This window comes from Gouania willdenowi, unplaced genomic scaffold, assembly GCF_900634775.1.
Source record: "Gouania willdenowi unplaced genomic scaffold, fGouWil2.1 scaffold_344_arrow_ctg1, whole genome shotgun sequence".
NCBI classification, from domain to species: domain Eukaryota; kingdom Metazoa; phylum Chordata; class Actinopteri; order Blenniiformes; family Gobiesocidae; genus Gouania; species Gouania willdenowi.
The window spans coordinates 44,667-183,958 of NW_021145107.1; the positions used below are offsets into that span (position 1 = coordinate 44,667).

The 139,292-nt window shown below is 40.0% G+C and overlaps 3 protein-coding genes across 6 annotated transcripts in view; 1 reads left to right on the plus strand and 2 right to left on the minus strand.

Moving 5' to 3' along the window:
- LOC114459778 (neuronal pentraxin receptor-like) overlaps positions 1-4,979 on the minus strand; it is a 12,967-nt gene extending 7,988 nt beyond the window's left edge. For 2 of the 3 annotated variants that reach the window (XM_028441921.1, XM_028441922.1), the window contains exons 1-2: positions 4,791-4,977; positions 3,917-4,636 (exon numbers count right to left, since the gene is read on the minus strand). In XM_028441921.1, the coding sequence (XP_028297722.1) occupies positions 3,917-4,627 (711 nt within the window). In that variant the 5' untranslated portion in view covers positions 4,628-4,636; positions 4,791-4,977. Of the gene's footprint in view, positions 1-3,916; positions 4,637-4,790 lie in introns of all 3 variants that reach the window. The other variant, XM_028441920.1, reaches the window with a different exon arrangement.
- Positions 4,980-15,002: 10,023 nt separating this feature from the next.
- LOC114459779 (chromobox protein homolog 6-like) lies at positions 15,003-21,748 on the minus strand. Of its 2 annotated transcripts, none has more exons than XM_028441923.1 (5): positions 21,652-21,748; positions 20,305-20,348; positions 17,894-17,959; positions 17,574-17,640; positions 15,003-16,504 (listed from the first exon to the last, which is right to left on the minus strand). In XM_028441923.1, exons 1-5 carry the CDS (start codon positions 21,718-21,720, stop codon positions 15,533-15,535), a joined length of 1,218 nt encoding a protein of 405 aa, XP_028297724.1. In that variant the 5' UTR covers positions 21,721-21,748; the 3' UTR covers positions 15,003-15,532. The 2 variants fall into 2 exon arrangements, with proteins under 2 accessions (XP_028297724.1, XP_028297725.1); XM_028441924.1 differs by lacking the exon at positions 21,652-21,748 and adding an exon at positions 21,495-21,627.
- A 1,693-nt stretch (positions 21,749-23,441) lies between these two features.
- On the plus strand, positions 23,442-76,014 carry LOC114459777 (85/88 kDa calcium-independent phospholipase A2-like). Its single transcript, XM_028441918.1, is given in 19 exon segments — positions 23,442-23,497; positions 25,010-25,230; positions 27,419-27,628; positions 33,018-33,198; positions 33,764-33,951; positions 34,078-34,174; positions 34,493-34,675; positions 34,760-34,868; positions 46,012-46,099; positions 46,101-46,129; positions 46,450-46,537; positions 51,437-51,600; positions 61,153-61,303; positions 61,723-61,859; positions 67,171-67,325; positions 67,387-67,438; positions 69,392-69,507; positions 69,586-69,659; positions 75,589-76,014. Coding segments are annotated over 18 exon segments (2,385 nt in total). The 5' UTR covers positions 23,442-23,497; positions 25,010-25,012; the 3' UTR covers positions 75,734-76,014.
- The last annotated feature ends 63,278 nt before the right edge of the window (positions 76,015-139,292 follow it).

Here is a 139,292-nt window from a genome sequence, read left to right on the forward strand (position 1 = left end):
TTGACGGTGATGGGCAGTAATGCATTAGAAGTAACATGGTACTGTAATCTGATTACTTTTCCCAATTATAGTAAAGTAAGCTATTAAATATTTTCCTGCTAACAGGCTGCGTTGCTGCGTTACTAAATGAATCACTTCTGTTTGTTGGGCGTATGGCGTTTTATCGTGCATTATAAGCCAGTCGTATTTATTTATTTTTTTTGCATTAAAACCCAGTCATTGAGCATAGCGTTAGTTCAGGCAGGCCACGGACGTCAAGCCAGCCACACCTCCAATCAACCAACAGCCCAGATTGGCTCCCTATTGGCCAAAGCATACAGGAGGCACTAATTAAACTGTGACAGCTGCCTCATACTCATACCACCTCAGTAAGCATCTCGCAACCCACTTACGCCCCAACTCCTCCAGGTCAGTACGTATCCAACCAACTGGGTGTCATTTCATTGTCATTAGCATTTGCTTTGATCTGTTCCAGGGGGTTTCTGCTAACTGCTCTCCTTGCTTTAGCCTTTAGCTAGGGCTCATGGAAGGTCGGGGAGTAGGGTGCTCCCAGCCTCCGGCTTTCCACGTAAACACGCGGAAATGGCAAGGAGGTTCCAGAACAGACCCATACCCCCAAATATAAGCATGCATATCAACGTAAAGCGCTTGAAGGCGCTATATACTGTAAATACCAATGCATTATTATTATAACCCAGTCAGCCACCGTAGTCTCTCAAATCAATGACGTAAGCGGTGTAACATCATTGGTCATGAAACAACAACAAAATCACACAGAAGACCATTTATTTTGTCCTGTTAATGCTCTGATTGGTCATTAATCTAAACGCTAATTCCCGTGGTTCAGAACAGTCATATTTTTGTGTCTCTGCTGTGATAAAGGCCCATCTCTGCTTTAGGTGATCAAACTGTTATCAACAACATGAAGTGAAGGATTATTGGCTCAGATCTCAAAGAAAGAACCCATCATTAATGTTATCCTCAAAGCTTTGTTTTGCAAAAACTAAAATATGGAGAAACATGTATATTGTTATGAGTTTAATACATTATATCTACACAATGTGGAGCGTTTGGGACACATTGGATTAAACAAACCTAAAGATTTGAAACTGAATCATCAAATACTGTAAAAAGCAACATTAGGAGCAGGAAACAGTGGTTGCTGTGTTGTAGGTCTGGTCTCTAACTACATTAAGGAGTGTGAGTGACATCATGGGCTGAAAAAGAAGCTGCTTCGTGAGGAACCGACTGTGTATGTGATACATGATATCAATAGATCTGCTGAGGCAGGACTGACTGGACCGGGAAGTGCACTAAATAAATCTCACCCCCACTTGGAACTGACTCTGCATGATGAAAGGCCTGGGGGTGGCATGGTGTTGGTGATGGTGATGCAGCACAATGTGTGGAGGACTCACACAAACATGACCCCTTCTCACAAACACATCCCAACACCAACACTCTCCTCCTCCTCCTCCTCCTCCTCCTTTCCTGTCAGCTACACAGGCTTCATCTTTTATTTATGTCCCTATCTCTCGCAGTTGGACGCTGAGCTAAAGGTTGGAGAAGGTTGACAAGATGGGAGAGGTGGGGGGGTCAGCAGGTGGAACGATTTCCCATGGGGCCGTGAGATGAGAAGCACCATTGTCACATGTTCTCTCAATAGAGGAGAAAGAGGTGAAGAAAGAGGGCGAGCAGGAGAAATATATCAGCACCAACAAGATACTCCTCAATATGGAATTGTTTGGTTTTTGTTCTTGACAATTTTATATTTTCCACCAAGTGCAATGAGACGATTTATTGGCCACGTTTACATGGGAGCTTTAATTCCTCTTTAATTTAGACTAAAAGTTAAATCCTCTTTAAAATGACCATATAAACACTTAATTCCTAATTCAAATTTAATTCCAAATTAAACTGAAATCTGAATAAGGTGGCTGGTTTATTCCGATATCAGTTCCAAATCAAATAATTCCTCTTACTTGTAAACACTTAATTTCGCTTTAAATTAATTATGGACGTTCTGCGCATGCGCGACTTGCCGCGATGACACGCTGGTGATGACATAGTCTAAGATGGCCGCCCACACTAGAGCCGAGATGATTTATTTAATAAGAGCCTTAAAATATATGGATTTAATGAAAAGAGTGGACGGACAGAAGCGAAAACGTTTGGATATTCACATGGACAAACTTATTATACACACACGGACCTCGGCTAATGATGTGCGGATCATTATAAAGTTAATTATTCACTCAACGTCCTGTAGGTGGAGGTAAAGCAGCTGTTGCATTAACCACTGGCTTTGATTGACCAAAGTACGGACTTCTATCTCTTTCTCCTGCTCCGCAGAGCAAAGTGAAACCGGATGTCATTGTCGAGCTGCTGCTTCAAAATAAAAGAGAAAACAGTCTTATTTTGTGGTCTTCTATGTTGAAGCTGAAAAGAAAAGGTTTGTTGTGGGTTTTTTCCCACTAGACCTGAATATGTCACATTCTCCCCTAATCAGAACCCTTCCCAACCCCCAGACTTAAAGCCGAATTAAATAAAGCCATTTCCATGTAAACACGAAGCCGAACACTTTAATTCTGAATAATTTGATTTGGAAAAGGTAATAACAAATTAGAAAAAAACATCATGTAACCGTGGCCATTGTTGTAATTAGCACTATATAAATAAAGTTGAATTTAATTTAATGATCCATAAAACTCATGTAGACACATTTCATGCTGACATATTCAGAGACCCTCAATTCTGCTACTGATTAAACTTCCTGTTAACTTCAAAACAAGAGCACTATTTACAAAAGAGTTGAAAAAAATAAAAAATTAAAAAAATAATGGAAGACAAGAAGAGATACTTTTATTTTACTTTTCCTTATGACATCCTCGCTCACAAACCTCCTCAAATCATATCTCATTTTATCTTTCACATTTTGTCATCTCATTATTTTTTATTATTATTTTACCTAATTCTTTTCCAGCATTTTTTTTTTTTTTTACACATTCACACATTTATTTGCTTATCCTATAGTTACTGGGACTGTTGGTCATGCTAAAGTGGACAATCAATTACCAGTTCACAGACTCCTTTAGAAACCCTTTTCTTTTGGCACTGAGAGTGCATATATATATAATCAACCTGCTGACAGAGAACATGCAAATTTCACATACATGTGACCAGGGCTATTTTTTTATTTCTTTTTAAAAGAAGTTGTTTAGTATTTTTAGTATTTTTTCTATTATTGTCAGGAGGAAAAGCTAAGGAAGCTTGTTTCCACCACTAAAAACTTAAAAATCATATGGAAAGTCATAATTATGAGAAAAATATTTTTATGTAAAGTTGCAAAGAAACATAAAATAATTTTGCAATAAAGACATATTTATGTACTTCTATTATGTTCTAACCGTGTGTTGAATTCCAAGAACTGAATAAACAGCCAAAATATGTGTTTTGAATGAATTATTATTATTATTTAAAGTGTAATTAAGAACGGTAACAGTAAGTGTCGGTGATGCAAATGCTCAGTTTATACCTCATAATTGCGACTTTAGTAAATCATAATTATGACTTGCCGTGGTGATTTTTATTTAATGTTTTAGTGGCTTCCACAGAAACCTGACTGGCACCCAAATAATAAATTGAAGGAATTTGATCAAATAAAAAAATAAAAAATTTAAAAAAATGACCAAAAAAAAAAAAAAAAACAGGCAGAGAAATTAGTTTTTTTTAATATAAAACATTGAAATTAGCATAAAAACATTGAGATTAAGAACCATAAAAAAATAAATACATAATAATTATTTATTTTCAATTTTTTACACGTTTGAACCATGTTTTTGTCCCAATTTTTTTTTTTTTTTTTTAAATAAAAACAAACAAACAAACAAACAAAAAAACCCAATCGTTCTCTCACCTCCAGTTTCTCGATGCGGTCCTTCAGGTCCATGATGGCCCGGGCCAGCTCCTCCACAGCCCGGGCCGTCTGCAGCTGCGCGGCGGCCGAGGAGCTCACCTCGTCCCCGGCCATGACGCGGCGGTTTCCGCTCCAGGCTGCGACGCTCCGCTCCGGGACGGTCCTGTCGTCCTCCAGGCCGCTCTCACAGTCGCTCAGCTTCCCGGTCAGCTCCCGGATGGTCCTCTGGTCCATGAGGATCTGGTCGTTCTGTTGGAGAACCATCTGCCGGAGCTCCTCCGCCGTGGTGCGCAGGTCCTCGTCCCCGGTACCCAGCAGCGGTTCGTCCGCCTGCGGCTCCTTCAGCTCCTTGAGGTCCTTCAGCTCTTTACTCTTACACTCTCCCACCGGGAGCGGGGTGCAGATAAGGCGGCTGAAGCCGAACTGCTTGGCGGACCCTCCCCCGGTCTCCTTCCCCATGTTCAGCTCGTTCATGGTGGGCAGGTCCAGGCCGATGCCTCCGTAGGACCCGGACCCGGTCAGAGCTCCCAGAGGCCCGGCGTGGGCCACGGAGCCGCTGCCCAGAGGCTCCAGGAGCGGCTCCGGGGTCACAGTGCTGTTGTCGCCCAGAGAAGAGGCGCGTTTCCGGGGATAAACGCTGGCGATGATGCAGATGAGAGCCCCGAGGACGGCCAGCGTGCCCGCGCCTACGAGCACGACCACGAACTTCATGGTGACTGACTGTGGAGGTGGAGGTGGAGAGGACCAGATCAACACATCATCATCATCCACGGGTCTCAGAGTATTTTTGTTAGTTACGATTAGCTCCACATACATACATTATAAATGAATAAATTAGATAAATAAATAAATAAATGGATCCAGAGACACTTACTGTCCGTGTGTCTCTTCCTTCCTCTGGCTGCTGCTGCGGCTCCTCTCCACTGGCTGCTGTCGCTACGAAGGACCCGGAGATGCTGCCTCTCCCTCCGCCTGTTGCTAAGCTGCTCTCCTCCGTGCGTTACCATGGAGACGGTTGGGCGGGAAGGGAGGAGCCATGCTGCGGCCTTGCGTCATTCAGAGGAGAGTGGATGCTGTTGATCTCTCTGTTGCATCGATTGTGTGTGTGTGTGTGTGTGTGTGTGTGTGTGTGTGTGTGTGTGTGTGTGTGTGTGTGTGTGTGTGTGTGTGTGTGTGTGCGTGCGTGTGTGCGTGCGTGTGTGTGTGTGTGCGTGTGTGTGTGTGTGTGTGTGTGTGTGTGTGTGTGCGTGCGTGCGAGCGTGCGTGCGTGCGTGCGTGTGTGTGCGTGTGTGTGTGTGTGTGTGCGTGCGTGCGAGCGTGCGTGCGTGCGTGCGTGTGTGTGTGTGTGTGTGTGTGTGCGTGCGTGCGTGCGTGCGTGTGTGTGTGTGTGTTGCAAAATATATAATATACATTGTACATTTTCTCATTGATTGAAACCAAAGGGTCGAACATCAGAAATAAAATGGGTTGAAAGTGACCAAAAATGGTGGAAAAGGTGGTGAAATGGGATATTTTTTTAAAACAAAAATTGGTAAAAGTTGAAAATTAGAGTGGGCAAAAACGGACAGAGAAAGTGGTAAAAAAAAATGGTTCCAAGTGTCAATATTGGTGTAAAAGTGGCAGGAATGGAGGGAGGGGGAGTTGTGGTAGTGTAATTTAAAAAGTAGGAGCAATTATTTTAAAGTGGCAAATAATGGGCATGGCAAATCGTGAAAGTGGAAACGTTGGCAATAAATAAATAAAAAAATAAGCATGAATTATGATTAAAAAAAAGAAATTAAAAGTGACAATAATGGTATTGGGTGGAAAAGTGGTGGAAAGGGTTTACAAGTGCTGAAAATGTCTTGAAAGTGGAAAATATGTGCAGAAAAAGCATTTACAGGTAAATGTGATGGAGAAGTGTCAGAACTGGGAGTAATGTAGTAAAAATGCATTAAAATAAGCAAAAATATGGCAAGAAAAAGTAATGAAAATAGGTTAATAATATGGAAAATTTGGTGTAGTTGCAAAAAAAAATGGTAAAAATAAGCAAAAATGGGCTCAAATTGTTTAAAAAAAAATCCTAGTGTCTTGAAAACATCTGGGGACCCCCTTCAAGCATCTCACAACCAAAAATGGGGTCCTGACACCAAGGTTGAGAACCCCTGCTCTAAGGAAATGGGAAACCAAATGTTGGATTATTCACACACTGATAGGAAACTAAAGTGGTTTCAGACCACAAAGGTTAGATTTACCTCATACTGGTGCTTGTAAATACAATTATACTGTGGAACTATATAATAATGAATATTAATAAACCTGAAGGGGGAAGTCTGGTGTTTTCACTGTACATAATAAGTTAAGTTAAAGCAGTTTGTTTCTAAAGGCTGAGTTTGGTCCATCCTCACTGAACAGACTGAGATAGGTGTGTTTAAAGAAGGATTTGTGACTAATGAAAGCCATCGATCCACTCAAAGCTGGTGTAAATATTCATTTCAGAGTAAAGCTTAAAGGATAAATACCTATAGAATGATCAGTCATGTAAAACCCTAGAGAAAGATTGTTCTGTGGAAGTATTTGGAACAAAAGTGGCTCATGTTCTCCACCCTGTGGTTCATTCTGTCCTTTACAACTGACTTTATAGAGTAATGGGATAAGACAGCTATTAGGGCTGATACACAATACTGGGCTCACGATAACAATACGAGATGATATATTTAGAAAATAATCATGCTTTTATATGACTTTAACTCTGTACTTAATTACTCTGGGTATGAGCTTTACAACTCAATATGAATATTAATAAAATAACCAATGACATAAATAAAACACATATTTGCCATTAAAAGGGGGAGCTTTATGAAAAAATCACTTCAGAATGGTTTAGCTACAGTGATATACGTTCATTTAGCCTCATTCAGAAGGATAAAGTTGTCAAAGTTTTTTCCTCCCTCCCTTGTTATTCCACATTTTGTAAAAAGTCAGCCCTAAACGGGCCAGTTGGATTTTTCTCACATTGTGACATCGTAACGTGTGAAACTCCTCCTCCTGACAATCCTGGCTCCTCCTACCCTACATAAGTGGGAGGAGAAGGAAGACTGTTAATGATTTACTGTTGCTGTGATAAACACACACGCTGAAGTAGCGCTAAAGTAGTGTGTGTTCACGCCAGTGGGCGTGCACTGTAGCTGTTCCCACTCAACATTCTTAAAGCCAAAATATGGCGCTTAGGGGCGCTTCCATTTTGCAAATTTAACGTCATTTGGAGCCGGAGTCTGCGCAGTATGGTCTGGCGGGAGGAGTCACGTAACACGCCCCGCCCATTTAGAATACTGCTGATGACTTACGCAGCCCAGCTATGCCAAGAACATAACTAAGTATCTTACCCACTGGAAAATTCTACCAATGACGTGTTCAGATCATAAAGGTTAGTACTAAACCACCATTTATTTACACTCTAATATCTAGTTAAATGGCGTCTCGACTTTCCTTTTCAACGTAACTGATATTCACAAAGAGAGCTACGCAAGATCCGCAGCTGTCAATCATTGTCACATATGACTTCAAATCCAGTTTTTTTAACCTCAGATAACTTAAAGTTTACAGAAAAATGAGTGCTTGAACACAATGTATGGTGATAATAACTACTGATCACAGCAGAGTTTAGGTTTGGAAAAAAATTATGTGACAAGTATTTTAACTTTACAGTTTACCGACATCCCATCTGTAATCAATGAGGAGGCGGGTTTATGACTTATACTGCAGCCAGTCAGCAGGGGAAGCTCTAAAAATAAAAGCTTCACTCCACCGGGGAGCTTGTCCATAGACTGTAAAAAGAATGAACGATGCACGCTCACTAGTAAGTGAGTTTTCCAATATATATATATATATATATATATATATATATATATATATACACATACACAAGCATTTGTGTATGATACTACAATCTACATTGAAGCAATAAGTCTTTTAATCCATAAATCATTGACTCACTCAATGATATAATAAAATTATTACACTATTAGGGGAAAAATTATTTCGCCTATTTTTACGTTTTGGACTCAGCATCTTGTTACATTATTGACCAGTGATTAAATCTGGGTATTACTACTTTTTTTGATAACTAACAACCTGGGTCGTTGTTAACTTGTTATATTTAGGCCTTCAACGAGATATTAAAATTGGTTTGATAACCCGGAACATTTAAGTGTGATAAATATGAAAATCTTCTCAGGAATAATGAAGGAGGCAAATACAGAGCGGATGATGTTTAATAAAGGCTGAGTGATGACTCAGTGTTGGTTACGGTGCTGTGACACACTTTATTACATGTTCAGAGTAAAAATAATTCTTTTTATGTCACTGCTTTGATGCATCGCTGCTATTTATTCTCCTTTCATCAAAACCTTCTCAGATGTTTTTAAATAAAAGGCATCATTATTAGCATCCATTCCCGTAGCTGCATTGCATTGTGTGTGGCGTCCCCCAGGGGTCAGTGTTGAGACCTACATTATTTATCATCTATGATATTTGTTGTGTTTGCTGATGACACAAGCATTTTGGGTTCTGATGAGAATTTGCAGCAACTTTTAGACATTATTACTTCAGAAGGAAGTATAACAAACAAAAGGTTTGACAAAAACAAATTATCATTAAATTAGAGCAAAGCAAAATTCATTTCATTTGGAAACTGTAAAATATATACTCAAGTACAGATACAGATAGATAGTGTCAACATAGAAACTGTGAATTAAATTACATTTCTGTGTGATAATTGATGACAAAATTTGCTGGAAGTCTCATATGAAACCAGAGGTGAAAGTAATGGATTACAAATACTCACGTTACTGTAATTGAGTTGCTTTTATGGGTATTTGCACTTTTTTGAGTGTATTTCTAAATCAGTAATTTCACTCGTACTTGAGTACGTTTTAAAAGAAGTAATTTGTTACATTTCTACAGCCAACCGTTAATGAGTAGATTATTGTTTTTTGTGATCATTTTTTGTATTTCTGTTTCATGGTCTCAGCACATTAAACATAATCCATATGTTCTTCGTCGTGTCATTTCTGATCAACATCGAGTCACTTTCTATGCTTCAGGTTGAGGTTTCTACTTATGTTGTTACCCACATGGCACATTTAGCATGTTTTAGAGTTCATCAATGTAGCTATACTTACAGCCTCATCATTGGTGTTATCTTCTTTTAATAACAATTGGACATTTTGACAAACCTTTTATTTTATACAGATTCCTTTGTGGAGAATAAATGAAGTTGAAATTGTGGTAGATTCTGTCTCTTTACTTTGAGTACCATTTATATGAGCTGTACTTTTTACTTGTACATGAGTACAATTTTAATCAAGTAACAGTATTTATAGTTGAGTAGAATATATCAGGGTTAGGGTTACGATGCTGTGACACACTTTATTACATGTGCAGAGTAAAAATAATTCTATTTATTTCACTGCTTTGATGCATCGCTGCTCTTTGATCTCCTTTCTTCAAAACCTTCTGAGATCTTTTGAAATAAAAGGCATCATTATCAGCATTCAATGCGCTGCAATGAACTACGTTCCACAAAGAAAAAAACAAGTGAGCAGAGTGCATATAAGAGCTTTTAATGAAAAGCATTATACATGAAACACACAGAAAGCAACAACTGTAAAGGATACACATGCTGTACAGTCGGGGTTGGTGAAAACATGCTTTTACATTACAGACGACTTCCTTCTCCTCCACATTCCACCTGAATCACAGAATCCAACATCAGCACAGGTTAGAATGAAAAGGTTTTTTCCTTCTGTTCAAACCCAAAGTCAACGTTTCTCATTCAAATTAACCATATTGTGCATATTCAATAAAACATTATAAAGTACAGTACAATAAAAAAGAGTTGATCATCTTTGTTCAGACTATAAAACGAGGAGCTTTTTCTCAGCACTTCAGAATAATACATCACATACTGTATATAAAAGCCAAACAATGTCACTAAAGGGCTTAAAGAGGATCAGGTGGTGAAAATCAGAGTCCTATTTGGTTCAAGAACAACAGGCCACTAAGTTGAGTTGTGCTACCGACCGACAGAAAAGAGCAAAAAACACAAAGCAGCGCAGTTACTTTACACGTCTACGGAGCCAAACCACTGCATAAAAGGTCTCCAAGGTGTGGAAATGACAAAATACACACATCAAAATAGTTCTTTTACTCCTTCTTTTAGTTCCATAAAAATAAAGAGCAACACTCTGTCATATTTAAAAGAGATGCCAAAATAAAAAGTAGAAGATAAATCCTTCTGCATTCAGAAACCTCCTCATTTTCTAACAATATTTAGTTTGTCTAAAAGCAAAGAGTCACTCCCTCTCTTTGAAAAGCTCAAGCTAAACACTGCTGGGGGCGATCGATGACACTAAGGCAACACAAGCTGAATATTATTAAAAAAAAAGTCAAAGTCAGATACGTTTTTTTTTTTTTAGAGAAGGTGAATCTGTGAAGAAGTTTTCCTTTGAAGTGATTCCGACTCACTTAAAGGTCAAGTAAACAATCGATTAGGGCCGAGCGTTCCAGGCTTTTGCTGTGAGTTGCTCACAGATTAATGAGCCCAGTAGTTTGTCCCAGTTAGGAGGTTGATGGATTTCACAGAGTGAGATCAAAGGCTGCGACTGAAAGGATGAGCACGCGAGGCGACAGTCGTCTGCCTCAAAACACGACCAATGACACACGAGGTTCACCAAAGCAGTGGTTCTCAACCTTTATCAGCCCGCAACCGCCAAAATAAAGGTCCCAGAGAGCGGGGACCCCCACTGTAGCTGAAGGTGGTTGAACACAGACATGAACATTGAAGAACAGTCATGTGGAGACAGGACCATCTATAAGGGGGATAAAGGGGAGACATTTTTGGGGTCCATCCATAAAGTCAGTAAAATGATGGTCCATTGTTCTATGAATCTGTGATAACCACATTTATTTATTCATCTGAATAATATCCACTGTTATCCAGGAACGTTTATTATTATTATTATAGTCATCTTAAAGATGGAATATGTGCACATGCGTGTGTTTAATTTAGAATAAAATTTGCATTAATTCCTAATGCAAATTTATTTCTGAAAATTTTACTTTTGTTCTAAATTAAAGGGGAATTAAAGCACCCATGTAAACCATCCATGAAAAAGCCCTTTAACCTCCCACTTTTCTATAGCAACACATACTTTCTACGGGCACTGCACTAGTATTATTAAAAAAAAAAAAAAAAAACTGTATTTACCACTTCTAACAAACACACAAAGGTGTTAAAACCAGAGAACCTTCACAGGACGGAGATGCATCACTGCTGGTTTCTACACAGTTGGACTGGGAAGTTCAACCATTAGCCTACGGATAGCAACATGCTACATAAATGCAACAGTAGCACAAACAACTGGAGCACGCCTACATATTGTTGCTAAAAAATAATCCAACTGCCAACATTATACGGAATAACATGGAAAACTGCTTAATATCCAAAACCAGTCAGACACAATGCAATAAATAGGTTAAATACTCCTATGACAAGAAAATCACCTCAACTAGGACACGATGTTGTAAATATTGTGTATACAATGATTAGCTCACACAACGCAGCGCTCTGATTGAATGTAACGGGACAGTTTAGAGTCACTGCTGAAAGGTTCGTAAGGAAACGGATGAAGAAGAAAAAATAATTTGGAAATATAGTCACGATTTAATCACATTTTTAATGAAAAAAAACAATTGAATTGCGCTAACACAGGGGTGTCAAAATCATTTTAGTTCAGGGGCCAAATACGAAGTAGTTTGTTCTTAATAAGGCCGCAGATTTTAGGCGGGAAACTGAGCAATTTTAACAATAATTTCCTTAATTTTGCACTTTATACGACATATAAATTATATATAAAGTATGTATTAAGGCGCCAACAATATTCAGGCAATAAGTGACAATTTTTTAATTTCATTGATTTTGTGACCTTTTCATTTGAGGAAGTTAAAAACCGCAATATTCTGTATGTTGAATTTTATTCATTGACTTTGTGTATTTGGAGGGGCTACAACTGAATTATTTGGTAATTAAACACTAATTTATGTTTTTAACATTCACCTGTGGGCCGAATTGGATGATCGAAAGGGCCAGATTTGGCCCCGGTGCCTTAAGTTTGACACATGTGCGCAAACATATGCATATGTTTTAGCTGGAAGTTGATTACACTTTATTTTAATAAAACATACTGGGCACTTTGATAAATGTACGTGATTATTTTAAGATCTTAACAGAATCAGAATCTGTTGTAAAAGCAAAGGTTTAACTTTTTTGAAAAATGTAATTTGACAGTTTGATAAACATACCACTTGTTTTTGATATTTGTTGATATACAGTTAATTCATTTACTCCAGGAGTGTCCAAATCATTTTAGTTCAGAAATACGGAGCAGTTTGATCTCAAGTAAGTGACAGATTTTATGCGGGAAAACGAGTAATTTCAACATTATTGTTCCCTAGTTTACACTTCTACGTATACATAAAATACAAAATATGTAAGAAACCAACAAAATCCAAACAATAAGTGACAGATATCAGTCCCAACACGGTCTTCACTTTCAATTTCTATTTCATTAAGGGAAATATTACGTAATAATTTGATGAAAAATGTTACAATTTTGTAACGATTTTGAGTTTTTTTCAACAGTTTCAACTTTAAATACGACTGCAATCGTGATATAAGCACCAGGAGTTGTGAGTTTCATTTACACAATGATTCATGCTTTTACTTTTTTACTTGTCTCGTCAGATTCATGGCAATGGACAGGCCTAGAGATTAACTTCCTACTCTGTGTGTGTGTGTGTGTGTGTGTGTGTGTGTGTGTGTGTGTGTGTGTGTGTGTGTGTGTGTGTGTGTGTGTGTGTGTGTGGCAAAATAAGAAAGAGGATAAAAGGCCTTAAAAGGGTTTATCTTTGTACATCAGGGACAACAACCTGTGGCTGTTGCCCAACATGTTGCTCTGCCATTAACACTGATGATAGCAGCCGATAGCGTTATATAGTTTTAATCTAAAATATTAAAGGGCCATTCCATGTCATTTCAACTCATTTTCAGGACATTCCACACTTTGGAATTTAAAAAAAACAATTTTTCTGTTATTATTTAATAGTCACACTGTGTCGATTTTATTTTTCTTTCATTTTCAGCTTCTAACTACATCATATAGGAAACTGAAATGTGGTATAGTAATATAGCTCCACCTATTCTCTCAGAATATACTAGTTGTGACTGTTGAAAAATCCTTTATATGAGGTCATTTTTGCTTGTCTCTGTCTTAAAACATTTATTAAAACATTATTGTACGAGTTATTTTTCTTCCGCAACTCCTCCTATGGCTATTAAAGCAGCACTAATGACACGTACGTCATCTCATAGGGACGATGTCAACGATGTGCAGTCGACCTTTTTTGGAGCCAAAAGGTCAAAGTCAAAGTCACGCGAAGTGTCAAAAACCGAAATTTTCCATATCTCAAAGGCTCATCTCAAGTGGAGTATTTTATTTCAATCGTTCGAAACTGTACGACCTACCAGTAAAAAGATCGGTAGGGGTCAAAGTTCATGACATCACACAAAAAAAAAAAAACAATATTTTTTTCCCTATAACTTAGCCACAAATTGCGATACAGTGCTCAGACTGGTACCATTGAACAACATTTCCTTTACCAAAGTTGGGGTCCAAAAAAAAAAAAAAAGAATGTTGCATAAAGAAAAATTGTTTTATATCCCAACAAAAAGTAAGTTTTTCTGGATTTCAAGAGATAAGGGTTGGGGTTGATTACATTTTAAAATTACAATTAAGTTTTCAATTATCCATGTTCAATTACAACTCAATTACAATTACAATGACCAGCCTTCTTTCCACTTACGGTACAATTAAAATTACAATTGTCATTCTCCCCCTGAAAGTCTATTACAATTACGTAATTACAAAGTTCAATTACAATAATCACAATTACTGAGCCTTTAATAAATAATTTAATAAAAGTGAACCTTCCTCTTCTGTTAGCATCTCTATAATTACTGGTCTTAAATCAGCTTTAAAATACACTAAAAACAAATATCTACCATCGAATTTCTTATCTATTGATTACCTTGTTAGGAATCATAATCAATGAAAATATAGGTTTTAATATTCCTGGTGTGGGCGTCTGAGCCTTTTTGTGTCAGTACAGCCTCAAATTTATATTATTTTAAAATATACTAATAATTATTACCTACATGTGTGTAGAACTGTACATGGAATTGTAACATGGTTCTACAGTTTCGCGTTAAATTATAATTAACAATTTTTATAGAATTTTCATGGCAATTACAATTACAAAGTCAATTATCTGAGCTCAATTACAATTTAATTAAGATTACGACAGCAAACAGATTTTCAAAACTACAATTACAAATATAATTACACAATAATTGTAATTAATTATCAAATACGCGATTACAATTATAATTGACCCCAAGCCTGCAAGAGACTGTCACCAACAACTAGTGATGCAAATTTTCAGCCGAAAATGGTCCAAAAGTGCATTTTTGGTTTTTGGCCGAAAGAATTTTCACACCAAAACAGGATGTTGTAAAAACGCGAGCAAACACTGTGGTTAACGCGCGCTTGTCTGGAAACGGGCCAACGTGGACTCACGGAGTACATGCTGTATTTCAATACATCTGAGCAATAAATCATCTTCTGATGCAAACGCTCTGTGAATTAAATGCAATTTGTGTTTTAACTAGAAAACGTATTTAATTAGACTCTCTTCCAGCAGCTCAGTCGGTTACGTAACATATCTGTACAATATTATTTCATGTATGAGTGGTTGTTTCGGTTTTAGGCTGGTAACATTAATTTCGGTGCATCCCTACAATGCATATCTGTGACTAATTATTAGTGATGTGAATAGTCTATGTTCATAGCTCTAAGCTGATCACATTACAGGGAGCTGAGACATAAGTAGTTTATTGAACATGTTCCAGACCCAAACACACACTGACTTTATGACTATTCAGAGGAGCTGACATGTCCACCAGATAGGATGTATAGCACATCTTTATATATTCTGAGAAAGTAGGTGGAGCTTATTACTATACCATATTTACCTTTCTATGTGATGGAGTTCCTGATATGTTGGAAGATGAAAACGGAAGAAAAATAAATAAGTGCGCAAATCAACAAATACTCCCCCTCAATTAATTGTTCATATCTCAAAAAGAATGAATCCAATTAAACTAAAAACTTACAGCGTGACTATTGAATAATTATTACACAATTGGTTAAAACTACATGTTGAAATGACATGAAATAACCCATGTATTTTTCTTTCATGTGAACAAATTAGCTTCAAATCGTCCGTGCAGAGCAGCGAGCGGAGGATTTTAGTTTCAGGCGTTACTGCAGAGATGGAGCTCAGAGTCAGTGCCGTGTGTGCACGAGGACATAAAGAGGCAAACGGCTTCAAACGCACACATTTCACTGGAGTCGTGTAAAAATAGAAGCTCTTCCTTTGCTTTTCATCAAGTATGACGACCATTAAAAACAAACACGGGTCCACATTTCAGAGGTGGGAGGAGTCACAGACCACTTCCTATGGCTTGGCCACCGACGCGTCATCGGGGGCGGAGCCGTGGTCGGGGCTGGCAGAGGGCGAGGCGGGGCCTGAGGCGGGGGCCGGGGAGGGGAACTCTTTGATGGTAACGGTGAGCAGGTTAGTAGTCACGTCTGTCACCACCACGTCTTTGCAGCTCGGCGCCCTCTGGGGGTGCCAGTCGGGGTCGCCCTCTGCGGGCACGCGCTGGGCTCCAGCGGGGGGCGCAGTTTGCTCCTCGGACGGAGCAGGGGGGGGTGTGGAAGGTGGCGGCACATCCTTTCCACCCTCCTCGGAGCGATCTGAGCGGTCCTGGTCCTGGGTCGCAGGAGGAGCACGTGAAGCTGTGGCATTAGCGTGAGACGGCAGCGCACCCCCCCCACACTGCAGCCCAAAAGGCTTCCCGTACATGGGGAACCCCAACATCTTCAGAGGCGGTTGGAACGGCCTATAAGGAGCCTCTCCTTTCTTCCCGATGATGCGGTTGCGTGACGGGATATTGTGGCGTCCTGATTGGACGTTCCTGCTCCTGGAGGCGGAGCCGCCGCCACGACCTGACTTCTCGATGACTTTCAGGTTAAGGATGATGCGACTCCTTTTCACCTCCCGAGGTTTGACCCTGCGGTTGACGATGCGCACAGTTTCGGAGAATGGCGAGACGTGCATGCGGGAGGGGAACCCCCCGGGGTTGGAGAACGAGGACGCCGTGGGGTCGCAGCGAGGCAGAGGGCGGCGAGACATGCGGTGGCAACGATGAATGTCCTTCTTCAGTTTGTGAGTAGCTGCCAAAGAATTGAGCTTCGGTAAAAGTCCAACGGGGCTGGAGGAAGAGGATGTGGAGGGGAAATGATGAGGCACGGCCGAGGAAGAGGAGGCAGTGGGTTGGCTGGAGGAGGAGGAAGAGGAGGAAGAGGAGCGGGACGTCTTCAGACGACTGTTGAGAGCACGACCACTGCTGCTGCTCTCTCCTTTCTGTGTGTGAAGATAAAACATTAAAACTTTAAACATTACAACAGTTTGAACTGCTTCATTCTCTCTTTAACCCTCAGGGCCCCTTTGGGGACCAAACATTTACCTTCTGGTACCTTCTAGTGTTTTAAACTCTCAATACCTCATTCAGTTTAAAGACTCATTGGATAAACTTTGTTGTTTTTATGACAAAAAGAGCATAAAAACTTTTTTTTTTTAAATACAGAAATATAATGAAAACTTCAAATCTATGGTTAGGTCTGGAGTTGTTAAAAAGTTTTAGTACCTAAGCTCAAAGAGTGTAAATAAGGTTTACCGAGGGTTAAACACGACACTTTAGTATGGCTGAACGATTCATTGCATTTGTGATAGTATCGCAATTTGATAAAACGACATTTCTCGACCGATATAGAAAAAAAAAAAAAAACCAGCGCACGTGGGAGATGCGTCGTTTTTTTTTCCGTCACTCGGAACCGAAACCCCACTCTGCACCGCTGATCGCGGCTGATCGCCCTGGTCGATGCCGCCCCGGGTATTTATTCTGAACAGTAAACCTCTTTAATTTATTATCAAATACAGTATGTGATTTGGATAACATTATTACACATTTCTTAACTTGTAAGGATTATTGCTGTTATTTATTCTTTTATTTTATGGATTTGATTTAGGTAAATTAATTCTGTAATTGGTTTTAACCTCATTACCTCCAAAACCTGCAGGTAGGTTAGCTCCAGCTTTTTAAAGTTACTTATTTACTCTCTTTGTTTACAATTACTACTTTGTTCAAGACAACTTACACTTTGTTTGAAATATTGAATTTATTCAGCCAGAAGCACATAAATATAAAACTAATAACAGTAGCTAAGTCGACTCTTTTAACCCTATTTTGCATGTTTCGTATGATTTGGCAAAGTTTAAAGTAAAAAAATAGGGAGATAAGATTAAAACAAAGCAAAACAGAAAAGTATATCATGTTTTAGAAGTATTTTACTCAGAGTAATAGACAAAGTGTGTGAGAGTGATTGGATCAAAGATTCTTTTAGATGATGTAAAGGAGTATTCATTAGGATACCTTCATTAGCATCTTCTTAGGTTTTGGCCCACGTTTCTTTGGCCCATGAAGCTCCCGTTCTCGCTCCCTGTTACAAACAGATCAAACAGTGCAAGAGTGACATCAGACTAAAAAAAGAAGAGATGCTATGAGCAAATCATGAGGGAAAACAGAGTCGTGTGTGTGTGTGTGTGTGAAGTCTGCAGTGCTAGCTCTCTTGTGTTTTTGTCTTTTTGTGCAACGTGTCTGTTTATGTATTTGCTATTTTCAGCAGGAATCAAAGTCACCGTCTAATGCCACAAACATATGCTGGAAAAAGTAGAACAAGCAGATTTACTCACTTTTGCTCAAACCCCAGGATTAGCCTGTCATCAAGAATATTCTCCTCCGGCTCCCACGTGCTGTGCCTGCACACAAAGGTTACACTTTATTACAAACAATCCACTTTATAGATCAACTCTAACATTACAGACACTCAAAGATCACTTTTACTAAAGCTAACTGACACAGAACAGTAAATATGCAGTAAGAAAAAAAATCAGTGTAGCGATATATCGCAATATTTCACTGTGCGATTATCGTATCAAACCAAAAAATGTCCAAATTGTTCTGTTTTTAACAAAAACCCCATTTAATGTTGCTAACATCTGCATAGCACGTAAACGCCCTGTCATTAGGTGTCAGTGAACGCACCATCAGACCTTGTTAAACTACCTCACTCATCACTGCATTTTAGCAAGAAGTTAATCACACTTTATTTTCATAAAACATACTGAACACTTCTATAGATGCAAGTGGTTAGATTATTTACATTTGTTTATTTACTCTATGTAAATATGTATACGGGAGTTGTTAGTTAAGTAGTGGATAAGGGGTAGGTTGAAATGAGCTTATGCTTCATCTTACTCCTTTTCTGACATGTTGGGTCTTATTAATATTGTTGATTTGTTGTTTGTTTTTCAGTTTACTTTATTGTGCTACTCACACAAGTTCGAAATAGATTTGAGAATTTAAAGAATTAAGGTGGGAAGAGCGTATAAATAAGTATAAGTACAAAAAAGTTTTAAACTGCTGTAAGTCCATTAGATCGATCAATCAATTTATATTCCTACGATCCAACTGCATCGATCTGTGCTCGGTAAGTTGGCCTTCCTGATGACATTAATCAATCTAAAATCCTTTTAAAAGGTTGCATCAAAAAAAGGAAATCGGATTTAAACATATACAGTATGTGCCCCTTTGTGGTTTGATGACAGTTAACCATGTACTTTTTACTTGGTTTCTTCCTTTTATGAAGGCGTTAGCATTAGCTCTTAGCCCAGTCTTGTGTGAAGGTTGGATAACTTAAGCCTGGTACATGCTTCTGTGTCAGGCCCTACGCCGTCAACGTGATGCAGAGGTTGGCCAACTGTACTTCTGCGTCGAGGGAACGCATCGCTCTAAGATTGGCCGCCATGTCGCTAGAGGGTTGTGGCTATATGTCTGTGTGTGTGATTACACAGCATTAAAAAGCCCTTATTTTTCTTCCACGCACAAAAAACAATGTTTTATGTTTTTTAAGCATCTTAAAATGTAATTTATTTCTGGATTATTACATGTTTTGTTGGACATAACCATGAAAGCAACTGTTTTAAAATGTGCGCTTTATTTTTCAATAAAAACATATGCAACACATACACAAAATATAAAAGTGTATCGAGCGCACTGTCAATTGTCATGTCGGGGGTGAGGGGGCCTCGACCTAGGCAGAGAGGGAGCAGCCAGGTATCCTGGTCCTCGCCCCCGGGAAGTGGGACAGCAGTGTAAAACTCGACGAGGCAATAGTAATGATAATAACAGTACACACACACCTTTCATCTGTGATTGACTCCGTTTGGCAAAGCTTCATGTGCTGCAGCCATGAAAGAAATAATAAAACTCTGGCACTTTTAGTCCGTCTCGGTTCTCTCTGTGACTCAGTCCACTACAGAAACAACTCTCGCATCGCTCCGAAAAAAGTTGAAACATGGCGCTGTGACTGGAAAAGGCAGCAACCGGGGCTGGAGTTTGGAGCGGAACAATCACAGCGCTTACATTCTGCGTCGCCTCGATGTGTAGTCAGGATTTTTTGGGAGGCGTACGTCAGGTTACGGCGTAGGGGGTCTACGTCTACGTCGGTTATGTGTGACGTCTATTTGACGCAGAACCATATATCAGGCTTTAGCTTAGTTAGCTTTATTCCAGTTTCCAGCTCATAATCATTGCTGCAGGTTCATCTCTGTCACCGTGTTTGTGGGAACTTTAGATGTATCCGGTGGAGGAACTTGGACTGGTTCACTTTGTTGGGTGTCTGGTCTTAACCAAAGTGGTCTATGATGTATCAGAATCAGAATCAGATATGTTTTATGGCCATGTACAGTTTTAAGGACAGTACAAGGAATTTGTCTTGGTAGTTGGTGCACAAAACAAACAACAAAAAAACCACAAAAAAAAACAATGAACAACCCAGCAACAATAATAATAATAATAATAATAATAATGATAAATATAAAGGATGAGGGATAACGGTAGGTATGCTATGACGTGACCAGCACTCCAAAACCTTTTGCGGAGCGGAGAATAATAAGCTGTTACTGTAAAACTTGAGGGCAATTTTGGTCCGTGGAACAAGGTTTTTGGGGGCATTCTTGGCTAAATTGTGGGCGAAATGTCCAGAAACACAAGATACACCATTAAATCACCCGTTATTATTATTATTTTGAGTCATACTTACTTCATTGCCCATCCTTTCCATTTCACCAGGTATTCAAGTCTTCCCTGTAAAGTCACAGATGGTGGATTACAAATACATCCCATAACAAACAGGAAGATTATCATCAACGCTTTCCTTGTTTTCGCAAACAATATTCTAAACGCCACTCGTGTTTTTCGTAGAAACATTAAACTGTAATTAAGATGAAGTTTTGTCTTGTTTATTATGCAGTGAACTTTAGCTGAAGTGCTTTGGCTTAGCATGTCTGATGGCAGTGCAGATGATAAAAATAAAAGCATCTTTTGAGATTCATTACAAAATAAAAGGTTTCTGGTTTCAGTTTTCCTCCACCAGATACGTTTATTCAAAAATCACCAAGTCCACAACTATATAATATTAAATTTATTTTTGTTCTTACTCTCTGCTCTAATTATACTTTATATACTGTGTTGCTGCAAACGTGAATTCCCCTCTGGGGATTAATGAAGGTGTATTCTATTTTAATCTAATCTAATCTATAATCACTTTTGAAAGCAGCTGCACACAGACCTTATCTTAAAGCAGACGTGAGCAACTGGTGGGCTGGGGGCCACATAAGGGCCTAGGGCCTGACCACCAAAATAAATACACAAAACGACAGCAAAAATACATCAATGTTCTTCAAAAACTCAGAAGATTATTATACAAAATAAGTTAAGACTGCAGAATATACACAAATCGACAGAAAATTACACAAAAAACAGAAAAACAAATAAAATAAGAGCAAAGATACACAAAACGACAACAAATGACAAAAGGACAGCAAAATACACAACAGTGCAGTACAAATCCACACATTTTCTTCAAAAACCCAGAATATTATCATCATACAAAAATGTTCAAAAATAAAAACACAGAACAGCAACAACAAAAAAACACAATCTAGTAAAATGAATTACACAACATGATAACACTAATTCACACTCTTGTTGTTTCCTGTATTAATGCTAAGATTTGTCTTCATTCTAAATGTTGACATGGATGTTGATAATGTGACCCTCTGATCAGATATAATCACAGTTTTGTGGCCCTGCTGTGATAAAGTTGTCCATCACTGTTCTAAACTATAACAGTGTAGCTTTAGCCACCGTTAGCTCACTCCTCCGTTATAAAAACCGCTCACAGTGGCTCAGCCGCCCTGTTTTAGTCCCTTTGTGTCGGTATTTTATTACCCTGCTGCCACTATGTGAACCCCAGTCCAGACTGTTAGCTAGCAGCTAGCTACAGGGCCTCCACACCGGGTCCGGGGCCTCCACTGGAGCGCTGGCCGAGGCCAAGCCCCGCTGCACGGGTGGAACAGCGCGGTGAAGGCGGGCGGATGGAGCTCACCTTCCGGACGCGACGCTTCAGGATGGCTTCAGCGGCAAAAATGCGATCACCCGCCGCCGACAGCTCCATGTTTGACGGCCGAGCTCCGCTACCTGCGTCCCTGATGATGATGGTGTGTGTGTGTGTGTACTGCTCTGTGGTGGTGGTGGTGGTCAGCAGCAGCAGCAGCCACACACACTTTCAAACACACTCTCCCAGCTGCGCTCACACAGCGATACTCAGTGTTGCCAGATAAGGCTGATTATCCGGCACTTCACAAAGCCAACAAACTAGGATTGTGCGTTACAATGAAGCTGGGCTATATATCGAGATCATTGTTGGTGTCAATTATAAATGTAATCATGCAATTGATAATTAATTACAATTAAATAATGAATATTTTAATTGTAATTAAACGAAAATGCTAGTTTGAATTGCCATGAATCTGATGATTCGATTCACAATTTGCATGTCACAATACAATATATCCCGATATATCTCAATATTAAACAATACGATATAGATAACGATATATCACAATATCAATAATTACATATTTCTCCTTTACAAGTACAAAATGATTTTTATTTAAATGTTCACCTGCACTACTCATCAATGCACTACTGCACTATTATCTTATTATTATTATTGTATTTTTATTTTATTTCTTTATTATTATTATTATTATTATTATTATTATTATTATTATTATTATTATTATTATTATTATTATTATTATTATTATTATTATCTTGTTATTTTATTTAGTTTGCACATATTAGTCTAACTACTCTTATATTTATGTTTATACTTCATTTTTTATTTATTTTTCTTTATTCTAGTTGATTGTTATTATTTAATAATACACTATCTGAGAGAGCACAGGTCACCAAGACAAATTCCTCGTGTGTATTCATACACGCTTGGTCAATAAAGTTGATTCTGATTCTGATTCTGATTCTGATATGAAATACAACCAAAGAGAAAGTGTTTAGGAATGTTTTTATACATATATTGATGTAATTTTTTAGACTTTATACATATAATAAGTACTTCCATGCACCAAAATATTTGTTTACCAATTAAATCATGGATAAGTTAGTTCAACTCTTAAATATTGGATTTTCCTGTTCGCTGGATTTTAAATCTCCCCCAAACCGACGGGGTTTAACACAATCTGGCAACACAACAACAGCCAAAGCCGCGGCTGCTGCGTCTCCTCCAGCTGCGGTCACGTGACGTTTGTCACCTTAGTAACCACACGACCTGAAATTAATATTGTTATTCCGAGGAAAGAATAGATGTTTAGTGTGTTTTTGTGTTCATTTTATGTGTTTTTTGTGGATTTTTTTTTTTAGTTTTGGGGCCACAAAAAATTAGACAGAAGGCCCCAGGACCGCTAGTTGCTTATTTATTTGTACCATGATTAGATGAAGCATTCAGGGGATACATGACATTAAAAACATGAACGTGAACGTATTGTTTTTCATCCCTATTTTGCATCAGAAATGAATATTTTATAAGTCACTTTCCACCTAATGTCACTTATGTTGACCCATTATTGTCACTGTTAACATCATTTCACCATATTTTATGATTGTTTTTAAGTTGTCATGCCCATTATTTGCCAGTTTAAACTAATTGTTTCAGTATTGACACTTGGAACACTTTTCTTTTTTTTTTTTACCTCTTTTTCTGGGAACCACTGGTTTGTCAGAGACCAGAACAAGCCCCACCCACCTTCCTACCTACCACTCTCTGATTGGACCGTCTCCCGTCAGCCAGGCTGGTATCAAGATAGGTTGCAGTGCAGCGGTAGTAGTTGCTGTTGTCATATGTCAGGCGGTCAGAGAGCAGCTAGCAGCAGGTAAGATACCGACCGTCTGTGTCTGTGACTGGATTAGAAGATTAGCTTCAACACACACAGCTAATATAATACACTCACCAACACATTTTAATGCTCAAAATGTTTAACCAAAGCAGGGTTTGTGTGCCTTGTTTTAACTCCAAATGTTAGCGTTGATAACATAAAAGTCCTGCCTATCATCACACTTGTTATACATGGAACAGCTACAATTATAAACACGTTTATTGACAATTAAAACGCTTTTTTTCCTGCTGGTAATAACAAACAAAGAGATAAATCATCAGTGTTTCTTTAAAAAAGCAGACATTTTACTGATCATTAATGTGATAATGACAACATGGCACTTATAATGGTGATGCCATCAATAATTCATGTGTCATTGATTAAAGTGATCACCATGCTCACCTAAATCTAGACTAGTTTATGATTAAATCTGGTTTGGATTGTAGAGAAACATATTAAACGCAATTCCAGAATATATTGTCAGAGCAGTGAGAGGACAGTTATTATACAGCACTTTAATTCCACAGCTACCATTATTATTACAGTGTTTTTCAACCTTGTGGTCGCCTGAAATGTTTCGTAATTGATAAATGAGAAGTACTGATTAAAATGATGTTTCATTGTATGTTTTTGAATTATTATTCTTCACCACACACACACACACACACAATCCCAAATAATTGTATTCTATTCTTTTACTTTCTCAAAAAAAAAAAAAAAAAAAAAATATATATATATATATTTAAAGTAAAATGCTGTATAAAAATATCTGAGCTGGGGCATCTTGTCAGTTTGCGCTCTACTTTTTATTTGTAAAGTAGTATAACAAACATGATCTTAAACTAATTCTAGAGAAAAAATGTCTCTGGGGTCACCAAAATTTTGTGATGTAATAATGAGTCCACGATGTGTAAAAGGTTGGGCACCGCAGCTTTACTATACTTAATATTGGATAGCAAGTGTAAAAATAAATTAATTAGGAATAAACAAGACTTTTTTTCTGTTCCTTTGAAAATACAGTATTTAATAATTTGTTGTTATTTGCACCATAAAGCAGCATGTGTGTTCACGCCCACTCATGCATATGCATGAAGGCCCCAAAACAGCCTGTTTTTAGGAGTGGTCTGAAAGTGACTTTTCAGAGCCTAAAACTCCAGAAAACAGGCGAGTTTGTGAAAATAAACCTCAAATACTATGTTGTTGTGGTTCTTAGAACAATTGGAGATGGGTGAAAAATAGCATAATACTGGACCTTTAACCCTAAATTATATTTCTGGTCAGACATCATTTGAAATAAAATTATTGAGATTTATATCGTATATGTATCTATTTGGAGGAAAAATATTGAGATATGAGTTTTGATCCATATCACCCAGCTCTACCTCTGATCTTTTGTTTAATTTCTGATTGTCAATGTTGTGTTTTGGTGAGTTTTTATATATTTGGTTAAAACATTGTGCTGACCTAATAGTTCACTCCCCCTCCCATCCTTGTCTCTCTGTTTTTCAGGTGATGATGCAGTACCTGGGCCGCGTGTTGGACACCGTGTCCTCTGTTTCCAGCCTGTTCAACAACCCTTACAGGGTCCGAGACGTGCCGCTGTCTGACTACGCAGGAGGAGGCAAAGTCAAGCTCAGAGAGGAGGGCCGCGTGGTGCTGTACAAGAACAGCCAGTGTCAGTCATGGGACTGTCTACTCATGTGTCCCAACACCCCAACAATGACCCCCAGGTCAGTAGTGGAGACATGAACTGATCAGTTGGAGAAGTAGAGCTCAAACTAATGCACACTGTTGGTACTCAGAATGTAAAAATGATTTCTAAAGGCTTCATTTAGACGGATAATGATAGAGGATCAGATTAAAGTGAAACTGTCACAGTCCACAGTCCTTCTTCATTGATAATTCATCATGTAACCAGTTAAAAGTGGACTGACCCGAGCTGCTGAATCAACAGAATTCCTCAAAAACTGATTACTTGCTTGACTTAAAGGGATCTTTCACTGTTTTTACAAATGTGGCCTAAATTTTTTAATTGTACTGATAAGAAGATCTACTGTATGTCTAACAAAATGCATTATTATCCACCATATTCATTTTTGATTAATTTTTAAAAATGGGACTACTTTACAGTTTTAGAGCGTGTGTTCCTCCATGTTGAAATCACGTGATTGATGATGTCACACGGCCCCACTGCCTGTAAACATCCCATTGTTTTCTATTGGAGTGAAACATTCAGTCTGATTTTGACATCAGTCAAAATAACAACTTGTGCTACTTTTGGTGGCTCTAAAAAAAACATGAAAAGTTAAAGATGTTGATGTAAACCTCTTGTTTACCAAAATAGGATAAAAACAGTTTTAACCCAGAAACAGATTTGTGACCGCAGGGGGCGACAGTTCCAACTAGTGTTGTCAAAAGACTCGATACTGAATAAAGTATTGATACAAAAAAGTGAGTGTCGGATACGATACTCACTTGCAAAAGTATCGATACTAACAGCGCCGTGTTCATCGCTATATATTAATGGTTCATCTCCTCGCCTGTTTCAACAACCTTATTCGCTGCTGCAGACAAAAAACAGATACACGTGCAGCCCTTCCCCTCAGCTGCAGCTGAACACACTACTAGGGCCCTATAAAAACGGAATCGCTGACGGAATCACGGAATCGACCAATGAAAATGGTTAAATGCGGAAATGGACAGAATCAACATGAAACACCGTCATCGTGAGGCAAGGAACGTTTTTTATGGGGAAATGTTCTGGGAGCGCTCATTAGGTGCACCACCCTCCACTCTCTTGTCCTGGCTGCATTAAACAACGCCTAAATCACTGTCAAAAATAGCCACACAAAAAAATTGCGCAAATCATCACTGACTCCTAAATACAGAGCCACCAGTGCCTGTTTAACTTTGCTGTGCCTGTAAAACTCTGTGAAAACATGAGTCAGCTTGAGTCAGCAGTATTGTCATGTTTTATTCCAGTACTTTTGGAGGGTACTGTATGTCTGTGGCCCTCACACAGCCAATTCAAAGGTTTTTACACACTTCTTAAAGGGACAACGTCCTGAATGTGGTTTCACAACACAACAGAATTTAATTTCACATTTCAGTCTTAATGAAGGAAAAAGTCAAAAGTGGTACAAACTGTTGATATTGTGCTGCGAGTTAATAATAAAAGGGTTTTTGTGACATTTTCATCCACTGCTTTTGACCCATTATTGTTTTTTTTGCAAAACTATATTGAAAAATATAAATAAGTCAAGTTTAAGTTGCCTATCGCCATTTTGAGGAAAAATATTGAAATATGAATATTGGTCCATATCACCCAGGCCTGATGTAACCAAAGCAGTAACGTTTTTATCTTTTAAACAATATGATTGTCCAAACTGTGGGAAATGATGGGTTTAAAATAACACTGCTTTAAATAGGATTTTATTAACATGAGTGTGTTACCTCAAAAACAAATGGAAATCACTAGACTGATCTGCTGCCATGGTATGTAGCAAGTGTTGCTAATGCTACACCAATTTAGTTAAACAGAGTAAAAAGACTGTGTGACTAAAATAACTTGTCAACCTTTTTGTTTGATGTTAATTGTACTTGGAAGCAGTTTGATGAATTGCTTACATACATTTTTTTTTAAATGTTTCAAAATTACCCTGACTTAAATCATCTTGTATTCCTTTTTTCCATTTTGGGCGATGATTTTAAGTAGGTGAATTGGTTTGTTTTACTGGTAAATAAAATAAAATATTCTAAATGATCTGAATGAAAAAACTTGTGATATTAATTTTTTCCCATGTTGCCTACTCTTAGTGTAAAATAATCCCAGTGTTTTGAAGAAGAAATGCTCTTTAAAGTGATTGTAGATGTTTTTAATGTAGACCGTGTCATAGAGACGTTTCTGTTGCTGTTCAGGCTGTTTCAGGTCGTTTCCGAGGACGACGCCATGAACTGGTTTTCTCAGTACGCCCTCAAACTCCAGCCCTTCTACGACACACTTCCTCTGAAGGCTGAGAGCATTCAGCCCATCGTCAACTGCATCCGTAGCCACCCGGACTGGAGCTGTGCCCACATCGCCGTGGAAACGGGCCTCAGAGAGTGTCTCAAACATAACTTTGTTCAGAGGTGAGACTAAAGTTACTGAGTATGGAAGGAAACAGGGTTGAGGTCATTATAATTGTGAACACGTAATCTGTCTAGAAATAGTGTGTGTGTGTGTGTGTGTGTGTGCGTGTGTGTGTGTGTGTGCGTGTGTGTGTGTGTGTGTGTGTGTGTGTGTGTGTGTGTGTGTGTGTGTGTGTGTGTGTGTGTGTGTGTGTGTGTGTGTGTGTGTGTGTGTGTGTGTGTGTGTGTGTGTGTGTGTGTGTGTGTGTGTGTGTGTGTGTGTGTGTGTGTGTGTGCGCGGCTCAAATATCTGCGGTTCAGGGACAGACAGAGCTGAGAATTTCAACATGGCTGCTGCTTGATTCAGTGGTGTACGACGTCAGATTTGTTTGGACTGCAATGATACTGCTAATGAATTATTTCATAAAATTGTCCACGCGTAGCAGACAAGCTTAGCTTTGATCACGCGGTATAGTTGGCTGGGTTAGAGGCAGCCTATGAGCGCACCAGAGCCAATCACTCTGTGGGCAGCGGGCGGACGGTGTGTGGCCGGGAGCAGCCTGCTTGTCCTGGGCGGAGGCGCGATGGCGGCCTGGAGCTGGGGCGCCATGTATTTGTGTAGCTAGTTGACTAAACAAACTGTGCAGAGCACAATATAGGCTACATATAGTACTGTATATAGTGAAAGCCTATTTTTATTTTATTTTTTTTTATTATCATTATTAGTCACCTTAGTTACAAATGTTGCTCACTGAGGACACCTGCTGGTCAGTATTTACGGGGTGTTTTTTTAGGATATTAGACCCACTTTAGTCATTTTTAAAAGCACTTTGTGCAGTCACTCCTGGAGATTCTAACCAGCTTTAAACTTATCCTGTGGTACCATGACTATCTGTCAACATTGAGCTGTTCTGCAGCTCAAACTATGTTATTTTTATCTTTGAAAGAACAAATAAATCAATTACTTTCATCATTAATCTCATATTATTAATGGCAAAATTCTCAAAATCCCTTCAGATTTTTCATCTTGTCTTAACTGAGTTTAGTTATTATTTGAATAAACAAAAAAAGGTGAAATTATTGCTTCTGTATGAAGAACTGTTTCCTGTGCCTCCAAGTGACTGATGCCTGTATTTATTTTATTCTTTTCTAGTGATTTTTTTTTCCCTGACTTTGTTCTTTGTTCCCTTTATGTTGTTTTACTGATTTGTGAACTTGCAATTTGTCAATAATAATAATAAAAAAAACAGATTCATCCTACTCAAAAAAAAATAAATCTGTTTTAATGTTTTCAATGGATTCACATCAAATTCACTGACAGTGATTTTTAACTGGTTTTCCCTTTCATACTGGGTTTTTTCAACAGGCGCCATTTTACACGCGATATTAGAAAAAAAGGCTATAACTCTCATATGCAAAGTTCAAAATCCTCATTATTGTTACACATGACTGTCTAGCCCTATACAAGAATTAATGTGAAAATTACCCATCATGCTTTGCGTTCTCAGATGGTGCATGCCATAATTGAAAACCGCTATAACTCTCATATACAAAGTTTGAACAGTCTCATACGTGATACTCATGGGTTACCAACCCCGGCCACTTCTTTGGACCCTACGACGCTGCTCGCGGCTTTAACAATTATTATTCTTACAAAAAATTATTGCATTTTTGATGGCCTAAACACATTCAAAAACTCATGAAAATTGAAACGCATATTAGGATTGGTGAAAAATTTGATATTTTGGGGGAATTGCACATGTGATTGACCAAATGACTCAGTAACGCCCCCTTGAAAATTGTATTTGCCCCTAACTTCTACGAAATTCTGTAGAATTCTGACATCACTGTAGAGGTAGGACTGATGACATAATTTTCATCATCATCTTTTATAGACGGTATGTCTTGCATCCAACACTGCACTGTTAAAGTACTTCACACATTCATATTTTTTATTTTAAACATACACAGGGGCGGATCTAGAAAAAATTCAATGGGGTGGCAGGAATTTTTTAGAGGTGGTAACATATAGTAGACGTACATAAAGCATACAGAATTACGTATAGGTCCGGGTATCGCAAGGTACCTCGCGTTGCGATACATCACAATATTTTTTTTGCCCGTGATAACAATATTTTCCCAATAATCAATATATCGTGGGAAAATTAATCTACGATACATCACAATAACTGTCACTGAATCCATTTCACAGGAATTACAAAACATTGTCAGTCAATTTCACATGAATGACAGCCAAGTGTGTACAGCACAGTGGCTCTTCTTAACACACACTGACCACAACTAGTCACATGTCTGTGTGTTATGTTTAAGTCTTTAAGGAAAGTCTGATACTACAGTTCATACGGAAAGTATTCACAGCGCTTCACTTTTCCCACATTATTCCATAATGACAACATGAAAAACATTTTTTTTAAATGTTTGCAAATTTATCAGAAATAAAGAATGAAAATATAACATGTACATAAATATTCACAACCTTTGCTCAGTACTTTGTTGTGGTACCTTTGGCAGCAATTACGGCCTCAAGTCTTTTGGAATATGAAGCCACAAGCTTGGTACATCTATCTATGGCCACTTTGGCCCATTCCTCTTTACAGAACCTCTGGAGCTCCATCAGGTTGGATGGGGAGCGTCAGTGCACAGACATTTTCAGATCCCTCCAGAGATGCTCAATGGGATTCAAGTCTGGGCTCTGGCTGGGCCACTCTAGGACATTGACAGCGTTGTTCTGAAGCCACTCCTTCAATATCTTGGCTGTGTGCTTAGGGTCGTTGTCCCGTTGAAAGATAAACCGTCACCCCAGTCTGAGGTCAAGAGCACTCTGGACCAGGTTTTCTTCCAGGATGTTTCTATACATTACTGCATTCATTTTTCCCTCAATCTTGACTAGGAATGGGCCAAAGTGGCCATAGATAGATGTACCAAGCTTGTGGCTTCATATTCCAAAAGACTTGAGGCCGTAATTGCTGCCAAAGGTACCACAACAAAGTACTGAGCAAAGGCTGTGAATACTTATGTACATGTTATATTTTCATTCTTTATTTCTGATAAATTTGCAAATATTTAAAAAAAATGTTTTTCATGTTGTCATTATGGGGTATTATGTGTAGAATTTTGAGGAAAAAAAGTTAATTTAATCCCTTTTGGAATAAGGCTGTAACATGATGAAATGTGGGAAAAGCGAAGCGCTGTGAATACTTTCTGTATGCACTGTAAATATTGCTTCAACAAAATATTGTTAATGTTTTTGCAAATGAACTCTAAATCATTAAAAACAAAATGTATGCTGAAAATAGTCATTTCAGTGCTAGTATTATCAACTTCTCTGTAAACATGGACACATATCAGTGCTGCTTAACAAGTACGATGATTATTTCCTCTTCATTTCTGTGAGATTCACAAAGTAGCTTCACCATGTTTTCTTTGACTGACATTGATTTATAGAAGCACAGACGTGAATAGACATGAACGTCCTAGACAATAGCTCGACACTGTTAATATTTACTGGAGTAACATCCACACAGAAACACAGCTTCAGTCCATGAAAATAAACAGGATAATTATCACATTCATTACATTGAAGAACCATTCTGTAACATTTAACAAAGTGTAAGACTTGGAATTGTGTGAATGATAAAAAAAGTGTCTAGTAGTTAGTTTAAATTACTACGGTGCAAAATGTTTTCAATTTTACAAAAATATGGCTTTAAAACAGTTGTTTTCACTGTAACAAACTGTAACCAGATGGAGAAAAAGTGTCATTGACATGTTAATGATGCCACACTGTTATATAACTAAGTATAAAAACTTATTTTAAAAGACATATGATGAATTTGTGTAAAACAAAAATAACCACACTGTTTAATTGTTATTTTGATTAGCGGTGGGAACCTCTGGGTACCTCACGATACGATACGCGATACACCGCTCACAATGTGACGATACTACGATTAGCGATATATTGGTCAGAAATCAATCTATGATAATCTATGACATAAAAAAAGATGAAGTGAAAAAATACAAATTTTATTTTATCTCTGAAAGACAATAAATTGAAAAAGTGTCCTATGAACAGTGACACTATTTTAGTGCAACATTTCTGTAAATAAGTGTCAACATACCAATGTAAATGAATAAGTATCTCCAATAGTGCTTTCTGTAAACAAAACATAGGGTCTTTCTTACCAGTGACACCATTATAGTGCTCTATTCCAGTAAACAATATATTGGCTCCTTCAACAAACAGTGACAACATTTATGTGAAGACGTACCTGCACATTTTAGTGAAAAAACATAAAAGGTTTTGAGAAAAAAAAAACATCGATACTTAGCGCAAGCTTATTGATAATCAGTCGTGCGATCTTACGCGTCTTCTTTGTTGGTGTTTTAGAACGTTGGCTCCGCAGTCAGGAAGCGACAGCGGGGCATTACCGGTTGGTGGACCGCGGCCGCGTAGTACCGTGCCCGTGTGTACAAATTAGGGTGGCAGCAGGGGTGGCAAGGCTTTGTTGTGGGGTGACATTTGCCACCCCATGCCACCCCGGTAGATCCGCCCCTGAACGTACATGTTTATTTGATTGTGAATCTTTGTAGATGTAAATATTCCTCTTAGCAGCCTGTTCACTTAAATGATGTGCTACGCTTATGGAAGTTTTTAAGGGTTTGTAGAGCTAAGTAGATTTTAATTACTGTAATTATAGCAGCTTTCATTTGTTTGCCAAAAAATTAGTTTATGGTTTAACCCAGGGGTGGCCAATCCTGGTCCTCAAGGGCCACTATCCAGCATGTTTTAGATATTTCCCTCTTCCAACACACCTGATTGAAATGACCAGGATCGTTATCAGGCTTCTACAGAGCTTGATGATGAGTTCATCATTTGAATCAGGTGTGTTGGAAGAGGGAAACATCTAAAACATGCTGGATAGTGGCCCTTGAGGACCAGGATTGGGGACCCCTGGTTTAACCCATCCATCATTCATAGTCATAGCGCCACCTATTGGTAAAAGGAAATCATAGACATTATATTTGCACAGAACATTTTAGGAAAGTTTGCTATAATCCTTGAAATGGTCAGCTACGTCTCAACGCTTTCAAATTACCTGCCACACCCCAACAAGCAACACACCTCAACGTGCACCACTTCCTGCTGCTTGCAGCTTTGATTTTAATCGTAATTGAGTTGTCATTGAACATGGATAAGTGAAGACGTAATTGAACTTTAGTGATTGAGCATGTAATTTTAATTGATTTTGATTTTTAATTTGAATTGTAATTGGGAAAAATGCTGGTAATCGTAATTGAAGATGGATAATTGAAGACGTAATTGTAAATGACCCCAAACTCTGGTAGGAATCATCTCAGACTAAACAAACCCTGTTTTTTCTTTCAGTCACATCAACTCTCAGAATGAGGTGGGCCAGACTCCGCTCCACCTGGCCTGTGAGCGAGGAGACCTGGCCAGTGTTAAACAGCTGTTGGATGAAAGCCAAGCTCGTACTGACATCAGAGATTGCCACGGGGACACGCCCATGCACTGTGCCTGCAAACACGAGTCCTCTGCTTTTGTAGAGGTGAGACTCCATTGATCCCGCCCCTTTGCTCTTTCCTCCCTACATCCAGGCCTTGTGCTCACAACTTGGCACAGGGGTCAACGATTTGAATATTGTCATTTTGTGCATTTTTCAGTTTTTTTGTGTTTTTGTAGTGATTTTGTTTATTTTTGTTGTCGAAGTGTGTTTTTGTTGTCATTTTGTTTCTTTTTGCTGTTGTTTTGTGTATTTTTCAGTCATTTTGTGTATTTCACTGTATCTGAATGTTTTTGGAGTAATTTTGTGTATGTTTGTTGTAATTTTGTCTCTTTGTTTTTGTGTAATTCAGTAATTTTCTGTTTTTTGTGTTTTTGGAGTGATTTTGTGTATTTATGTTGTGATTTTGTGTCTTTTTGCTGTTGTTTTGTGTATTTTTCTGTTTTTTGAGTAATTTAGTTTTTTTGTTGTCATGTGTATTTAGAGTAATGTTTTGTATTTTATTGTCGTTTTGTCTCTTTTCGCTGTTTTTTCGTGCATTTTTCAGTCATTTTGTGCAGTTACTTTTGGGGCCAACTCTCATCCGTCTCCCTCCCCTCCCTCCATTCAGGCCTTGTGCTCCCGTCTCTGCACAGGAGTCGACGATTTGAACGACAACGGGGAGACTCCGCTTCACGTGGCCTGTCGTCTGGGCCGCGTCGAGTCTGTCAAAGCCCTGCTGGGGGGCGGAGCCAAGTGTGATGTCATTGGTGGACTAGGCTATCCCATTCATATTGGCATGAAGTACAATGAGAAGGAGTAAGTAGATCATTGAGACAGTAACGCTGAAGCTAATGGAAGCTGAAGCTAATGAAGGAAATGGATTAGGGTTTGAATCTCAGGACAGATTGGACGTGTGTGTGTGTGTGTGTGTGTGTGTGTCAGCTGTGTCGAGGAGATCCTTCGAGCAGATTCAAGCCAGCTCCAAGCTGAAGACGCTTTGTATGGAGGAACTCCTCTTCACTGGGCCAAAACAGCTGAGGTTTGTGATATCACATCTCAAAGTTATTCTGTTTCTTTTTGCTACTGTTTTGTGTATTTTTTAGCCATTTTGTGTATTTTTCTGTTTTTTTTTAAGTGTTTTTGGAGTAATTTTGTCTTTTTTTTGTCGTAATGTGTGTTTTTGCTGTAATTTTGTTGTTTGTTTGTCAATCTTTACTGTATATTTTGTTTTGTCATTTTGTGTATCTTTCTGTCTTTCTGAGTGTTTTTGGAGTATTTTTGTTTTGAGGCCCACAAACAATTAGACATGTGGCTTATATTTGTCTCACAAGTGGCCGTCTTACGCTTTTTGTGCCAGATGTGTCGCCTGCTGCTGGAACACGATTGCTCAGTAAACTACCTTAGTAAGACTGGAGAAAGCGCTCTTCACATCCTAACAAAGCGAGGCCGCTTTGAGGCTGCTATGGTGCTGCTCACTCATGGAGCTGATGCTAACCTGAAGGGCCAGGACGGGAACACCGCACTGCACTTAGCCATGAAGGTACACACTAAGAATGGACCTGGTCATTGGTCCATTGGTTCATTGGGCTGAAGGCGCTGCTTATTTTGGTCTGTTTGTCTGTAGATGGATCACATGGATCTTATTAAGGCACTGATTGTTTTTGGGGCTGATGTGGAGATTCCCAACAACCTTGGAGAAACACCTGGACTCATCGCTGCCCGAACCAGCAAAGGTATCAGTGCAAAGAAGTTAAAGAAAGCACCTGATCATTGGTTTGAAGCAGTGGTTCCCAAACCTTTCACAGTCCTGTACCCTTCATACATTAAACCTGAAGCCATGTACCTCCTACCGCTTCTTCCTTAAAAAACATGATAATGTAGTGCAGTGTAGTGGCGAGCTAGAGTCACGTGTGCAGCCAGAGCCAATCGCTCGCTATAGACCTGGAGTAGCACCAGACCTGTGTGCAGACAAACGAGTGAGAGAGAAGAAGATAGTTTAAGGCTCTTTCACAAGTTTTGAGCTTCTGTGGACTTCTTGACTTCCTTATTTGGTAATTGTTTCAGAATGTTTATTTTCATGTTAGTTTGACCATTCGCTGTTTAGACCGAAACGGGACGAGACACGGAAGTTATTGATGGCAATGGTCCGCGGCTGTGTTGAAAGTTAACGGCAAAAAAATACACATTTCTTTGTGGATACGGCATTATAAACGCTGATATGTTCACCGCGTGCTATATAACCAAATGTGCACCTTGGATGTACAGTACATGCTAAACGCACACAGTGCCGAGTTGCGACAACGGAAGAGTTTCCGGAAGTTTCACATAGTTCCCGCGGATCTCAAAACACGCCCTCACCGTATCTAAGGTATTTATAGTAAAAATATACTAAATGAGTAAAATAAAACAAAAAACTAAACATTATTGATACAAAAAGTACAGAAAACAGAAATGCACAAAAATATACAAAAAGGCTCCAAAAACACACGACTCCAAAAAACATACATTACAGAAAAATACACCAAAACGACAACGAAAAGATGAAAATGACTCAAAATACACAAAACTAAATATTTATACAAAATGACAACAGAAATGCACAAAACTTAGCGCCGTGAGCCTCTCATGCCGAGTTAGCGCCGCTAGGTTGTCCATATTATTGGAGGTAGATCTAATATTCCACATGATGATGGACGGGAGGACAGGCTGATATTTTCTCCTAGTTGCTTGGCACTTTGCCCTGTTGCTTGCCACATTCCCGCCATTTCCTCCTCAGTTCACAAGGGATGTCAGGTATCACTGCATAGGCTCAGGCTGGCATAGCATAGCACGCAGTGCTATTAGCTGATGGTGTACACAATGGGCCGCGGCTCCAAGCATTGACTCCCGTAATATAGCAGACACAAGCAGCAGAAAAATTAGTGCAGTTTTGCATTTACGTATATGGCAATAAAGTATAATGTATATTCTATATTAAACAGGAGTGTTCGTGTTAGCTGTAAGATAGTTTGAGAGGGAGGAGCTCATATTCTAGGAGGCGTGTATTATGTCCATGGGAGGAGGAGAGAGGATTGTCAGGAGGAGGAGTTTCCGGCAGGTGACGTCACACGCCGGGCAAGATCTAACTCGTGTGTTTGGATCTGACTTTTTACAAAATGTGGAATAACAAGGGAGGGAGGATACATAACTATTCTCAACTTTGGCCCTCTTATTGAGGGATGTATAGCACTGTAGCAAAGCCATTAGAAAGTGATTCTTTTATCATACCTCCCATTTTAATTCAAGAATCTTCACTGTTGAATCATCTTCGTCATACCGTACAGTGCTTTGTCCTGCTGACTGTCCATCTTCACCTGACTTCGTTCTAAGTCTTTCTGTAGAGCAGGAATGCTGAGGCAGGACTGCTGTTCTTTACTTAAACATGGCGAGTGATGGTAGAATGCTGATAATTGGTGCATTTGTTTGACTTGTGCATAGATGTGCCTGTTTTGCTATAATTCAGGCGAATATTTGGTTCCCGAATATATTCGGCCGAATTTTACAAAAAAAGCCATATTCGGCCTTTAGTGGAGTGAGTTAAAAATAAAGGCTGAATAGTAGCGTGTGAATCAATCAAACATCGTGCCGTCATTTTTAGTCAGAAAAGTGTGCGCATTGCTGCAGAACCAGAACAGCAAGAGCAGCAGCCGCAGCTCCTGCTTTCCGCACACAACACAGCCAGACTCTCTCCTTACCGCTCTCCGTTGTCCATCACCACGTAAAAGTTGGAAACCATTCAATACTACAACCAAGTCTGTTGTTAGCGCTGTGAGCCATCCCCATCGTTCCCTCCTCAGTTCACAAGCTATGTCAGGTTTCTCTTCATAGGCAAGTGTAGCATTATCACGGAGTGTTAACAGCTGATGTGTGTGAACAATAGCCGTGGCTCCAAGCAATGACTCCCAACATGATCGGCAGCAGAAGAAGTAGTGCAGTTTGGGCATCCAGTAGTGCAGTTTGCGTTTACATATATGGCAATAAAGTATAATATATATTTCATAATATACCACAGTGTTTGTTTTAGCTGTTAGATAGTTGGAGAGGGAGGAGCTTACATTCTAGGAGGTGTGTTAGGTGACGTCACCTGCCAACGTGGGCAAAATCCAACTTGCCCGTTTGGAGCTGACTTTTAACAAAATGTGGAATAACAAGGGAGGGAGGAAACAGAACTAAAAGTGATGTATATCACTGTAGCAGAACCATTAGAAAGTGATTTTTTTTCATCATAATTTCTAATTTTTCTGCTTACTCGAGAAAAAACGGGATCTCGTGGGAAGCGGGATGAATGCGCAGACGCCATCTGAGCATTCAAAGTACTTTTCATTTCCACACAACAATCACCAGAATATGTTTTATTTATTTTATTACAGCATGTCGCCTAGACATTAAAGCATCGTCGACATGAGTAAACACAGCATAGAGCAGTGGAAACGGGATTTTTACTTACTAAGAAGTTTGTATCTTTAACTGTTGAAATGAAATTTGCGTTAACTGGCTAGCTGTTGTTGTAGCGGCTACTCTAGCATGTACTCAAGGGGATTCTGTCTGTGCTGAGTTAATGCGTAAAGGGGTCTGCTGACAGCTAGATTTATTTGCTAGTTACTGTGATTTTAAACCAGTTGTTGTTCCACAATGTGTCGTTTTTCATGGGAAAAATGAGGTGGGTCCCAGATTTACTGCGTCCTTTCAGATTTTATGCGTCAGGGACGCAGGACGCATATAGGAGTTTGAGGATATAGTGTAGGTGGTCAATATCTAAACCATAAGGTCCAGGGCATGATTAAGATGAGTTGGTTTGTTTACATTTTGTGTAAAGCCGACTGAATCTAATAGTGAGGTAAATAATTTATTTAGGCTGTTGTCTTCATCATCGACATGAATGTTAAAGTCATCTACATGGTAGCTTTATCAGTGCTCAGCACCAGATCAGTGAGAAAGTCAGAGAATTCAGAGAGAAACTCTGAATATGGACCAAGAGGACAGTAAATTAACCAGTAAATGGATTTTTCTATCTTGTTTTTGGGATTACAAATTTCAAGTGAGAGGCTTTCGAATGAATTTTGGTCAAGTTTTGTTTTTGGGGTAACTGATAAGCTTGAGTGAAAAACTGCACCACTCCTCTCCGACGACTCTCACGGGGAATATGGTGATAACCATAATTGGGAGGGTTGCTTCATTAAGAGCAATACAATCTTCATTTTTGTACCAAGTCTCTATGAGGCATAATACACCTAATTAATGGTTCGTTATAAGATCACTCACTAGAGGGATTTAGACGAAAGCGATCTGATATTTATAGTCCACATTAAATGTGGACTATTATTTGTGTATGTGGTTACCTTTTTTTAAAGAATTTAAGAACAACAGAATCAGAATCTGTTGTCGAAGTAAAAGTTAAACTTTTTTGAAAAAATTAATTTGACAGATTAACATACCACTTGTTTTTGATATTGGTTCTTTAATTACAGTTAGTTACCTGTTCTTGCAAGTTTAAAAATGTGTTAGTGGAACTCAGTTAGCTGAGAAGTGAAAGAAAACAAGTTTGCATGGAAAGGATAATAATAAATTAGTGACCGAGTATCAGCTTGTTTGCATGCTTGAGTAATGCATGTGAAATCTGTTCTCTTTCATAACATTAGTTCAGATGTCTCACTGTGGGATATATGCCTCCGCGTCATATCTCAGAAGCCCAATCTCATTATGCCAATCCTGATTGGCTGGTGAAATGTATTCATCCGCCGCAGGTAGTCCCTCCTACTACAAGTAGAGGGGGAGGAGAACACAGTGCCATTCAAAAACCTCTTCTCACTAAGAGCTATCTCGCATCGCAGCTGCTAACCGTCCACAGGTGGACTCTTTTCTGGATTCCGTCGCTGGACGCTGCTGTTGAAGCTTTTTCTCTGCTCTCGACCACACCAGGTCGACCAGTGTTTTCCTTGCTCTCCACGCTCGGTTTAACACTGTTTCAACGCCCTGCCGTCGAGGGCCGACCGCTGAAACACCAGTTTTCGGCTCGACGCCACACCATGGCTGTCGAGCACCGGACGCAACACACCAGTTAGTAACTTGGTTACTTCTTCCTCGTTGCACACTAACACAGAGAAGGAGATGGTGGACAAGGCCCTGCACACCACGGGGTCTGGAGGCTTGAAGGCTCGCCTTCAAGCCTTCAAGCCTGGTGTGCTCTTGCTCGAGACGCACACCAGGTCTGCTCAGGGAGCCTCGGGCTGGAACACTCCCAGCAGGCCCTGAACGCCCCTGGTTCCTGCCGCCACTTGCGCCGTCTTCACAGTGAAGAGCCTCCGTATTCGGCTGGTACACCAAGTCAGCTTGTCGGAGAAGGGACCCTATCTTCCCCCTCACGGCACCAAGGCCGTCGCGGCTGAGATGGAGCCTGAGGTGGTTCATGGGGTTCCCAGTCCAAGCTTGCCTTTGTTCCTCCACCCGGGGAGGACATTCTGGACTTGGACTGTGGGGACGACAATGACGTCACCCCTGATCAGGCTGCAAAGCCCGTCGCCTCCATGGAGTGAGCTGAGGGAAGCATACAGCTTCTCCTCGGCTTGGACATGCTGATGTGTGCAGACGTGCCGCTGCCCGATTGGCCATCCCTTGGCCTGTCATCATGACCAAGACGACCCTGTCTTCCCGTAGTAGCTGCTCCAGTGAAATCACTGGTAGCAGCACACCTGCTTCCACAAACGTCTGCCCACCAAGTCTGACAACTTACAGTCATCCCTGACGGAGAGCTTCTACAAGGCTGCAGCGCTCTCGGCCAGAGCACTCAACGTGTTGTTGCTGCTCTGGCATACCAGATGGAGCTCTGCAACAACCTTGCGTTGCGGACCCAGCCAGGAGGGAGGAGATGTCGGTAGTCACGGACCTGTGCCTCTGTGTCCAGTGTTGTGCGGGTCCAGCCCTCTGGAGAGCGATGGGGACCATAATCCTCCACAGGCTTGACCTGACAAACCTTTCAGAGAACAAGAGCGGTGACATCCTGCACATGCCCGTCATTCAAGAGGGGATCTTCTGCTCCGCGCTGGTCTCTATGCAGAGGCGCTGCAAGGCCAAGAAGGATGACTAGGCTCTCTGCCTCTGCCTACCCAGGAAGTCCACAATCTGTCTCCACCTGCTCGCCGCAAGGCGTTCCAAGGTCCTCAGCATGTGCTGTTTAAAGGGGACATATGAAAAATCCACTTTCGCAGTTACACAAATGAGGTAACTTGAGTGTCCAACTTCACACAAAATATGAAATAAATCCATCCGGTCGTTTATTTGTGGCCTGTGTAAGTCTTACAACACAGAGAAAAATGCTCCGTTTCAAATTTTACACATTTGTGACGTCACAAATGCTGGTAACTCCACCCATGGACTCGACCTTTAACCTGATGAAAACTTTTGCGAAAGTCCGCCATTGTTTGTCTCGCTAGCAAAAGAGTGATGGCTACCTATAAAACTAAATACACAATTTGCCTGCTGTCAGTGCCGCTCCTCCACGGTGAACATACACTGTAGCGTAAACACTATTTGTTCATGCAGAGGTGTACTCCGCTCTTGTGGTTTGGCGCATTGGCAAACCTGTTATAAGTTTGTGATTTTTTTTTTTTTAAAAGAAAGGCTACTGGAATATCTAAAAAATGTCAGAGTATTCAATAAACATTTACTTTCTTTAAAAAACATATCTAAAAATGTATTCTAGGCTATTTATGCACTCTTAAAAAAAATAGGGAAAAACTTAACAACCGTATTCGATATTTGGTATTCGGCCAATCATTGATATTTTTTTTTGGCTTCGCCACAAATTTTCATTTCAGTGCATCCCTAATGCCTATGGGGTAGAGGCAGTGCACGAGGGCAGTTTGTAAGAGATCACTGTGATGTGAGCCTCCAGCGCTCCCACATTAATTACTCTCAGAGGCATTTCCTTCCGTTCCTCACGGGCCACCATGTCCTGGTGAGGACAAACATTATGACCGCAGTAGCGTACATCAACCATCGGGGCGAATTGTGCTCCTTTCAGTTGCACCTGCTGGCATGCAGGCTGATCCTGTGGAGTTGTAGTCGCCTCCTTTCGCTGAGAGCGACACACATCCCATGAGCCCTGAATGCAGGCACAGACCTGCTGTCCAGGGGGCGCCAATTTACGGGGAGTGGATGCTACATCCGGAGGTTGTGGAACAGATCTGGGCCCTTTATGAGGCAGCCGGCCATACTCTGATCCTGGCAGCTCTGCATTGGCCTGCCATGCCCTGTGGAGGTTTACCGGCTGCTGTGCGCTCATCCCTGTCAACTCCCACTGCGAAGAGACCTGCTGTTACAGGTGGAGGCTCAGTCTTCCATCCTCACCCAGAGGGCTTAGCGCTATGGGCTTGGGCCCTGAGTGGCGCAATCTGTCAGCCGCGGGGACTCTCACAGCGTGTGATTTCCATCATACAGAGCACTCAGGCTGTCTCCACTAGGTCTCTGTATGACTGTAAGTGGAGGGTGTTTGAAGGCTGGGTCACCAGATGGGACACCACCCCCTTTCAGTGTGGTAATAGGAGCCATTAGCTCTCCCATCCTTGAGGTGCCATCCGAGTCCTGAGTTATACTGGTGTCTACAGTTATATTGCATAGACACAGAGCAGTATGTGTCGTAGAAGAAATAATGTTATGAGCTGTTCCTGTTCACATTAAATGGTGGAGTTTGCCAACGAAGAATCATCTCAGATGTTTTTTATTGAAAACATTGACACTGTGGGAGTGATTTTATCATTTCTGCAGGAGCTGATTGACAAACAGAAGGCCAAGGCCCTGTGGGCTTTGGGGATAAAACTGCGTGTCAGTATCCCGCTGATCATTCTTTTATAAAAAGGAGCACGCAGGCTCCTCCCTGTGTCGAGGCCACTGGTGCCTTCGTGGGATTTGGCTGTGGTTCTGGAGGGACCTTAAACAGCCTCCTTTTGAGCCAATGGGATGTGCAAACTTGAAGTTTGTGTCCCTGAAGGCAGTGTTGTTACTGGCTTTGGCGTCAGCTCTTCGTCCCGTTACTAAGCAACGTCTGTCACACTGGGTGGTCAAAGCATTGCTTTGGCTTATACGAGTCAGGGTCTGCAGCCGCCTGTTGGCTTGCGTGCATATTCGACTCGGGTATTAGCCACATCCTGGGCCTTGTTCAGGGGAGTGTCTGTTGAGGATATTTGTGCTGCGGCGAGTTGGTCCTCGTCCCTCACTTTGGTCCTGTTTTACCTGCTGGATCTTTCCGCTCTGTGCATGGCATGGGCGGTTCTCCTGTCTTGATCGAAACAGTGCTTGCCCTGCGGGCTGGTGTAACGCAATGTGGGAGCTACCATGTCCCATAGTGAGACATCTAAACAAATGTTATGAAAGAGAACTATAGATTATTTGCATAACCCTGGTTTTCTGAGTAATTTGAATGAGATGTCTCACCAGACAACCTTTTTTGCTGGGTGAGTGAGAAGAGGTTTGCTTGTTTGAATGACGTAGTATCATCAGCCCACTCCACTTATAGTAGGAGGGACTACCTGCGGCAAATTAATACTTTTCACCAGCCAATCAGAATTGGCATAATGAGATTGGTCTTCAGCGATATGACGCAGAGTCGTATATCCCATAGTAAGACATCTTACTCATATTACTTAGAGAACCTGGGTTATGCAAATAACCTATAGTTTTCTCTTCTGAAACTAATATTTTATTCAGTCAACATTAGAAGAAAGTATAGCTGAATGTTTCCCTCTGTTCTGTGAAACCTGGCTACACCGTGAATAATTAAACCACAAAAATCAAATTTTTTAAACTGTAGCTGTATTTCAAAACAATGGCCATGTTGATATTGTAGTTTCCACAGAAACACCAAAAACGACGGGTATCGGATCAAGGTCATATCAAGGGAACACAAACTAAGAAGAACAAAAATGCATCAAATGAATCACGGTCATTCTTTTGCAAAGAAACACAAGAATTCACAGAAAAGAATGAAGAGAAAACTTAAAGGGATCCTCCACTGTTTTTACAAATTTGGCCAAAAATGTTTGCACTGTTCCTACTGAAACAAAACACATTATTATACAGCAAACTGTTGAAGACAAACAAAACCCTGGGGATAGAAAGGTTTGTGTGTCTTCAACATTCTGTGAATACTCACTAACTTCAGCCAAGCACTGTTTAAGGTAGAGTAAGAGAGTGGGGACCCCCACTCTAGCTGAAGGTGGTTGAACACAGACATGAACATTGAAGAACAGTCATGTGGAGACAGGACCATCTATAAGAGGGAATAAAGGGGAGAGATTTTTGGGACCAATTCATAAAGGCAGTAAAATGATGGTCCATTGTTCTATGAATCTGTTATAACCACATTTATTTATTTAGCTGAATAATATTACTACACTGGCTCACCTGGGGGTACAGAGTCTTCTCTGCAGCCCCCCCCCCCCATTCTGGAATTCAGTACCGCAAGATATAAAAAATACTACCACTCTGGACTTCAAATTACACCTCAAAACTCATCTAAACTTTAATTTTTACATGTACTCTTTTCTTTTTATTCGTACTTTCATTGTAAATGTGTGTCTTTGAGTTTTTCAAAAAGTGCTATATAAAGTAAAGACATTATTATATTATTATAATAACCACTGTTATCCAGGAAGTTTAGTACCTATTTAAAATATGGAAAGTTTAGTGTAGTTACAGAAAAAGGGTAAACATAAGCAAAAATGAACTCAAGTTGTTCAGAAAATACTCATAGTTTCTTGAAAGCATCTAGAGACCTCCTCCCAGTGTCTTGTGATCCCAAATAGGATCCTGACCCCTAGGTTGAAAATCCCATCTTTAGGAGAGCTCTTCTTCTCTGCTTCATTGTTTACTACCAAACCACAGAATTGGAACTGTCGCCCCCTGCAGTCAGAGATCATTTTTGGTCACAACTGTTTTTACCCCCCTTTCGGTAAACAAAAGAGGTTTAAATCTGCAACTTTAACTTTTCCTGATTATTTTGAGCAGCCAAAAGCACAACAAGTTGTAATTTTGACTGAAAAAGCTGCTAAATGATTTTTTTGTTCTTTTTCGACGTTAAATTTAAGAGTGGATGTTGCTCTTTACCTTTTTTGCATGACAGTTTCGGCAATGTCTCTCGCCTTCCTTGGAAGCATCTCACTGACAGCGCGTGACGTGTCAGCCAGCAGATCTTAACAGCCGGCACGTGCGGCACACCCAGCAAACGTTGGATAAAGGAGGCCTTAGAAATCAGGAAGCATGCGAAGAAGGCCATGAACAGAGACTAGGGGGGCTATATGCTCTCACACGCCTGGTACACCCAGAAAAATTAGTTGGCGGGGGTCGAGGCCCCGCACGGCAGGGCGGTCGGATCCGTTAGGCCCGCCAGGACATGCCGGGTTTGGTGGGCGTGACAGACCGGTGGATCTGACAGCTCTGCTGGGTGTGCCGCACGTGTCAACTGTTAAAGGGCTCATGTTAAGCTAAATATACTTTTCTGTGCTTTAAACATCATCAAAGTGCTATTTGGGCTTCATACACATGCACTGAGCTGGAGAAGCCGCGCCTTCCAGGAAGCTCTCTGCCGTGATTGACATGTTAACAGACACGCCCACAAAAGGTGAGCATGTCAGCGTCCTTCACGCAGTGCTATGTAGTATTTTCTACAGTCTATGTATGTACTGGTGAACGCCCCGCCCCCACGCTCTGTATTGTGTTTATAAAGCAGAATGAACTCGGCTACGGAGTGGGTGGAAGGAGGGCGGGCTGTTCTGTTGCCCTACATCACCATGCGGGGAGGGGAAGTCAGTATCCCATCTATAGACACGCCAACTGATGAAATTGCGTAGGCCGCAAATCAGCCTTTTTGTAGAGTTTGCTCAGAAAGTGACTTTTCAGAGGCTAAATCTCTGTAAAAAAGGCGGAGTTTGGGAAAACAAACTTCAAATACTATGTTCTAAGATCTGCTGGCTGACACGTCACAGACTGTCAGTGAGACACTTCTGAGGAAGGCGAGAGACATTTCCAAAACTGTCAAGCAAAAAAGGTAAAGAGCAAAAATTTAATGTCTGAAAAAAAGAACCAAAAAACGTCTATAGTAATAAGAAGACATGGTGAAAGTTTTTGAGCGATCTAAAAATCAGGCTGAATATTTCACTCCAGTAGAAAATGATGGAATGTTCAGGCAGTGGGGTCGTGTGACATCATCAATCATGTGATTTCAAGATGGAGGAACACAGGCTCTAAAACTATAAAGTAGTCCCATTTTTAGAAGTTAATAAATTAACGTGGTGCATAATAATGTGTTTAGTTATACATACAGTAGATCTACTAATAAGTATATTTCAAAGATTTTAAGCCACATTTGTACAAAAAAAAAGTAGAGGATCCCTTAAAAAAAATGTTCTTGCGCCGACTGTGCATTCTTTTTTGTGCCTCCATATTTCACAGTAGCTATTGTGATCAACATTTCCAAAGTGCAAGTCACATTACTTTTTTTCAACAAACCGTTTGTTGATGGTGGAGATTAGAAAGAAACTTTTGAGCAGTAATCTCTACCTTGGACATTCGTTTCTGAGTAAATCCCTTTCAGAGGATTTATGAGAACAACTTGGATGAAATACAGATACAGTTTTAAAATTATGATTAAGCAGCTTTAAGGCCATTTGATATTGTCATTTTGTTCTCCCTCAGCAAAACAAGTCATAATGCACATGAAAACAAAGTAAATAAGTTTCTATTTACTGGTGAAAAAGCATGAACAGTTTGTTTTGTTACTCACTCATCCTGTGCCCGTGCTGTTCACGTTGTCTGTGCACGACTAACCTGGTGTTTGCATTGAAGGCCCTAACAGAGAGATTCTCCTGGACATGCTCTTTAGTGTAGGAGTGCAACGCTTCCTGCCAGCCTCCCCTGGAAGCCCTCCTCCAATGTCCCTCCACGACCAAACCTCAAGGCATAGGTAACATGATTGTTTCCCACCATGGGTCATGTTCATTCATGTCCTGAGGTTTTAACTTGATTTTTCTATCATTATAACCATTTTACACATGGTCACAATCCAAATGAACATGAACGTTATGAGTTTCATCAGCTCATAAATGGTTTCCTGTAGTTTTTGATAAAGTGCTGTGAGATCAATGTTGATTAGAGGTAACATTATTAAGCTGTATCTGTTCATCTCATACTGAGAAACATTCAAACCTGAGTAAAGAGCTTTGGTTTTACTGCAGATGTCGTTTGGCTTTTAGAAACGTGTCGATCATGGCTCCTGATTTTCAGGTTTTGAGGCTCTCACGCATGTGGAGGCTCCTGGTGCTAGTGCTGGTACCACGGGACCTGGACGTTTTCAAGTGGACGGCCAGACAAAGTAAGTGTGGGTTTGTTTTATTTCTGTTTCTGTTGACAAATGAGTTCTGCTGCAAAGCTCAGAAGAATAACCCTGAAAGCAGGGATGCACGGTATTGGATTTTTGGCCAATAACATGATACGCTATTATTTTACAACTTGTTTGTTCGATAACTGACATTGATATTTTCCATCACACCTATTTACAAAGATCATCTAGTTTCTGTGGTGGAATCAACAAACAGACCTTTTCTGCAGACTCTTCATCACATTAGTGAACGCAGACATAAGACGAAGCTGAAAATGATGGAACATCTCTGATCATTCAATAAAAATACTTACGTCATTAAATAAAACATGTCATATTTATTAATGACTATTGTTTTTAAACCAAACAACAAAAATACTTAAAACAGTTCCTAACTACTGACATTTTTAAAGTGTTTACAGGGTCACAATCCAAATGAACATGAACGTTATGAGTTTCATCAGCTCATAAATGGTTTCCTGTAGTATTTGAGTGGAAAAAAATGACATTTTACAACATCCAAACATTCTGTCAGAACTATTTTTGTTGCTCAAGGAACATGTGACCATGAGAAGACAGAAACCTTAATTTTCTGAGAAAATAGTGGTTTTTGCCTTTTAAAAATAAGACTACTTTACAGTTTTACAGCCTGTGTTCCTCCATCTTTAAATCATGTGATTGATGATGTCACACGGCCCCACTGCTTGTAAACTTCAATTCAGCTATTGGATTGAAGGTCTGGACCTGCTTAGCTTCCGAGATCTAACGGGATCGGGCAATGACAGGCTGGTAAGGCCAATAGCGTCATAGTGACGTCGCTTTTTGATCCTTCGATGTAGACTTATCCTATCATTGTGAAGCAGAATTCACCAAGTGTTGGATTGTTCACCCACGAACATGGAACGTGAGCTGGGATTAGACCGTCGTGAGGCAGGTTAGTTTTACCCGACTGATCATGTGTTATTGCCATATCAGAATCAGAATCAGAATCAGAATCAGCTTTATTGACCAGGTACAGTTTAGAACAATACGAGGAATTTGACTAGGTTGTTGCAGTGAAAGGAGACACATCAACACACCGGAGCAGCCATTTGCGGCGCCCACATATTTAGGTGAAAAAGGGATCAATAACAGGAGGAGAGGAGGGGTGAGGGGAAAAAAACTGCCAGTTTGAAACTGATTCCCTAAACAGAGGAAAGCAGTGTGAAACCAGGAAAAAAACCGCCTCTGCAAACATAAATGTAAGCATGACACAGTCAAACAACTCGAGACAAGGCATGTAGGAAGGGTTGGGTGGGAGGTTGGCTGGGGGAGGGGGTCAGGTGGGAAGAACAGCAGGAGTCCAGCCGTTTGGGGACATGGGCGTGCTGCCAGTCGGCGCTGCAACCACGCCTCCATGCAGCTGCGGTTGGGAGGTGGGAAAGATGGCCGACGAGGCATTTGAAGTTGAAGACCTGTAGCTGCGTTACTGACAACCAGATGACGTGCGGAAAAGTTCAGCATCAACAGTTCCAGGAGGAATGTAGGGAAGGAGCGGGGGGAGGGAGTGGGGGTAAGAGCCGCCGTCTGCAGAAACTTCCTGGTGATAAGAGTTGAGACAACCTTGGCTTTAGCCTTGGCTGGCTGGGGAGCCGAAAGGGAGATAAGCAATGTGATTTGATACAGGCTATGTTAATTTCCAATAGCCTTCTGTCCTGGGTCTCTCTGCTGTAATCCAATGAGTGGCCTAGTTTCCACTTCCAAGCCTGGTCTCCAACTTCTCCCAGTTGTTATCCATAACGCGTAGACGATCCAAAAGCAGCTCTTGCTTGCTTTTGATATCGATCAACACATGAGTCTGAGTGTTCAGAGCCCTGCTACATCCTTCAGAAATCACTGGCAGCTTTTCCAAAACAGTCACCAGCGTAGTACGGACTTTTCGATAGATTAGGAAGCCACCAGCTCCGATCAGCAGCATGCCTACTATCATTATTCCAATCATGTAGATGTCCTCCACGTCTTCCACGGAAAGGATGGACAGACACACAACTTGCCACTTGTTCCAAGGGTCAAGTGTGTATCCAGCCGCAAACGTCCCGCTTGGACATGCGGGGTCACCACCCCTGGTTCTTTGCGTCGAAAAAATCTGATCGATAGCACTGAGAGACCAACTAATTAATTCCATTATTCCGGTTTTGGATGAGTTGCAGAGAGAGGCTCTTGTTAGTTTCACAAGACCTGACAAAGCAGCAGCTGGGGGAGAGATAAGACGGAAGGGAGGGAGAAACAGAGAGTGCGACTGACCTTGTCGAGAGAAGCAAGAAGAAGCAATCGAGAGAAGCAAGAAGAAGCAATATTAATCCTATCCTATACTATTGCAACAACACATCATCAGTATGTCTAAACCCATCTCACGTTTTATTCAGCTATTGGAGTGAAGCATTCAGTCTGATTTTTAGATCATTTAGCAACTTTTTTAGAACATTTAGCAGGTTTTTAAATCATTTAGCAGGTTTTTTACTCAAAATGAAAACTTGTGCCGCTTTTGGTGCTCTAAAAAAGATGTCGATGTAACCCTCTTTTGTTTACCGAAAGAGGATATAAACAATTCAAAAAATCTGTGATCGCACGGGACGAGAAAAACAAACGAGAAAAGCACCCCTAAGGGACCTTACACTTCCTTAAACAATGCACTGATACATTCTGGTGGCTGAAGTTAGAGAGTAAATCACAGACCGTTGAAGACACACAAACCCTGAGGATGGTGGTAGTTCTTCAACAGCTGGCTAAATGACCTAAAAAGCTGCTAATTGAACTAAAAACCTGCCAACTTTGGTTGTTTAGTCGACTAATTGACCGATGCCGTCGTGGTCGACCAAGATTTTTGTTGGCCGACCAGCAACGGTATCAGGTTCAATACCAAAAAATGCAATGCAATACACTTCTATGTCCAGCAACAGCTGTGTGAGTGAGTGCTGGCTGCAAAAAAAAAAGTGTTGCGCTGTCACTGACTGCTCTGATCGGAGCAGAGAGGGAACAAATTAGGACAGGCTTGAAGCACAAGCATCCATGTTGAATCAATCCTTTTTCTGCACAAGAACATGGATTATCCTTATATTTGATACGTAGATTATGTAAATTCATCCACTGCTGTCTCTGGTGCCACAGCACCCACTGCGCACCTGTCTTTGACGTGTGTTTGTTTCCCCCATGCGCTGATCTGATGTTGACATCAACAATTATTATAAATAAAAGCAGGTTTACCACTAAAACAAAGTCATTTGTATGAGGAAAAAATAGGTTTTAATTGTCGGTTCCAGGTCGGGCACGTATATAAATACCTAATGTCTGTCGGACCTCGAGGTTTCAGTTTTGCTTTGTCCGGTTCTGGTCAAAACTTGAATAAGGTTCATATCATAAATGGTCCGTGTTTAAAAGCAAATCAGCACCACAAAAAGCCAAAACAAAATATTTATCGTCCTCCTCTGCAGCTGCTCATTCATTTTCCTTATTTTTCGGTCGATTAATCTCTACGTGTGCCAAAGGCTTGGTCGACCAACCATTTTCTTGGTTGACTACAGCCCTAAAAAGCTGCTAAATGACCTTAAAAGCTGCTAAATGACCTATATAGCTACTAACGGATCTAAAAAGCTGCTAAATGATCTAAAAAGATACTGAATGATTTAAAAATGCTGCTAAATGATATAAAAAGCTTCTAAATAACCTAAAAAGCTGCTAAATGATCTAAAAAGATACTGAATGATTTAAAAATGCTGCTAGATGATATAAAAAGCTTCTAAATAACCTAAAAAGCTGCTAAATGATCTAAAAATGCTGCTAAATATTCTAAAAAGCTGCTAAATTGTCGAAAAAGCTACTAAATGATATAAAATTCAGGCTGAATGTTTCACTCCAATAGAAAACAATGGGATGTTTACAGGCAGTGGGGCCGTGTGACATCATCAATCACATGATTTCAATATGGTGGAACACAGGCTCTAAAACTGTTAAGTTGTCCCATTTTTTTAAAAGGCAACTAAATAAATATTATGCAAAACAATGTGTTTTGTTAGGCATAGATCTACTAATAAGGACATTTCAAAGATTTTAGACCAAACTTGTAAAAACAGTGGAGAATCCTTTTAACAGCTGACCCCTGTCACAAATGACACTGTTGCTGTTTTACAAATGAACCAAGGCAAAGTTCTGAATGTTGGCACAGTGGGAAGCATCCATCTTTGTGAACAGGTTCTGCCATAGTGATGTACTGATAAAAGCCACAGACCAGTTCTGAGTAATGTCTTCAGACTTGTCCAACTTGTTTCAACAATAGAAACCCACACGATTCCCTGGAAAAGCATTTTCTACAGCGACAAATCAGAATAGCTGCTTGAGTATCTATGTGTTGCACTTCAACAAGTAGCTGATCGACCGAAACAACAACAGAAGTGTGTGAATAGTTGATGAATGAATGCTGGTATGTTATTCAGCTGTGGAAGTTCCTACGCCCCGAACAAGGCTGAGCAGGGATTCCCCCTAAAACAAGCTGATTTTAAACACTTCCTGTTTTAAAACTTCTTATATTGTTATTTAAAGCATGAGTGAATTCTTCATAACTTCAACCAGAAGTTTTAGCAGAAAAATAAAGAAAACCATTATATTCTCAGTCAGTTTCTGTCGTGTCGACTTGGTCCTGGGTTTGACATGGCTTTTTTTGTTGATGACATTTGGTATTCTTATATGCTACCTGTCAGATCACCAGCTGAAGTGTCTGTAATTTGACACCAGCCTTATTGGCTTTTTTCTATATGACAATGGCTACCGAGTATATTACAGCCTGTATTAGCTCATGGTAGAGACAACTAGTGTCAGTCTGCTTATAGCTGTTTTTTTTTGTCTCTTCCTGTCCTAAAGGATGGACAGACTTCTGTGTCTCGACGGGGGAGGTATCAAAGGCCTCGTGCTGATCCAGATGTTAATTGCCCTGGAGAAAGAAGCAGGTCGGCCCACTCGAGAACTCTTCGACTGGGTAGCCGGCACCAGCACCGGGGGCATCCTGGCTCTTGCTATCATCCACGGTTAGTTTATTTATTGTTAGTTCTACACCTTTTCCTCTTCTTTTATTTAAAGGGTTTTTACAAATGTGGCCTAAAACCTAGAGATCTGTGTCAAAATGGGACTACTTTACCGTTTCAGGGTCTGTGTTCCACCATTTTAAAATGACTCTGCGGTTTGGTAGTAGACAATGAAGCGGAGAAGAAGAGCTCTTCTAAGGGACCTTTACTCTCCCTTAAACTTGGAGTGTGACAATATCTTCATACAATGATATATTGCAATGTTTCGTCTAGCGATACGTTATCTATTCACTGGCATCAAACATCAATGTTTATTTATTTATTTTTTATCCTTCCTATAACACATATTAAGTATAGGGCCCTATAAAATCCACGATAATGGAATCACGGACTAAATCAAATGGACAGAATCGGCATGAAATGCGTCAGTGTGAGAAGAAAGGAACATTTTTTATGGGGAATACGTGTTTCTGGGGAGCGCTTATTAGGCGCACCGCCCTCCTCCTCCCGTCTTGGCTGCATTAAACAGCTCCTAAACCTCCTGAAACCCAATTTAAACTGCCAAAAAACTACACAATACATCACTGACTCCTGTTAACACTTAGACCAGCTGTTGAGAATACAAGCTCAGAAGGAACTGACGTGCCTGGTATGGCCTAGTGGTGAGTATTTTCAAGGATGTTGCAATACTATACGTATCACGATACGATATATCACGATATATGTTGATATTCTACCCAGTTAATATCAAAATTAATCGTTGAGATGAAAAATCATGTTGCTGTATATGTTCATCAGAAGATATTGATCATTCAGACAAAGTGAGTCAAAACTATTTGCTTCAAAACATCCTATTTATTATTTATTAATAGTGTTTTTGCAAATTTTCACTGAAAAAAGGAAAATACCGTGTTACACATTGCCATCATAAAATAAAGTGGAACAAGTTTCTTTTCACTGAAACTACTGTGTAGAAGTCTCAAAGTTATCATGGCAACATAATGACGGCATTGTAACAGCTGTAAGTGAGAACATTAAGGATTAATCACCCTGAGTTACTGATAATGCACAAAATAAGCACTGATCTGAACAGATTATATGAAAATAAAATTCCTGTACATACATAAATATTGCAGGTATTACACACTGCCATCATAAAATCAAGTTCATCAAATAACCATTGCAACACAGAAAGAATTGTAACCACCACTGAAACATTGCACAAATACACAAAAATATTGATTCAATATCAAAAAAGAAATTAAATTAAATTTAAAAAAAATTGTTTTTTTAAATAGAAATTTTTTTATTTAAAATCAGCACCCAAAAAATTGCGATATATCTTAAAATTGATTTTTTTTTTCACACCCCTAGTATGGTCAAGTACTTTCTTGCCAAGTTTGCCATTCTTGGAGACCTTCCTTCATTGACTTTCCACCATGCTGCAGGGATAGAATCAAGGGGTGGTGGCGGATACTTCAAAAATCTGTCTACTTCTGTTACTACGTCATCAGTGCTTCTGGTGGTATAGTTTTCACCCATGAGTAAAGCATAAGCACTGTGTCTCTGAAGCACAGCTCCCTGGACTGGCACTGCACCGACCACCTCTTGCTGGTATCCAGCGGCATCTGCTGATGTGGAGCTCCCACATCTGGCTTCTGCTTCTGCCAGCACTTCAAGCATTTTGGCATGAGCTGCGATCCTCCTTGGTGGGGTGCTTATGCCTAGGATCCAGCATGGTGGCTAGCATTGGTGGTGTTGACGTCATGTCATCAGAAGCAATCTGTGAACAAAAAGATAATAAATTGGATTTAAATGTGATATTGTTTTTAATCATAATTTGTTTGTAATAGGTTCAGTATTTTATCATTTCATGAATAAACCACTATTCATCATTAATAGATTGCTTGATATTAATTATTTATATTAATTAGATAAGATAGTAGAAGCAGGTAAAAACTACAGTTGTCAAACAATGTACTTTGTGTGCAATGCAAGCAGTTAAAATATTTACAATAATTAAATTAATGGATGTAGCTTACTGTCATGGACCAAACAGCAAAAGCAGGAACACAAGTGTAGCTTTCAAAAAAGATGATTGAATTTATTAACACAATATTTAAGTTTAACAAAAATTCACCTATCAAGTAAATTCAAACAAAACTAATGAACTGAGGTGAACACAGGAACTTTACCTTTCCCCACTGATCTCCCAATGACAAATATGGTGCTGTTTTTAAACACAGGTGACTGGCCAACAAAGATAATTAGGGGGTGGGAATTTTCAAACATACAGTGGTGAAAACCTATAATTAAACTAATAGAAGCAATGTATCAAACTAAACTATAAACATAATAAACCAATCCAATATAACTCTAAACTAACATTTCTAATTCACTATTAAATCACTAAACAAATTAAACAGACAGCTTCCTCCCCCCCCAGTGGCTTCCCCAAGATGGTAGCTTCTGCTTTAACTCCGCCCTCCTTTAGCAGCCATCTTGGATGATGCCACTCTTATTGTTCAGGGGAGAGCTGCAAACAATACAAAACAAAACATGTTGAGTTTCAACTGAAAGAAATATTGATGTGAAGTAACTGAGAAAATAACTTAACTTAAGTGGAGCTACATAGTGTGGCCCCCAACACACTCCCCCTCCTCTGAACTCTCGCTGTGGAAGCGAGAGAGATAGTCTGCTGTAGCATTCCTCTTGCCTGGTACGTGATGGACTTCATAGTGGTAGGGCTGCATGGCCAAGTACCAGCAGGTAATCCGACTGTTGGCATCTTTCATTCTATGTAGCCATGTCAGGGCCTTGTGATCGGTTTCAAGAAGAAACTTCCTCCCAAGAAGGTAGTATTTTAGTGAATCCAAGGCCCATTTGACTGCAAGGCATTCTTTTTCAATGGTGGAGTACTTCCTTTCTCTTGGATACAGCTTCCTGCTTATGAAAGCCACTGGATGACGATCATTTACAGGTCCTTGAAGCAGTACTGCTCCTAGCCCACGGTCAGAAGCATCAGTCTGTAAAATAAATGGCTTCCCAAAGTCAGGACAATGCAAACATGTGTCACTGGTTAGTGCTTGCTGAATGTCCTTAAATGCCTTCTTTGCCTCCTCAGTCCAGCATAGCAGCTTTGGATGTCGTAGGCTCACCATATCTGTAAGCAGAGCAGCTCGAGCAGAGTAGTTTGGAATAAATCTGTGGTACCAACCTGACATGCCAATGAATGACCTCAGCTCAGTTGTAGTTCGTGGCAAAGGGAAGGATTGAACTCCCTTCATCTTCTGAACTTGGGGTTTAATGACACCACCTCCGATGACATAGCCGAGGTACTCTACTTCTGTTTTCGCCAGCATGCATTTAGCAGGGTTGATGGTGAGGCCCGCTTTCCTGAGACACTCAAAGACAGATTTAAGATGTTCCAAATGCTCTTCCCATGACAAACTGTAAACGACAATATCATCCAAATATGCTGAAGCGAATTCTGACAGACCATTCAGTACCTTGTCCATTAACCTTTGAAAGGAAGCTGGTGCTCCATGCAATCCAAAGGGCATTACTGTAAAATAGAAGAGGCCCCATGGTGTCCGGAAGGCGGTGAACTCACGGGACTGCTGAGACAAAGGAACTTGCCAATAACCCTTAGCAAGGTCAATTGTTGTTAGATATCGGGCCTTTCCCAGTTTGTCGATCAGCTCGTCAATACGTGGAGTTGGATAGGAATCAAATTTTGAGATGGTGTTTAAGTACCTAAAGTCAATGCAAAATCTAAGGGTGCCATCTTTTTTTGGTACGAGAACGATAGGGTTACACCACTCACTCTGAGAAACCTCAATGATTCCCATGGACAGCATCAGATCAATCTCTTTCTGAAGTGGACCAAGCAACCGTTCAGGGATTCTATAACTCATACGCCTGATGACTGCATCCTCCTTTAATGTGATGTGATGCTGCATGATGTCAGTGTGACCTGGGTTGGCTTGGAAAATATCAGGTGTGCACAATGCCCTCACCTGTAATTGCTGGATTCCAGATAAATGTCCAAGATCTGCAGATGAGGAACATTCCTCTGGCAGATATTGTTCTTCCACTTCTTCATCTGTAACATTCCTGATGAGTAGAACACTGGAAGACTTCGCTGGTCTAGGGACCCACTCCTTTAGCAGGTTGACATGCAGGGTCCTCATAGGACGATGGTGACCTGGGATTGAGATTTGATAGGTTGTAGGACCTAGCTTTTTAATTACCTCATAGGGCCCCTGCCACTTGGCCAATAGCTTGGTCTCCTTGGTTGGCAACATCACAAGAACTTTTTGGCCAGACTCAAACCCTCTTTCCCAAGCTTTGACATCATACCAAACCCTCTGCCGATGCTGTGCCATTAACATGTTCTCCTGGGCCAGAGCAGTCATCTTCTCCAAATTTTCCCTCATCTGGAGAACATATGACACAACATTAACAGGTTCTTTGCCAGTATCATCTTTCTCCCAGATTTCCTTCAACAGTGTTAAAGGGCCCCTGACCTCATGACCATAAAGAAGTTCAAAAGGTGAAAAGCCAGTTGAAGCTTGTGGAACTTCTCTGTATGCGAACATGAGGTAGGGGAGCCAAAGATCCCAATCAGAGCCAGTGTCGTTAACAAACTTACGGAGCATCTGCTTAAGAGTTTGATTGAACCGCTCTGTGAGTCCGTCGGTCTGTGGATGATAGGGAGTTGTTCTCAAACTTCTTATGCCCAGCAGCTTGTACACATCCTGCAACAGTCTGGACATAAAGTTAGAACCCCTATGTGTCAGGATCTCCTGGGGCAGCCCAACTCTTGAAAAAAAATGTACAAGACACCATGCAATTGGTTTCGCCTTGATCGTTTTAAGTGGAAACACTTCAGGATATTTAGTGGCATAATTTGTTATTACCAACATGAACCGGTTTCCTGTCTTGCTCTTATCCAATGGGCCCACAATGTCCATTCCCACACGCTCAAAGGGTGTTTCTATTATTGGCAGAGGTTGAAGTGGAACTTTGGGCGGAAACCTAGCAGAAGTTTGTTGGCATTGAGGGCAGCTCCTACAGAACTGTGATACATCTTTGCGCAGACCAGGCCAGTAAAAATGACGTTGGATACGGGCTGAGGTTTTATGCTTCCCTAGGTGGCCAGCCCAGGGAATTGAGTGACCCAGTGTCAGGATTGCATCCCTGGCATCTTGTGGAACCATCAGTTGCCTAACTGACCCATTGCAGCGGTAAAGAACACCATTCCTGATGTCATAGCCCACAGTCTGTTCCGAACCCCCATTAACCTCAGCATTTTCTTGGGCCTCCCTTAGATACTCAGCTAAGCTTTCATCCTGCTGCTGCAGCATCCTAATGTTGTCTGGGAGTTCAAAACCCAGTGGCAAGTCAGGGGCACCACAGGGCTCATTAACAGTGTGCCTAAATTTTTCTTGGCGTCTCTGCTGTCGGGTTTTTGGAGTCTTTGTGGGATTTATTTGGATCTCTGCATTATAAAATGGAAGAGTACTCAAAGTTTGACCCACATCATCCACTTGTTTAGCCTGGGACCATGTCAGAGCTACGTTGCAGTGTTTCACTGGGGCAATCAAATCCAAAAGGACTGGGAGATCATGTCCCAAAATGACTGGGAATGGCAGATTGTCTGTTACACCCACTCTCAACAGGTAAGTGTTTCCTTCAACTTTCACATAGACGTTGGCTGTAGGATATGGTTTTTCATCTCCATGAACACAGCAAATTGGAACCAACTCAGTACTACAAATAACATGTGCAGGAACATACCGACGATGCATCAGGGTTTGGGTACTCCCAGTGTCAATGAGTGCTTGGAGAACTTTCCCATTCACCTCAATTGAGGTCACTTTCAGTGATTGAGGTCTTTTTCCGGGCTCACACTTTGCTCTTGGAACGTAACACATTTGTGTTAAGGTCACAACATTTTGTGGGCATCTTGGTTTTGTGTGACCCTCTTGCCCACATAGATAACAGATTATGGGTTTAAAGTTCTTTGCAGACACATTAAGAAATGGTTGATTTTCTTTTACAGGAAGCTTACTGACCGTAGGGGCTGGCACCATGGTTGGCGGAAGAGTTCCTGGTTTTGGAGTGTACCTGGTTGGTTTCCAGGATGTAGAGGCCCATGATTGGTGCCTCGGACGTGCAGCCACAAACATATCGGCCAGCCCAGCAGCCCTAGCTGCTGTCTGCGGGTCCTGCTCCTTGATCCAAACCTGGAGCTCAGGAGATAACATTCTCAGATATTGTTCAAGAATAATCACCTCACCAATTTCATCCACTGTTTTGTTTCTTGGTTGTACCCATTTCCCATATAGATCTTTTAGTCTTACATACAGTTCTTTTGGTGTTTCATCAGCCTCCACCTGCAGAGCTCGAAATCTTTGACGATATGACTCTGGATTGATGTCATATTTCCTAAGAATTACAGCCTTCACCTGGTCATAATTAAGGCTTTCATTAACATCCATGTGCACAAAGGCACTCCTTGCTTTACCCGTTAACAAGGGAATTAGCTGAAAAGCCCACTCTGACCTAGGCCACATGCAAGCAACTGCAATACGTTCAAAAGTTATAAGAAAATGTTCAATATCATCAGAATCTGTTAGTTTTTGCAGTTTAGGATCTCTAAAGAACCGTGACTGACCTTCATTAGCTTCAGCAGTTGCTGAGGGTAGCGACTCTGTGCTGGTGCATTAATTGGATGGCCATCCACCTGGTGAGAAATTGACTGAACAGATTGCTGCCCAAAATCAGCTCGGGTGGATATTTCCTGCTGGAGGAGAGTAAATTGATGCTGCAAAGACCTGAATCTATTATCTTGCATAGCCATCTCTTTGTTCCATTGGGCATCTCGTACTCCTTGCTGTCCCATGAAGACTTGAAACATTTGAGCTAGATCCTCAATTGATTTTCCTCTGTGTACCTCTTCATCCATTGCTCCACCCATTGCACCAAGCTCCTTTCCATCAGTTTCTTCTGGCTCCTTCATTTCCAATAGCTGCTCTCGGTTGCACTCTTCTCTGGCTCATTTTCGCCCTCTACCTCTCATTTCTCAACCTCCACAAAAAAAAAAATTTTGGAGGAAGAAAGCAATACACCTGGTTCTTTACTGTATCATCCCACCACTGCCACCAATTATGTCATGGACCAAACAGCAAAAGCAGGAACACAAGTGTAGCTTTCAAAAAAGATGATTGAATTTATTAACACAATATTTAAGTTTAACAAAAATTCACCTATCAAGTAAATTCAAACAAAACTAATGAACTGAGGTGAACACAGGAACTTTACCTTTCCCCACTGATCTCCCAATGACAAATATGGTGCTGTTTTTAAACACAGGTGACTGGCCAACAAAGATAATTAGGGTGTGGGAATTTTCAAACATACAGTGGTGAAAACCTATAATTAAACTAATAGAAGCAATGTATCAAACTAAACTATAAACATAATAAACCAATCCAATATAACTCTAAACTAACATTTCTAATTCACTATTAAATCACTAAACAAATTAAACAGACAGCTTCCTCCCCCCCCAGTGGCTTCCCCAAGATGGTAGCTTCTGCTTTAACTCCGCCCTCCTTTAGCAGCCATCTTGGATGATGCCACTCTTATTGTTCAGGGGAGAGCTGCAAACAATACAAAACAAAACATGTTGAGTTTCAACTGAAAGAAATATTGATGTGAAGTAACTGAGAAAATAACTTATCTTAAGTGGAGCTACATAGTGTGGCCTCCACACTTACATTCATCCTTTCACCCAGTGAAGTACACACTCTGGATTTTAATTCCCCCACTTTGCTGGTGTCTCCATCGTCTGTCTTGAGATGCACGTTGATCAGGCTGAAGGTGATGGGATACGTGTCTGATATGAACACCTCAGTAGACATGATGGTCGTTGCACACTTGAGTGTTTCCAGCACTGGCGCCAAATCCTCCATCAATTGCCAATATTTTTCCCTCAGCTCCAGCATCCTGGCATCTGTGAGTTTGGTCACTGTGTGGTCTGATAGTACAGCAGACACCGCTGCTCCATTAGTCTGTAAAACTTTTCAATGACTGAATTCCACCTGGTTTTACAGGATTGGATGAGTTTATGAGTGCTTTGTTTGACTCGGTTAATGTAGGTAGCGAAACCCTTGTTAATGGCCAGCTGCAGAATGTGACCGAAACAAGGAACTGAGTGCCAATTGACTCGTGTGGGACTGTTTGCCAAGACGATATTCCATGCATTGTCATGTACACGAGCAACTACACGCCCCATGTTTCCACAACCTGGTTTAACTTGTCAGCTAAACTGTCAGTAGTATGCCTCACTGACATGCTGTCTGTGAGTAGGACTGCTGACATTACCTGTCAGTTTGGTTTAATGTAGTGGAATGTAACTGTGATGTAGCTTTCTGTATACAAGGAAGTCCAACAGTCTGTTGTGATGGCCACATTCGTGGTTGCAAGTTGTCTTTTCAACGCTGCGTTCTTCCTCACGTAGCATGTGGATGGTTATGGTTGTTCTAGAGTGGATATTGTACCCTGGCTTGATTTAATTCATTACCTCTCGAAATCCCTGTCAGTCAACAACGTTTATCGACAGCATGTCTGTAGTAACCATGTTACATATCCGCTGGGTAATGCCCTCTGCTTTCGTGGAATCACATACCATTCGTCCCAACACTGTGGTGATTGTTGGATGAGAAGAACCACTCGCTGCTTGTAGCACGGCTGAATGTGACATCTTTAGGTGGTAATTCAACTAAGTTGTGGAGTTGTTGTACTTTAAAATGCTTCCACATATTGTGCATTTGGCGTCTTTGTAGTCATTAACCAACTTAAAGTCGCTCTATTACTCCATTACCGTTTTTTTTCCCTCTTCATCCTGTCAGTGTACCGCTTCTCGTTTGTCTTGTCGTTGTCGTCAGAGCCCTGCTTCACTTGTGTTCCCGCGTGTGCGTCAAGTACGTCTGGCGTCAAGCACGCCCTCACATGGACTGGCGGGGAATTACGGGTTCAAAACGCAATTAATTGCAATTGCAAACAATTAATCGATAATCGATTAATTGTTTGCATCCGTAGTCACAACTATTTTTGTCTTCCTTCGCTAAACAAAAGAGGTTTACATCAGCATTTTTAAATTTTCCTGATTTTTTTTTTTTTAGAGAAACCAAAAGCAGCACAAGTTGTCATTTTCACTGAAAAAGCTGCTAAAGGATGTAAAAAGCTGCTAAATTATTTAAAAAGATGCTAAATTATTTAAAAATCAGGCGGGATGTTTATGGGCAGTGGGGCTGTGTGACATCATCAGTCACTTGAGTTCAAGATGGAGGAACACAGGCTCTAAAACTGTAAAGTAGTCCCTTTTTTAAAAGTTATTAAAATGTATGTGGTCCAAAATAATGCATTTTTTTAAGGTATAGATACTACTAATAAGGACATTTCAAAAGTTTTAGGGCACATTTGTAGAAACAGTGAAAGATCCCTTTAAATTAAGCTAATGTTGAGTTGTTCCTGTGTGTGCAGGTAAGTCTTTGGAGTACCTGCGCTGCCTGTACTTCAGGATGAAAGAGCAGGTGTTCAAAGGGTCGAGGCCATACGAAACCACGCCACTAGAGAAATTCCTGAAGAAAGAATTTGGAGAAGATACCAAGATGACTGATGTTCAATACCCCAGGTGTTACACTGCATTGAAACATCTGAACCTAATCAGGGTTCTCGCCAGCGCAGTCGACATCACAGTGTAGGGGCTCCTACGCTGTGATGTCGGCCCCTATGCTGGTTGAAACACAGCGTAGGGGCCGACATCACAGCGTGGAGCCCCCAATTATGTTACGGCCCCCTCAAGTATGTCTAGCGGCCACAAAAGGAATAACACCCTCCAAATGTAGCAAATAGTGTTTAAGAGGATTATAAATGTCAAAATTTTCCATGGGGGGGGTTTCCCCCTGACCCCACTACAACATGTGCTCCCCCTACACTGTGAAAACTTCCTGGTGAGAACCCTGCTAATGCTTGTGACCACACATGTTTTCACATACAAAGCGACAGTACTGCTGTTTGTTGTATTTCTATGTTTGCTTTCTATTTGTTCAGGGTGATGGTGACCAGTGTTCTCGCAGACCGACATCCAGGCGAGCTGCACATCTTCAGGAACTATGACCCCCCATCCGTCGCCAGCGAGCCCCCGTACTCCACCAGTGCCACGTTCAGACCTCTCACCATTCCACAAGGTTCTTCAACATGCACAACGCTGTTGCACATCATCACATGTAGTGTCACGTGGCTGCTTTCTCGTCCATTTCACTGGGTTTTCATAAACGGTGGATGTTCAATACGAGCTCCTCACGATCGCGAGTTTACCTTTGGAAATGGGAAAATCTATTTGACCCGTTTTTGGGTTTGTTTTATAACTCTTTTTATTTTTAATTGGGCCCCGACATAACACGAAAATGCTTCTCATGCATGTTTTGGGACAGTATCACACATTTACACACTTTTTACTGGAAAACGAGCAGTGGAATGTCTAGAAACTGTGACAAACAGACAAATCAGTCCAATTCTGCCCTGAATCCCATTTACAATCGTGTCATTTAAAGGGTACCTGTAGTAATACATAAAATATTTTTAATGTATTACCAATAAACAAAATATGTGCTGTGCACCTTTTTTAAAAACAAAACACATTAAAAGGACTTTTTTAGAACATATTTATACCTCGGAGCATAAACCAGGACAGGATATGATACACTTTTGTTGATCAGCATGGTGCATTGTGGGAGGTAGATGCATAACAGGTGTATTTACATTGTGGGAAGTGTAGCTTTTCTGTTTACTCTCAGTGCTAAACAAGCTAAATGTGTAACTTCCCCTCGGTGATAAAGTGTAGCATCTAGGTTTAATGTTCACCTTTCTCATTAACTTTCTGCTTCTTGTGAGCCTCCCTGCACCCACTCAGCATCAGAATTAGCCTATCGGACAGAGCTGTTGTTAGCAGCAGAAACGAGCCATGGCTGAGTAGTTAGGTGTTGGAAGTGCACAAATATGGTTAGAAACTACGATTAAAGCTGCGTGAAAGGTTATCTGTTCATTGATTGGATGATGCTCCACTACCTCTGAGGATCAGCACCTAACCAACGGGTAAGTTCTCCTGACAAAGTGGGGTGGGGATGCGGTTAGTGCCATGACACACCCCCCATTGTATCCCCTGTAAGCAGAAACTTAGTAGTGCTCTGAACAAGTATGTTTACAAGCTGCATTAAAGACTTTCTGTGAAGGAATTCTGTTGTCATCTGGTTTCAGATGTAACTTTGGCTTGGTACCCACTAGCTTAGCCCATTAGCTTTTCCCACAGGTTCCTCTCATAGCAGCTAAGCTTGAAGCAATCCTCACATTCCACCCAATTTGGTCCGAACGCCAACGTTTTAAGTGTGTATCCCATTCTGATAATATGGAGCCAACGTCTGGATAACTCTGACTTAGTGTTATTTGGCTCAGAGACACAAAAGAAATGATTCTGTGGTGTTTTTCTCTTGTTGTTATAGCAACTATTGGCTTTACACTCCGTCATTGTTCAGAAACTGTAGACCAACAAAACACTGTTGTTGAAACGAAAAGTGCGTCATATCCTGTTCAAAATGTTGACTTCATAGTTTATGCCCAAAGGTATAAAATCATTCTAAAAAGTCCTTTTATTGTTTTTTTTAATAGAAGGGTGCACATATTTTGTTTATTAGTAACACAAACACATTATTTGTGATATACATTTACACTACACGTACCCTTTAATGTGTCGTGATGAACAAGCAGTTCAGATTATTGTGACTACATTCAAATATGAAAAGGCTCTGGTACAAAGACAGGTTTAGCTGATGGTGTATTAGTTTATCTGGTGATGGTTTTATCTGGTGACCTGTCACAACAGAAGCATCTACAATCACACAGGATTTTTTGCAAAACATGAATGTGAGTAAAAGTTGAACAAGTAATAATTTGGGACCATCTAATATCACACATTTCCATAGAATTTTGCATTGAACGGCGTGCTCACTGGGTGATGACAAAATGAGTTCAAGCAGGCAGTGAAACATCAACCAGGAGGTTTGCTTTGTGTGGTTTGAGTTACAGGATTGGAGGATGAGGATGTGTTGATTGTAGGATACACAGAAGAACCAGCATCAAAGCGTAGGAAGGTGACACACCAAGGTGTGTAGACACTGATGCTAACAACGTTTGGACATTTTAGGGCATCCTCAGGTCTCAGAGTGAGGTATCAGTCATGAGACCAAATAGACTCATGACTCAGCAAAACCTCTGTCAAATTAAACGTCATCACACGTCAAATGGCACGACCTCAGGCCTTAAAACATGACACAGCATTTTATTTTGAAGAAACCGGAGATTCACATGATGTCGTCAATTTGTTGCTACGGATATGAGAGTAAGTTGAAAGCTGTTATTTTTTATTTACTTATTTTTAAAGATTAAGATAATGAAAAGTTTCTATGTATTTAGTAATCAAACAATATGTTAATATATCTTAACTTTTAAAAATTAAAAGGAAAGAATGGCTTTTCAACTTACTTTACTTTCCATTTTTTCAAAATAAAATGCCATGTCGCGTTTTAAAGCCTGAGTCTGATGACTTTTATTTTGAAGCCTGTGGCCATGCCATTTGACGACACTAGTTTTGATAAGTGACGCTGTTAGATTTAACAGATGTTTTCCCGATACCTGACTCTGAGACCTGAGGAGGTCCTAAAATGAACACCGTAGTAAAGGGATGTTTGAGAAATACTGGTACAGCTTATGGCTTACAGCTTATGGCAAGCCGTTTTAACATTTAACAGTTTTAGTTTTTACTAATAGGAATTACATTTTGTGTTTGTGTTACACATGTTGAAATGTTAATTGTAAATATCTGGAAATCAATTTTGACATGTTACAGATATATATTTCTGACTAGTCAGAAATATGTACAATTCCATTTCATGATACCTGAAATGTAAGAATAATTGTAGATATTAACAATTAACATTATGACTACTGAGAATTGAATTATTTATATCTACAATTAACATTATGACTAGTGGGAATAGAATTGTAGATATCAACAATTACAATTGTAACTATGTAATGAAGTGTCAGATATCTACAATTCTATAGAAACACATAACGGAATAAACGGCTGCTACTTGGCACTTTATTTAATCACAGATGAGTTGATTTTATTCACATTTTTATGGCATCTTTTTGGAGCAGACACACTGGAGGGATTGTTATTATTCTGCTCTTACACTTGTTACAAAGGAAAAAAAAATGTCTCATTAAATTATATTTTTGCAGTTTTTTAGATTAGTATTATTATTCAAATTAAAACACCACACGGAGTCTTAAACAACTGTATCCTATGCTTTCACTTCCTCAAATATAAATCTAGTTTGGAAAAAAATACACTATATTAATGAAATCATTAAATAGTTAAATAAATAACAATTTCAATAACTTTACTCCCTCAAATATAAATCTAGTAAAAAAAAATAAATACAGTATCTAAATATCTGAGCTGGCACAACTCGTCACTTTAGTGCTACTTTTAAAAAGGTTGGGAATCACTGCACTGTGGAAAAAGCCAAAGCTGATTTAACTTCTGACTGCAGCATACGCTCAGAAATGTTGGATTTATTTTCATTTCTCACCTGTACTATAAACATTTGACCATACATGTCATATCAGAATGATCATTGGGTTCTATATTTTTATATATTCTATTGAAATCAACTTATTTTATCATGCCACTAGGACTTTAAGAAGATTAGCCTGAAATAGGTGGCGCCCCACCTGTCATGTCTCCATTCCCCACCAGAGGGCGCACCACACACTTTGAGAAGCACTGCGTTAATCTTGATTAAATGTGTCTTCATCATGACTCCATAATGATTGACTAATGACGATTAAATGATGTCAAATCCGTTCACTTTTTGGCTGAATAATCAATCTGTGCTGAGTTCTGCTGCAAATTGAGCTTCAGATCATTAAAGTCAGAGGTGGTTAAAGAAAAGTTATACTCGTCTTCAATACTCAAATTAACCCGCACTCGTTTAGCGCAGACTTTTGAAAACGGACGATCGGATCCGTATGCATCCACGGAGACACTGTTCCAAATCGTCATCAGTGTTCTAAAACAGTGATTCTCAACTGGTGGGTCGGGACCCAAAAGTGGGTCGCGGACCTGTACTGGGTGGGTTGCGAACAGCTGGTCAAAAATAAATAAATACTTAAAGTCTCTCATGTTGGACATATCTTTTATTTTGAAAGAAACTTTTCTTATGATGGGCATGCTGTGAAGTGCATGTTGCACAGGAAAATATGTAGATTTATGATTTAAAGAAGAGAATGTGTGTTTAAAACACCTATTTTTGAAAAACGTGGGTTGCGATTTAATGGCCGTAGAAAAATGTGGGTCCCAGGGTGAGACCAGTTGAGAACCCCTGTTCTAAAACAATGTTTAACAGGAGTTCCACAGTGTGCATGGAAAAATGAAAGGAATACCGTATTTTTTGGATTATAAGGTGCACCGGTTTGTTGTTGTTATTATTATTATTAAGACGCGTTAAACGAAACAAAATGGTCAGATAAGTCAAACTTTATTCAACTCATTAACAGTAACTCTCAACATTGTTCAGGTTTAACACATAAAATACAGAACAATACAGGTACATATCACTCCACGAGGCACCTGACTACGGTAGCCCTAAAGTGCCAAAAATCCATCAAGCATTGAAGCTTCATAGTTTACCAAAGTTGTACTAAAACATTTTGACATATTAATTTCATACATAAGGCGCACCTGATTATAAGGCGCACTGTTGATTTTTGAGAGGATTAAAGGATTTTAAGTGCGCCTTATAGTACGAAAAATACGGTATATATGTTTTATTTTGGTAGCAGGACATCACCAAAAGTGAATCAGCTGTTCCTTCACCCATTATCAACATTTCTGAAAATTTCACCAAAATCCGTTCATAACTTATAACTAAGTTCTTGTGTACACAAACAGACACACACACACACGCCAACAAACAGACCAACATACTTTCAAAAACCGTTTTGGTTTTTGAAAAAAAATAAAAGTATAGATATTTGAATAAAAAATGACTCTGGTAAAAGTATCAAAGTTGATCCCTTACTTGAGTAAAAGTAAAATAGTACATGCGACTAAATGTATTTGTTGTAAAAAAAAAAAATAAAACAAGGGACCTGTCTAACAGAAAAAAGCTCAAACTACCAAAGTTGTGCATCTTTTTATGTCATGACGTCATCTTCAAAGGTCTTAAAAGTAACAAACTCATTTTTAAAATAGTGGAGTAGGAAATATTTGTTTTAAAAAAATAAGGAGTAAAAGTAAAAAGTCACCAAAAAAATTAATACTCAAGTAAAGTACAGATATCAGAAAACAACTACTTAAGTACAGCAACAAAGTATTTGTTTTTCGTCACATCACCTCTGCTTATAGCTCACCTTCTTCTTTCCCTTTCCTCTCAGATCAGCTGGTATGGAGAGCAGCTCGATCCAGTGGAGCCGCGCCCACCTACTTCCAACCAATGGGACGTTTTCTGGACGGCGGGCTGCTGGCCAATAACCCCACGCTGGACGCCATGGCAGAAATCCATCAGTACAACAAAGCTCTGACAGCTGAGGTGAAGCTCACGTATGTTTGATAAATACTAGAGCTGTTTTCTTAATTTATCTTTCCCTCAGGGCCGCGGGAAGGACACCAAGAAGTTGGGGATGGTGTTGTCCCTTGGGACAGGTAAGACTTTTAATGATGTGTAGAAAACAGCAGCAGCACTAACCTTCAACTCACTCACAACAATAAGTTGGTTCCTGTTACTGAGAAATAAACGTGTGGTTAGAGGTTAAAGGATCCTCCACAGTTTTTACAAATGTGACTTAAATCTTTGAAATGTACTTATTAGTAAATCTACAACTAACAAAACACATTATTATGCATCATATTCATTTTATTAACTTTTAAAAATGGGACTACTTCACAGTTTTAGAGCCTCTGTTCCTTCATCCTGTAATCACATGATTGATGATGTCACACGGCCCCACTTCCTGTAAACATCCCATTGTTTTCTCTTGGAGTGAAACATTCAGCCTGATTTTTAGATCTGTAGATTAGTAGCTTTATAGATCGTTTAGCAGCTTTATAGATCTTTTAGTAGCTTTATAGATCTTTTAGCAGCTTTATAGATCGTTTAGCAGCTTTATAGATCTTTTAGTAGCTTTATAGATCTTTTAGCAGCTTTATAGATCTTTTAGCAGCTTTATGGATCTTTTAGTAGCTTTATAGATCTTTTAGTAGCTTTATAGATCTTTTAGTAGCTTTTTCAGTCAAACTGACAATTTGTGCTGCTTTTGGTTCCTCTCAAAAAACATGAAAAGTTAAAGATAAGGGGTAAGGCCAGATTTGAATGGGAACGTCCACATTTTATGGTCACTCCACCCAGAGTGTGTAACTGGGATGAAGGCACGCAGTGACCAACTTAAGTTTGATAAGAATAGCACGCAGACAGAAGCTTTGCTGACTGACACACATGGGAGAATAGAGCCCACATTGAACAACTCAGCACCATCAACTTGTCCTGTCAACGCTGTGTTTCATAACCTTTTACACCAATTATTCAAATGGTGAACTAAATTATTAATGATATATTTCATTTATTAGAAGAAACAGAGAACATGTGTGAGATATGGTATTTCATACTGCTAATAAACTGAACACTTTATGTGTAGTTTCTAGGGCTGTGCATTGCCATGAATCTGACGATACGATACAATTCACGATTTGCATGTCACAATACAATATATTCTAACACTAAACAATACAATATACATCACAAAATATTGTAATATCAATAATTACAAATGTCACCTTTACAAGTACAAAATGGAATGAAATAGAATTTATTTCATTTTTTTACCACTTGCTAGAACAAGTAAATGGTAACTAACTGTAATTCAAGAACAAATATCAAAACAAGTGGAATGTTTATCAAACTGGCAAATTATATTTTTCAAAAAAGTTTAACTTTTGCTTCTACAACAGATTATGATTTTATGTTTTAATTTTTTTTTTTTAAGTAGCCACATTCATCTATCAAAGTGCTCAGTATGTTTTATGAAAATAAAGTGCTATCAACTACCAGCTCAATGCATTGAGCAGTGATGCAGAGCTGATGTTCACGTATCACTGACACCTAGTGACTGGGAGTTTAACTGTTCTAATGTTAGCGCAATTTAACGTTTTTTTTTCTTTATTACATTTTTTTTGGATTGATACATTAATTGGACAGTGAAATACCACGATATATCGTGGAATACATTTTTTTTTCTCACACCCTTAGTAGTTTCACTGTTCTACCACCAGGGTTTGTGTGGACACAGTTTGTACCATTTCTTGATAAATTGTTGATAAATTGATAAAACCAATATAGTACTTAGCGTGGAAATGTTGGTACGTACGATTGTGTGTGTGCGCGTGCGTGCGTGTGTGTGTGTGCGCGCGTGCACTAAACACTGCTGTGTGTGTGTGTGTGTGTGTGTGTGTGTGTGTGTGTGTGTGTGTGTGTGTGTGTGTGTGTGTGTGTGTGTGTGTGTGTGTGTGTGTGTGTGTGTGTGTGTGTGTGTGTGTGTGTGTGTGTGTGTGTGTGTGTGTGTGTGTGTGTGTGTGTGTGTGTGTGTGTGTGTGTGTGTCCAGGTAAACCTCCTCAGGTGGAGGTGAGCTCAGTGAACGTCTTCAGGCCCTCCAACCCTCTGGAGCTCGCTAAGAGTCTGGTAGGAGCCAAGGAGCTGCTGAAGATGCTGGTGGACTGTGTGAGTACAGTGATGATGATGAAGATGATGAAGATGATGGAGTGTGTGTCCCTTAAACCTACTGTTGTGTGTGTTCAGTGTACCGACTCTGATGGATGCGCTGTGGACAGGGCCAGAGCCTTTTGTGAGATGACGGACACACTCTACCAAAGGTGTGTGTTTGTTTTTAATAGGGCTGGTTTACCCCCAAAATAAAGGTCCCAGAGAGCGGGGACCCCCACTGTACCTGAAGGTGGTTGAATAAAGGGGAGAGATTTTTGGGGTCCATCTATAAAGTCAGTAAAATGATGGTCTATTGTTCTATGAATCTGTGATAACAATATTTATTTATTCATCTGAATAATATCCACTGTTATCCAGTGTCAGTGCCTGATCCTTTCAACACAAGCGTAAATCACGTCTACATCCAGTAAACTTATTTTACAGCACTTTGTGTACTATTTAAAAGGTTGAATCCTTGCTATTTAAAAATAATTAGTTTGTGTTTTCTAAATCTGGTGCCAAGATTTCCCAATTGGGAATTGGGATTGTAAATGTATGTTTTGAGTGATTTATTTTGCTTTTTATTTTATTTTCTGTTTGGTTCTATTTCCTAATATTTGGTGAGATGTCTCACTATGGGATGCACACTTCCTGCAGCCCTCAGAAGCACTTTTTCTCAATCCGCCAAGCCCATTTTGCGTTCTATCAGGTTAACTGTCCACAGGCCTGGTAGGTCTGTCCTGCTATCTGCGAACCGGTGGGTGTGTCCAGGGCGCCCTTGGCTGGGGGCTGCTGTACCACGCTGGGTGTGTGCCGTTGGAGTGCCGCGGTGGCGGCCCCCGGTTGCTTCCAGGGGGGCGACCTGGGGCATTGCCTTGTGGCTTGCGGTTGGGGGTTGGGGTTGGTGGCGGGGTGCGCTGGGTCCTCGGCTCCTTGGGGCTTTCTCGGGTGTGTATACGGGGGGCGGTGGATGCCTCTCGGATTGGGATCTTGGGGGCGTCTGGAGGGCTGCTCGGTTGTGGGGGGGGTGGCCTGGGGCTCCCTGGCCCTCGTTCTTTCTGCTGGCCTGGCTGCATCTTTGGGTCTGGGGCAGCGCTTGGGTTTGCAGTAGCTGTTCTTACATCAGTCTACGATGCACTGGGATGTGTTGGGCTGTGGGATAAAACTGGTACTGGGCTTAACTTTAGACAAGTTGATCCTAAATACCTGTTCTAGGTTTCCCACTCACTCATTCTCTCTGTCCACAGCCACCACCATTATACCTAAACTTCACAATTGTCACCAGACTGGCTTGATTACACAACACAATATGTTCTACTACAACTTCACATCTCACTCTCACTTTAAAATAATCAACTCATCCCCACCCTTTCCATTACCTACCTTGAGTCTCTCCTCCCTGCTCCCTTCCCCCCACCCCCTCACCCAGGTGTAACACTGCCCTCTCTTTTTATATCTTCCCTTTAATAAAGTACAGTATTAATTACCCTTCCTTAGGGAGGGCTGGTGAGGGTCACAATTATGCAATAAAATAAATTCATTTATTTAATTGCAATAACAAAACATGCATTTCTGTCTTAAATAGATTGCACTTCTTGTAGTGTTGACCTTTGACAGCATGTGCAAACAAAGAAAAAAAAAGATTGCAAGTGACGGAAGTGACGTAGTCTACACGCACGTGTTTAAAGGATCTGAAGCAATCAGGCACTGACATCCAGGAAGTTTAGTATTATTTGGTCCATAGTATATAGTCATCTTTTAACCCATTTTATTTCTGATTAAAACAAGGATTCTCATCTTTAAGATGAATATATACTATGGGGCAAATAATAGTACACTTCCTGGATAACAGTGGATGTTATTCAGATGAATAAATAAATGTGGTTATTATAGATTCATAGAACAAAGTCAGTCTTTGCTTATTTGCACCCTTTTTTCTGCAAATACACTAAACGTTCCATATTTTAACCTATTTTAACCTTTAACCTTTTTCTTGCAATATTTTTGCTCCTTTTAATGCATTTTTGCTACATTACTCCCATTTCTGACACTTCTCTATCACATTTCAATGCCTTTTCTGAACATTTTTTCCACTTTCAAGACATTTTCAGCACTTATAAACTTATAAACACTTATAAACCCTTTCTACCATTTTTGCCCCTATTGTCACATATGTTGACTAAGCATGTGGAGATTAATTGATACAAATCAAAAATCTAGATACATAAGTGCACGATGCGGGTGTATCGATCCATTCAGTGTGCATCTGTACAATTTACGGGTGAAATCGAGATGCATCGGTCACTGCGTGCCTGCATCGGTAAAATCCATGGTTGCATTGATTTTTTCATCCATCCATCATCCATCCATTTTCTGACCCGCTTGTTCCTGTTTTCAGGGCCGCGGGACGGTTTTTTCAATCTGTATTTCATTCTATCCTGTTTTTCCAAGGCACATTGAATGCACCACGTGCTTCTGTTTTGTTTTGAACACGGAAGCCGGGAAGCACGTTGGTACCGCAACAAAGTTATAACATGAAGGTCAGTGAGAGGAGCTGCAGCAGCAGCTAGAGAAGAGATTTATAACTCACCTAAATATTTTAAATCAGGCGTAGAAAGATTCTAAACTTGACCAGAACACCGTGCTGCTAAACCTGCACAAACTGAGGGGCTCTGCTGCCCTCACCCCCACCCTGTGGCAAACTGAAATCAGAGCTCCAGTAAAACTGGTTAGAGAAGTATCTGTAATAACTTAGTCCAAGGTAGTACTCTGGCACCTCCCTCTACCTGTGATAGTGTATTTTATTTTATTCTTTCTTTGTCTTATTGACGTTAAGGCTGCGTCTCATTTCTCCCCCTTACCCCTCCGCCTTATGGCGCGTTCACACCAAAAGCGTTAGGTGTACTCGCATCTAGGGAGCGTCGTGAGGTCGCGCTGCGCATCCCGCGCCTCCCGTGCGGCGTTTGAAGCTTTTCATTTTGAGATTTAAAGCTTTTGACGTGTGTCCGGCGCCTCCAACGCGGCTGATACTGGAGTTGGGATTGTTGAACATTTGGGGCATAGCCTGTCGTGTCGACCAATCAGGAGTTTTCTCCACGGTGATGAATTCAGAAAAAAAAACACAAACCGGAGACAGATGGACAGGCACTCTTCTGCTGGAATAGAGCGCCTGTTGTTGGTGTAATGGTAGGTAATGCTCGCGCCGATGCTGGTCAGCAGGTCGTCAAACTGGGCACGGGAGAGACAGAAGTAGCGCTGAAAGCGACTCTCGTCCGAGCGCAGCGCTGGTGAATCCAGAAACGGCACAGAAGCACAAATAAATCCAAGCCACTCTTATTCCACCACACTTCTCTATAGCCCTCTGACATCACAGTGCACACACTGAGTCACACCAAAATACATCCAACCAGAAACACCGCCTTCTCAACACAATGTTTCACCACTTCACAGTCACTGAGTGAAATATGAACGTAACTGATCGCCACAATATCATCTATTGTATAAACACCACCGGCAACAGAGAAGCCCCTCCCCTAAATGCGCTCAACGTGCTCAATGTTCCCAACTTGTTTGGACGCGCCTCCAGAGCGTCTTCGACGCAGGTGACAAGTGTCTGATTCAGTGAGCAGAGGCGTCCAACCAGGGGTGTGAGGCACGATTTTGACGCCAGAAACGCATTTGGTGTGAACGCAGCATTAGCCCCACCCCTCTGAAATGCACGTTCACAAGAGTCAGAGGGGTGCCCCATTTCACTATTGTGTAGAGGCGGAGCTTTTACCGATGCTTACTTAAAACAGAGGGGAAGGAGGAGTTTCAGAGTTTCCCGCAACTCAGCAACATGGCGCAGAAGGACTCGCATAAATGTAAGCCTATTTTTCACATAAAAAGCTTACAAAGTTATATAAACCGGTTGTGTTTTATGCCAAGTTAGGACGGCAGTAGTTTGGCTGACGTATGTCGTATGTAGCTTCCATATGTTTTTGTTTCATAGCTTTTGTTTTATAACCATTTATTATTAAGGTGCGTTCACACTGAACGCAGCTGTAGCGACTGCAGTCACTTCAATCACCTGTGATGAGTCGCTTGAACACAGTGGTGCTTTTTTGCCTTTCGTCATGAACAAGGTGTGTGTGTGTGTGTGTGTGTGTGTGCGTGCGTGTGCGCTTGTGTGTGTGGATTAATTTACGGGGTATGGGAGAACAGGGGAGACTGATCACTTCACTTATCATAAACAGAGCTGCTTTTACAGTAGAAATTACGGTGGCTGGGAAGTGTCAGGTGAATGCATTTACAGAAATGAACACAAATGCAAAATGGCCACAACAGAAGTGTTTCCACAACGGAAGTGTTTCCAACGGACCGGTATTACAGACGGACACGTTTCTGGTGGATGTTTTTAACTTGTCAGAACAGAGAAGAACAAGAAGAAGACATCGAAACACGTATGAAAGTAAGTGAAGGTTGATTAGGATACTCTTATATTTTTCATATCAGGCTATCATATCATAATACCCGTCCGTCGGAAACGTTGTGGCCATTTTGCATTTGTGTTCGTTTCTGTAAATGCATTCACCTGACACTTCCCAGCCACTGTAATAACTTAAGGAGTTACTAAAGGATGAGTTCACTCAGAATGCAGGCTTATTTAAGAATGTAACCGCTTTAATTTTGCCCCGGTACGTTTAGGTTACACAATAGTTTAGGTTAGGATTTGAATGTAATCTCGTCAATTCAGTTGCTACAGTCGCGTTTGGTGTGAACGCCCCGTTACACACAACAGCAACAGACATGACGACGCTTCGGCTGGAAAAGTACACAAAAACATCCTTGGCTCAGTTCCGCTGATATAAGGGCGCCGTATTATGACATCAAAACTGTGAGACGGAGTGAGAGGGGCGGGGGTGTGGGCGAGAGTTTGGAGGTGAAGGCGGAGGAGGGGAGGGGTATAAAAAGTATTGAAATTGGGCCTAATGTGAGGGTCTGTTTACAGCAGCTGTGACTGTTAAATAATAGTTTTGATCTTTTTCTGCACAAGCAGTTATGAAAGACCTAATAGTGAAAGGTTATTATTATTATTCATATTATAAATGTTAATGCTACTGTATTAGCCTAATGTCTACTGAACAGTTCATATTAGTATCTGTGACAGACAGGAATATGGACATTACTATTGAAAGTGTCTCTTTAAGTGATGATGTCACTGTTTACTGTTTAAGTTGTGACAGTGTGATAAACAGGTTCTAAATGTGAGGAACCACTTCCTGTTCCTTATGTTGACTCTGGTTCTAAATCTTAATCCTACTAATGAAAAAGCCTGTTTTTGTGTTTAGTTTTTTTTAAGAGGCCAAAAATAAGTTCCATAAAATGATGCATAGTTCTAGTAGAGATTAGAAGCAAAATGTGCACTTCTTGTTAAATTTGTTGTCCACTGCCTCTAGTACTATACTGAATTACAGTTACTTATTTACTATTTACATTTTTGGTATAATTTCATTAAATCATGTTGAATCGCATCGTACAAAATCGCATTGTGTAGAAATGAAGTGGCATCAAATCAATATCAAATCGTATCGTATCGTCAGGGGATTCAGTGAATTGCTAATGTATCGTATCGCTGGTAGTGTAGCGAGATACGTATCAAATCGTTGTCAGTGATGGAGATTCACATGCTTAATGTTGACCCATTATTGTCACTTTTAACCTCTTTTGACCATACTTCATATCTATTTTTGCCAATTTAACCACATTCACCTTTTGTCATGCCCATTATTTACCAGTTTAAACTAATTGTTTTTACTTTTTAAATTTCATTTCCCCATTTTTTTTGTCACTTTTAAGCCAATATTAACACTTTGAGCTATTTTTACCTATTTTTCTTTCCCTTTTCTAATTTGCAACTTTTAACCAATTTCTGTTGTTTTTAAAATCCCATTTTACCACATTTTCCACCATTTCTGGACACTTGTTAGCGTGTTTTTGAGTTGTGCTGATAATATGTTGCATCGCTACTGAACATGTGTGATTTTATTGTGTTGTTATGAACCGTTAATAACACAGAGGAGTGTGTGTGTGTTAATCCAGTGCATTATTGTGTGTCAGACTGAGTCCTCAGCTGTCTCAGGAGGTGATGTTGGACGAGGTGAGCGACTCTGTCCTGGTGGACATGCTGTGGGAGACCCAGATGTACCTGTATGAGCAGAGAACTGTCCTCCAGTCTGTGGCCCAGTCTCTACTGGACACATAAACATCCTCATCATGTCTGACACACAGTACACATATAACCTCTGTTTTCTCTGTTTGGGAACAAACTCTAAACCAGTAGAAATCCAGTTGGATTTTTATCTACTTATTACTTTAACATGGTAAAAGATAAATAAAAACTCTCTCTTATTATTCCACATAGAGGACCCATGTTCTGCCTGTTCTGGTCTGTTCTGAATACTGACACATGTAGCCTCACACCTGATTAAGTTAAATAAACTTTGCTGAACTCAGCTTTGGACTTTGACTTAAAGGAAGAAACTGACAATGTGAAACTTTTTATGTATTTTCTATCTGGATGTGATTAATGAAGTGTCAATAAAATATATCATTATTTATCCAAACTTAGACTTAGAATGAATTTTTTTCTTTTGACTCCATCATATATACAGTATGTCAGAATTGAATAGATTTCTTACTGTATTTTGGCCATCCTCCAAGTCTCTCCCCCGTTAGTTCCCACACACGCAACACACTCCTCATCGCGGACATGCCCAGTGTCACTGCTTGCCCCGTTTTTTTGATTGTTTTTTCTCACCGTCACGACTCAGTTCCACACATGCTCTGGTTGAGTGTGAGCTGCTGGGAACTTCAGCTTCAACTCTTGTAGAACCATTTTCTGTCTTGTAAACTCCTTTCCTCTCCCTCTGAGCTCTGCCCATCACAGGTGATCTCTCATTCAAAGGTGCACTGCTGCCACCTACATGTCACCAGCTGGTCACTACATCATGGTACAAGTTAGATATTCACCGGAGAGCTTCCTCACACTGTCTCCTAGCAACCTCAGCCGAAAAACACACTTCACATCTATAGACGTGAATGGCACTCAATGAGTTAACGATCAATGTAGGGTGTCAAACCTTTTTAATTTGTGTTAAATGCAGATGACACTAATATTTTCTGTAATGGGGAAATTTTACAGCAGCTTTTGGAGCTGGTCGCAGCAGAAATGAGCCATATAAATGATATAATTCTACATTTTATTTAATGTTGCCTTTTAAAGGTCCTTAGGTCACCGTACAAAGCTTCAACTCCAAAAACATACATTAAATACAAAACATTAAAAAAAAACGGTGGACAACATAAAAAAGATGGTGTAAATAGTTCAAACCATATTTTAATTCAATGTTATCTGGTTCACATTTCATAAACACTTTTTTAATACCAACAAATATTTAATTATTCACTTTATTCTTATATATTAAACAAACATTTATTTTTGACATTTTTATTTTCAATAAAACAAACATTTGATCAAACATTTCACAAACACTTTTTTCATTAAACAAAAAAAAAAGAAATTTTTTTTCATGAACTCCTTATAAAACAAAAAGGAAAAACAAGAAGAAAGGAAGAGAGAAAAACAAGAATCAAAAAATAAAATAACAATAAAATGAATTAAAACAAAAAGGCTAATTAAACATTTAATAAGGAATACTTTTTTGAATCAAGCTTAAGATTTAATTTAAACAATTCATTAAACAATAGTTTCAAACATATAAATAATAAATAGAATTAAGCTGACATTTATTAAAACATTTCATGAACACTTTTTTAAAAAATTAACAAATATTTAATGAAACTGAATCAAGCTTAAGAAACATTTAATCAAACTTCACATTTCATCTAATCTAATTAAGCTGATGATTTTTAATGTTTAATGTGTGAAAGTTGGACTTATTTTTATTATAATCACTTCTTCATCTTCAGACATTCCTGAACACACATTTAATCTGTAAATGTAAAACATTTAGAAACCTCTGATGTAGAAAGAAAGATGCCACAGTTCACATAATGTCCACTAGATGGTGACATTTCATTCACTGAGTTGATATTAATGCAATAAGATTAAAGAAAACTTGAGGAAAATCCCACTTTATCATCACTTCACTATGGGACACAGTAAAAACATTTAAATCAGGGGTGCCAGGGTCAAATTGGGGGCAGAATTACACTTTCAGCCTGAAAAACCAAACACTGACTCAACACATGGATATGCTGTTTGAAATTATTCATAAAGACTTACACATTAAAAAGAAATTGCATTGGCGGCACAATAGCCTCACAATGAGGCTTACAATTACATTTCAGCCTAAAGCACGTTACCCTCTAAAAACGTATCATTGACCTATCCATGCAAGTAGTCTACATTTATAAATTAGAAATGCAACAAAATAGACAAAACACATTTTCCATGAATAACACAAGTGTAAACTGTAAATTACTCTCATCATATTTATTGAATGACATGAAAACATGCCAATGCATAATTAGGCCAATTAAAAGAAGGCCAGGCCAAGTAAATGAGTCAGAGAAAGTCAGTGTTAGAATAAAGTCATTCAACAATAGACCATGTGACTGAATATACAGTAGGAATTAGTAAAACAAAAAGATTCTTGAAAAAATAGCCAAATATCTAAAAACATGACATTATCTCAATAACAGATGGCACATTAATTTTGCAAGTCGTCACCAGTAAACTCCACCCACATTTCCACCCACCCATGCCTACTGTACAGCCTACAGTGTCCAGTGTGTGTGCTGCTATGGTTTGTGTCATTTGGGAGTTAATGGGAAACTTCCTCTGAGCTCTTCACACTGATGCTATGGTGTCACGTCACTCTGAGAGTTTGAATAAAGGATGAGAGAAAAGATTCACGCACTGCTTCCCTCCATTAGCGCTGTTGATAAAGCGTGGCTTTGTTTGAGAGCCAAAGGAGTAGAGCAGCAGCTCCTCCTTCACTCTGCCAACAAAGAGGCACAAATCCCTCTTTGGAAGAGGAGAAGAAAAAGAGATTTTTAAGAGATAATTTGCTAATTATCCTTGTAATCTGTAGAGATGAGCATGAAGGGGTGTCACAGAGGGGTGGGGTGGGGGGGGGTGGGGGGGGGGTTAATGGAAAAACCAGCCAGAGAAGAAGAAGCTGTTTTAGTTACATCTGATGGTTCATTATTGTCAAATACATAATGAATCATACACACACGAAACAGACTCCTGTTAGGCTCCTCCCACTCAGCTGTTGTTAGACTCCTCCCACATCGATCCAGGAGCTTCTGTTCATTCCTGTCCTGGTTTTGTTCATGATTCTGTGCTTGAAGAATAACAATGTTCGGTAACGGCTTCCAGTAACGGGGTAATCTAACGAATTACTTTTTACGCCGTTACAACGCCGTTAACGTTACTGAACGTTAAATGTGGTGCGTTACATGCATTGATTGAATTCACTGTTATCAGAAAGAAACCCTGGCTTCATACGCAGCTGTAGTGAGGAGGTGGGTTAAAAACAAGGTGAGCGATTATGATTGGCTAAGGCGGTGTCATGTTTCATGGTAGCCAATCAGAGCCAGTGTTTTTACACGTGTGAGCACAGACACACACACAGACACAACCAGTACGGATTTGATGAAGCAGCAGAGATGGCGAGCGTGGAGCAGTCTGATGAAAAGTCTTAAAGTGTAACAACCCTGGATCAATCTGTCACTGAGAATGTTCATGTACATACTATTTAATTTAAATGTTCACCTGCACTACTCATCAATGTACTACTGCACTATTATCTTATTATTATATTTTATTTTATTATTATTATTATCTTATCTTGTTATTGTTATCTTGTTATTTAATTTAGTTTTGCACATATTAGTCAAACTACTGTTTATATTTATGTTTATATATACTGTATATATATATATTTTTTTTTTTCAGGATTTAGTTTGTGTGTGCTGTACTACAACGCTGGACAACTTCTAACAGAGCTAAATCACCATGGTAACTTAGGCTGAACACTTAACCTGGTCTGGACCAGGTTAAGTTTTGGATAAAAGATCAGTTGTATTGGAAAATTAGCTGCCCAAATGGACATCCTATAGAGTTTTTGCCCCGACGTCACTGGGTTTTGTTTATGCTTCTATCTTGGATGGCATCATCATGTCAGCAGACCACAGTTCAAGTTGTGACTGTGATCATCTATCTATAAAGCAAAGAAGGTTTGCGTGTGTGTGTGTGTGTGTGTGTGTGTGTGTGTGTGTGTGTGTGTGGAGCAAATGTCTCCGCGATGCGGTATGAGTTCGACCTGAAACTTTGCCAACGGATTCCAAACACCACAAGTGTGTGCATTCGTTATTTTGGAGTACTTTGGTATTGCAAAACGTTCAAAACGTTCATTTTAAGATTACAGCACTCTCGGTAATGAGCGCGGTATCGAGCGTGCAATGTCCGGTTCCGGGTCACCGGGTCATGACGTCACTGTGTCGCAGTTTGTTTGGATTTAAAAAAAGAAGGTTAATATTAAAAACTTTTTGTACTGCTAAAAGTTATTTAAGTTAATATTTCATGGTTAATTAAAATTATTCTTGTGATCCCAAACTTCCTTTAAATCACGGGTGATGGACTTGACTTCCTCTTCTGTCTCCATCACTGTGGGCAGCGGCTGTGCTTTATCACAAACTATCTGGTTGGTACCCAATGAAGATTGTCCCAAAAGAAATCAACATAATAGACTGTAGTTGTTTAAGGAGACCAGCAGGGGGCTCTAGACATGCCACCTTGTGCCAGAGACAACAGATTATTGATAATTAGGACCCTTCCTCTGTATGACATTTGTGGTAACAACCACCTCCATTTCTCTAACCTGCCCTTCACCTTTTCTACCACCCCCTCTCGGATCTAAACCTAACCTTCACTCTTTGCCCAGTTTAGTTTATTTATTTCAGTTTGAATTTTTATCATTAAAATAATATCATCAGCATAGGCTGAAACAACAAAAGCTCTCTGACAGTGTGGTAGCACCAGCCCCTGAATTGAGGAGCCCAACTTACAAAGCAAGGGTTCAATAGAGATGGCATATAACATGCCTGAAAGAGCACACCCCTGCTTTATTACTGTTTGAATTCTCAATGGAGCACTTAATCCTCCATTCATTTTCAGTACACTCTCAATGTCCTGGTACAACGCTTTCACCATAGCTATGAAACCAGGGTTGAGGCCAAAAGCCCCCAAAGTTTTCCAAAGATAGAGGTGCTCAACCTGATCAAAAGCTTTTTCATGATCCAAAGAAATGAGACCAGTATGTGCCCAATAAACTAGAGATGTCCAAAACATCCTGAATTATTAACACATTGTCATGAATAGACCTGCCAGGCACACAGTAGGTCTGGTCCTGATGCACGATGTGTTCCATGACTTCTTTTATTCCGTTGGCCAGCGCTTTGGAGAAGATCTTATCATCAGTGCAGAGCAGTGAGACAGGACGCCAGTTTTTTATCTCAGCTCAACTTTATTTATAGAGCCCTTTAAGGAGTAAACAGACTCATTACCTTCCGAGTGTTCAGAAAAGAACTGCACAGCTCGTCTCCTGATGGCTCTATCTTCCATTAGCTCCCGTCCCGCTGCTGATCTCAGAACATGGATGTACCTGCTCTGCCCATTCTTTTTTTCCAGCCCAAAGAAAAATTTGGACGGAGCATCCATCTGAGTTGCACTCTAAAACCTGGATCTGACCAGAGCTCCCTGGGCTCTGGTTCCCAGTAGGTCTGTAAGAGCTGACTTTTTGGCTTTTAGGACTTCAATATGTGCTTGTTTTCCTGTGGACTCTAGCAAAGTTTGGAGTTCCACAATTTCAGCCTGTAGAGCTTTCATGGATCTTGTGATGTCCGTGTGGCATTGAGAGTGTACTGCTGACAGAACGTTTGAATTTCGGCTTTACCTCAATCCCACCACTGTTTATTAGACTTAAAATCTTTCCATACATACATATCTAAAACTCTCTACAATGTTTTTAACAAGTAACAAAGATGTGTTAAAGTACCATGAATTGCTTTTAGTTTTAAAATTGTTCATAAAAATATTACAAAAAACAAGAGAGTTGTCAGTAAAAGGGGCAGGTACAATAAAACTATCCTTAAACACATTCATCTGATACTTGAAGGTATAAAACCGATCAAGTCTGGCTAAAGAAATAAAACCATCTCTGCTATGACTCCACGTTTATTTTGTTTCTCCTCCACACGTCTACAAGCTCATGATTTAAATTACCTGGTTTAACAGTAGGATGATGTTCAATATGATTCTTATTCATAGAGTCCTCCGCAGTACAATTAAAATCACCTCCTGAAATCAAAAAAGTGTCGTTAGTAACACTTTTAATAATGAGTTAATCTCACTCAAGAACAGCAGTCTGTGGGAGCATAGACATTTACCAAAAACAGCTCACACTGCTCAAAAATAGAGTGATCTACCTCATCATCATCATCATCATCAGCAGCAGCAGCAGCAGCAGTACCTTTAGTTAGCTCCATCCTAACTCCTGGTAAAACAGCCTTTCCCTCGACTTCTTATCAGATCTCTGACTGTTTCAACACTTTTTTTTTTTTTTTATCAGGGAAGTAGTTTTCAATTTTAACTCCCCACATGTTTTTTTGTTTTCTTAATTAATTTTTTACATTTTTTTCAATACTGTAGTCTTTTTTGTTTCTTTGTCTTTGAGAAAAGCAGATGTCTCACTATCAGTTAGATGAGAAAAAAACTTCATCAGCACTGAACTCCGACCCTTCAGATTCCTTGTGTTCCCTTTCTGATTTCACTTTTGCTTTCTTACTTGTTTTAAAACAAGTTTTACTCGTTTCCTGCTAAACATAGTCATTATTTTTCTCTTCCTGCATCCCCTCCTCTGCAGTATCAGCGCTCCCCTCTAGGGACGCTGTGGCCTCTGTTTCTATCATCTCCTCTACTCACACATACGTCCTTCATCTGCACCATTCTGTATTTACCATCTACACCATTCTCTTGTCCAACCTGTGACTGTTTCTCTCCCTGCCTTTCATCAACACACTTCTGTGTTTCTTTAACTGTTTTTTATCTCCTCTTCATAGACTTTTCTACGCTTGTTTGCCTGTTTTACCTGCATCGCTCCCACTCTGTATCTGTTCTCCATTCTTTAATTGTTCTCCTACCTTTCCGTTATTCCCGTCATTCTGCACTCTCCCACCTGCCCTCCTCTCCTTCTCAGTACTTTCACTTTGTTCATCTACTTGTCTGCCCTGTCCCTGCACCTCCTCCCCCATCAGCCCTTGGGTGATCTCCTCACCACTCCTTCCTCACCCACCGGTCTGTTTATCAGCTGACCTGCCGCCCTCACCAAAATCTGGACATGCCCTGACCAGGCGCCCCTCTTGCTTACAGTGGAGACATTTCATGTTTTCGGACGTAACGTGAATAACATAATCAAAATCATCCAATCTCAAACTTTACACAAGACTAAGGTCCTCATTTCTTTAGTTCAAAATCCTGTACACTTGTTGTCTCACGTCTCTAAAGTCACTTTTCCAGTGGTGGCACTGGTGCGACTAACTTTCTTTTTGGTCGCATCAGCACAGAATTTGGTCGCACCCCCTTTTTTTTTCAAGCCATGCGTGCTGATAAATAGTTGACTTAACAGTAGTTTAACTAACTTAACATCTGCATTGTTTCACCCGATTCAATTAAATTCAAAGGGTCCAGCTCTGATAGTGGGGTCTCCTAACCCTCGTCCCCTGGTCAGGGGTCTGCAACCTTTACTCTACAAGGAACCATTTAACCTCATCTCACCTGGATTAAAGTCCTCCTGGAGCCACAAATACCTTCTCTATGAAGACAATACAGTATTAAATTATATAGAATAATGTTTGATTTCATTTGATTTGATTTATATTGATCATGTAAATGGAAACTTATAAACAGTTTGAAATAAAATAAAATAAATTAACATCAATGAATAAAACAGTATCTTTCATCTTCAAATTCTTATACATCTCAGTTTAAATGAACACAATGTTATATAAAGAAGATTTTTATTTAATTTGAAAGGCTACAAAAAGTAACTTGAATATGATAACACATGATCATGTAATCAACACATGCTAATAACTCATTTCTTACCACACATGCATATTTAACCTGTACATTGGTGAAGTAGGAATGTACTGAGTCATTGCACAATGTGATTTATTTTAGGTTAACAAATTGTTATATCTTGATTTTATTTGTCATTAATCATTATTAGCCTCTGTAAAAAAAAAAAAAACTATTTAGTTCAATAGTTTTTTTAAAGCTATAGGGAGCCATTGCATAAGAGTCAAAGGGCCAAATTAGGCTCCAGAGCCGCAGGTTGCAGACCCCTGAACTGAGAGAACCACAGCTGAACATCTGTCCTGGCATCATCGTCCATCAGTTCTGGTCCCTTCATGATGACTCTGATGAGGTCCTCCTTTTTGGTGTGGAATCGTGTATGCGCTGCGCGTGTACGCTCTCCACTCGGCGCCCCACATGCACTCCGTCACTATGCCCGGTGAGCTCAGCGAGCCCTCCCACCCCACCATCCCCCCAATCGCCCGCCCCACGTCCAGACGCCTGTCCCCAGTGTTGGCGATGCAGCAGTGTGTGACATGGCGCGTGTAGTGTCTATGTCGGACTCTGATTCACAGGAGGAAGACTCAGAGGATGAGGAAGTTTACTCCTTTTGGATTTTCACAAGAACTCACACAGATGAGACCAGACAAAAATTTACTCGCACACACTGAAAAAATAGTCGCATATGTGACCAATTTACTCGCAGTCTCGAGCCTTGCGTCTGTGTGACACTACATGACTCATAACTGTGGTGCCTTGCAACTCAACGACAGCTTTTTTTTATAGGAGAGACTATTTTACCATGTCATGACAAAAATCATCACTTATGAAAGGCGAAACGTTCGACAAAGTCACTCTTTTTGCCGCCAGAGACAGAGAAGATACAGCAACAAACATATCATTAATAACCACTCCGCTCTCCACCACCGCATTCACCTTTTCTACGCTGTCAACAAACAGCACGACTGCTCCGTTCATTCTTGCTGTGAATTTTACACTCTGAGGTCAGATCACCACAGCAACAGCGCGGGCGCATTCGTTTACTGAGTACTGGGAAGCACGGGCGACCTTTACACCATGCGTCCTCGTTAGACCGGTAAACTCCACATTCAACCCCATTATCTTTCCCAACATAAACTCCACACACCACGGCGACCGGCGAGTGCTGGTTGTCACCAACACAAACAAAAAACAACTAAAAAACACGTACCCTTAACTTTACAATCAATTTGTTAATACCTAAACATAAAATTACACAGTATAGAGAGAGAGAGAGAGAGAGAGAGAGAGAGAGAGAGAGAGAGAGAGGAAAATGCATGAATAATGTGTCAGTGTTGGTCTCACCCCAGGTGTGATATGAAAAAAAAATGATGAAAAACTATAGAAATAAATGTATTCAGTAGACACTAAATCACCTGAATTTTCTGAAAAATGTAAAAAGATTTTTTATTAGATTTTTTGATCATGTATATATTTGAATTGCCTTGTGTATGAAATGTGCTTTACAAAGCGTTTATATGCCTTGATAAAGTGAAACTGATCAGAGTCCATTTATTCTCCCATGAACTAATATTGTATAATATCACTAATGTAAACATTAACACTTATCAATTATCTGCCTGCATTCATTTCTTCCCGCTTTTTCTGGAGCAACAGTGTTGTTTTTGGTCTGCGTTTGTGATTGGTCAGACGCAGCAAACTCCACCCCTTTTTTATGTGAGCGCGCACGCACCCAGCTTGAAAACCGCTGGTTAAAGTGAATGTGTTGATATCCTGCTTCGTAGTACAGCTGCTCTGGGATTGATTATGTGAAGCTAACGGAGAGATAATTCAGATCCAGCTTTGTAGTAAAAGTACTTTGAGTTTTAGGAATCATTTTGTTTTGTTTTCATTGCCAATTTTCTGGTCATTGAATGTGTTTGTTTTGTATATTTTACTCTTTTTGTGATTATTTTAGTAATTTTTGTCTAATTTTAGTTTTGTCGTCATTTTCTGTGATTTTGGATTCATTTTTTTTGTTTATTTTTGGAGTCAGTGTGTGCATGTAAACCTGAGTAGGTCTATGGTGGGAGGTCGAGCCCAGTGATTCTTAAATGGGGGTACGTGTACCCCTAAGGCTACACGATGGCATTACAGGGGGTACAGAGAGAGAGAGAGAGAGAGAGAGAGAGAGAGATACTGGAAAATTATTAAATGTGAGCATGAAAAATATGGGTTTTAAAATGTTTATTTTTAGTTAATAATGATATTCATAATAATGATTATAGAAATGATCTTGATTAGAAATTAACTGAAAATACAAGAATCATAAATGTTCCCACACCAGAATGGAGAAGACAGGAAATTATAAAAACTATAGAAATAAATATTTTCTGAAGCCACTAAATCAGTGTTTTTCAACCGTGGGGTCGTGGACACATGTGGGGTTGTCTGGAATTTAAATAGGGTTGCCTGTAATGTAGAGTAATTGATAAAAATGTATAATAACTATGTAAAAATATATTCTTTAAATTTAAAACAACATGTATTCTATAGTTTAACTTTCTAAAAAATATGAATCTATGTAAAATAAAATGCACTTTATATCCGAGCTGGTGCAACTTGTAACTAATCCAAGCTGCTCTGTATTTGTAACACAATAAAACAAACATGATCAAAAACTACTTAGAAGAAAAAAGTGTCTTTGGGGCCGCCTGAAAGTTTTTGATATCAAAATAGGGTCACGATGCAAAAAAGGTACAAAATACTGTTGAATTCCACTTCTTTACAAAATGATATTATTCAAAAATGTTATCACTATTACTGGTATTCTGAGGAAAATGTTGTCGTTGGAGAAAGTTGAGCCAAAAAAGTTTGAGAACCACTGGTCTCTAGCCTGTACTGTGTGCTAAGCTAACTTAAGCAAGTTTTGTGTCTCCATGGCGATAAACTGTATTTCCCTTTACCAAACACGTCAATATAAACTGTAACGACGGTAGTAGCCAGCATGTTTAAAATGTTAATCCAGGATAAATCCCCAAACATTCATGTGTAACATAATAGTTTTTTAGCAGACGTCGCACGTTGAACGTAGTCTGAGTTAAAAGGTCAAATCCACTGGATTTAATTTAGACAGAATGTATGAATGTGCTTTCCCACCAAATGCCTACTTTTGTAAATAATTTGTGGAATAGCCGTTAACCCCCGCCCTGCTCATAAAATGTTTTTATCCACAGATGGATTAACTTTATATGCACTCTGTGTCTCTTAAAATGCCCTTTTCTATGTGTCAACTGTGGCCAAATCCTTCCTTAAATGTAACAGCTATAGCTTTGTGTTGGGATTGCTGTGGTAATGCTAACGTTGCTTCCAGCAAATTAATGGAGGAAAAAAGAACAAAACAAGACTTTCCCAGAGGAGGCTAAAAATAACATTGATATGTTTAAATCAAGGGAACAAAAAGGTTTCAATCACTTTTTTACCATTTTGGACTTTTTAAAAGACTGTAAACTAGCCATGATAAGGATGTAGCTGCTGTACATGTTCTCTTTTCACGTCATTTCTGGATTTTATAAATAGATGAAAATGTCCTGGTTTCTCAGGGACCCTGAACGCATCTCGGAGAGCAAGTTATTTTAAAAGACCGTAACTCTGCTAATATTTGCTCTATGGGATATATGCACGTTGACTTCCGTGTTTGAGTGAAGACCGTGAAACAACTGTATTATGACAAATGACTATAGTTTTCATATTAAGCTCACGCAACTCAACAATAGCAGTAAATAACAGAGGACATCTTAGACATTTGCATAATATACTAACCTTTCACTGACAAACTGTAGATAGATGATAGATAGATAGATAGATATCGATATATAGATATAGATAGATAGAGATATAGATATAGATAGATAGATAGATATAGATATATAGATATAGATAGATAGAGATATAGATATAGATAGATAGATAGATATAGATAGATAGACTATTGTCTGGCCTGAAGCAGTGACAGAAGTTATTATTTTACACGGCCACAATAGCAACTTAATAAAACACATAAAATTGGCTTAAAAATACATAATGAGGATAATTTTATTCAGAGTTGCTCCTCTTGTTTTATGTTTAGCTAGGCGCTAATGCTACTTTAGTAGCTACAGCTATGTTTTGATAGCATTTCCTACCTTGTATAAAACCTAATGTCCTCATGTGAAGCAGCAAATCTTTCCAAGTCAAACTTGTTCCTGATTCATCTCCTCCATCCGTCTTTGGAGCGCAGCGTTCTCCGCCCTGACCTCCTCTATAACACTGAGGGCTATAAGTCCAATGCAGCACAGGAGCAGTAGTCGTGGTCAGGACATGATACATCCATTTTCTCCTCAGGGTTCTCAGAGGGAGAGTTTGGTCTCTTTCTTCATTCCCAAACACCAGGACGAGGGGCAGGAAGGGAGTAATTATTCCATTCAAACAGAACAGTTACAGCTCCACTGACGCCCTTGTGCATTTGATCACTCCTTCATGTCAGGGTTAGGGTTTAGGGGTTAGGGTTTAGGGTTTATCTCTCCAGATGTTGATGATCCACTTTTTTGCAGCTCATCTTCTTGTGGGTTGTATAAAAGTGAAAGCAGAACTACATGTAGCTGAAGCTGTACACCTAGGAACACACCAGTGGTATATTGATGTGCTAGCTTCAGAGAGAAGAGAAAAACTGAAAGAGACCAAATATCAGTGGATTTTATTAAAAACATAAGCAGGAAAACATAGAGGTTCAGAGAGATTTATCCTATAGTAAGTTAAGGTAACACTTATTTATCAATGTGCGTATTTAATGATTATTTAATGTTCTGTAAGCCTTGAGGTTTTTTTTTTATTATAGTTTTGATTTCTAGGAGATGTTTCTCATTGTTTCAATGATAGTGATTTTAAAATGGCTTAAATGAGATTTTTCAAGGGCAGATTAATATAATCATAATAAAGGTGATTGACCCACTGACTTCAGATGTTTTTAAGTCTTTCTTATCAAAAGAGAAATTGATTTTTAAACCTTATGAACATTAACAACTTATTTATCTACTCTAATGTATTTAGTATGAGGCAGATTCAAGAAAACGTTGAGTACTTTGAGTATTTTGAGGTCGGCCCAAGTGTCCTCAAAATATGGTCAACGTAGCCATGACAACCATTCTGTCAAGTTTGGAAATATGCAAGATTGACAGTGTTAGGAAATAAAATACAATAATAAAATTATGAATAAAAATAATAAAATGATTAAAAAATTAAAATAATTAAGAAATACCAGACACTTGTTTATTGTTTAAAAGTCTTGAAAACTGTTAAATGTCACAGAATGTTGGTTCTTTATTGCAGGAGTTCTCAACCTTGGGGTCAGGACCCCATTTGGGATCGCAAGACACTGGGATGTGATCGCCAGATGCCTTCAAGAAACTAAGAATATTTTTTGAACAATTTGAGCCCATTTGTTGCTTATTTTTAACCTTTTTTTTTTTTTTTGCAACTACACCAAACTTGTCATATTTTTGCTCCATTTTATGTATTTTTGCTACATTACTCCAATTTCTGCCACTTCGCCATCATATTTAAATGCCTTTTCTGCACATTTCTTCCAATTTCAAGACATTTTCAGCATTTATAAACCCTTTCCACCATTTCCCACCTGATGTCGCATATGTTGACCCATTATTGTCATTTCATGCTTATTTTTGCCAATTTAACCACATTCACCATTTGTCATGCCTATTATTTACCAGTTTAAATTAATTGTTCCTACTTTTTAAATTACATTAACCCCCTTCCACCACATCTGCCACTTTTAAGCCAATATTGACACTTTTAACCATTTTTACCACTTTTTCTGGCTGTTTTTGTCCACTCTCATTTTCAACTTTTAACTCATTTCTGTTTTTTTAAAAATCCCATTTCACCACATTTTCCACCATTTTTGGTGTACTTTTAATTTTATTTGTGAATAAAACAAGGATTTCCATCTTTAAGATGACTATAATAATAATAATAAACGCTCCTGGATAACAGTGGATATTATTCAGATGAATAAATAAATGTGGTTATCACAGATTCATAGAACAATAAACCATCATTTTACTGACTTTATGGATGGACCCCAAAAATCTCTCCCCTTTATTCCCCCTTATAGATGGTCCTGTCTCCACGTGACTGTTCTTCAATGTTCATGTCTGTGTTCAACCACCTTCAGCTACAGTGGGGGTCCCCGCTCTCTGGGACCTTTATTTTGGAGGGTTGGAGGAAGTGGCACCACTGATGTCTTGCATGGCTGACACTGGTTCTGATTCACTTCCACTGTTTAATGATTGTCCTTTGTCCAGATGATTGGTTCTTTGTGCAGAAGATTCCACACAAATACTCAAATGGTTTCAGTTTGATATTAACACATTTAAATGGTATTAAATTTATTTGGTATTGGTATTAAATCGTTTATCTGTTCTGTCCTCATGTGAACCGACTGCACAGAATCACTCATTATAATAAACGTTTAAAGAGAAATCTGAACAGTGTGTGTGTGTGTGTGTGTGGGGGGGGCTGCTTTATGAAGCTTTAAATCTGAAAACAAGCACAAAGTCTTTTCTGTTCACCCAACAGTTCCAGTCATGGAACCAAAGACATTTTACAAACTGTTTTATTTCTCTCTACAGAGCAAACAACACAGTGAGTGAATGATGTGTGTTTATAGGCTGGATGACACACGTTCAGTGTTTATTAAAAGAAGTCGGTCTCTGGCTTACAGTGAAACACGTACACGTTCAGTGCATCTATATCTGTGTAATTATGAGATAAAGAATAGAACAACATATGATCAGAAATGTTTTATTGGCCGAGTACAGATTTTAAGACAGCACAAGGAATTTGACTTGGGAGTCGGTGCGTGAAACAAAAAGCAAAGAAACAAGCCAGCAACAACAACAATAATAATAATAATAATAATGATAAATATAAAGGAGGAGAGATAAATAAAGGATAGATAGAGAATAAAGGATAAATATCATATAGGTCTAGAAATATATAGATTTTATAATGGATCAGTGCTCGTTGAATTATTTACATGGATACTAAATATATATGGACTACTTTAATCACAGAAGGGACAAAAACGATCTGATCTGAGGGTCACGTGATCAATAGTACCCCCTTTCACTTATTTCTTAAGTCGCCCCTTTGTCCAACTACAACATTTTGCTCATAAAACTATTTTAAAACATCCATAGATCATAATGATGGAATGAATTAGTGATAATAACACATTTTAAAGAATCTCATTTTGTAAATAAGTGGAAAGAAACATTATTCAGTGGAGTGGTTCACAAACTTTTTTGGAACGTGACCCCATTTTGATATCATGAATTTCTGGTGACCCCAAAGACATTGGTTTTTGATTATGTTTGAACTCCAATTTATTATTTATTTTATTTTTTTTAATGGGGCTGTAATTTGACATGGATATTCTATGAGCAGATGTCAAGAGCCTCTCGGAGACCTTCTGACCTCATTTCCTGGTAATTTCTAAATGTATCAGAATATAGTCATGTGATATATCGTTCCAAAGGCAATTTGGGCAACGACATCCTTAAGCTCCTGTTAACAGTAATTTTAAGGTCACATTAATCCTCAAACCTCAAGCATTGATACTGTGTGCTGCCTGGTTTAGCCGATATGTTTTTTTTTGTATAATTGTATTCTATTTTATTTTACTTTTTTTTTTAATTCATTTATTTTTAGCATTGACGATAGTCCTCCGCGGTGGCGTCTGTCGCTCCGCCTCCATCTGCTCCAGTAGAGACGAGTGCTGGCTGCAAACCTGCTGTGCCTCGTGGTTCATCTCAGTGTAGGATCTTTTACACTATTCAGTGTAAAACTTGACCACACCCATCATTTCCATCTAGGAGGAGACTCAAGCCTCGTGCAGGTGCGCAACTTTATTCTGACGTCGCCATTTTTCTTGTCGCTACGGTAAGGCTTCTTTGCTCATATTCAATGTTTTTTTGGCAAATTTAGACACAGATACCGACTCAAAGTCTTAAAGTTAACATTTCTACACAGAAATATAATGGCTATTTTGAGTTGAGTTGTTTATTTATTTTTTTGTCGAAGTGACTGGTCACGAATAAGGATGGGCCCGAAACCCGGTATTAAAACGGCCCCACGGTCTGTTGGTCCTCTCGGACCAACAAGCTACATCCTTATTGGCTCTTTTAACGGTAATTTTATGGTCGCGTTAATCCTCAAGCCTGAGACAAGCATTGATACTGCCGTGCTGCCTGGCTTAGCAACTTTAGCCTAGCCAATAGTTCTCCGCGGTAGCAACGCTGCCACGTTGTCGCGCCGCCTCTGTCTGCTCTCGGGGCGGCGAATTCTGGCAGGAAAACCCGCTTCTTCCGGGGCCGCTTTTTCATTTCGGCGTAGTTTTCCCCGCCCATCGGTCGTTACAGTGCCTCGGCTGTCGGCCACGTTTAGTTCGAGTAGTAACTTGTTATCATATATTATCATACATCTAAAACGTTGCGAGTTAATATGGCAAACCAGAGGTAAATCAACATAGTTAGCCATGTTTTCACGAGCCGGTGCAGCTCTAATTCTCCTTTTGCACAATTTTTCATTAAGTTATGTTTGATATGCTTGATTTGAATATTTGCATTGTTCATATAGTTGGTTTAGTGTTTTGTTAATAAAAATATTTATACTGTATTTTTTATTTTATTTATATTGTACACTTTGTTTTGTTTAGAACTATTTATTTTCTGTTTTTCATTTATTTTGTGTGCCATATTGTTAACATTTTCAAAAATAAACAGATTGATGTTCATTTTGTTATTTTTTTTTAATTTCCATTGATTTAAAAAAAAAAAAAAGTTAAGATAAGGGTATCAATAAGAGCAGTAGTTAGGGCTGGGCGATATGGCATTTTATAAATACCGCGATATTTTTAGGCCTTGTCACGATACACGATATATATCTCGATATTTTGCATTACCCTTGAATTAACACTTTGATGCACAAAATCACACCAGTATGATGATTCTATATGTCTACATTAAAACATTCTTGATCATACTGCATTAATATATGCCAATTTTAAACTTTCATGCAAAAAAGGGGATATCACAACTAAGTCAAAGTTGACATAACTGTATTTATTAAACAGTGAGTGGCTCAAACATAAAATTGTCAACAGAAAGTGCACGTTCTGTGCAAAATTGTCACAGAGACATTTCAAAACAAGACATTAGTGCAGGATGCAACTCACATGGCATTTCAAAACACAAAATTAAAGTGCACTTTTTGTACATAATGCCACTACGATATTTTAAAACAAATAGTGCCCTTTTGTGCATGTTGTCATTAAGATGACATTTCAAAAAAAAAAAAAAGTCCGCGAGTTTAACGGTATGGTCATTTTTAACACCGCACAGACTACAAGCTGCGATATATCGAGTATATTCGATATATCGCCCAGCGCTAGCAGTAGTATTGATACATTTTTAATGATAACCATCTCTAGTCCCTAACAAGAACAACATTTAATTCAATAGTCTGTCTGCTAACATCAATTAACTGACTGATGGGAAAGAGGCGCTCTAACGAGAGATCTGACTGATAGGAGGAGATGTGTGGTGTGTAAAAACTCCCTCCCCCTTCATACGCATTAATTAAGTCATTTTTCGAGAGCAAAAGCGGCAATTTCAACATGTACCGTTTCAACAAACCATTTGTAAATTTGTCAATATTTCATTGAGTTAAGGGTATTTTTGTTGAAAGTGTCTATTTGTACGGTTGCCGTACGAACAACCCCCGGTGCTACTGGTATGGTTACCAAAGTACACGTACGTAGCATCTAAGGGTTAGGTTAAAGGTTAGCTTTAGGTTAAGGGTTAGGTTAAAGGTTAAGTTTAGGTTAAGGGTTAGGTTTCGTCACGCGACCTAAACTGACCAATGACTGACCTATCACGTGACCTAAACTGGCCAAATAGGGGCGCTGCATAAGGATAGAATGTCGGCATATTGATTCGGCAATCGTACGGATAGCCACTGCCATTTTTGTTTAAGCTGATCACTTACCTTCCAACAGTTACCGTAGAGCGCATCAGAACAGTTGTCTGAGGTAAGATGGCCGCTGTTCAGCTACACTGGCGAATCCTGCTTGCTTCATCTAGTGTTTATATATATCTATGGTCTCTGGAATCTTTATTTTGGGCTGAAAAGGTTGAAAACCATAGACATTATATACATAGACGCCTCATGGACCTATTGGAGCTGACGATTCGCGCAGCCAGCATGTTGGACAGGTGTCTAATGCACCTGGCCTGCATTTATTTCTACTGAGGAACTCCCCTAATTTGGTTGAATGGGTGAACAGCCCGGTGTGCGTGTTGACGGCCTGATGTCATCGTCAACAAAGACTCTGATTGGCTTTGGTCATGCGAAACAGTTGCAGGAGTTCAATATTTTCAACTCGAGCAAATGTGCGAATATGAAAAAAAACGGCCAACGCTCTTTGCGCGCGGATCGGACTGCACCGCCGCACAGGAAAGATTTCGCATTTGAGACCCATCTATCAATTGACTTTGTAATCTGGTCGGACGAACATTTCGTGTCGCATCCGGTGTGAACGCAGCATAATTCCTAAACATGCAGAAAGAACTAACGGTAAAGAAAAATAAATATTTAGCAGTGTTATACTAACTTTTGTTTTCCATATGAATCATATCTCTGTTAGCATGTAGAGTAAAAATACACCTCTTTGCTCACTACAGAGCACTGAGGAATTAGTCTTCTCAAGACTGGGAAACCTTCAAAATATGAAGAAGAAAAAAACAGCGAGAGACAATAGAGAGTATGATTTCCTGCTCTTATACATGTAAATAACATTAGTTACGATGACATAACATTATATAAATGGTAAATAAACCAAAAATATTGTTCAATCTTACTTGTGAAAGGTAATCCCACGGGATCTGGTTTGTATAGAAGCCCGTTTCTGCCACTAAAAAAAATAAAAAATCACCAAGGAAAGTCATAATTATGAGTTAGAAACTCATATTTATGAGAAAGAAAGTCATAATTATGAGTTAGTAAAGTCATAATTATGAGAAAGAAAGTCATAATTATGAGTTAGTAAAGTCATAATTATGAGAAAGAAAGTCATAACTATGAGATAGGAAGTCATAATTATGATTTATTAAAGTCATAATTATGAGATAGAAACATTTTTGGTGGAGATTTCTGGTCTGATTACTTGCTTGACTTAAAGGGATCTTTCACTGTTTTTACAAATGTGGCCTAAATTTTTGAATTGTACTGATAAGATCTACTGTATGTCTAACAAAATACATTATTATCCACCATATTCATTTTTGATTAATTTTTAAAAATGGGACTACTTTACAGTTTTAGAGCATGTGTTCCTCCATGTTGAAATCACGTGATTGATAATGTCACACGGTCCCACTGCCTGTAAACATCCCATTGTTTTCTATTGGAGTGAAACATTCAGTCTGATTTTGATATCAGTCAAAATAACAACTTGTGCTACTTTTGGTGGCTCTAAAAAAAAAACATGAAAAGTTAAAGATGTTGATGTAAACCTCTTGTTTACCAAAATAGGATAAAAACAGTTTTAACCCAGAAACAGATTTGTGACCGCAGGGGGCGACAGTTCCAACTAGTGTTGTCAAAAGACTCGATACTGAATAAAGTATTGATACAAAAAAGTGAGTGTCGGATACGATACTCACTTGCAAAAGTATCGATACTAACAGCACCGTGTTCATCGCTATATATTAATGGTTCATCTCCTCGCCTGTTTCAACAACCTTATTCGCTGCTGCAGACAAAAAACAGATACACGTGCAGCCCTTCCGCTCAGCTGCAGCTGAACACACTACTAGGGCCCTATGAAATCTGCACTAACGGAATCGCTGACGGAATCACGGAATCGACCAATGAAAACGGTTAAATGCGGAAATGGACAGAATCAACATGAAACACCGTCATCGTGAGGCAAGGAATGTTTTTTATGGGGAAATGTTCTGGGGAGCGCTCATTAGGTGCACCACCCTCCACTCTCTTGTCCTGGCTGCATTAAACAACGCCTAAATCACTGTCAAAAATAGCCACACAAAAAAATTGCGCAAATCATCACTGACTCCTAAATACAGAGCCACCAGTGCCTGTTTAACTTTGCTGTGCCTGTAAAACTCTGTGAAAACATGAGTCAGCTTGAGTCAGCAGTATTGTCATGTTTTATTCCAGTACTTTTGGAGGGTACTGTATGTCTGTGGCCCACACACAGCCAATTCAAAGGTTTTTACACACTTCTTAAAGGGACAACGTCCTGAATGTGGTTTCACAACACAACAGAATTTAATTTCACATTTCAGTCTTAATGAAGGAAAAAGTCAAAAGTGGTACAAACTGTTGATATTGTGCTGCGAGTTAATAATAAAAGGGTTTTTGTGACATTTTTATCCACTGCTTTTGACCCATTATTGTTTTTTTTTGCAAAACTATATTGAAAAATATAAATAAGTCAAGTTTAAGTTGCCTATCGCCATTTTGAGGAAAAATATTGAAATATGAAAATTGGTCCATATCACCCAGGCCTGATGTAACCAAAGCAGTAACGTTTTTATCTTTTAAACAATATGATTGTCCAAACTGTGGGAAATGATGGGTTTAAAATAACACTGCTTTAAATAGGATTTTATTAACATGAGTGTGTTACCTCAAAAACAAATGGAAATCACTAGACTGATCTGCTGCCATGGTATGTAGCAAGTGTTGCTAATGCTACACCAATTTAGTTAAACAGAGTAAAAAGACTGTGTGACTAAAATAACTTGTCAACCTTTTTGTTTGATGTTAATTGTACTTGGAAGCAGTTTGATGAATTGCTTACATACATTTTTTTTTAAATGTTTGAAAATTACCCTGACTTAAATCACCCTGTATTCATTTTTTTCATTTTGGGCGATGATTTTAAGTAGGTGAATTGGTTTGTTTTACTGGTAAATAAAATAAAATATTCTAAATGATCTGAATGAAAAAACTTGTGATATTAATTTTTTCCCATGTTGCCTACTATTAGTGTAAAATAATCCCAGTGTTTTGAAGAAGAAATGCTCTTTAAAGTGATTGTAGATGTTTTTAATGTAGACCACCGTGTCATAGAGACGTTTCTGTTGCTGTTAAGGCTGTTTCAGGTCGTCTCCGAGGACGACGCCATGGACTGGTTTTCTGAGTACCCCCTCAAACTCCAGCTCTTCTACGACACACCTCCTCTGAAGGCTGAGAGCATTCAGGCCATCGTCAACTGCATCTGTAGCCACCCGGACTGGAGCTGTGCCCACATCGCCGTGGAAACGGGCCTCAGAAAGTTTCTCAAATATACGGCTTTTCAGAGGTGAGACGAAAGTTACTGAGTATGGAAGGAAACAGGGTTGAGGTCATTATAATTGTGATCACGTAATCTGTCTAGAAATTGTGTGTGTGTGTGTGGGTGGGTGGGTGGGTGGGTGGGTGCGTGCGTGGCTCAAATATCTGCGGTTCAGGGACAGACAGAGCTGAGACTTTCAACATGGCTGCTGCTTGATTCAGTGGTGTACGACATCAGATTTGTTTGGACTGCAATGATACTGCTAATGAATTATTTCATAAAATTGTCCACCCGTAGCAGACAAGCTTAGCTTTGATCACGCGGTATAGTTGGCCTGCTTGTCCTGGGCGGAGGCGCGATGGCGGCCCGGCGCTGGGGCGCCGTGTATGTGTGTAGCTAAACAAACTGTGCAGAGCACAATATAGGCTACATATAGTACTGTATATAGTGAAAGCCTATTTTTATTTTATTTTTTTTTATTATCATTATTAGTCACCTTAGTTACAAATGTTGCTCACTGAGGACACCTGCTGGTCAGTATTTACGGGGTGTTTTTTTAGGATATTAGACCCACTTTAGTCATTTTTAAAAGCACTTTGTGCAGTCACTCCTGGAGATTCTAACCAGCTTTCAACTTATCCTGTGGTACCATGACTATCTGTCAACATTGAGCTGTTCTGCAGCTCAAAATATGTTATTTTTATCTTTGAAAGAACAAATAAATCAATTACTTTCATCATTAATCTCATATTATTAATGGCAAAATTCTCAAAATCCCTTCCAATTTTTCATCTTGTCTTAACTGAGTTTAGTTATTATTTGAATAAACAAAAAAAGGTGAAATTATTGCTTCTGTATGAAGAACTGTTTCCTGTGCCTCCAAGTGACTGATGCCTGTATTTATTTTATTCTTTTCTAGTGATTTTTTTCCCTGACTTTGTTCTTTGTTCCCTTTATGTTGTTTTACTGATTTGTGAACTTGCAATGTGTCAATAATAATAAAAAAAAAAAAAAACGGATTCATCCTACTCAAAAAAAAAAATCTTTTTTAATAATTGAATTGTAATTGAGTTCAGATAATTAGGATCTGAAGGCCATACTGGCCGTAGGAACCTATTGTTCTTGCTTTTTTATTTTGGCGCAATGAAAAAAACTGTAAAAGACGCCAAAAATACTATGGAGCCAAACGACTGGCAGGTTGGCCCAATTCACATGAAATTTGCAACATGTATTCTTGACCCCAAGATGAACAAAAAGTTACCCGATGAACCATGCTGAAAATCAAACAGGAAGGCAGAGACATCTTGAGCCAAAGATAAAAAATGGCGAAACGCATTACGCGAACTAGTCTGAAGGGCTTCATCCGATTTGTTTCAAACTCGGCCAGAACACTTAGGACCAACTGAAGATTAAAAATCATCAAAATGATTTGCATATCTTTTAACGGTTTGGTCGTGGCCCCACCGCAAATTTGCAATGCTAATTTCTGAAGCACGCCACAATTTAAAGAAATCCATAACTGACACAAAAAGTTCAATCAGCCTCAAATTTCACACAAATGACATTTGCCCAAGCCTATTCAACGCTGTGAATGCCCTAGAGTGGCCCAGCCAGAGCCCAGACTTGAATCCCATTGAGCATCTCTGGAGGGATCTGAAAATGTCTGTGCACCGACGCTCCCCATCCAACTTGATGGAGCTCCAGAGGTTCTGTAAAGAGGAATGGGCCAAAGTGGCCATAGATAGATGTACCAAACTTGTGGCTTCAAATTCCAAAAGACTTGAGGCCGTAATTGCTGCCAAAGTGTAGGAGGATGAGTTATTATTAATGGGTTATATAACTAAGAATATTAATTATGATTATTAATATTACTTCAAATTTTGCGGGGTGCCACTCCTTTTAACAGGAGAATTATGTCTACGTTTTTAGACTAGACTCATCAATGTGAAACCAGGGGAAAGTGAATTCTACCAGCAACATCTACACCATCATCACAGCTTTAATGAATCAGAGGAATCAAAGATTATGTTTAACCTTTTATTCAAAAGTCAACAATTAACACAGTCAAAATATCAATTGAAATGGGATAATTAAATCATGATAAAATGCATTTCTAGGCTAATAAAAGTAAGGATTATATGTAATAAAGTGAAATCACTATTCTAGGAGAATGCTAGTCTACTAAATATTGAATAAAAATGCAGGATACATATTCGAATAATAAGATCATAAAATCATAAAGAGAGCTCATAACAAAGAGAGGAAGACAGACAGGGGAGACGAACAAACATGAATGAGGTGAACTGTGTGTGGAGAATGTTGTGAGTGTGTGTAAGTTTGTAGTTATGGAAGTATGGATGTGATTTATTGTGGATGAATTTGCTGATGAAAGTTCATTCAAGTACCTTGAAGATGATGTCAGGGTTGGACCTGGAGGTGCTGTTTGAAGCAATGCAGCAGGACGTGCCACCGTTGAGTTCTGTTGCGTTTCAACAGAGTATAGCCCCTTCAGCCGTTCCAGGTGGTTCTGGCCTTCGCAGCTGGGTTAGAGAATGGCTCGTGGCTTACCCCAATGGGTCGCAGGCCGGGCTTCTTTCGGCTGTTACGCACGTCACTAGATGCTGGATTCGTCCGAACCAAGCAGCTGTTCATTCCAAAAATCTAACTGTTTCAACTAAAAATAAAATGAAATAAGTGAAAAGGTGGGGAAGGGAAACGCGTTGAGTATGAAATGCCAGCGTCCCAAAAACTAAAGTTTCGGGCAGCGTTTCTTTTTTTAAAAGAATTTGGGGACGCCTTTTGGAGGAGGTGTCTTGGTTGATCATTTTGAGATCATATCGGTGATTGGTCAATGTCTCTGTTTTCAGCGTGTGGGTGTGTAGTGGAATGACATAGACAACAGAGGGAGTTCCTAAACATAAAAGAATTCCTAATAATTAATTCCACATATTTCAAAACATCTTTTCAACATCATATCTTAATATATCATCTATTATGAAACAGTTAGATACCAGACACGGCTGAAAAATAGCATAGTTAGTACTTAATAAACCTGAATGTCAAAATTTGGGTTAAGGAATTTTCCTTATCATATGGTTAACATTCAGTACCTTGAACTAAGCTTTGTGATGTTTTCTAGTATTTCAAGCACCTTTTAAATGATAAACACTTTAAAATAGCATTCTGTTGGTTATTGAATTACATGAAAAGAGTGGGATCGGACAGACAATATTATTTAATCCCTTTTGGAATAATGCTGTAACATGATGAAATGTGGGAAAAGCGAAGCGCTGTGAATACTTTCTGTATGCACTGTAAATATTGCTTCAACAAAATATTGTTAATGTTTTTGCAAATGAACTCTAAATCATTAAAAACAAAATGTATGCTGAAAATAGTCATTTCAGTGCTAGTATTATCAACTTCTCTGTAAACATGGACACATATCAGTGCTGCTTAACAAGTACAATGATTATTTCCTCTTCATTTCCGTGAGATTCACAAAGTAGCTTCACCATGTTTTCTTTGACTGACATTGATTTATAGAAGCACAGATGTGAATAGACATGAACGTCCTAGACAATAGCTCGACACTGTTAATATTTACTGGAGTAACATCCACACAGAAACACAGCTTTAGTCCATGAAAATAAACAGGATAATTATCACATTCATTACATTGAAGAACCATTCTGTAACATTTAACAAAGTGTAAGACTTGGAATTGTGTGAATGATAAAAAAAGTGTCTAGTAGTTAGTTTAAATTACTACGGTGCAAAATGTTTTCAATTTTACAAAAATATGGCTTTAAAACAGTTGTTTTCACTGTAACAAACTGTAACCAGATGGAGAAAAAGTGTCATTGACATGTTAATGATGCCACACTGTTATATAACTAAGTATAAAAACTTATTTTAAAAGGCATATGATGAATTTGTGTAAAACAAAAATAACCACACTGTTTAATTGTTATTTTGATTAGTGGTGGGAACCTCTGGGTACCTCACGATATGATACGCGATACACCGCTCACGATGTGACGATACTACGATTAACGATATATTGGTCAGAAATCAATCTATGATAATCTATGACATGAAAAAAGATGAAGTGAAAAAATACAATTTTTATTTTATATCTCTGAAAGACAATAAATTGAAAAAGTGTCCTATGAACAGTGACACTATTTTAGTGCAACATTTCTGTAAATAAGTGTCAACATACCAATGTAAATGAATAAGTATCTCCAGTAGTGCTTTCTGTAAACAAAACATAGGGTCTTTCTTACCAGTGACACCATTATAGTGCTCTATTCCAGTAAACAATATATTGGCTCCTTCAACAAACAGTGACAACATTTATGTGAAGACGTACCTGCACATTTTAGTGAAAAAACATAAAAGGTTTTGGGAAAAAAAAAAATCGATACTTAGCGCAAGCTTATTGATAATCAGTCGTGCGATCTTACGCGTCTTCTTTGTTGGTGTTTTAGAACGTTGGCTCCGCAGTCAGGAAGCGACAGCGGGGCATTACCGGTTGGTGGACCGCGGCCTCGTAGTACCGTGCCCGTGTGTACAAATTAGGGTGGCAGCAGGGGTGGCAAGGCTTTGTTGTGGGGTGACATTTGCCACCCCATGCCACCCCGGTAGATCCGCCCCTGAACGTACATGTTTATTTGATTGTGAATCTTTGTAGATGTAAATATTCCTCTTAGCAGCCTGTTCACTTAAATGATGTGCTACTCTTATGGAAGTTTTTAAGGGTTTGTAGAGCTAAGTAGATTTTAATTACTGTAATTATAGCAGCTTTCATTTGTTTGCCAAAAAATTAGTTATGGTTTAACCCAGGGGTGGCCAATCCTGGTCCTCAAGGTCCACTATCCAGCATGTTTTAGATATTTCCCTCTTCCAACACACCTGATTGAAATGACCAGGATCGTTATCAGGCTTCTACAGAGCTTGATGATGAGTTCATCATTTGAATCAGGTGTGTTGGAAGAGGGAAACATCTAAAACATGCTGGATAGTGGCCCTTGAGGACCAGGATTGGGGACCCCTGGTTTAACCCATCCATCATTCATAGTCATAGCGCCACCTATTGGTAAAAGGAAATCATAGACATTATATTTGCACAGAACATTGCAGGAAAGTTTGCTATAATCCTTGAAAATGGTCAGCTACGTCTCAACGCTTTCAAATTACTGCCACACCCCAACAAGCAACACACTTCAACGTGCACCACTTCCTGCTGCTTGCAGCTTTGATTTTAATCGTAATTGAGTTGTCATTGAACATGGATAAGTGAAGACGTAATTGAACTTTAGTGATTGAGCATGTAATTTTAATTGATTTTGATTTTTAATTTGAATTGTAATTGGGAAAAATGCTGGTAATCGTAATTGAAGATGGATAATTGAAGACGTAATTGTAAATGACCCCCAACTCTGGTAGGAATCATCTCAGACTAAACAAACCCTGTTTTTTCTTTCAGTCACATCAACTCTCAGAATGAGGTGGGCCAGACTCCGCTCCACCTGGCCTGTGAGCGAGGAGACCTGGCCAGTATTAAACAGCTGTTGGATGAAAGCCAAGTTCGTACTGACATCAGAGATTGCCACGGGGACACGCCCATGCACTGTGCCTGCAAACACAAGTTCTCTGTTTTTGTAAAGGTGAGACACCATTGATCCCGCCCCTTTGCTCTTTCCTCCCTACATCCAGGCCTTGTGCTCACAACTTGGCATAGGGGTCAACGATTTGAATATTGTCATTTTGTGCATTTTTCAGATTTTTTGAGTGTTTTTGGAGTGATTTTGTTTATTTTTGTTGTCGAAATGTGTTTTTGTTGTCATTTTGTTTCTTTTTGCTGTTGTCTGGTGTATTTTTCAGTCATTTAGTGTATTTTCCTGTTTTTTTAAGTGTTTTTGGAGTAATTTGTCTTTTTTTTGTCGTAATGTGTGTTTTTGCTGTAATATTGTGTATTTTGTTGTTTGTTTGTCAATCTTTACTGTATATTTTGTTTTGTCATTTTGTGTATCTTTCTGTCTTTTTGAGTGTTTTTGGAGTATTTTTGTTTTGAGGCCCACAAACAATTAGACATGTGGCTTATATTTGTCTCACAAGTGGCCGTCTTACGCTTTTTGTGCCAGATGTGTCGCCTGCTGCTGGAACACGATTGCTCAGTAAACTACCTTAGTAAGACTGGAGAAAGCGCTCTTCACATCCTAACAAAGCGAGGCCGCTTTGAGGCTGCTATGGTGCTGCTCACTCATTGTTGTGACTTATTTACAGGTCTATATGTTTAACATTGATTGTTAATTACAACATAACGTGTTTTCACGTTATAAGATATGGTAAAAATGTATTAAGTGACATTTGTTTTATTTTGGAGAGACGGAAGTCTTTTATTTTGAAGGGTGGAAACAGGATGTGTTGTTGCTGGCGCCATCTTAACTGGAAGAAAAAAAAAGTGAACCGTCATAGTTTGACACCAGCTGCTGTGTTTGTTCAATAAACCTGAACAACAAAGTTCATCGAACTACCCGAGCCTCTGTCATGATTATGGAAGCTGTATCTACGTAATATTTGGTGCCGAAACCCGGGAGGTGAGGACTTTAAGAACTTTCTCCAACGAAGTGATCAGCTGACGGCTCGGTTTAGCACTAGTCATGACGGAGGGATTGGAGCGGCTGAAGAGGAAGCGGGCGACTATTCGTGCTGCTACGACGAGGCTGTTAACCCGCCTAGAGTACGAGGTGGGCAGTGAGAGACCAGATACTGTACTATATATACTATATTTTGTTTTGTCATTTTGTGTATCTTTCTGTCTTTCTGAGTGTTTTTGGAGTATTTTTGTTTTGAGGCCCACAAACAATTAGACATGTGGCTTATATTTGTCTCACAAGTGGCCGTCTTACGCTTTTTGTGCCAGATGTGTCGCCAGCTGCTGGAACGCGATTGCTCAGTAAACTACCTTAGTAAGACTGGAGAAAGCGCTTTTCACATCCTAACAAAGCGAGGCCGCTTTAAAGCTGCTATGGTGCTGCTCACTCATGGAGCTGATGCTAACCTGAAGGGCCAGGACGGGAACACCGCACTGCACTTAGCCATGAAGGTACACACTAAGAATGGACCTGGTCATTGGTCCATTGGTTCATTGGGCTGAAGGCGCTGCTTATTTTGGTCTGTTTGTCTGAAGAAGTGGAACAAACTGCCAGCGGAGCTGAAGTCAGTATCTAATGTGAACATTTTTAAATCAAAGTTAAAGGCACTTTTTTTCTCTACTGCATATGATTGAGAGAGAGATTTTTTGTCATGTTGTTGATGTAATGATGATTTTACTGATGATTTTAATTGATTTTACTGATGATTTTAAATGTTCTTATTGATTTAAATGTTCTTATTGATTTTAAACAATTGAATGTTTTATCATGTAAAGCACATTGAGTTGCCTTGAGTATGAAATGCGCTATATAAATAAATTTGCCTTGCCTTGCCTTGTAGATGGATCACATGGATCTTATTAAGGCACGGATTGTTTTTGGGGCTGATGTGGAGATTCCCAACAACCTTGGAGAAACACCTGGACTCATCGCTGCCCAAACCAGCAAAGGTATCAGTGCAAAGAAGTTAAAGAAAGAACCTGATCATTGGTTTGAAGCAGTGGTTTCCTTTCACAGTCCTGTACCCTTCATACATTAAACCTGAAGCCATGTACCTTCTACCGCTTCTTCCTTAAAAAACATGATAATGTAGTGCAGTGTAGTGGCGAGCTAGAGTCACGTGTGCAGCCAGAGCCAATCGCTCGCTATAGACCTGGAGTAGCACCAGACCTGTGTGCAGACAAACGAGTGAGAGAGAAGAAGATAGTTTAAGGCTCTTTCACAAGTTTTGAGCTTCTGTGGACTTCTTGACTTCCTTTTTTGGTAATTGTTTCAGAATGTTTATTTTCATGTTAGTTTGACCATTCGCTGTTTAGACCGAACGGACGAGACACGGAAGTTATTGATGGCAATGGTCGCGGCTGTGTTGAAAGTTAACGGCAAAAAAAATACACATTTCTCCGTGGATACGGCATTATAAACGCTGATATGTTCACCGCGTGCTATATAACCAAATGTGCACCTTGGATGTACATGCTAAACGCACACAGTGCCGAGTTGCGACAACGGAAGAGTTTCCGGAAGTTTCACATAGTTCCCGCGGATCTCAAAACACGCCCTCACCGTATCTAAGGTATTTATAGTAAAAATATACTAAATGAGTAAAATAAAAAAAAAAACTAAACATTATTGATACAAAAAGTACAGAAAACAGAAATGCACAAAAATATACAAAAAGGCTCCAAAAACACACTCTGAATATGGATCAGGAGGACAGTAAATTATAACCAGTCAAGTGGATTTTTCTCTCTTGTTTTTGGGATTACAAATTTCAAGTGAGAGGCTTTCGAATGAATTTTGGTTAAGTTTTGTTTTTGGGGTAACTGATAAGCTTGAGTGAAAAACTGCTGCCACTCCTCCTCTCCGACGACTCTCACGGGGAATATGGTGATAACCATAATTGGGAGGGTTGCTTCATTAAGAGCAATACAATCTTCATTTTTGTACCAAGTCGCCATGAGGCATAATACACCTAATTAATGGTCCGTTATAATGTAACGCCCTAGTGGGGTAATTACAGGGTAATATCATCTAATAGTGTATCACACAAGAATGGACCAGAAAAATTTGGTAAGGTACAACTGCTGGAGAAATTCACAGCTTAACACTACAGAAATCTAAGTAAAAGACCACAGACCAGAGGATAAGTTTAAATAGTATTAGAAAAATAAAATAAGGACATACAACAATGACAACATAAAACATACAATAGAAAAATCACAATTTTGTGTGAATCCCTTTTTGTTAAACCCTTTTTGTGTTTAATTCAGTTTCAGATCTGTTTTGAGTTTTACTGGTTGCAACCTTTTAGTTAATTTTCTATTCAAGTAAGTTTTATTCAAGTGGTTCAAGGTCTCATAAGCTAACTAATTAGTTTGAATCACATTTAGGTACCTTTTAAGTTGGACAGTTTGTTTACAACAAAGACCATTGTAAAATACCCTTTTACAATTATTAGAAATAAAAATACAAAAAAATAGAAATGAAAAGAATTCAGCAAAAGGCTGAATCAAATCTGTATTTCACAGAAAAAGTCTCTTCTCTCTCCCTTCACTCTGACTTAGCAGTTCAGTTCAGTCTTTATCCTCTGCAGTGTTGCAGAAGTATGGGTGAATCCTACCAGTTCAGATGAAAACCATGCACCTATCAGCAGAGGGCGTAGCACTCGAAGCAGATGCACAGCTCAGAAGGTCCACGTGGTTCGAAGGCTGGTTCGAGAGCGGCTCGCCATCTTGTTTCAAACACGTCTTCTTCAAAGTTCACTTTAGCTGGATATTTTTCAACCCACACTAAATGGCCTATCATACACAACATAAAATGGGTATGAATACATGAAATAAAAACACTAGGTAGATCTAAAACAACGATAATGTGCATTTCTGTCCATAAATGTTGCTTTTTTGAAGCAGCACCGCCATCACGTAATGGCGGACACGAGCAGAAAGACGGAACAGCGAACAGAGTTTGTGCCTTCATTTAGCTTTTAAATGCACTTTACACCTTCACATTTTACCAAAAACAACATAAATACGCTACCACAGCTTTACATTTACATGAAATAAAAAAAATTATATACATTTCTCTCACTCACCAAGTCCCGTTTATCACGGTACCAATCTCCGCACTGGAACAGGTTGGAAAGCAAAAATACTCATCCAACAACTTTTAAACTAGTTTTCTGCTCTCCTTTCTTCCTTCCCCGCAGCAGCACCGCCTGTATGCGTTCTCACTGCTCTCTATTCTGCAGAAGCTCCGTGTATGTTTCTGCCTGGTCTCCTTTTCTCTTTTTTATGCAGCAGCAGCAGCTCCGTGCATGTCTCCCTCGCCTAGCAGGTACATTTCCGGGGAACAATCCGGTTGGCTGATGCTAGTCACATGGGTCACACAGCTGCGTGCTTAATAGGAAAATACACTTTTTTTTTAAATTATTATTATTATTAAAGTAGATTGAACAAATAACCCACAAATTAACAGTTTTAAACTTTTAACAAATTCTTATAAATAAATAAAATATGAAAAACGTTTTAAAACATTTTATCATGTTTACCTATTTAATAACTCTTTTTCAAATTTATTTATTTCTTTTTTTATTACTATTTATAACATACTTTCACTTTGATAAACCTTGCTCTCCACGCTCGGTTTAACACTGTTTCAACGCCCTGCCATCGAGGGCCGACCGCTGAAACACCAGTTTTCGGCTCACCGCTTCACTCGACACCACACCACGGCTGTCGAGCACCGGACGCAACACACCAGTTAGTGACTTGGTTACTTCTTCCTCATTGCACACTAACACAGAGAAGGAGATGGTGGACAAGGCCCTACACACCACGGGGTCTGGAGGCTTGAAGGCTCGCCTTCAAGCCTGGTATGCTCTTGCTCGAGACTCACACCAGGTCTGCTCAGGGAGCCTCGGGCTGGAACACTCCCAGCAGGCCCTGAACGCCCCTGGTTCCTGCCGCCACTGCGCCGTCTTCACAGTGAAGAGCCTTCGTATTCGGCTGGTACACCAAGTTAGCTTGTCGGAGCAGGGACCCTATCTTCCCCCTCACGGCACCAAGGCCGTCGCGGCTGAGATGGAGCCTGAGGTGGTTCCTGGGGTTCCCAGTCCAAGCTTGCCTTTGTTCCTCCACCCGGGGAGGACATTCTGGACTTGGACTGTGGGGACGACAATGACGTTACTTCTGAACTTCTCATTTCAGAGGATAAAGTGGAGGACGACATTTTCGTCACCCCTGATCAGGCTGCAAAGCCCGTCGCCTCTGTCGCCTCCATGGAGGGAGCTGAGGGAAGCATACCAGCTTCTCCTCGGCTTGGACATGCTGGATGTGTGCAGACGTGCCGCTGCCCGATTGGCCATCCCTTGGCCTGTCATCATGACCAAGACGACCCTGTCTTCCCGTAGCTGCTCCGGTGAAATCACTGGTAGCAGCACACCTGCTTCCACAAACGTCTGCCCACCAAGTCTGACAACTTACAGTCAGCCCTGACGGAGAGCTTCTACAAGGCTGCGGCGCTCTCGGCCAGAGCACTCAACGTGTTGTTGCTGCTCATGGCATACCAGATGGAGCTCTGCAACAACCTTGCTTTGCGGACCCAGCCAGGAGGGAGGAGATGTTGGTAGTCACGGACCTGTGCCTCTGTGTCCAGTGTTGTTTGGTCCAGCCCTCTGGGAGAGCGATGGGGACCATAATCCTCCACGAGCAGGCCCACAGGCTTGACCTGACAAACCTTTCAGAGAACAAGAGCGGTGACATCCTGCACATGCCCGTCATTCAAGAGGGGATCTTCTGCTCCGCGCTGGTCTCTATGCAGAGGCGCTGCAAGGCCAAGAAGGATGACTAGGCTCTCTGCCTCTGCCTACCCAGGAAGTCCACAATCTGTCTCCACCTGCTTCCAAGGTCCTCAGGATGTGCTGTTTAAAGGAGACATATGAAAAATCCACTTTCGCAGTTACACAAATGAGGTAACTTGAAATAAATCCATCCGGTCATTTATTTGTGGTCTGTGTAAGTCTTACAACACAGAGAAAAATGCTCCGTTTCAAATTTTACACATTTGTGACGTCACAAATGCTGGTAACTCCACCCATGGACTCGACCCTTAACCTGATGAAAACTTTTGCGAAAGTCCGCCATTGTTTGTCTCGCTAGCAAAAGAGTGATGGCTACCTATAAAACTAAATACAGAATTTGCCTGCTGTGAGTGCCGCTCCTCCACGGTGAACATACACTGTAGCGTAAACACTATTTGTTCATGCAGAGGTGTACTCCGCTCTTGTGGTTTGGCGCATTGGCGAACCTGCTATAAGTTTGTGATTTTTTTTTTTTTTTTAAAAGAAAGGCTACTGGATTATCTAAAAAATGTCAGAGTATTCAATAAACATTTACTATCTTTAAAAAACATATCTAAAAATGTATTCTAGGCTATTTATGCACTATTAAAAAGAATAGGAAAAAACTTAACAACCATATTCGATATTTGGTATTCGGCCAATCATTGATATTTTTTTTTTGGCTTCGGCCACAAATTTTCATTTCAGTGCATCCCTAATGCCTATGGGCACCGTCATGGGTAGAGGCAGTGCACGAGGAGCAGTTTGTAAGAGATCACTGTGATGTGAGCCTCCAGCGCTCCCACATTAATTACTCTCAGAGGCATTTCCTTCCGTTCCTCACGGGCCACCATGTCCTGGTGAGGACAAACATTATGACCACAGTAGCGTACATCAACCATCGGGGCGAATTGTGCTCCTTTCAGTTGCACCTGCTGGCATGCAGGCTGATCCTGTGGAGTTGTAGTCGCCTTTTTTCGCTGAGAGCGACACACATCCCATGAGCCCTGAATGCAGGCACTGACCTGCTGTCCAGGGGGCGCCAATTTACGGGGAGTGGATGCTACATCCGGAGGTTGTTGAACAGATCTGGGCCCTTTATGAGGCAGCCGGCCATACTCTGATCCTGGCAGCTCTGCATTGGCCTGCCATGCCCTGTGGAGGTTTACCGGCTGCTGTGCGCTCATCCCTGTCAACTCCCACTGCGAAGAGACCTGCTGTTACAGGTGGAGGCTCAGTCTGGCATCCTCACCCAGAGGGCTTAGCGCTATGGGCTTGGGCCCTGAGTGGTGCAATCTGTCAGCCGCGGGACTCTCACAGCGTGTGATTTCCATCATACAGAGCACTGAGGCTGTCTCCACTAGGTCTCTATACGACTGTAAGTGGAGGGTGTTTGAAGGCTGGTGTCACCAGATGGGACACACCCCCTTTCAGTGTGGTAATAGGAGCCATTAGCTCTCCCATCCTTGAGGTGCCATCCGAGTCCTGAGTATACTGGTGTCTACAGTTATATTGCATAGACATAGGGGAGTATGTGTCGTAGAAGAATAATGTTATGAGCTGTTCCTGTTCACATTAAATGGTGGAGTTTGCCAACGAAGAATCATCTCAGATGTTTTTATTGAAAACATGACACTGTGGGAGTGATTTTATCATTTCTACAGGAGCTGATTGACAAACAGAAGGCCAAGGCCCTGTGGGCTTTGGGGATAAAACTGCGTGTCAGTATCCGCTGATCATTCTTTTATAAAAGGAGCACGCAGGCTCCTCCCTGTGTCGAGGCCACTGGTGCCTTCGTGGGATTTGGCTGTGGTTCTGGAGGGACTTAAACAGCCTCCTTTTGAGCCAATGGGATGTGCAAACTTGAAGTTTGTGTCCCTGAAGGCAGTGTTGTTACTGGCTTTGGCGTCAGCTCTTTGTCCCGTTACTAAGCAACGTCTGTCACACTGGGTGGTCAAAGCATTGCTTTGGCTTATACGAGTCAGGGTCTCTAGCCGCCTGTTGGCTTGCGTGCACATTCGACTCGGGTATTAGCCACATCCTGGGCCTTGTTCAGGGGAGTGTCTGTTGAGGATATTTGTGCTGCGGCGAGTTGGTCCTCGTCCCTCACTTTGGTCCTGTTTTACCTGCTGGATCTTTCCGCTCTGTGCATGGCATGGGTGGTTCTCCTGTCTTGATCGAAACAGTGCTTGCCCTGTGGGCTGGTGTAATGCATGATGAGCTTGTCTGCAATGTGGGAGCTACCATGTCCCATAGTGAGACATCTAAACAAATGTTATGAAAGAGAACTATAGATTATTTGCATAACCCTGGTTTTCTGAGTAATTTGAGTGAGATGTCTCACCAGACAACCTTTTTTGCTGGGTGAGTGAGAAGAGGTTTGCTTATTTGAATGACGTAGTATCATCAGCCCACTCCACTTATAGTAGGAGGGACTACCTGCGGCAGATTAATACTATGTACAGACATGAACATTGAAGAACAGTCATGTGGAGACAGGACCATCTATAAGAGAAAATAAAGGGGAGAGATTTTTGGGACCAATTCATAAAGTTAGTAAAATGATGGTCCATTGTTCTATGAATCTGTGATAACCACATTTATTTATTTAGCTGAATAATATTACTACACTGGCTCACCTGGGGGTACAGAGTCTTCTCTGCAGCCCCCCCCCCATTCTGGAATTCAGTACCGCAAGATATAAAAAATACTACCACTCTGGACTTCAAATTACACCTCAAAACTCATCTAAAACTTTAATTTTTACATGTACTCTTTTCTTTTTATTCGTACTTTCATTGTAAACGTGTCTTTGAGTTTTTCAAAAAGTGCTATATAAAGTAAAGACATTATTATATTATTATAATAACCACTGTTATCCAGGAAGTTTAGTACCTATTTAAAATATGGAAAGTTTAGTGTGGTTACAGAAAAAGGGTAAACATAAGCAAAAATGAACTCAAGTTGTTCAGAAAATACTCATAGTTTCTTGAAAGCATCTAGAGACCTCCTCCCAGTGTCTTGTGATCCCAAATAGGATCCTGACCCCTAGGTTGAAAACCCCGTCTTTAGGAGAGCTGTTCTTCTCTGCTTCATTGTTTAATACCAAACCACAGAATTGGAAAAATGAACCCTAAACAAAACAGTAGCAGGCTAAAATCTGCAATTAAAATGGAAACAAACGTTAAAACCCAAATACAACAAATACAAACAAAGTATTAAAACGCTTGTCCCACCTTAAAGTTGCAATAAGAAACGGGGGAAATTAGCTGCCACCGGAGTTCTACAGAAGCTCTAAAACCAGAAAGGCAAGTTAAGAACAGATTAAAATGCTCAAATGAGGGAGAAGTTAAAAGCACACCTGTCACCAGCCAGCAGCAGTCAAGACTGATCGCCAGGTGCAGGGGAGACTTAAGTAGGCCACTTCCACCATGAGGCAGGAAGTGGCACTATTGGAGAAGGGGGCCCCCTGCTGTCTGCTACACTCGCATCTAGGGAGCGTCGTGAGGTCGCGCTGCGCCTCCCGTGCGGCGTTTGAAGCTTTTCATTTTGAGATTTAAAGCTTTTGACGTGTGTCCGGCACCTCCAACGCGGCTGATACTGGAGTTGGGATTGTTGAACATTTGGGGCATAGCCTGTCGTGTCGACCAATCAGGAGTTTTCTCCACGGTGATGAATTCAGAAAAAAAAACACAAACCGGAGACAGATGGACAGGCACTCTTCTGCTGGAATAGAGCGCCTGTTGTTGGTGTAATGGTAGGTAATGCTCGCGCCGATGCTGGTCAGCAGGTCGTCAAACTGGGCACGGGAGAGACAGAAGTAGCGCTGAAAGCGACTCTCGTCCGAGCGCAGCTCTGGTGAATCCAGAAACGGCACAGAAGCACAAATAAATCCAAGCCACTCTTATTCCACCACACTTCTCTATAGCCCTCTGACATCACAGTGCACACACTGAGTCACACCAAAATACATCCAACCAGAAACACCGCCTTCTCAACACAATGTTCCACCACTTCACAGTCACTGAGTGAAATATGAACGTAACTGATCGCCACAATATCATCTATTGTATGAACACCACCGGCAACAGAGAAGCCCCTCCCCTAAATGCGCTCAACGTGCTCAATGTTCCCAACTTGTTTGGACGCGCCTCCAGAGCGTCTTCGACGCAGGTGACAAGTGTCTGATTCAGTGAGCAGAGGCGTCCAACCAGGGGTGTGAGGCACGATTTTGACGCCAGAAATGCATTTGGTGTGTACGCAGCATTAGCCCCACCCCTCTGAAATGCACGTTCACAAGAGTCAGAGGGGTGCCCCATTTCACTATTGTGTAGAGGCGGAGCTTTTACCGATGCTTACTTAAAACAGAGGGGAAGGAGGAGTTTCAGAGTTTCCCACAACTCAGCAACATGGCGCAGAAGGACTCGCATAAATGTAAGCCTATTTTTCACATAAAAAGCTTACAAAGTTATATAAACCGGTTGTGTTTTATGCCAAGTTAGGACGGCAGTAGTTTGGCTGACGTATGTCGTATGTAGCTTCCATAAGTTTTTGTTTCATAGCTTTTGTTTTATAACCATTTATTATTAAGGTGCGTTCACACTGAACGCAGCTGTCGCGACTGCAGTCACTTCAATCACCTGTGATGAGTCGCTTGAACACAGTGGTGCTTTTTTGCCTTTCGTCATGAACAAGGTGTGTGTGTGTGTGTGTGCGGTTGTGTGTGTGTGGATTAATTTACGGGGTATGGGAGAACAGGGGAGACTGATCACTTCACTTATCATAAACAGAGCTGCTTTTACAGTAGAAATTACGGTGGCTGGGAAGTGTCAGGTGAATGCATTTACAGAAATGAACACAAATGCAAAATGGCCACAACAGAAGTGTTTCCACAACGGAAGTGTTTCCAACGGACCGGTATTACAGACGGACACGTTTCTGGCGGATGTTTTTAACTTGTCAGAACAGAGAAGAACAAGAAGAAGACATCGAAACACGTATGAAAGTAAAAAGTCAAAGTCAAAGTCAAAATCAGCTTTATTGTCATTTCCTTTGCATGCACAAACATACAAGGGAATTGAGAAGACGTTTCTCACTTCCCACGGTGAAACAGATAAAGTGCTCAGGCACAACAGAAAAGACATTCCTATACTAAAGGTAGACATACAATTTTTACAACAGATAAAACATTTACTAATACTAAATACTAAAACTAATACTAATATATAAATACTAAAACTAATACTAATATATAAATACTAAAACTAATACTAATATATAAATACTAAAACTAATACTAATATATAAATACTAAAACTAATACTAATATATAAATACTAAAACTAATACTAATATATAAATACTAAAACTAATACTAATATATAAATACTAAAACTAATACTAATATATAAATACAGTGTGTAGGTGGGAGTAGCAGCATGAGTTCCTAATAGTGCAAAGGCAAAACGGTCTTGGCAGCATAAAAAATTCTGTATATACAGTAGTAGTGCAAGAGTGATAGTACCAAGAGCAGTCAGTAAAACAGTAATAAATAACAGCATTTTCAGTCTTTATGGTATGAATTTGACAGGTTGTTTTTTTTTTTTTTTTGTTGCTATTTTGGTGGTGGGGGGGGATTCAGCTCTCTGACAGCCTGGTGGATATGACTGAGGTGACAGAGGGGAGAGAGTTCAGCTTCCTGACAGCTTGGTGGATGAAGCTGTTTCTTGAGTCTGGTGGAGCGGGCACGGAGGCTCCTATACCTTCTCCCAGACGGCAGGACGCTGAACAGACTGTGTGCGGGATGGCTAGCGTCTCTCACAATCGAGGTAGCTTTTCTGGTGAGGTGGGTGATGTATGTGTCTTGCAAGGAGGGGAGTGGGGCACCAATGATCTTGCCTGCTGTGTTCACCATGCGTTGTAGTGCTTTCTTGCTGTGTTCAGTGCAGCTCCCACCCCACACAGTGATGCAGCTAGACAGGATGCTTTCGATGGTGCCCCGGTAGAATGTGCACATGATGGGTGGGGGAGCTTTCGCTCGTTTCAGTTTGCGGAGGAAGTAGAGGCGCCGTTGGGCTTTCTTTTCCAGTGATGCAGTGTTGGTGGTCCAGGAGAGGTCCTCACTGATGTCCACCCCCAGGAATTTGGTGCTGCTCACTCTCTCCACAGCAGCACCATCGATGGTCAGTGGTGGGTGTTCGGAAGTCGACAACAATCTCCTTGGTTTTGCTGACATTCAGCAGGAGGTTGTTGTCTCTGCACCACGTGGTCAGAAGATTGACCTCCTTCCTGTAGTGGGTCTCGTCGTTCTTGGTGATGAGACCCACCAGTGTTGTGTCATCCGCAAACTTCACCATGTGGTTGGAGCTGTAGGTTGGTGTGCAGTCGTGAGTCAGTAGGGTGAAGAGCAGGGGACTGAGCACACAGCCTTGGGGGGCCCCTGTGCTGAGTGTGATGCTGCTCGAGGTGTTGCTGCCAACTCGTACTGCTTGTGGCCTCTCACTGAGGAAGTCCAGCAGCCAGTTGCAAAGGGAGGTGTTGAGCCCCAGCTGGTCCAGTTTACAGATGAGTTGTTGTGGAATTATGGTGTTGAATGCTGAACTGAAGTCTATGAACAGCATTCTCACATATGAGTCCGTTGTGTCCAGGTGGGTAAGGGCTGATTAGGATACTCTTATATTTTTCATATCAGGCTATCATATCATAATACCCGTCCGTCGGAAACGTTGTGGCCATTTTGCATTTGTGTTCGTTTCTGTAAATGCATTCACCTGACACTTCCCAGCCACTGTAATAACTTAAGGAGTTACTAAAGGATGAGTTCACTCAGAATGCAGGCTTATTTAAGAATGTAACCGCTTTAATTTTGCCCCGGTACGTTTAGGTTACACAATAGTTTAGGTTAGGATTTGAATGTAATCTCGTTGATTCAGTTGCTACAGTCGCGTTTGGTGTGAACGCCCCGTTACACACAACAGCAACAAGTTCAGTTTCAGACATGACGACGCTCCGGCTGGAAAAGTACACAAAAACATCCTTTGCTCAGCTCCGCTGATATAAGGGCGCCGTATTATGACATCAAAACTGTGAGACGGAGTGAGAGGGGCGGGGGTGTGGGCGAGAGTTTGGAGGTGAAGGCGGAGGAGGGGAGGGGTATAAAAAGTATTGAAATTGGGCCTAATGTGAGGGTCTGTTTACAGCAGCTGTGACTGTTAAATAATAGTTTTGATCTTTTTCTGCACAAGCAGTTATGAAAGACCTAATAGTGAAAGGTTATTATTATTATTCATATTATAAATGTTAATGCTACTGTATTAGCCTAATGTCTACTGAACAGTTCATATTAGTATCTGTGACAGACAGGAATATGGACATTACTATTGAAAGTGTCTCTTTAAGTGATGATGTCACTGTTTACTGTTTAAGTTGTGACAGTGTGATAAACAGGTTCTAAATGTGAGGAACCACTTCCTGTTCCTTATGTTGACTCTGGTTCTAAATCTTAATCCTACTAATGAAAAAGCCTGTTTTTGTGTTTAGTTTTTTTTTAAGAGGCCAAAAATAAGTTCCATAAAATGATGCATAGTTCTAGTAGAGATTAGAAGCAAAATGTGCACTTCTTGTTAAATTTGTTGTCCACTGCCTCTAGTACTATACTGAATTACAGTTACTTATTTACTATTTACATTTTTGGTATAATTTCATTAAATCATGTTGAATCGCATCGTACAAAATCGCATTGTGTAGAAATGAAGTGGCATCAAATCAATATCAAATCGTATCGTATCGTCAGGGGATTCAGTGAATTGCTAATGTATCGTATCGCTGGTAGTGTAGCGAGATACGTATCAAATCGTTGCCAGTGATGGACATTCACATGCTTAATGTTGACTAGGGATGTAACGATTAATCGTAAGGCAGTTAAAAATCGATTCATAGGTCTCACGGTTGATATCGATTTTCTGAAAATTGAATCGCAGTACTTTTTTTAACCAGCAGAGGGCGCCTATCCACAAGTGTAGGCGGCGGGGGGAGTCTGCTAATACTTTCTTTCTGGCTGCCTTCTATTCTTAAATATGTTAATAAATGATTCATTGCCCCTTTAGCACCAAAGAATATCTGTTATATTACTTGAATATCTGTAAAAGTCACGCTTTTCTATTAGCTCTGTCTGCTAGCATAGCTTCTCTTCTTCACTGCAAGATATCTGCATGCCAACCGACCACTGTGATACCAGCGCCCTCTGCTGGTCCAAACAAATATGACGTAAATCAGTGCAATCGGTTTTTTTTTTTTTTTAAAGTCCAATTGTTAAGGCACAAAATACATTTTCAGTTGCACTTTTAAAAGAAAAAGAACTATTATGCAGTTTTGCATTGTTTATTATAGAACCAGAATTTAAATAAATAGGCTTCATTTTCATTTGTATTATTCCTTTATTTATTTCATTCAAGATTTATTTTTAGTTAAATTGCATTGTTTTGAATAGTTTATCAAGGAATTCTTTTGACAATGAAAAATAAAAGGAAAATAGTACAGCATTTTCTAGTTTTTTTCCCAAAAAAAAAAATTTGTCTACAGTCTCATTTTGTAAAATAAATCGTGAGAGAATCGTATCGTGAACCCAGTATCGTGAATCGAATCGTATCGGTAGTTGAGTGAATCGTTACATCCCTAATGTTGACCCATTATTGTCAATTATTGTTTAACCTCTTTTGACCATATTTCATATTTATTTTTGCCAATTTAACCACATTCACCTTTTGTCATGCCCATTATTTACCAGTTTAAACTAATTGTTTTTACTTTTTAAATTTCATTTCTCCATTTTTTTGTCACTTTTAAGCCAATATTAACACTTTGAGCTATTTTTACCTATTTTTCTTTCCCTTTTCTAATTTGCAACTTTTAACCAATTTCTGTTTTTAAAATCCCATCTTACCACATTTTCCACCATTTCTGGACACTTGTTAGCGTGTTTTTGAGTTGTGCTGATAATATGTTGCATCGCTACTGAACATGTGTGATTTTATTGTGTTGTTATGAACCGTTAATAACACAGAGGAGTGTGTGTGTGTGTTAATCCAGTGCATTATTGTGTGTTTCCCAGTGGAGGTTGGATGTAGGGGTTTTGCAGCCCGTTCCCTAACCAGAGCACTCAGCTGTTTGGGCATCGAGGGAGAGAGAAGGAGGAGAGCCATTCGCAGTACCACCGACGCGGCAGAGAGGGCCTCAAGATGGCTGTGGCTCAAGAGAGGAGAGCCATGGAGTCATGGTAGCTAGCAAGCCATCTGGACACGAGCCGGGGCCTGATCAGCCACGGCTGGGTCACCTGGAGGAGGGCGTATTATGTTGAAAGACCCGAAACGCCCGTTGAGACCAGGCACATAACTGATGATGTGTCCAGAGGCATCAGTAGATGTATGTACACAGCTGTGTCAGACTGAGTCCTCAGCTGTCTCAGGAGGTGAAGTTGGACGAGGTGAGCAAAAAAGTCCTGATGAAGATGCTGTGGGAGACCAAGATGTACCTGCATGAGCAGAGAACTGTCCTCCAGTCTCTGGCCCAGTTTCTACTGGACCCATAAACATCCTCATCATGTCCCTTATCTAACCTCTGTTTTCTCTGTTATAAGCCAGTAGATATCCAGTTGGATTTTTATATACTTATTACTTTTACATTACAAGATAAATAAAAACTCTCTCTTATTATCACATAATAAGAGACACATGTAGCACACTGTCTCCTAGCAACCTCAGCCGAAAAACACACTTCACATCTATAGACGTGAATGGCACTCAATGAGTTAACGATCAATGTAGGGTGTCAAACCTTTTTAATTTGTGTTAAATGCAGATGACACTAGTATTTTCTGTAATGGGGAAATTTTGCAGCAGCTTTTGGAGGTGGTCGCAGCAGAAATGAGCCATATAAATGATATAATTCTACATTTTATTTAATGTTGCCTTTTAAAGGTCCTTAGGTCACCGTACAAAGCTTCAACTCCAAAAACATACATTAAATACAAAACATTAAAAAAAAAAATGGTGGACAACATAAAAAAGATGGTGTAAATAGTTCAAACCATATTTTAATTCAATGTTATCTGGTTCACATTTCATAAACACTTTTTTAATACCAACAAATATTTAATCATTCACTTTATTCTTATATATTAAACAAACATTTATTTTTGACATTTTTATTTTCAATAAAACAAACATTTGATCAAACATTTCACAAACACTTTTTTCATTAAACAAAAAAAAAAGAAATTTTTTTTCATGAACTCCTTATAAAACAAAAAGGAAAAACAAGAAGAAAGGAAGAGAGAAAAAAAAGAATAAAAAAATAAAATAATAAAATGAATTAAAACAAAAAGGCTAATTAAACATTTAATAAGGAATACTTTTTTGAATCAAGCTTAAGATTTAATTTAAACAATTCATTAAGCAATAGTTTCAAACATATAAATAATAAATAGAATTAAGCTGACATTTATTAAAACATTTCATGAACACTTTTTAAAAAAATTAACAAATATTTAATGAAACTGAATCAAGCTTAAGAAACATTTAATCAAACTTCACATTTCATCTAATCTAATTAAGCTGATGATTTTTAATGTTTAATGTGTGAAAGTTGGACTTATTTTTATTATAATCACTTCTTCATCTTCAGACATTCATGAACACACATTTAATCTGTAAATGTAAAACATTTAGAAACCTCTGATGTAGAAAGAAAGATGCCACAGTTCACATAATGTCCACTAGATGGTGACATTTCATTCACTGAGTTGATATTAATGCAATAAGATTAAAGAAAACTTGTGGAAAATCCCACTTTATCATCACTTCACTATGGGACACAGTAAAAACATTTAAATCAGGGGTGCCAGGGTCAAATTGGGGGAAGAATTACACTTTCGGCCTGAAAGACCAAACACTGACTCAACACATGGATATGCTGTTTGAAATTATTCATAAAGACTTACACATTAAAAAGAAATTGCATTGGCGGCACAATAGCCTCACAATGAGGCTTACAATTACATTTCAGCCTAAAGCACGTTACCCTCTAAAAACGTAACATTGACCTATCCATGCAAGTAGTTTACATTTATAAATTAGAAATGCAACAAAATAGACAAAACACATTTCCTATGAATAACACAAGTGTAAACTGTAAATTACTCTCATCATATTTATTGAATGACATGAAAACATGCCAATGCATAATTAGGCCAATTAAAAGAAGGCCAGGCCAAGTAAATGAGTCAGAGAAAGTCAGTGTTAGAATAAAGTCATCCAACAATAGACCATGTGACTGAATATACAGTAGGAATTAGTAAAACAAAAAGATTCTTGAAAAAATAGCCAAATATCTAAAAACATGACATTATCTCAATAACAGATGGCACATTAATTTTGCAAGTCGTCACCAGTAAACTCCACCCACATTTCCACCCACCCATGCCTACTGTACAGCCTACATCAGTCAACCCCACCCCTTTTATTCCCTCCCACCCATATCACACAGGATTATGATAAATGGGGAGAAAAGCTACATTTTACTTGTTGAAGTCAGACTTTTAACTTTTACCAGTTTAGCTCAGCTGTAGCTGAAGCAGCAGCAGCAACAGAACAACTGACGAATTCCACCAAATGTAAAGGTCCAGTATTCTGCTGTTCTTCACCCATCTCCATTTGTTCTAAGAACCCCACCAGCATAGTATTTGAGGTTTATTTTCCCAAACCCACCTGTTTTCTGGAGTTTTAGCTTCTGAAAAGTCACTGACTTCGACTCTTGCATTGTGCTCTGCTGCATCTCCATCCTCCGCAACTCAAACTTCTGCGTAAACTCGTGCTCCCTCAACATCCTCATGCTGTGCCGACCGAGTAGGACCAGAGGCAACAGGTGGAAGCACATTTTTATCAGATAACGCAGTATGCACCTGACTTCTAATTACCTCCTTTTTTATCAGATTTAGCAACCGGCACATTAAAATGAGTCGCGATAGAAATCAACTCATCTTTTTTATAGGGGACATATCATGCTAAATCCACTTTTTAAGCCCTTAAATGCATTTTGTTGTATATTTAGAGTGTTTAGAAGCACAGAAAAGTTCAAATTAGTCTCTTCAGGTGCTCCGTTGATATCTCTATATTCTGTTTTGGTCATATTTTTCAATCTGTTTCGATTTTTCTATTCTCTATAACGTTTTTTGAACAATAACATCACAGCAATTGCAGCGGAACTGCCAAATTAGGACATCGACTCCAGGTCCAACACTTCGAGCAATCCGCCATTTTTATTTCTCGCTTTTATTTTGTAGTCCAAGCTCAAGGATGCCGAAGTTACGAGAGGATAAGTCAAAATGTTGGGTTGTTGGATGTAGTAACCCACAAGCTTCATTACACCGTCTCCCAGCATCAGAACCTTTTCAAAGTGTCTGGTTGAGTTTTATTTTTCACGGAAATGTACCCACATCTGTGGGTAAGGTCATTTTTGTGTGTGTGAAACACTTCAATGATGACTGCTTCATCAACCTCCGCCAGTATAAAGGATTTGCCTAAAGACTGTGTCTGATTGAGGGTTCAATTCCTTCTATCTTTGGAGACGATGAACAGAGCACTTCGGTAAGCTGTAAATAACGCTAAAAAGTGTGATAAGACGTCCCTGTCATTGTTTTGTTAGCATTAGCAGTTGCACCGTCTTCATATGTTAGCGCTGTGTGCTCGTTTTAGATCCTTGATGATATGGCCTACGTGATTTAATTTAAGTCTAAAGTTTTCATTAGTCATTTCATTTTTCCGTTTTTGTCTCCGAAAAGACTGAATTAAAATGCATTTCGTGACGTTAGCTTGGCGCTAGCGTTAGCTCGGCACTTGTGTTAGCTCACTTGTTAGGTTTCTGCAGGTTCATCATCTTCATTTTCATCTCGCTCCGCCTGGTCAGACTCTGGCTGGAACATGTAAAGCTGGATGGACAAGTATTCCGTTGTTGACATTTTGTAAATAACGTGGGAATAAACATTTTCTGCACCGCTAAATAATCGTATCTCTAATATCGAACTACAAAAATGGCCGAACAGGGTGGAGTTGAACCCAGTGTCACCTCTGTAACCTGAAGAGGGGGCGGGGTATGAAGTGTCTCATTTGCATTTAAAGAGACCACACCAAAACGAGTTGCTCTCAGAAGCACATCAGAAAAGGGGTGGAGCTATAATAATGAAGAATTCAGACCCAATCATTGCAGTTCTGCTTTATATAGACCACAACTGTATGATTTATATGTAAAAAAGGAAGGACTTAAATGCATAATATGTCTCCTTTAAAATGGCTAAATACCTCCAAAGTGCTGCACAAACTCCTTAAACTCCATACTCAAGCAGAACACACACTCCTAACATTCACCACAGAAGGATAAACCCACGGTCCAAAACTGACCACCACAACAGACAGGGAAATACAAAGTAAGTGAAGCCAAATCTGAAAGTGCACACAGCATATTCAATGTCCCCTTTATCTAAGACCTACCTATCCAAAACTCACCTGTCTAAGTAGACCCTGTCTCTTCACGAGCTTTGGCAGCAGGTTCTTACGCACTAAAACTTGAGAGGCAACCCATATGAGCAACGACCCGATATCCCGTGGACGTGCACCCGAGATCACTGAGTGAACAATGACCGCCTTCAACCAACACTATCCCCAAAAACAAAAAAAAAACCCAGGTGAAGCGGCCCACCTCTGCAGCCCACAGGGAACACTGGATGCAGACAGTGCACCAGAAATAACTCCACTTACCTGTTGTACCTGTTTCAAACACTATGACGCAGCGTCCTCCCTGACGCGTTCATTCACAAGTAAAAAGAAGCCCCATTGTGCGGGACAACTAGATCTGCCCTTCACACCAGCCCCGCACCAACCTACACACCTGTCAAAAAACAAACAGGTTAAAAAAACAAAAAACATTTTCCGAACCCCAAAGTACAAACACGACACAACCCCACTTAGTTATTTTGTAAGCATTGGAAACTTTGAATCTGACAGATTACCAATGTCCTGTGGGGTTCCTCAGGGCTCTGTTCTTGGACCCCTTCTGTTTAGCCTTTATATGCTTCCTTTAGGACACATTTTACAGAACTGTAAGGTTGATTATCAGAGCTACGCAGATGACACAACTATATGTATCACTGAACCCAGATGACTATGGTCCCATTGAGGTGTTGTGTGACTGTTTAGAAAAAGTAAACTGCTGGATGAGTGAAAACTTCCTTCAACTAAACCATGACAAGATGGAGGTGATTATCATGGGTAACAAGGAAAAGAGGACTGCTGTCAGCAAGTATCTGAGTCTGGATCTTTAAAAGATAAAGACCAAGTCAAAAATCTTGGTGTTCTGATTGACTCAGATCTTACATTCAGCATCAGATCAAATCTATCACAAAAACATCTTCTACCACCTAAAGAACATCTCCAGAGTGAAAGGTTTAATGACTCAGAAAGATCAGGAGAAACTGGTCCATGCTTTTATCTCCAGCAGACTGGACTATTGTAATGGTCTTCTGACAGGAATCCCCCAAAAGAGCATCAAACATCTACAGCTGGTTCATAACGTTGCAGCTCGGGTCTGAACCAGAACAAAGAGGTCAGAGCACATTACTCCAGTTTTAAAGTCTTTACACTGGCTCCCAGTCAGCCTCAGAATAGACTTTAAAGTTCTGCTGCTGGTGTATAAATCTGTGAATGGGTTTGGTCCAGAATACATCAGTGACATGTTAGTCAGGTATGAAACCAGCAGGTCTCTCAGATCTATGGACACAGGTCAGATAGTGGAGCCAAGAGCTCACAGTAAACATGGTGATGCTGTGTTTAGTTGTTATGCTGCAAATAAGTGGAACAAACTGCAGCAGAGCTGAAATCAGCATCACATGTGAACATTTTTAAATCAAAGTTAAAGGCACTTTTTTTCTCTACTGTGTATGATTGAGAGAGAGATTTTTGGTCATGTTGTTGATGTCATGTGTTTGTTGATGATTTTACTGATGATTTTAATTGATTTTACTGGTGATTTTAATTGTTCGTATTGATTTTTAACAATTGAATGTTTTATCATGTAAAGCACATTCAGTTGCCTTGTGTATGAAATGCGCTATACAAATAAATTTGCCTTGCCTTGCCTTGTGTTAGTTTTCTTTTACGCACAGCTTTTGCACACGGCTTATAAGTGCTATCTGATACCTGAGTTCTCATGTGAGCTCTGCATCCCATGCAGCCCAAGCGGCCTAATTGTGTGCTCTGGCAGAGGCATGTTGTCTGGCCTCAGGTACGTCTGCTAACATCTGCAATGACTCTGGCTATGCCTTTGGTGTTGTGCATGACTTTGGGGTGCTCTGGAAGCAGCATGGCTTTTTGAAATCTGCTGGCTCCCTGATTTTGAATTCTCCCCTTCTAGATGTTACTCACCTACCTTCCTGCATTGCTGTTTGTAAATGTGCTGCTCACTCCTCTGCTGCTGATGAGGTTTCTCGTGGTAATGCATGTGCCAATGCAGCTGTCTTCTTCCTCCACTTTCCTCTCTTCTACTCAGCCTGTCCCCTCTCTTTCCAAACTCTCCACCTTTGTCACCGCCGCTGATTGCCACAAATGGTAGGTCTCGGACTGTCACTGTGAGTGGGGTTTGGTATGGCCCTGATTCAAAACCTTGTTTACCTGCTGCTCGTTTTCCTGCCTATGCTAAGTTGACACACAGCCAGGCTCATGTGTCAAAAGGGGGAATGATAGCCTCAGTCCAGACAGTGGTTCACTAGGGGGTTCTCGTCCTTTGCAGCTGATTTTTGTCAAAGATGCATGATTTGTGCTAAAAACCACCCAGAAAGAAGCCCTCGAGTAACCAGACAACTCACCCACCACCATCCATTCCTTTTCAACATTTACAGATGGACTTTGTTGAACTAACACCATGTTAGGGAAATAAGCACTGTTTGGTTATCATTGACATGTTCTCTAAATGGATTGTGGCATTTCCCACTAAACACCAGACAGCCACAGCAGTAGCCAAAGCACTGTTAACAGACATTGTTCCCAGATGGGGCATTTCATACAAAATCTCCTCAGACACACGGCACACACTTTGTCAGTCAGGTGATAACAGCTGGGACTGAGATTAGACATGGATCTTAGGAAACATTGCAGCCATCACCTTGAGTCAGCTGGGGCTGTAGAGAGAGGTACACTGAAAAACAGATTGAACAAGTGTATGGATCAGACAGGGCTGAACTGGTTCAAGGGCTTGCCACTTGTCCATTTCCAAATGAGACACCAAGTCCCTCCTTTTCAGATTATTTTTGGGTATCCACCAAATGTGGAGCTGTCCCCCTCAGTTTTGTCCTCGGATGAGACAGCTCTCCAGATCAACTATTTGATAAAATACTGTGCACAACTCTCCACACTCCTCTCACTCAACAGGTCCAGAGTACAAGCTGCCTTTCTTCTGACTACAATCGAGCATCTGCATGCCATTCAGACTGGTGACTTTGTGATCGTTCACAACGCGAAACGGAAAAGGTGGACCGACTGGAGGTGGATTGGCCCTTTCCAATTTCAGCTGACAACCCAAACGGCCGTGAAGGTCACGGAGCGAGCGATGTGGATCTACGCATCACACTGCAGAAGGGTACTGACACCAGCTGATGCTGACCCAAAGGCAAAAGGACCAGCAGAGGGGGCGTCGACGAGGTCGTTGAATGAGGTGGCGCAGTAAGGTGCTACCCCGTCGTGAGCTGGCTTCTCGTGAGCTGTGCGTGAAGGAGCGTTTCTTTTGGATCAGGAGCTGTGCATAAAGGAGCGTTTCTTTGCTTTGTGGAAATACGAAGCAAGGGGAAAAAAGACGTTGGGCGATCACAGGGGCTGATATTTTTGACAAGGCACATGGTCTGTTAAAAAATTAAGCCTTGAGGACTTCGAAGGAAATTGTACCGTCACAAGCCTTTCTGTTTGTGATTGAGGAAAAGACTGAAGAATCTTCGTTCAACATGGCATCGGCCCGTTGTTTCATGTGGAGCTTGCTCCGCTATAGCCTCAGCTGCTGACGGAGGCACTGGACTGGAGTTAATAAATACGAGTGATGTTCATGATGTGAATGGTGTTTTTGACAAAGGTACATATGGTAACAGAAGTAAACGTTGGATTAGCGATCTTAACCTACACAATACTTTATTGGCTACTAATGTGACCCACCCATTCCTCACGAATACCTATGCTAATTATCAACCTAAAAGTAGAGGCCGCTCCAACTGCTACGTATGTTCTTATATGCCTGTGTCATTGATGCATCCACACCTGACAGCTATACACATAACCCCGCCTGATTCGCTATGTTATTTGGCCTATTCCACCCCTGGCGGGGGGGAATCCCAAACATTGCCCTAAACAATCGGTAAAAAAGCTCACAATCCTACGGGATGATACTTCAGCCCCTATGTACGTCGAATACACACCATCTACCGTTTTCCCCTATTGCTTCACTAGGAACGGCACACGTAAATTGGGCCAATTTCCTTGGCCTAATTGCAATCGTACCCATGGTCCTGAATGCTCAAATTGAGAAAAAATAAACACATGGGACCACGCTCAGACGCCCAGGGTTAATGGAACACTTAATTTGGACAATGGGTTCTGGTTGTGCGGCTATATACTATATACACATCTTCCTCCGAACTGGGATGGGGTATGCGCTTCCGTGCATGTAACTGATCACACTTACATAGTCTCAGCTGTTCCTCTATCTTCACGACGGAAACGCAAATCTCACACTCCTCTGGGTTTCAACCCACATGACCCAATCTGGGGTACGGACATTCTGCCGGAACATAAACTATGGACAACTGGGCAAAAGGTATCCTATTAGCTGTTTCCCTGGAAGGGAGTTGGGAAAACATTGCTGCGAATGGAAACGTACATCAATATGATGTACGCAGCCTTTACCAGGATCTCGGGGGAAATTACGAACACAAGATTAATGGTTTTGCAAAATAAATTGGTTTTAGACCTGCAAACCTTGGCCAAAGGGGGAGTGTGTGCAATTGGAGGGGCTTCCTGTTGTACATACATCCCGGACAACACCGTGGACAGTCAGATCATTGCGTAAGCGGTTAAAAACATCTCCAAGTTATGCAACGCTATAAACAAAGATCACTTAGGGGGTCCTGATTGGTTTTCCACCATGCTTGCAGGCTGGCGTCTACTTTTGCTTAAAATTGCTATGATACTGGTAATAACAATTCAAATCCTCTGTTGCGGGATTCTCATACTGCGCCGGTTAATGGAAGGACTCGTGCAAAGCGCATTCGCTGACAGACGTGCGCATAGCTCAACAATAGCCAGAACTACCACCAGACATATTTTTGATGTGCGTGTTTGACGATTCTGATGGTGAGTCTGCACAGTCATCCCTTTACACTTATTGTATTTCTTTTGCTGTGTTTTTGCTAAGTAATCTTTTCCAATGAATCATGTAGTAGCAATGTTTGACATAATCACGTGGTTGCTCATTTTTGATATAATCATGAATATAGACTTTGCTAATGAATGTAGTTGTTAATGATAGATTTTGATCATGTTCTTTTTTAAGGGTTTTGCTTATTTCCACCTTCCTCTTGCTCTATTTTTAGAGATGTCTGTGTCTCAGAAAAACAGCATATCCGTAATGTGACGACAGTAACGATGCTATTGTTTGATCTATTATATGTGTTTCATCTATCTACTATTTGTTACTAAGATTATAATTTATTACTAGCTGATTTTCTTCAACTCGTCTTGCATGCTTTCCTTCTGCAGGAGGAATCTTTTTGTACTCCTTTTATTTAGAATAGAATAAATATTTTTTTATTACTTTATCACTCTTTCGTCTGGACCTCATCAATCATCACAGAGCGTAAACACTTGGTTTAACACAAGGAAAACTGTAAAACTGCCATGACAACGCTCTGCAGGGGTTATTTCCTCAAACCTGCAGCGTATCACACTTTAGAGCAGGTACCGTATTGATGACAGATGATGATGCGCTGATCATTTCTGAAAGCAGAAATGGAAGAAGTGAATGAAATCAGGCTTTCCACTTAAACATTAATCTGTTGTTCGTATGAGGGGGAAAAAGGAGAGATTTTAATTGTGACACGGACAGAAGAATTTGGCCGATCCTCTCACACTGCAATAATCTGATCTATAATCTGATCAAATCAACCTGTTACAGTGTTTATCAACGAAGGCGCTTCAAATTAAAAGTGTACTTTATAATTTTCACGGATTTCAATGACATTTACAATCGTTGGGAAAATTTTAATGTTCCGTGATTTCTAGACAGCCCCAAAAAAATGACATCATAATGGAAAAACCAGCCAGAGAAGAAGAAGCTGTTTTAGTTACATCTGATGGTTCATTATTGTCAAATACATAATGAATCATACACACACGAAACAGACTCCTGTTAGGCTCCTCCCACTCAGCTGTTGTTAGACTCCTCCCACATCGATCCAGGAGCTTCTGTTCATTCCTGTCCTGGTTTTGTTCATGATTCTGTGCTTGAAGAATAACAATGTTCGGTAACGGCTTCCAGTAACGGGGTAATCTAACGAATTACTTTTTACGCCGTTACAACGCCGTTAACGTTACTGAACGTTAAATGTGGTGCGTTACATGCATTGATTGAATTCACTGTTATCAGAAAGAAACCCTGGCTTCATACGCAGCTGTAGTGAGGAGGTGGGTTAAAAACAAGGTGAGCGATTATGATTGGCTAAGGCGGTGTCATGTTTCATGGTAGCCAATCAGAGCCAGTGTTTTTACACGTGTGAGCACAGACACACACACAGACACAACCAGTACGGATTTGATGAAGCAGCAGAGATGGCGAGCGTGGAGCAGTCTGATGAAAAGTCTTAAAGTGTAACAACCCTGGATCAATCTGTCACTGAGAATGTTCATGTACATACTATTTAATTTAAATGTTCACCTGCACTACTCATCAATGTACTACTGCACTATTATCTTATTATTATATTTTATTTTATTATTATTATTATCTTATCTTGTTATTGTTATCTTGTTATTTAATTTAGTTTTGCACATATTAGTCAAACTACTGTTTCTATTTATGTTATATATACTGTATATATATATATTTTTTTTTTTCAGGATTTAGTTTGTGTGTGCTGTACTACAACGCTGGACAACTTCTAACAGAGCTAAATCACCATGGTAACTTAGGCTGAACACTTAACCTGGTCTGGACCAGGTTAAGTTTTGGATAAAAGATCAGTTGTATTGGAAAATTAGCTGCCCAAATGGACATCCTATAGAGTTTTTGCCCCGACGTCACTGGGTTTTGTTTATGCTTCTATCTTGGATGGCATCATCATGTCAGCAGACCACAGTTCAAGTTGTGACTGTGATCATCTATCTATAAAGCAAAGAAGGTTTGCTGTGTGTGTGTGTGTGTGTGCGTGTGCGTGTGCGTGTGCAGCAAATGTCTCCGCGATGCGGTATGAGTTCGACCTGAAACTTTGCCAACGGATTCCAAACACCACAAGTGTGTGCATTCGTTATTTTGGAGTACTTTGGTATTGCAAAACGTTCAAAAACGTTCATTTTAAGATTACAGCACTCTCGGTAATGAGCGCGGTATCGAGCGTGCAATGTCCGGTTCCGGGTCACCGGGTCATGACGTCACTGTGTCGCAGTTTGTTTGGATTTAAAAAAAGAAGGTTAATATTAAAAACTTTTTGTACTGCTAAAAGTTATTTAAGTAATATTTCATGGTTAATTAAAATTATTCTTGTGATCCCAAACTTCCTTTAAATCACGGGTGATGGACTTGACTTCCTCTTCTGTCTCCATCACTGTGGGCAGCGGCTGTGCTTTATCACAAACTATCTGGTTGGTACCCAATGAAGATTGTCCCAAAAGAAATCAACATAATAGACTGTAGTTGTTTAAGGAGACCAGCAGGGGGCTCTAGACATGCCACCTTGTGCCAGAGACAACAGATTATTGATAATTAGGACCCTTCCTCTGTATGACATTTTGTGGTAACAACCACCTCCATTTCTCTAACCTGCCCTTCACCTTTTCTACCACCCCCTCTCGGATCTAAACCTAACCTTCACTCTTTGCCCAGTTTAGTTTATTTATTTCAGTTTGAATTTTTATCATTAAAATAATATCATCAGCATAGGCTGAAACAACAAAAGCTCTCTGACAGTGTGGTAGCACCAGCCCCTGAATTGAGGAGCCCAACTTACAAAGCAAGGGTTCAATAGAGATGGCATATAACATGCCTGAAAGAGCACACCCCTGCTTTATTACTGTTTGAATTCTCAATGGAGCACTTAATCCTCCATTCATTTTCAGTACACTCTCAATGTCCTGGTACAACGCTTTCACCATAGCTATGAAACCAGGGTTGAGGCCAAAAGCCCCCAAAGTTTTCCAAAGATAGAGGTGCTCAACCCAATCAAAAGCTTTTTCTTGATCCAAAGAAATGAGACCAGAATGTGCCCAATAAACTAGAGATGTCCAAAACATCCTGAATTATTAACACATTGTCATGAATAGACCTGCCAGGCACACAGTAGGTCTGGTCCTGATGCACGATCTGTTCCATGACTTCTTTTATTCCGTTGGCCAGCGCTTTGGAGAAGATCTTATCATCAGTGCAGAGCAGTGAGACAGGACGCCAGTTTTTTTTTTATCTCAACTCAACTTTATTTATAGAGCCCTTTAAGGAGTAAAACAGACTCATTACCTTCCGAGTGTTCAGAAAGAACTGCACAGCTCGTCTCCTGATGGCTCTATCTTCCATTAGCTCCAGTCCCGCTGCTGATCTCAGAACATGGATGTACCTGCTCTGCCCATTCTTTTTTTCCAGCCCAAAGAAAAATTTGGATGGAGCATCCATCTGAGTTGCACTCTAAAACCTGGATCTGACCAGAGCTCCCTGGGCTCTGGTTCCCAGTAGGTCTGTAAGAGCTGACTTTTTGGCTTTTAGGACTTCAATATGTGCTTGTTTTCCTGTGGACTCTAGCAAAGTTTGGAGTTCCACAATTTCAGCCTGTAGAGCTTTCATGGATCTTGTGATGTCCGTGTGGCATTGAGAGTGTACTGCTCACAGAACGTTTGAATTTCGGCTTTACCTCAATCCCACCACTGTTATAAGACTTAAAATCTTTCCATACATACATATCTAAACTCTCTACAATGTTTTTAACAAGTAACAAAGATGTGTTAAGTACCATGAATTGCTTTAGTTTTAAAAATTGTTCATAAAAATATTACAAAAAACAAGAGAGTTGTCAGTAAAAGGGGCAGGTACAATAAAACTATCCTTAAACACATTCATCTGATACTTGAAGGTATAAAACCGATCAAGTCTGGCTAAAGAAATAAAACCATCTCTGCTATGACTCCACGTTTATTTTGTTTCTCCTCCACACGTCTACAAGCTCATGATTTTAATTACCTGGTTTAACAGTAGGATGATGTTCAATATGATTCTTATTCATAGAGTCCTCCGCAGTACAATTAAAATCACCTCCTGAAATCAAAAAAGTCTCGTTAGTAACACTTTTAATAATGAGTTAATCTCACTCAAGAACAGCAGTCTGTGGGAGCATAGACATTTACCAAAAACAGCTCACACTGCTCAAAAATAGAGTGATCTACCTCATCATCATCATCATCATCATCATCATCATCACCATCATCATCATCATCATCACCATCATCATCATCACCACCATCAGCAGTACCTTAGGCAAGGCAAGGCAAGGCAAATTTATTTATATAGCGCATTTCATACTCAAGGCAACTCAATGTGCTTTACATGATAAAACATTCAATTGTTTAAAATCAATAAGAACATTTAAAATCATCAGTAAAATCAATTAAGATCATCAGTAAAATCATCATGACATCAACAACATGACAAAAAATCTCTCTCTCAATCATATGCAGTAGAGAAAAAAAGTGCCTTTAACTTTGATTTAAAAATGTTCACATTAGATACTGACTTCAGCTCCGCTGGCAGTTTGTTCCACTTCTTTGCAGCATAACAACTAAAAGCAGCATCACCATGTTTACTGTGAACTCTGGGCTCCACTATCTGATCTGTGTCCATAGATCTGAGAGACCTGCTGGGTTCATACCTGACTAACATGTCACTGATGTATTCTGGACCAAACCCATTCACAGATTATACACCAGCAGCAGAACTTTAAGTCTATTCTGAGGCTGACTGGGAGCCAGTGTAAAGACTTTAAAACTGGTAGTAATGTGCTCTGACCTCTTTGTTCTGGTTAAGACCCGAGCTGCAGCGTTCTGAACCAGCTGTAGCTGTTTGATGCTCTTTTGGGGGATTCCTGTCAGAAGACCATTACAATAGTCCAGTCTGCTGGAGATAAAAGCATGGACCAGTTTCTCCTGGTCTTTCTGAGCCATTAAACCTTTCACTCTGGAGATGTTTCTTTAGGTGGTAGAAGGCTGTTTTTTGTGATAGAATTTGGATCTGACTGCTGAATGTAAGATCTGAGTCAATCAGAACAACAAGGTTTTTGACTTGGTCTTTATCTTCTAAAGATCCAGACTCAAGATACTTGCTGACAGCAGTCCTCTTTTCCTTGTTACCAAAGACAATCACCTCCGTCTTGTCATGGTTTAGTTGAAGGAAGTTTTCACTCATCCAGCAGTTTACTTTTTCTAAACAGTCACACAACACCTCAATGGGACCATAGTCATCTGGGTTCAGTGATAGATATAGTTGTGTGTCATCTGCATAGCTCTGATAATCAACCTTACAGTTCTGTAAAATTTGTCCTAAAGGAAGCATGTAAAGGTTAAACAGAAGGGGTCCAAGAACAGATCCCTGAGGAACCCCACAGGACATTGGTAATCTGTCAGATTCAAAGTTTCCAATGCTTACAAAATAGCTTCGCTCCTCCAAGTATGACTTAAACCATTGCATTACTTTTCCATTTAGTCCAACCCATGTTTGCAATCTGTGCAACAAAATTGTATGATCTACAGTGTCAAATGCAGCACTTAGATCCAACAGAATGAGAACAGATACTTTTCCTGAATCAGTGTTCAACCTTATGTCATTGATCACTTTGATAAGAGCAGTTTCAGTGCTGTGATGAGAACGAAAACCTGACTGAAATTTATCAAATATTTTGTTGAATGTTAAGAATTGACTCAGTTGGTTGAAGACCACCTTCTCAATGATCTTGGCCATGAATGGAAGGTTGCTGATTGGTCTATAGTTAGCCAGTATAGAGGCATCCAGTGTTCTAGTTAGCTCCATCCTAACTCCTGGTAAAACAGCCTTTCCCTCGACTTCTTATCAGATCTCTGACTGTTTCAACACTATTTTTTTTTTTTTATCAGGGAAGTAGTTTTCAATTTTAACTCCCCACATGTTTTTTGTTTTCTTAATTAATTTTTTACATTTTTTTCAATACTGTAGTCTTTTTTGTTTCTTTGTCTTTGAGAAAAGCAGATGTCTCACTATCAGTTAGATGAGAAAAAAACTTCATCAGCACTGAACTCCGACCCTTCAGATTCCTTGTTTCCCTTCCTGATTTCACTTTTGCTTTCTTACTTGTTTTAAACAAGTTTTACTCATTTCCTGCTAAACATAGTCATTATTTTTCTCTTCCTGCATCCCCTCCTCTGCAGTATCAGCGCTCCCCTCTAGGGACGCTGTGGCCTCTGTTTCTATCATCTCCTCTACTCACACATACGTCCTTCATCTGCACCATTCTGTATTTACCATCTACACCATTCTCTTTTCCAACCTGTGACTGTTTCTCTCCCTGCCTTTCATCAACACACTTCTGTGTTTCTTTAACTGTTTTTTATCTCCTCTTCATAGACTTTTCTACGCTTGTTTGCCTGTTTTACCTGCATCGCTCCCACTCTGTATCTGTTCTCCATTCTTTAATTGTTCTCCTACCTTTCCGTTATTCCCGTCATTCTGCACTCTCCCACCTGCCCTCCTCTCCTTCTCAGTACTTTCACTTTGTTCATCTACTTGTCTGCGCTGTCCCTGCACCTCCTCCCCCATCAGCCCTTGGGTGATCTCCTCACCACTCCTTCCTCACCCACCGGTCTGTTTATCAGCTGACCTGCCGCCCTCACCAAAATCTGGACATGCCCTGACCAGGCGCCCCTCTTTCTTACAGTGGAGACATTTCATGTTTTCGGACGCAACGTGAATAACAATCAAAATCATCCAATCTCAAACTTTACACAAGACTAAGGTCCTCATTTCTTTAGTTCAAAATCCTGTACACTTGTTGTCTCACGTCTCTAAAGTCACTTTTCCAGTGGTGGCACTGGTGCGACTAACTTTCTTTTTGGTCGCATCAGCACAGAATTTGGTCGCACCCCCTTTTTTTTTCAAGCCATGCGTGCTGATAAATAGTTGACTTAACAGTAGTTTAACTAACTTAACATCTGCATTGTTTCACCCGATTCAATTAAATTCAAAGGGTCCAGCTCTGATAGTGGGGTCTCCGAACCCTCGTCCCCTGGTCAGGGGTCTGCAACCTTTACTCTACAAGGAACCATTTAACCTCATCTCACCTGGATTAAAGTCCTCCTGGAGCCACAAATACCTTCTCTATGAAGACAATACAGTATTAAATTATATAGAATAATGTTTGATTTCATTTGATTTGATTTATATTGATCATGTAAATGGAAACTTATAAACAGTTTGAAATAAAATAAAATAAATTAACATCAATGAATAAAACAGTATCTTTCATCTTCAAATTCTTATACATCTCAGTTTAAATGAACACAATGTTATATAAAGAAGATTTTTATTTAATTTGAAAGGCTAAAAAGTAACTTGAATATGATAACACATGATCATGTAATCAACACATGAATAACTCATTTCTTACCACACATGCATATTTAACCTGTACATTGGTGAAGTAGGAATGTACTGAGTCATTGCACAATGTGATTTATTTTAGGTTAACAAATTGTTATGTCTTGATTTTATTTGTCATTAATCATTATTAGCCTCTGTAAAAAAAAAAAAAAACTATTTATTTCAATAGTTTTTTAAAGCTATAGGGAGCCATTGCATAAGAGTCAAAGGGCCAAATTAGGCTCCAGAGCCGCAGGTTGCAGACCCCTGAACTGAGAGACCCACAGCTGAACATCTGTCCTGGCATCATCGTCCATCAGTTCTGTCCCCTTCATGATGACTCTGATGAGGTCCTCCTTTTTGGTGTGGAATCGTGTATGCGCTGCGCGTGTACGCTCTCCACTCGGCGCCCCACATGCACTCCGTCACTATGCCCGGTGAGCTCAGCGAGCCCTCCCACCCACCATCCCCCCAATCGCCCGCCCCACGTCCAGATGCCTGTCCCCAGTGTTGGTGTGATGCAGCAGTGTGTGACATGGTGCGTGTAGTGTCTATGTCGGACCCTGATTCACAGGAGGAAGACTCAGAGGATGAGGAAGTTTACTCCTTTTGGATTTTCACAAGAACTCGCACAGATGAGACCAGACAAAAATTTACTCGCACACACTGAAAAAATAGTCGCATATGTGACCAATTTACTCGCAGTCTCGAGCCTGCGTCTGTGTGACACTACATGACTCATAACTGTGGTGCCTTGCAACTCGACGACAGCTTTTTTTATAGGAGAGACTATTTTACCATGTCATGACAAAAATCATCACTTATGAAAGGCGGAACGTTCGACAAAGTCACTCTTTTTGCCGCCAGAGACAGAGAAGATACAGCAACAAACATATCATTAATAACCACTCCGCTCTCCACCACCGCATTCACCTTTTCTACGCTGTCAACAAACAGCACGACTGCTCCGTTCATTCTTGCTGTGAATTTTACACTCTGAGGTCAGATCACCACAGCAACAGCGCGGGCGCATTCGTTTACTGAGTACTGGGAAGCACGGGCGACCTTTACACCATGCGTCCTCGTTAGACCGGTAAACTCCACATTCAACCCCATTATCTTTCCCAACATAAACTCCACACACCACGGCGACCGGCGAGTGCTGGTTGTCACCAAACACAACTAAAAAACACGTACCCTTAACTTTACAATCAATTCGTTAATACCTAAACATAAAATTACACAGTATAGAGAGAGAGAGAGAGAGAGAGAGAGAGAGAGAGAGAGAGAGAGAGAAAATGCATGAATAATGTGTCAGTGTTGGTCTCACCCCAGGTGTGATATGAAAAAAAAAATGATGAAAAACTATAGAAATAAATGTATTCAGTAGACACTAAATCACCTGAATTTTCTGAAAAATGTAAATATATTTTTATTAGATTTTTTGATCATGTATATATTTGAATTGCCTTGTGTATGAAATGTGCTTTACAAAGCGTTTATATGCCTTGATAAAGTGAAACTGATCAGAGTCCATTTATTCTCCCATGAACTAATATTGTATAATATCACTAATGTAAACATTAACACTTATCAATTATCTGCCTGCATTCATTTCTTCCCGCTTTTTCTGGAGCAACAGTGTTGTTTTTGGTCTGCGTTTGTGATTGGTCAGACGCAGCAAACTCCACCCCTTTTTTATGTGAGCGCGCACGCACCCAGCTTGAAAACCGCTGGTTAAAGTGAATGTGTTGATATCCTGCTTCGTAGTACAGCTGCTCTGGGATTGATTATGTGAAGCTAACGGAGAGATAATTCAGATCCAGCTTTGTAGTAAAAGTACTTTGAGTTTTAGGAATCATTTTGTTTTGTTTTCATTGCCAATTTTCTGGTCATTGAATGTGTTTGTTTTGTATATTTTACTTTTTTGTGATTATTTTAGTCATTTTTGTCTAATTTTAGTTTTGTCGTCATTTTCTGTGATTTTGGATTCATTTTTTTTGTTTATTTTTGGAGTCAGTGTGTGCATGTAAACCTGAGTAGGTCTATGGTGGGAGGTCGAGCCCAGTGATTCTTAAATGGGGGTACGTGTACCCCTAAGGCTACACGATGGCATTACAGGGGGTACATAGAGAGAGAGAGATACTGGAAAATTATTAAATGTGAGCATGAAAAATATGGGTTTTAAAATGTTTATTTTTAGTTAATAATGATATTCATAATAATGATTATAGAAATGATCTTGATTAGAAATTAACTGAAAATACAAGAATCATAAATGTTCCCACACCAGAATGGAGAAGACAGGAAATTATAAAAACTATAGAATAGAAATAAAAATTTTCTGAAGCCACTAAATCAGTGTTTTTCAACCGTGGGGTCGTGGACACATGTGGGGTTGTCTGGAATTTAAATAGGGTTGCCTGTAATGTAGAGTAATTGATAAAAATGTATAATAACTATGTAAAAATATATTCTTTAAATTTAAAACAACATGTATTCTATAGTTTAACTTTCTCAAATATAAATCTATGTAAAATAAAATGCACTTTATATCTGAGCTGGTGCAACTTGTAACTAATCCAAGCTGCTCTGTATTTGTAACACAATAAAACAAACATGATCAAAAACTACTTAGAAGAAAAAAGTGTCTTTGGGGCCGCCTGAAAGTTTTTGATATCAAAATAGGGTCACGATGCAAAAAAGGTACAAAATACTGTTGAATTCCACTTCTTTACAAAATGATATTATTCAAAAATGTTATCACTATTACTGGTATTCTGAGGAAAATGTTGCGTCGGAGAAAGTTGAGCCAAAAAACTTTGAGAACCACTGGTCTCTAGCCTGTACTGTGTGCTAAGCTAACTTAAGCAAGTTTTGTGTCTCCATGGCGATAAACTGTATTTCCCTTTACCAAACACGTCAATATAAACTGTAATGATGGTGGTAGCCAGCATGTTTAAAATGTTAATCCAGATAAATCCCCAAACATTCATGTGTAACATAATAGTTTTTTAGCAGACGTCGCACGTTGAACGTAGTCTGAGTTAAAAGGTCAAATCCACTGGATTTAATTTAGACAGAATGTATGAATGTGCTTTCCCACCAAATGCCTACTTTTGTAAATAATTTGTGGAATAGCCGTTAACCCCCGCCCTGCTCATAAAATGTTTTTATCCACAGATGGATTAACTTTATATGCACTCTGTGTCTCTTAAAATGCCCTTTTCTATGTGTCAACTGTGGCCAAATCCTTCCTTAAATGTAACAGCTATAGCTTTGTGTTGGGATTGCTGTGGTAATGCTAACGTTGCTTCCAGCAAATTAATGGAGGAAAAAAGAACAAAACAAGACTTTCCCAGAGGAGGCTAAAAATAACATTGATATGTTTAAATCAAGGGAACAAAAAGGTTTCAATCACTTTTTTACCATTTTGGACTTTTTAAAAGACTGTAAACTAGCCATGATAAGGATGTAGCTGCTGTACATTTCTCTTTTTCACGTCATTTCTGGATTTTATAAATAATGAAAATGTCCTGTTTTCTCAGGGACCCTGAACGCATCTCGGAGAGCAAGTTATTTTAAAAGGACCGTAACTCTGCTAATATTTGCTCTATGGGCTACTGTATATGCACGTTGACCTTTGCATAATATACTAACCTTTCACTGACAAACTGTAGATAGATGATAGATAGATAGATATAGATAGATAGATAGATAGAGATATAGATATAGATAGATAGATATAGATAGATATAGATATAGATAGATAGACTTTATTGTCTGGCCTGAAGCAGTGACAGAAGTTATTATTTTACACGGCCACAATAGCAACTTAATAAAACACATAAATTTGGCTTAAAAATACATAATGAGGATAATTTTATTCAGAGTTGCTCCTCTTGTTTTATGTTTAGCTAGGCGCTAATGCTACTTTAGTAGCTACAGCTATGTTTTGATAGCATTTCTTACCTTGTATAAAACCTAATGTCCTCATGTGAAGCAGCAAACCTTTCCAAGTCAAACTTGTTGTCACGGTGAGCTGTTGGTGAGGACCCAAATGCAGGGAAAGATGGAGGCAGGATGCAGGAATACCGTTCTTGGAACCAGTCCATGTTTATTTCAAAAATACAAAATCCAAAATCCAAACTTAAATCCAAAAAAACAGGGGAGTAGGAACAGGGAGCAAGACCAGAAACACGGAAGGAGACAACTAACCTGAACATCATACACACACAAACAATGATCCAGCAGCACATACTGTGTCCAAACACTCAGCTAAATAGTGGAGGAGGCCTGATTGGGAATGGGCCACACCTGGGTGCAACATGAGGGAGCTACTCAATCACCCACCAAGCACACAGACATCACTGGGAGGTGGAGCCACAAACAGGAACACCTGAAACACAGACAAGACTCAGAATAAAACAAAGACACAGAATAACTAAACTAAACAGAACATGACAGAACCCCCCTTAAGGAGCGGGTTCCAAACGCTCAAAACAAAAAGCTATCCACCCAAACACCAAACCAGGGTGGGTGGACGGGGCCCGGAGGAGGGACGAAACCAAGTTAGGCAGCCTCCCATGGCGAAGCAGGGGACCAGGAGTCCGGCGGCCTCCATGAGGCGGAGCCGGCGAAGCAGGGGACCAAGAGTCCGGCGGCCTCCCATGAGGCGGAGCCGGCGAAGCAGGGGACCAAGAGTCCGGCGGCCTCCCATGAGGCGGAGCCGGCGAAGCAGGGGACCAAGAGTCCGGCGGCCTCCCATGAGGCGGAGCCGGCGAAGCAGGGGACCAAGAGTCCGGCGGCCTCCCA

Excerpts from the sequence above, each read along its gene's own strand:
- LOC114459779 (XM_028441923.1), bottom strand. The coding sequence starts at position 21,720 with ATGGAGCTGTCGGCGGCGGGTGATCGCATTTTTGCCGCTGAAGCCATC. Across the intron at positions 20,349-21,651 it reads TGAAGCGTCGCGTCCGGAAG|GGAAGACTTGAATACCTGGT; the intron begins GTGAGCTCCATC and ends GTGACTTTACAG. Across the intron at positions 16,505-17,573 it reads CTAAGAAGATGCTAATGAAG|AAAGGAGAGAGCAGCAGCAG; the intron begins GTATCCTAATGA and ends CTTCACACACAG.